The 133,616-nt window shown below is 34.7% G+C and overlaps 5 protein-coding genes across 6 annotated transcripts; 3 read left to right on the plus strand and 2 right to left on the minus strand.

Annotated features, from left to right (window-relative positions):
* Positions 1–18,853: 18,853 nt before the first annotated feature.
* Positions 18,854–51,155, minus strand: Smp_150080 (transducin-like enhancer protein 1; the record flags this gene model as incomplete). The annotated part of the gene is made up of 16 exons (XM_018796539.1): positions 18,854–19,563; positions 20,859–21,291; positions 22,640–22,791; positions 24,509–24,848; positions 27,331–27,392; positions 33,532–33,740; positions 35,563–36,049; positions 36,863–36,922; positions 37,731–38,225; positions 46,205–47,062; positions 50,538–50,618; positions 50,653–50,715; positions 50,762–50,824; positions 50,857–50,965; positions 50,997–51,094; positions 51,135–51,155. The coding sequence occupies 16 exons, from the start codon at positions 51,153–51,155 to the stop codon at positions 19,456–19,458; spliced, it is 3,639 nt and encodes a 1,212-aa protein (XP_018651671.1). The 3' UTR covers positions 18,854–19,455.
* A 10,399-nt stretch (positions 51,156–61,554) lies between these two features.
* Smp_150070.1 (putative f-box only protein) lies at positions 61,555–68,941 on the plus strand (the record flags this gene model as incomplete). 2 transcript variants are annotated; one of them, XM_018796540.1, is made up of 6 exons in its annotated part: positions 61,612–61,654; positions 61,689–61,857; positions 61,887–62,016; positions 62,046–62,164; positions 62,198–62,391; positions 68,670–68,941. In XM_018796540.1, the coding sequence occupies 6 exons, from the start codon at positions 61,612–61,614 to the stop codon at positions 68,939–68,941; spliced, it is 927 nt and encodes a 308-aa protein (XP_018651673.1). The 2 variants fall into 2 exon arrangements, with proteins under 2 accessions (XP_018651672.1, XP_018651673.1); XM_018796541.1 differs by lacking the exon at positions 68,670–68,941 and having other exon boundaries at positions 61,555–61,654; positions 62,198–62,490.
* Positions 68,942–79,068: 10,127 nt separating this feature from the next.
* Positions 79,069–94,742, minus strand: Smp_052060 (succinyl-CoA synthetase-related; the record flags this gene model as incomplete). The annotated part of the gene is made up of 5 exons (XM_018796543.1): positions 79,069–79,486; positions 82,699–82,887; positions 84,504–84,683; positions 87,167–87,325; positions 94,254–94,742. The coding sequence occupies 5 exons, from the start codon at positions 94,740–94,742 to the stop codon at positions 79,460–79,462; spliced, it is 1,044 nt and encodes a 347-aa protein (XP_018651674.1). The 3' UTR covers positions 79,069–79,459.
* Positions 94,743–98,412: 3,670 nt separating this feature from the next.
* Positions 98,413–111,297, plus strand: Smp_150060 (hypothetical protein; the record flags this gene model as incomplete). The annotated part of the gene is made up of 2 exons (XM_018796544.1): positions 98,413–99,732; positions 111,112–111,297. The coding sequence occupies 2 exons, from the start codon at positions 98,413–98,415 to the stop codon at positions 111,295–111,297; spliced, it is 1,506 nt and encodes a 501-aa protein (XP_018651675.1).
* Smp_198120 (putative dock-9) lies at positions 108,220–110,211 on the plus strand (the record flags this gene model as incomplete). The annotated part of the gene is made up of 2 exons (XM_018796545.1): positions 108,220–108,702; positions 110,119–110,211. The coding sequence occupies 2 exons, from the start codon at positions 108,220–108,222 to the stop codon at positions 110,209–110,211; spliced, it is 576 nt and encodes a 191-aa protein (XP_018651676.1).
* Positions 111,298–133,616: the final 22,319 nt, after the last annotated feature.

Consider the following 133,616-nt stretch of genomic DNA (forward strand, 5'->3'; position numbering starts at 1 on the left):
CAGAAGATACACTATGAAGGAGTGTAGCATTTGTACCGTTTAGTGATTTCGTTCCATTAGATCCCGCGACTAATTGGAATTCCAAATATAATATGTTAAGTTATGCTTACAGAGTTCTATCTGCATTAAATTAGTCAATCCTATGAAACCTTAGCACATCAATCGATTACTCCTTGTTGTCATAAGGAAGATCCTGCCAAAGCTCTTGTCAACTCGTTATTTTTGTAGTGTTATTGCTTATGATCACACGATACTCAAAGATGAACACAAGATAACTGAGAAAATTGACATTCATCGTTTAACACGGAGAGGTAGTCAAGAGAATGGGAACAACTCTTCGGTACGACATGGCTCGGCTTTTCTGGAGTCGTCATCCTGCGTAACTTATCTCTATTCACACTAAGTATATTGTTCCATCCCCAGCCAAATGTTTTCTTCGAAAGTGCTGAACATCATATTGCTGATTGTCACGATACGACGAGTCATAATAGATAGTGGTGTGACTTCCACGTGAGATCGTATAGATAGCCACATCATGACAAATCTACAACTTCAGGATCAGGTACATCATTATGGTAAAGAAGGCTAATATATTATTACCGAATTCGGCCATAATTTTGCAGTTTCACGATCGTCTATCTCTGCCCATGATAGGGCAAAACTGCAACAAATTGACATGTCTTCCCTTTTCTGCGACGTTGTACATGTAATCACATTTTATACCTGAGAATCAACGACACTATTTCCACTAAGATGGGATCAAACATCTATCCCCGTGGATTCAAGTAATCGTTTCCAGTAGGCAGTCAAATGTTGACAACCATCGATCGAACCACGTCGTTACATTGAGCTCAGTCGAACATGACCTTAATTCCAACAGCCCGGCCACATACAGTAGCAAAATTAAACAACTAAGGTAAATCTTAAGCCAAGGTCAAATGACAGAAGCCCAGATAAAGAAGATTGCAGGATTTAAGATGTGACTACAAAGGAACTCGCTTTCCAACTGGAGTAAAGTTTAGGCGTTACATTCAGGTGACCTGGTTCCTATAAGTCATTTTGAAACACAAGCCAGTATATGGACGCGTATACAATGCCAAGCAGATATCGATCAAAAAACACTCAAATCAACAGGTGGGTAACTAACATATTTAAGTAAATAGAATGATCAGTAAGATGGAAGCTATTCGTCTGTGCAAAATGCAGATAAACTCATGTAGGCAATCTATTCAAGAGGGCACTAAAGTTTGTGAACTGTCCTAAAAACTGTCTCGCAGGTGCTAGCCCGTTACTCTGCATTTAAGTGTCTAGAATCATACTTATTGAGCTCAAGATGAAATAGCGCATTCTGTCGTTTAAGTTGTTTCATAGACCTCCCATTGTTACATATGAGTTTTTCTCCAGAAAATTATTCCAAGCTATAGACAGAATATCTACTGATCTACAAATAACCTAGGTTTTGTTATATTTTTGACAGCCAACTAAGATCATATGACAAAATCACTAGTTAGAATCTAAAATGATATGACTTAGTATCTTCAAGATGATCGATTACGCGTCCAACTATCACTAGAAACCTTGAGTCAACCCCTAGGTTTTTATTAGTCTACCACTCCTTAGCTTCTTTCCATACCCTTCCCTTGAGTCCAGAAGTCAGTTAGCAGCTTCAAAGAATATTATATTTCAAGTAGATATAGTTTATATACAAGGATATCATATCACATCACACCATAGATTAAAAATTAACTATTATACACAATAAAATGAGAAGCGGGTTTGAACAGAAGAGACCGTGAATAACAAACTGGTAACAGATTGAAGCTTACAGGTGTAGTTAATGGATTGATCAAAAGTCTATGACAAAAGGAATATATATAATAATCTACTTACTTAATAATTGTACAACGAAACGATAATTGATAAGAATACGGAAAGTCGATTCGGACCTTTACAATATTCTTTCCGCTGTAGCATATGTGTTGCATAACACTACTGTTCGTCAAACTTCCCAAAAGCACGGACTGAACTGTAGCTTCGGATATCAGCTTCCTTTTTGTTGTCTCAATCTCAGTCTTAATCTATAGGTTGCCGTTCTGCGTTGTCATAATGTTCCTGTAGATCAAAGTGCTCCGAATCCACAGGGCACTATAGAATGGAAGAAAAAGAGCCAATCGCGAAGCCTTATAGGAGAGTATTACGAAGGGAAATGGTGTACTGATGCCTGGTATTCGTTTAACCACTTCAACATTCGATCGATTACATAGCCATAATTTTGTTAATGATAGCTGGCGATATATGTGTTACATAGTTCAAAATCATAAGCTAAAATTTCTATTCGCTTTCTCTATTGATGTTCAAGCATTTTACAAGTCAGTGCTGTCGTATATCTTGTTACCATTGAGCTTTCTGGAAATGTAGTTCGTGGTTGCACTTTTTCAATTGCGCTCAGTTCCAGGGAGGCTGAACAAGAATACTTACATTGAACCACAGCAACAGTATAATGAAAGGTTGGACCAGTGGGTTTCAAATGACCAAGGAAGTTAAAAAAAAGAGAGGAAAGCAAACATGACACTTGAGAATTTGAAGCAAATAAAATGTACTATACCACCAAGTTTCCAAACGAAAATACATGCTTTCATCCTTTAAAATCTTATTTAGACGCTCTAACGCATACGAACTGAGACTTCCAATTTGCCTCAGGAGTAAACCCACCAAGGTAATGGTAATCTGTAAGTGTCCATCCCAAGCCCAAGGGTTTAGGGTGTTCTGGAAGTTTGTAGGCTAATTACGTCCGCAAATCTGGGTAAGAGAAACTTAGAAGGAAAAGTGAAGTGAAAGTCTATTAGACAATAAAACAGCTGTGGTATTTAGTCAATTTAGTATTCGAAACCAGGAGTTAGCAAAGTAATGTTTTGTTTGAATAACAAGCTACTATAACCTTAAACGTAGTAATACATTTTGGTAACAATAGATCTTTCTCCAAGCTGTCTCACTAAAACTTAATGTGGAAGCTCTATTGTTATGCGATTAAAGAATTCACATGTGCCTGGTCGTTATGGAACGATGGAGAACTCATATGAAAGTTGAGAAACTTCTTGAGTAAAAGCCTGTATATTGTATTTCACTTTTGAGACGTGACATACATCATTTATTTGGATAAAAATATGCCAAACAGGTTTCACTGTCGTGCCAAGATGTATTTAGAAAGTGAGTATAACGTCTTCGTTAATTTCAACGTCACACTTTAGTTCTTTAACCGGTTCATATAAATTGCATTATTAGTTAATGCTCTGACGAATGAATTGGTTAAATTACAGTTCACTCTTGTCTTATACAATTGTGGGGACACTACTCTTTCTTTTTGTAACAATAATATGCATATGTTGCCTTCGAAGGTATATCTTTTTGAAATCCATCTCTGTAAACTTAACGATTTAGAAAGTGTAAAAAGAAGGCTGTAAAAATGTACAGCGTTATCGAATCTGGTGATAACTCTGAGGACGAAATGATGTGAGGCAACTCGTGACTAATATTTTGGGTTTAAACGTATTCTAACGCAAGTACTGACGACAAACTAGATGAACATTCGGTTTTACCAAATCAATAATGATATATAACTAGGGTGATGTATCCTCAATATTTTACTGTTGGTTCGTTCGCTAATAAACTTGATTAAAACATTTGTCACGTATTTTTTGTATTTGTATATGACATACCAACTTTTAAGAATTCTTTATGGGTTTTATTGTTGTTCTCAAAACCAGTTAGGAGTTTGGGCCATTTTGCAGTCTTCTAACAAAACTCAAGTGCCTCAAGTAACTTGGAGTGTAAGGTGTATAGCCTTAAGATCGTTTCAGTATGAGGCGGTTTATCCTTTGATAGGAGTAGTGAATGTGAACTTACTAGATTATTTCTGGGATTATAAGATTGAAATATCTTTACTCTGTAGCTAATTTGCAGTTACAATAAACTCTATGTATAAAGTGCATTCATAGCAAAGTAAAAAACTCAGGTCGACCGACCAAAACGTCACATCGGCCACGATTTCAATGCATCTTTCATCTCATTCTAAAACAACTCATACTAAATTTATGCGCTATGATGATGATATAACGTTTGTTTTTCGACTACGTTACTTATCAGTTTCAGTTTCAGTTTGGAAAGGACAGGAGGCTTGATGGCCTGTGTTAGTCCTGGCAATGATGGTCTCTCAGCTGATCCAACTTTCTTTTGAAGGAGTCTACGGATGGAGCTTCAACCACGTGCTGAGGTAATGAATTCCACTCGTTGATGATTCGATGGGAGAGTCGGTAGTCAGCTGACAAGTAATTCGTTCTGGGCTTGTGAACTTTTTTGGAGTGTCCTCGTAGATTTTCTGTTTTGGAAGACAAGAAAAATGAAGGCATATCAGGTGCAAATTTGTCATTAAGCAATTTGAAAACTGTAATCAAGTCGCCCCTGATTCTTCTATATGACAGCGGGAATAGGTTTAGCTTGGTCAGTCTAGTACCATACGGGAGCTTCGCTATTCCGGGAATCGGCCTAGTTGCTGTTCTCTGAACCCTTTCCAAGAGTTCACTGTCTTTTTTTAGGCAGGAGCTAGCTGCTTGTATGTAGTACTCAAGTTTAGGGCGTACGAACACTGTATACAAAGTCAGAAACGTTTTGGCGTCGAGATGCCTAAAAGCCCTGCGTATGGACCATAAAGTCCTAAAACCTTTGGCGGCTATTGCACGGCAGTGTGCAGTAGTCTTTAAGTCTTGACTAACGATGACGCCTAAGTCATTGTGTGCCTGGACAATAGGTAACTCAGTGTTATTCATCATGTATGTATCTGTACCCTGGTGGCCAATATGCATCACAATACACTTGGAAGTGTTTATCGGCAATTGCCAGGTTTGGGACCATCCAGATAATCTCTCCAGGTCATTTTGAAGTTCTAAGCTATCGCCCTTGCTTTGTATCGCTCTCCATATTTTGACATCATCAGCATAGAGTAAGACCGATGATGATAGTAGATGAGGGAGGTCATTTACGTACAGGAGGAATAACACTGGCCCCAAAACTGTACCCTGGGGGACTCCACTAAGCACAGTTTCCCAGCTAGACAACTTGGAGTTCACCCTTACTCTTTGTTGACGCCCAACTAGGAATTCTTTTATCCACATCAATAGATTGTCTCCAATCCCGACATTCCTTAGCTTATATAACAGCCGGTTATGCGGAACTTTGTCGAAAGCTTCGCTGAAATCGATGTAAACTACGTCTATAGGTAACTTTTGGTCCTTAAGAGAGCACCAGCTTTCACGAGCGACTAATAAGTTTGTGAGACAAGAGTAACCTGTTCTAAAACCATGTTGTTTTTCGGAGAGGATCCGGTTTTCATCGAGATACTTTAACAGCTCCTTCCGAATAATCTTTTCTAAGATTTTAACAACCACACTAGTTAGGCTAGTTGGTCGGTAATTCTCAGGCTTATGTTTTGTACCTGTTTTGAAGACTGGACTTACTGTGGAGTTCTTCCAGTCTTTTGGTAGACGACCCTGGGTTACGGATAGATCAAAACATACACTTAAAGGGTTCGCAACACAGTTAGCTAATTCCTTTAGTAACCTAGGATGCAGTTCATCGGGTCCAGTGGATTTACCTGTGTCAAGCTTAACTAGCAGACCAAAGACATCGAGTTCTTTAATGGTCACGCTGTCCAGTGCTTGTGTGGGGGGATTTTCATGAACTGGTGAGAAGGGTGTTTCTATGGTGTATACATCGCTAAAGTATTTAGAGAATACTTGAGCTTTGCCAAAGTCGTCCTCCACTAGTGATGAGGCAGTACTGTCTCCCCATAGTGAAGGAACATTTTTTCTTCTTTTTGTCCTTTGGTTTATATACGAATACAAGCGTTTAGGGCATTCTATGGATTCCCTAACGATTTTCTCTTCGTACAGCTTTCTGGCCTTACGGAGGGTTGAGGCACAGGTATTTCGAGCCTTTTGATACTGAGATTTTGCCTCGTCAGTCCCCAGTAACCTAAATCTGTCCCACATTTTCCTTCTTTTACGGAGAAGGATGCGAACCTCCCTACTGAACCACGGTGGTGAGTTTCTCGGCCCCTTAGGTGTAGTCCAAGGGATGGGGGGGGCGGTGACTTTTAAGTATAAATTCCGGAATACGTCCCAAGCCGTTTCGATCGATGACTCTGGGTCTATTTTCCAATCTACTGATGATGCTGATTTCATGATGTCTGGTATGTTTGCTTTCCAGACGTTAGGTCTGGATCGAGCTGAGGCGTGCTCGTGATCGACAGTTATATGGAAGTCAAAGGTTAAAACTTCATGATCACTTTTGCCTAGGGGTGGCATGTAATCCAGGTTTGCAACGTCATCCTCATAATGAGTCAATATAAGATCTAGTAAGGATGATGCAGAACCCGGGTCGTACCTACGTTACCTCCTACGTTACTTATGTAGCTGAAAATAAAACGGGACGTTTCAAACATACTGAAGTTCGAAAGTTAATAACGATGAAATGACTGATTAACTACTAACTTTTGTTGAAGAGGAGAAATATTAGTAACGTATAGTGATTACAAGTAGTGAGCTTCGATGAGCCAATCAGTAAATCCTAGGACTATCTAATTAGTACTCTGGCAGCCATAAATGGATTAGTGTTTAAGTTAATTCAAATCCAGTAGGCACACACAAAGATACTGTATTTGGCAACTCGAATCGGGCACAAAATAATGAACAAAGCAATTATCAACTAACACATGTACTACAAATTTTTAAAGTGATTTGTTACTATGATTTAAAACATATATTTTCGGCTTGAAATATAGAGTTACTAATGCTTTAGTTGAGAATGAACGTCTTTAATTTAATTTATGAACAGTCCATCCAACCTTTAGCAGATGTTTGCTGACCAGATGATCTAAAAGTCAGAAATCTCTTTCAATATAAGTGATTGAAGATATCTGTCCATTTTATTATAAAAACAAAGTTTATTATTTGTGTCCACAACCTACAGAACAAACGCAGTATTTCTTCATATCGGCTCTCTAAAAGCAAGCATGTTTTTAAGTAAATAATACCATATTTCACCTTCGTGACTTAGTTCTTGATTCACAAATAATGCTATTGCGAACAATAGTATAGGAGCTAATTTAAGTTTTTCCAGTCAACATGAGTTCAAGATGGGAAGCGTACATAGGGTCCCAGGTTATTACAAATTGAATGTTAACGTAAATTTATTTAGACCCTTATGTTATGAATGAAAATATTCTTCTAAGTATACCATTATGCCGTCTTTTGTTTCAAACTGTCCCTCTGTTACAACTGAAATAGATTTTAGATAACTATTTACTATGATGGGTTGATCTGTTCTTCATTTCGATATGTTTGTTTATGTCATCATTCTGTTTATTATTCTCATATTTATTTCTTTCTCTGTCACCTTACTACTAGTCTGTGTTATTTGCCTATTACCTTTATTTATGTAATGGTTTGACTAAAAAAATATTATTCGCTTATATATGTCGCTCTAATTTAAATGTTTGGAAATTTTTGTAGTAACTACTTACCTTTGGGAATTGTTTATTTATCATGAAAATAACGTCATGTACATTGGACGATTGCCAATTACCAAAACTGTTTTGACATCTTCTGTTATCTATATATTACTACTCAGTCAAGCAAAATATGAACACATGTTTTCCCACAAACATATTCCCATCCCATCTTCACACTATACTGTAACAAGTACTTTCGATTTCTTCATATGAAAATAAGATTCTGTATAGTAATGGTTTTCGTTATATATTTAAGGTTAACTGTATGCTGTTGTGCGCTTTTGGATCCGCCAGTTTAGTGACTTGACGAGTTCTAATGAGAAGCCCTGACCAATGGAATTTGACCAGGTCGGTTGTGGGATAGTAACTCAATGAAGACAATTGTGGACGGTGGCTCAATTATGTGAATTGGTTGAAGTTGTATATTAACACCGTTGGATGCCGGCTCAGTGGTCTAGAGGTTAAACGTTCGCACACGAGACCGATAGGTCCTGGTTTCGGATCCAGCGAGGCAGGATCGTGGAGGCATACTGTTGAGGAGTCCCGTATCAAGACGAAACGGCCGTCCAGTGCTTCTAGGTTTCCTATAGTGGTCTTGCTTCAATTGACCCATGAGTCCAACTATTAAATTAAATAACAGGATTTCTAATATTTGAAGTCTCCAATATGATCTCAATATCAACAAATAGGAAACTTCTCCCAGTAAATGGTGAAATTAAGACCATTCATGTTTTCAACTATTCAAATGACTGAACTAAAAAATGATAACCTTTAGAAACCGACTACTTTGCCTCTTCTAGTATAGTTAGACAATACTTCAACTAATTGAGTGTAAACCATGACAAAACTAATAGTGAAAATATTTCAAGTATCCTGCATCAGGTTATCTAATACACAACTAACCGTTGTATAATTGATCATGCTGTTATAAGGGTTTATGAAATTTTTCTGTCTAATGGTTGTTTTGTCAGAATTATAATATAAAGGTTTAATGAAATGGTTTCATGATTAGTAACTAAACTGTGCAATAATTCCAGTTTTATTTCAGCAGATTAATTTGGTGCTATGAAGATCATTAATTTACACACTAGCAGTCAGGTTCAAAAATAACTCATATTAAATTGAATTTTTCCTCAAAGTGTGTGTGGACATCATCTTATACTGTTTTATATGGGAAAACAGGAGATGTTAATGAAATCAGTAGTGACTAAATGTTAAGTCTTTCTGAATTCCACTTTTTTCAAGAAAACACATGAAACAATAACAGTTTAAGTGTATTCACTCTAAAACTTTCATGTATTTTTCAAATATACTGTTGATTATTTGGAATGTATTTGTTCTGAATAACATCTACTGTCATAAGAACCATTATCGATACTGTGTAGTCAGTAAGCTATTGTCTCATTTTAGAACCTCGAATAGCTTTAGTTAGACCGGTAAACAATGAACGTCATTAATTCACTTAAAGTTAATTATTTGGGATCTGACTAAAATACCTTTAAAATTCGCAGTCGATTGAACTGATACTCTTTAGTTTAAACCTGACAGATGGCAAACGTACTTTTATGTAAAGACATTATATTAAGATTGAGTAGTTTCATGTGACATCTAACTCTCCAATTACTATCTGAAGTGCAAGTATTAGTAAAAGCCATATTCAAATTATTCAGGTCCTCAAAACTACTTGGTTGTAAAATACTTAAGTCAGTTTCCATAAAGTCCTTCAATTTCTTTTTCGACACTCATCTAGAAGTACATTACGTAAAGTCATTGAAGATAAGTTACAGGTAATCCTAGACCTGGGTTTCTTGCTAATCGTTACACACCAACTAAGTTTATTTGAAACTTTGAGTAAACTGATACTATGCATGGGATTCAAACTCAAGTGCTGCAATCAGCGACTTTACCATTAAGTTATTCAGACTACGACTGACCTCATATATATTAACCTGAAGGGGTCATTGTTCACTGAAGTATCACAGTTGATTGCTTTTATGAAAAGCTGTACTACATCTTCTTCAGCTTTATTAAAAGTCTAGAAAGAAGACTTGCTCGCTGCATACATTTTTGAATCAGCTACTTTAGATGCCCTTTCCTATTGAAAAGACAGTCATAATTCATTTATCTAATATCTGAATGCTGGGTAATAAATATTGACTAAACTAATCTGATAGTATCAATAACACTTTTAAACTGTTACTGATTTGTTGATTTTATTTCCGGAAGAACCAAATCACTGTTTTTCTTCATCATACCTCATGATGGTGGTATTTTGAATTATATCAGAAACTATTTGTTGGATGTCAATAATTGTCGTTACTCATCGATTTAATTGTTCAATAATTGAGGATAAAAGTTTAATTATCCTAACAAAAATATGCACATGTTTAAATAAATAACCGGACAAACTAAAAATAATATAAATTTATCTAACCAGTCACTTGTTGGATAGTTGTGAACTGAGTCTGGCATACAAATCTTAAGGTGTGTTTTTGATTAAAATATATTGACTGTTAGCTTCAGATAGTGTTATTAGATCAAGCATCTCGAGTTCTGTAGTGAACATCAACTTGAAGATGCATGTACATCCAGCTGACGAGTCCCAAATATGACACGTCCTGGATTCCACTACTAGCCACTATCCATTTCTGCTTGAAAATGTTTGTGACCTAATGGAAAAATCAAAATAATCTGAATAGAATGCACATATCCCTGAAGCATTTGATCACTTCCAGTCCTAAGCATCAATGGGAAGATTCAAACAACAAATACATAGGAATAACGAATTTATGTCTACAAAAAACCAAAACAAAAACTTACAGTGTGTGAATTTAATATGATATGTGGCATAATATACATCTTAATACAATATCTGTTACATGTGCTTTTGAAAACACTAAGAACTTACTAGAAATGATGTTTTTGTAGGTAATACATTCTCTTAGTCGAATAGTTCAAGGATAGACGTTTCACTCTCTTTCTAAACAGTACCATTCCAACTAATTTCAATGAACATCATCTGTAGAGAATGATGTTCATTTATTGTTGTTACCCGTCAATGTATTGTAACTTGCTGTATACACCCTCATTGGTTATTTTTCAAACATGATTTCTGCTTTTTCAATTACTTGTTATGACTTTATTTCAAAAAGCTCGTCGTATACTGATTGACATGAGTGTCATGTTTATTTACACTCCCTGATAATTTTAATCAAAATTTCTAATCAGTCACAAAAGAACTTTTGTTCGCAATCCACCTCAACATACAAACCGAGTGAGGTAAAATTCCCTTTTACCTAAACAAACGAGTGAGTAATTTGACATTTGACAAAGTTGAAACGGAATATTTCAAGGCTGTAAAGATGGTTGGAGTTAATGAGCAGGAAGACAGAGATCTAGGTCTGTTATTATTTGACGAAGTTCATCCAGAATCTTGGAGGAATTGATAGTCTGTATAGTAATATGAACCCGCGTTTCCTAGCATTACATTCAGTGATTTTACTATCAGTCTTTTCGGTTTGCAACTGAACTATTGTAGGACTGAGATATTCATACCGATTGATTATTAATTTGAAAGGAATGTCAAGTATCAGTAATTTTTTAAGACTGACCGACTTTTATCTACTAAAATACAATGTGATCAACTAGTCTAAGTGACTTCGTACCATATGCACTATTTTTAGGTGATAGATGGTCGGAGCCAGTCTGTAGAAAACCCTGAACATAAATAAAGACATTTCCTTATTATCTGGTCTTGTTTTATAGCTGACTATTTGTCTTTTTTATAAGAGCATCATTAAAATTTAACAACCTTCAAATATAATTCATGATCAATGTAACTTCTACCATTAATATGCAGTCTATTTTAGAGAATTATTCTTCTTATCCATCTAATATAGCTGTGAAAAATTAACGATATATTTTCAGATTAAATAGTTACACTTTACTAACCTGATGTTTAACTACTGATTTATTGTTCTCCGCCTCAAACAAACAGATTCGATTAACCCGGATGGATGGTACAAAAGCAGATGTTTCTTACATCAATTGACATAACCTGCCACTTTTAGCTAACAATGATAAGAATAATTAACGAGGTTTGATCATTTGAATCATATATTATATTTTGTTAGCAAGGTCAAAGTTCAAAAATTAATTTTATATTTCCAGTCATCAGACATATTACTAGTAGTGATTAACATCATATGGAAATGTCTATCTATGTCTAAATCGGATGAAAGCTGTGATTAAATATTCTAGGCTGTTAATGATTCTAACTCAGATAAAGATAATCACTGCTGTATCTGACAAATTCCTTGGAATTTGTGATAGTCTGAGTTATCAGACCGGTCGATCTATAAAGTTAGTCCCTATCGTAAATGGAGTTCATCTAAGGGAGCCATTCATAATACGGAAATGCTAGACAGCTATTTTATTCTAATTAAACGCCCTTTAATAGTATTTAGCCATGATTCTACCAGTGATCGATCTCAGGGTCTTCCGATTTCATTACAATTAACGAGTTTGACAATAAACGTTGAATTCCAGTTGGACATTATCTCTCACCATATGCAAAATTTACTTTGACCTTGAAAGTTCAGTACAAATCAGTTATATCTGATTGATCGTAAACATCGTTCAAAAAGCGATTTGTAAGAATCTATAGAAAAACTGATCTATTCGTGATGTGGAATATAAATAATAAATCCCTTGTGTTCTCTAGGGTTCTTTGTTTGTTTAACTGAAGTCGGTCCAAAATAACTTTACCCATCTCTTCTGCTTCATTAAGGTGATAAATACAGCTGAAGTCCTATTTGGTATAATTTCCCTCTTAGTGTAGAATTTGAGTTTAGGTATAAAACTTCGGAGAGTAGTCATATTACTAAGTCGTCAAATACAATATCATTTAATATTATATCTAGAACTTAGACTCTTGCTATACCGCGTACATCTTGAGCAGCAGAACTCTTGAACGTCCAAGTCTCAAGTTAGGAGACAGAAGACTAGTGGGAGGAAATCTTATTCCAAATAATATCAAATATGGCACAAAACACTAAGGTATTTATAGTTTTTTAGTAAAATTGAAGTCATTATTGCAGTCATCTAATCCGCGTGCAGTGGTTTTTAGCATTTTTCCAATCGGGAAGTTACATGTCGAGATTTTGGAATGTTCTTCCAAAGGGTGATTGAGTGGAATTTCTTCAAATCTTTCCCAGCTTCTCAGAGCTTCCTTGAGTTCACCGGAGGCATGTCATGTCATAACATCTACTTTTAAACAATATTTATTTATTAGAAAACTTCTATTAATAATTATTGCACTGGTTCATGAAGTCACTTAGCATTAATATGAGGGGGTTCGCGCAATAGGGCTAGCTCACATCTTTACCAGGCTCAGTGTTAATGCCATAAATATATGACTACTTAGATAAACGTACTAAATGCACTTATTTTCCAAAAGAAATCCCAATGCTATGCATTCATAAATAAAGATGGAAGGAATCTGATGTAAAACAGTGAACTTTTTTATCCATTAATTGAGTGGTTTATAGAGATTAGTTCAATTTAAAGATCACAGTTGTCATAGTCTAAGATGGTTTAAAGAACTAGTGAAAAAATAGACTTAACGTGAAAAAAATAAGAAGTATTTAGATATTTTTACTTGAACAAATGGCAGTCTCTTCATCGATAGATTTGGATATTCTTTTTCCATTTTTTTTGCATATTACTATAATATTTCTATATACAACATAAGTAAATGATGAGTCAATTGAAGCTAGACCACTATAAGAAACCTAGAAGCACTGGACAGCCGTTTCACCCTGTACGGGACTCCTCAGCGGTGCACCTCCACGACCCTTCCCCGCTAGATTCGAACCCAGGACCTGTCGGTCTGGTGTGCGAACGCTTAACCTCTAGACCACTGAGCCGGCATCCAGCGGTGTCAATGTCTAACTTCAACCACAAAATCCCCTTCTGATAATAATCATCATATACTCAATAGTGACTGACTTCGAGAAGTATTTCCTGGAATTCTAGTGAGAAACCCTGACCAATGGAGTTTAACCGGGTCTTTCGTGAAATAGTAACTCACTGAAAACAATTGTGGACGGTGGCTCAATTATGTGAATTGGTTGAAGTTGAACATTAACACCGTTGGATGCCGGCTCAGTGGTCTAGGGGTTAAGCGTTCGCACACGATACCGAAAAATCCTGGTTTCGAATCCAGCGAGGCAGGATCGTGGAGGCATACTGCTGATGGGTCCCGTACCAGGACGAAACGGCTGTTCAGTGCTTCTAGGTTTCCTATAGTGGTCTGGTTTCAATTGACTCATGAATTCAACTAAAAGATTGTTTGGATCTCCACAAAACCCTTTCTGATATATAAATGAATATCCATACACTATCACAACTGGTTTATTTATTTTTGAGCCAAATATTATTCATGTTATTATCATTATTATTATTTGAACCAATATTGTGCTGTCTAGGTAATTTCTTTTATTTATAATCATATTTAATTTTGAGTAATCTTTTATCAAATCCTTATGAATAGTAGTCATGTATAAACATGTTTAAATATTATACTAATGTTTAAAAACTATACTAAAATATAAACCAATAAAATAATAAGAATTGAAATGAGAAATTTAATCAATAATTTATTTTGTCTCTAACTGACTGACTGACTAACTCTCTGCAACCCCTTTTGTTAATGGTTATAATATAACAGGAAAATATGAAAATGAAAAAATCTTATTTAGAATGAAAACCTTTTATTCCTTTTCACTACACATAAGAACTTGTATTATGAACGTAAAGTATTAGTTTATTGATAACTAATATATTTGTGATCAATTTTCTAAAGTGATACTGTTTTTGAAGTTTACTTAAACAATAAGTTGGATGATACATGAAATTCATACAACTACAGTTATTGATACTGTAAGTTTTATTTATTTATTTATTTAAACACATAAATATTGGTACAAGGAAGCACCAGATACATATGCACCGCACAAATCTCATTTGATTTGTGTGAGGGCTGTGATACTGCTCAGGTGCCCAAACTAAAGCAGGTGGTTTTCTTAGGGGGCTACATCCGGAGCCTTCGACCTAAAAGTCTGATCCATAAGGCAGTGGAGCATCGTAAGGAGATGCAGTCTCATGGTAGCCGGTGACCAAAGATTGATTCATACGCCATTTGTTCCCTCAGGATACTGGAGCCCATGTGCACCATTCGTTTGGGATCAGGGTTTTCCAACTCCCCTAGGTGAACTTTCCGTGTCCATTTGTGGAATGATGATTACACGAAATATTTATTAAGAAATATATTATTTTACTTCATAAAATGCTTACAATAATGTATCATTTTTATAAAATAATGATATTTCCCAAAGGAGTGAACGATAAAATCAGTGTATTGTAACCAATTTGGTTTGCATTGTTGTGATTGAATCCTTTAAAAAAATATATCTTAGAGTTACAGTCATCTAAGAAACAAAAGATTGTCATTTTAAAAACTGGTTATATCAATTGCAAATAAAAATGAACTACTACAATGTGATCATTTGAAACATGTTACTCATTAGTAGTGTAAATATTTATGAGAAACAATTGAAAAATAAACGTAAAGTGACACTAAATGACCACTTTGACAACGAATTAGTTCACAGAATATGTTTCAAATATCAGGTATATATATTTTACATTAGAATGTATTTTGCCAATACCTTTTAAATTATCTGCGGTTTTCTACTCTTCAGTGAGTTATTCAGACTATTTAAATGAAATCGCTGATTTGGAACATTATTAAAATACTAGGAGATGGTAGCGTAATTTCATGGACTGGTTGAAATTAGACAATAAAACCGTTGGATGATTTCTCAGTGGTCTAGAGGTCAAGCACTCGCGCACGCGAGACTGAAGATCCTGGGCTTGAATTCCAAGTGCAGATTCGTGAAAGTGTGTTGCTGAGTCATATACTAGGACGAAACAACCATCTAGTGCTTTCAGGTTTTCAATGGTACTCTAATGTTCATCGATTCATGATCTCAATCAAAAACTCAACAACCCCGTACTGGGGTTTATTAATGAAATCTTTAGAAATCCCGCCATTAAATGTTCCTGTTTCGGGATTTATTCCGCGATATATATTCCCTGTTATTTCAAATTTAGTTTATCTATTATAATAGCTCACTAGCGTTTTACGGCAGTTTGTCTGGTCAGAATTTTTAATAAATATCCCGAACATACTTTAATCCCTTCATTCGCCTAACAACTTTGTACTTTTCATTACTAAACATTAAATTTACTTCGGACGCTATTGTAAAGTATCATTCATAAAGGTTACTGATAATAGGGACTTCATTTGATCAGTCTCTATTAGTATGTGTACTTCCTGAGGAGACAATTTCAATACTGCCTCTAGTCACAAGTTTTATTATATTCAGGTTGTGAAAATCAATGGAATGCAGTGTCATTTTCATCCTGAGATTTCTCATGTGGGTCAGTTTATACAAAAAAATGCATTTTGCTTGAGTACATTTCCATCTGAACTTATTCCGCTATAATGAGCTGGAAATATCAAAATATGTTATGTCGTGAAGGGAATGTATATGCTAATCCATCCATTAATGTAATGTGCTAGTGATTGTCAAATGGTTGTAATCTGATCCATTTTTGTTTTATTGATCCATCATCCCTGAACTCATTTTGATTTCAGTTAAGACATCAGGGAAAAGTCATCGCGAGGACAACGAACGGCTCAGAAGAGCAGTTCCATTAGGTTTACGAAGTCAGACCTATAAAAATATCTTTCTGATAAGAGATTAATGGTAATTACTGTCATAATTTGTGTATCTACTAATATATTTCATCCACTCACTAGACTTCTTATCGGCTATGGTATCTTAATACGGATTTTATTTCCAAAATGTCAAGTTGAATTCACTTGAATTTTGCCAGCAAATTTCAATGTACTGAAGAAACATGTCTGACAGTTCGGACCAATGACCAGGCTTCAGATTATGTAAGCATTATTCTTCGATGATAGATAGTTACAAAGTACAGTAATAGAGTAAAACTCGTCACAGCTACCAGTCATATCACCCCGGAGATGTGCTACTTATTAGAACGGTGAAAACCGAGATAATTCCTTGGAACATAAACACCAAGAGAAAATCGGATGGATCTATCAGAACTACAAAATGATATCCAAATGACCAGAAGGTAACTTTGTATTTTCAGCCCTGAACTACTTACTATCTAATCAAAGTATGCGTAAACCAACAATACCTATCGATCAAATGATTAAAAATCACAGTTAAATCACGCGACATAAATACTTCTCTTACATCACTCCAAGACTATCAAATATGCTTTAAATAGCAGATTTTCAATTTCTCGGCAGCTGTATATGTCTTTCGATGAATTCCATAAGTCATTATTACAGTGGTTACCCTTATTCTAAGTATAGTACACAGGTTGGTATCTCTCCATTAGTTGTTTAAAAGGACTTCAATTTGATAAGAGTAAACAAGTGTTTGTTAGAAGTTGCGAACCAAGACATGACCCCAGTTCAAGAAGTCAGGGACTGTGGATGAGCCGTGTTACTAGACAGAGACTACATGGTTGGAGATGTTGGATTACATGGTTCAGAATCGTCCACAATATGCAACCATTTTTTGTCTCCCTTGTATCCTGATTTTAAAATCATTCTATGCATTTTTATTCTACGAGTCCATATTTACTTCATAAATCATATGAGATGCAGGTACATCCAGCTGACGAGTCCCAAATAGGACGAAACGCACGTCCTGGATTCCACTGCTAGCCACTATTCATCTTTGCTTGCCATGCTTGTGAATTTAGGCTATATCGAGGCAATACGCACAGTACGCACATATGCCAATTAGAGACTGACCAGTTGCAGTCCTAAAAACATCAATGGGAAGATCCAAACAAACAACACTAAGTAAATAAATCATATTGTTTAAACTAAATCTTTCTTACTACCACTGATACTGTTATTACTTCTACTACTCTGTCATCTTGCTGTAGTGATGTGGTGTGACAACTTTAATTGGTGTCAGGTGGAACATTCCTCATGAATGGTTGACTATATAAATATATAACTCGATACGTCATACTATTATGATGCTGAATTAAAATCAGTAAATAAAATGTAAATGAACGAAATGGTGCACATTATTGCAGGATTATTATTAAATAGAGCACATTGATGAATACAAAAAAAGTTTCATATATAATAATAGAAGAACCGAATTCTTTAACAGAAAAATACCTTAACATACATACTACTAACAGATTACACATCTAAATAATACAAGTTTTATTTACACAATTCAAGCAAACAAGCAAATACAAGTCCCTACATCGTATTCAAATGTAAGTTATCATAACTCGATTTAAATAGGTTGAATAGCTTTGTTTTTTTATAAAAAAAACACGAAAAATCATCCACAATGTGTAGACAACCGAACAACAACACAATAGTACAGTGCATATTTATGTGTATTAACAAATTAATAACTGAGAGAAAAATAATAAACCTGCATGAATAACTTATCTGATTATTGATAATCATTATTGTATAATAAACTATACACATTCATATATATATATATATATATATATATAAGGGAACGTTATTAAAACAAAACGGAATAGGAAGGAATAGGAAAACTGATAAAAATTTCTTTAGGATTTTAACTGGAAGATTGAAAGAGAAATAGCAAAGTGAAGTAAAGACGGCAATAAAAGTATAATACTATCAAAAAAACACTATCAGTGAGTATATATATATATATATATATATATATATATATATTCAGAAAGTACAACCAAACAGTAACGGTAAGGAAAGGGGATGGCGTCGATAACAACATTACAACACAGTTAAGAAAAGAGATGACACAAAATAACAAGTCAACAAACTTGAATCAAAAAGTTACACAAATTTTGAACTAATGTGTATCCCATCCGTAATCTCTCTCCAAGCCTATGCAATATAGGCTATAAAAATGAGTTGGACACATGAACCTGAGAAAAAATTATAACAATGACACAAGGAGGAAGAAAAGCAAAGGAAGAAAAAAAGGGAAGTAACAAAAGAACAACTTTGATTGTTTGTTGTCCGTTTCTGCCGTTCAATTTTGCTGGTAATATATGTATGTACGCTACGTAATAATAATAATAATAATAATAATAATAAATAATGTAGTTCTTTACAACGTAGAACAATTCATTAGTTAACAGAAGAAAAAGCTTTGAATGATCACATCAACAGAGTAATGTGCATATTGATGTGAAGATGTATGTCGACTTGCTTGCTTTCTTACCGAAATTCTAAACAGCACAGAAGAACAGAAGAGACAAGGAACGGAACAAAAAGAAACAGAGATGGAATACACAATCGAAATGAGAAGTGGAAGAGAAAAAGTGATGTAAAATGCACGAGAAAAAAATGATTTTAAAGGGTGGTAGATAGGTAAGCATATATATGTATTGAAGGAAGAACATATTGCAAGTAGAAACAATATTGAATTCATAAATTATGATTATTTTTTCTTGGTACCATTAAAAAACAACATCAATGTGATATGACATAAAACAGTATAATATTTGTATGTGAATATTAGCGTTTACGTTTGATTGACTAGAAAATACTGACTCGTCTGCTGTTATTGTTGTTGTATGGTTTTTTGAACTACTAATACTGTTGTTTAGTATGTGTGTGTGTCGGCCTTCTGTTACAATTAGCGTCATACACAGAATAGCACAAAGAAATACATATACGCGCACTAGCACCAGTAAGTAGAACATAAAAAGCAACATAGGAAAAACGAAAAGCAACTAGCGCACAGATAGAATTAGTAAATTATTTCATAGACAGTAGCTTTACGATCACCAGACCCGGTAACTAGGAGTTTGTCATCTAGTGATATGTCGCAACTCAAAACAGACGAGTTTTCTTTGACCTAAATGTAATAATAACAACAATACAAAAAAAGGGAACATAGTGAAACGATCCATAATAGATGGAAAAAATCCAAAATGATATAATCACTGTACAACTAGGAATGCCATTAAAGTAACAACACTACCACTACCACCACTACTACTCTTACTATTACTAAAAATTTTGATAACTGAACAGTGTAAAGAAAAAATAAAAGGATATTTAAACGATATAATGGTAGTTTAGTGGTATATAATTACTAGTTATCCGAATAGTTCCTATCATCATATATAGAGAATAAGAAACAAGCAGGCATAATCTTTAATCGCCCTCAACTTACTAAATTAGAGCTAGATTAAGTACTATTCCGGGATAAAACAAGAGAATACTCTCTTTTATTGAATATGAGGGATCGAAGAAAAGGAAAACAGAACATCGCTTATAGGTTAAGGTATGTTATATTTAGAAATATGCTTTATTTGTAGCATGAACCTGTGAGAAAAGCCATTTTCTATGACTATTTATTATGTTTAATTCTAATCAATTCTTCTTCAATAGTGTCACCTGTAAAAGTACTTATAGTGCTCAAGAATGAAAAATGTATTAATTGTCCCTTCCTGTTCAACAGAACCAAACTTCGTAGATTAGTATATTCCCCGTTCTAGAACTATTAAATCATACATGTATCTATCAGATATTCGAGAGTAATATTCAGAGAATTTTTAATCAGTGTTTTATTAAAGTCCGTACTCAAGAATACGATGTGATAGTTAGCTTTTAAAATTAAAGCTAATAAACAATAAGGCTGAGATGCACAAGTCGTAAATAATCGATCACCAGCAGAAGTTCAATTGTATCAAAACAGTAGATACATACATCTATGCTGAAAATACGATAGTTGAGTCTAAAAAAAGACTGTTAAATGTCTACAAGTGGACCAACTCTCTAGGTCAACAGAAATATTTGGTAGATCAAATCCTCCTACAAAAACATAAAGGACTCAAAATAATATAGAAGGATTAGAACCACGAATATTCATGGCAACCCAGTAAACTATGGGAACGTTAAAGTATTACCCAATTACAATTGAATTCAAAATGACATGCGAGACTAACGAGTAGGAAAACAGTTACTAATTGGGTTAAACAACAGTAACATACTGAAAATAAGTTAATATGGTTCGTCTTGCAATTAATATGACGAAGAAACATTAAAGTTATATCAGTTTTAAGACTCTAAAGCTCATTGATTTATATATTTTTTCAACGTAATTTTATAATTAGGTTGGAAATTTATACTTAATATGGAACTGACCTGAAAGAGGTTAGCACCATAAGGAGTTCTCCAAGCGTATAGACAATGGTCTTTACCAGTGGAAGCAAACCATAAACCACTGTGAGCAAATTTAAGAGATAAAACACAACTTTCATGCAGAGATAGTTGATAACGTTCTGGACGACCAGGACCGAACACTTCAACTTGATCTGTTTCTAATCCAACAGCTAACCAATCTCCAGTTGGACAATAACCAAGAGAAAATATTTGAGCTGATAAATCAACCTGACTTATTTGGCAGTGTTCCCGTAAGTCCCAACAACGTACAGTTTTATCTAAGCCTCCACTCCACAAGCGTGTTCCATCAGGACGGATATCGACACAAGATGCTCCTTCAGCATGTCCTTGATACTGGCGAACTAAAATACGGTTATGTATATCCCAAACACCAATATTTCCATTTGAACAACAACTAAAACGATGAAGAATGAGAGCATGGTGTAATCCGGAAATAGAAATTACCATAAGATAGTAAAATAATTTGACAGAACAACAAAATAATGGATTTGTAATCGTTTGTCATAAGTACCGTAATCAATGACAAATAGAAAAAAACCTTTTATTAGTAAAATTATATTCAAACCCAATAATTTATAAGAAAACTGCGTAAGAATCCCAAAACATACATAGACTTTTTCCTATGCATCGAAATTCTCTTCTCTGTACTACTCTACGGCTATGAAACACGGTCTTAAAAATAAGAGACAAGTGTAAGCTTAAAGTTGTTGACAACATGTATCTTCAAAGTATTGTTGCATATCGTGAAACGGTCGACTAAAGTTGATGTTAGGCAAAGGTTACTAGGCAAAGATAATAAGTCGGTTGATGATAATGCAAATTCTTATCGATTGATGTGGTGGATCGTGTATTACGTATATCTAACCGCTGTCTACCTCGATAGGTGATGTTAGCTGTTGGTATAGGCAAATAGAAAGAAAGTGACTAAAGTAAAACATGTCATAAGTCAATGAAACCACTGACTGTTATTTTGAACCATGTTGATGGATCCATACCACTTGGTCGGGATGAACGGGATAATCCCGATTAGTGATTGGAAATTTCGAATGAAATGGCGCAGAATCAACCATAATAGTGTAGATGCAGTCAGTCTTTATTTTTATCTTAAATGTATTATTAAAGAACTATTATAGTGTGTGACAAACCAGCAATAAAGTGTAAACAAGTTTTAAAATATAAGAAATGTGCAAATCATTAGCATCTAAACATTCCATTGCAAATACACAAAATGTATTTTTATATACATAATGTAATTTTCTAAAGACATTCGTCGATTTATCAATGTAGTGAATATTCTAATATTACTTTAGATTATTTAGAAAAACAAGAACCCTCAAAATAATCGAAATACTTCATAAGATTATGAACTAACTTAATAAAACCTCCAAATGACTAGTGAACTGATCATTGTGTACAGTTTCAATGACGAGACAAAAAAAGAGTACATATCAGACAATTTATCGTTGTTCACTAATAAAAAGCATACTTAAATATTTCAGAGAATATATAAGGTGTGTACGCTATTAACTTTTAAGCGTATCAGATTATGCTTATTAATTATAAACTTTAAAGGTATTCACAACCAAGATGAAGTGATCAATAAATAAATCAAATACAAAGAGCATTAAATTAATTACTAAATAATACTACGACAAATACATTTACTAACCATACACAAAAACCAATGAAATGAGAAATCTTGCAAATATATGATGATCATAATAACAGTACATAATAATTACCTGAAGCATAATTTACTATCAGGCGATACAGCCAAGGCATAACATGCTGGAGCTGTAAATGTAAGTTCACTTTTTGGATGAGGACTAGCTTGACCCAAATCCCATATACTTAATATACTAGATTCACCACCAACCACTAATGTCCTTCCATCCTACATTTAAAAAGAGGAAAAAAATTTCCAGTTAACGACTAAAACTTTTTCACCTATGAAAATCCTATTATTGAAATTTATAATAGTAAGTTAATTAGCAAACAAAATGTATGAGCAAGAAGCATATAACATCTTGAGAACAAGTGGAACTGAAATTCGTTAGTTAAATTTCAAACGGGAATCTAGTGATTCAGATTCATTCTAGGTTATTTAAGTTTGGGGAACCAGGGGATGACAATAGTGAGTTTATGTAATGTACCCCTTCCCTAATTCCTTCTCACAAATGACAGAAAATTGTTATAATGAAGCGGATGTTTCAAAAGTTAGTACTGGTTTTTAGAATTATTATTAATTACTGTCCTATTTTATAATTACTGGGTAATAAGATTACTATTTATATGTATTTCATCTACCATACGCTTTCGGTTAGTTCATTCACTATACAGTTATATGACTTAACACTCCTAATTTGTTCCCAGTCTATTACATACAGACTCCTCTATCAACAGACAATTAAGGTTTGTTTATTTATAATCAGTGTGATTCGGTCCGGTATTTCTTTATAAAAACGAATTCTATTTAAAATATAAACATAACAGAGGTTGGTTACCACTTTTGGACTCGAGGCCGGACACAAAGGAGCTTCAAAATAACGGACCAGTATGAACTCAGATGTCGACTCAGGTTCATTAGTGCTGGTCAAGTCTGTAATTGGTCAGTTTGGGGAAAATAGGCTATTGAGGAAACAGTACATGCGAAATAGACCAAATTAGAGTTAGAAACCTGATTGGTGACTCGACATGTGACATTGGTCAGGGATGTCAAGATAACAAAAATAAGTTGCGTATTTTAACGAGAAATTTCTACTTTAACCAAATTGGTATTTAACTCTACACAATTTCTACCGACCGACTTGATTATTTCTTTCTCATACATGAAGATTATCCATCTAACATAACTTATAGGCTGAACTTGTTTCAGTGGTAGTTTCTCATCATCGGCTAAAAACCCTGTGAAAATTCATCACATCCGTTCAAAAAAGCATTTCTAAACCATAAGTGGAAAAGAAATAAGGCTGTAAATCATTAGATACATGCACAACGGTATCATTGCAATGCAGTTGTCAGATGTTTATCGATAAGAATTTGTTAATCATTAAAAAAGCGTAAGTAAAATAGTCTGAATATGAACGCAAATTTTTCATAATTCAACTTAACCTACTTTCAAGTAGTATGAAAAATGTATCGCATTTTTAACTGCATTGTTAAAGGTGAGCGTTACAGAAAACTTTCAAGTTGAAATCCCAGTTGAGGAATAGTTTATGTCTTAGAAGTTAGTTAGTTGAATAATTGAAGTTTGTGAAAATATTCTATTGTGCAATAGTTTATTTAACTGAATTTAAAGATAATCTCAGAGTGTATTAGGTAATAAACGCTATATTGCTACTAGGTTAATTTATGAATTTTATGTAAATAATTCATTATCAACTTCGTTTTAGAATGTAAACTAGGGCACTTCTTAAAAGATATTTATTGTATATATTATCCTTCCAAAAACTTAACAGACTATAGTTCTAAGTACAGGTACACATTTCTATATAGATAAATAAAAAATCTAACTTCAAAATAAAATAGTTTTTGGTGTTCACATATAAAATAAAAGTTAATATCCAACAAATATTCGAACACTGTAAACATAAGACTATTCTACAATTTACTTGAGTTAATTTAATCGATCGTATGTATTTATCTCGTTGTAAACACTCGAGACTTGTTATACACGTTTTATTAGTGATGATTGATTGACTTGAACTTCCACTGCAATTCGGAGATTGATTAGATGTAGTTGAATTTAAATCCCATAGTTTAACAGTGCCTTTACCTCCAGTATAAATCTGATGTGTAGCATTATTAATTGTAACAGCACAAACAACTTCTCCATGATCCAAACAATGTATCGCTTTTGCTTGATGCGGAATACCTGGACCAAAGAAAGCATCTGGAGTAAATGGTACAGGAGTTGGTGATTGGTTATCCAAACGAAGAAATGAATATGGTCTGCAAGATTGGAATCAAGATATATACATATCATCAATGATAAATTGTAATGCAAGATCTTTGCTTACAAACCACTGTTTATAAAGAATAATTGGACAAAATTTGTATATATTTCAGATAGGAACAGTAATTTCCCCTAATCAATATGGTTATAAAGATGGTTTTAGAAATGTTTGAATAACTGAAGAATTACCTTAATAAGGTAAATTTAAGGAATATTTAGTTCACTTACTGATATTCATAAACATATCAAAATAAAAATCAAAACCACATCATTGAAAGATGGACAAAATATTCATCATTTCCTTTCTGTATTAAACTAACTATAAAGATCTATATAATGGCTTTGAACTTCCACATTGTTGATATTAAAAACTTTTGTTTATTCAGTAACTATTGTTAATATATTTCCTTTCTGAGAAGACTACTTTAATACTCCTTACAGTTACAACTTTTTAGTACATTTAAACTGTAGTGATTAGTGAAATCCAGGATGTTTTGACTTTCTTCTAATGATGATATATTGACAGTTAATATATAGCTGAGTATGAGCTATCAGTAATATAACTAAATAAATAAATACAAACAATAGCCAATTATATACGCGATTTCTATAGTATTTATTAATTTACTTTAATTTATTTGAGTTTCTCTCATGATTTAACCTATTACATAAATATACAAACACCAGATAAATTAAACCGAATTAAACAAACTTGATGATACAATGGTTCAAATGACAATTTACAACCCTTACTGCTGATAGTTTGTACATGAAATGAATACTCCTAAGATAATGTATTATTTTCCCAAAATAAATGGAACGGGTAAGTTTATAGACCTGTGTTTAGAGATAGATAACTAGAGCGTTCTAGCAAACTATATATATATATATATATATATATATATATATATATATGTAATAGAAAACAGAAATTATGGGTTAAACCACACACCTCCACTACACCATACAGATAAGTACACATTGAAGTAAATATACACAAATTCCAATTATGTGTACAGAAAAATGAACAAGTATATAGTGATGTGATTAGAACATAGACAAAGCAACTTGATATCTGAAAAGGTTGGGTGACGAAAGGAAATAAAAAATAAGGAAGGTGGTAGGGAGAGATAATGGACGGTCTAAAAACAGACTGTTAGGAGAATGTCATAATGCAAACTATAAAAAAATACTCTATTACTCTTGACCGAAAGTATATTGATATTGTTACTAGAACAAAAATTGGGTGGAGAGACGAAGATATTTCCTTTATCTACAGTCAGAACAGAGACAAACATACAGACAAACAGGAAGTATACTATAATTAAAATGGAATAGAGAAAACTGAATATCTACACAACAGAATGCGTTGAATAGTGGGGAGAGTTAAAGAGGTAATGACAACTTAGGTGATAGATCCGAAGGGTGGTTGGTGAAATTACAAACGTAAGAAGAAACATGTGCTTTGTTTGAGTATTAATTTAGGTTGGGGGGGACAGGATTAGACAATTAAAAAACACAGAAACAGTGTAAGGGAGGGAGGGCTGACATACAACGTAGTAAGAAAATCGGTGTTCTGTAATTAAGACTTTTAAGGGAGTTCTTTTTTTAAGATGATCGCATAGAAACAGTTGTGGTGGTGGATAGTAAAAGATGCATTATCTATTGGCTAAGTATAGATTGAATCACAAAGAGACGTTTAAGTAGGAGCATAGCAAAGATAGAGTGAGAGAAAGAAGAAATTGGAGATATTACATTATACAAGCTGATCGAATAGTATAAAACTGGCAGGTACAAAAAGGATGAGACAATACACACTTTCAAACAAATGCTGCTGACAATTCAACTATGTATGCATGTGTGGTGGGGGCAATAAGATGGATATAGTTTTAAAAAAAAACAAAAAAAGAAGGTTAAGAAGGGGGTTGGGGGTTACAAAATTGATGCAAATAAACGATACGTGAAATATAAGAGAAAAAAGAGGAAAAGTAAGGAGACATGAGGGAAATAAATAAAATTTTATCAAAAACAAAAATATTTTTTTCTCAGCAGAAAAAATTCTCTTCGCTATAAGTATCAGTGGGGTAGAAAACAAAAAACAAAACAGAATATTGGCAAATCTATAACATGAGAATATATTAGTAATAAGATGACAGACTTGTTGTTGTTATTTGTCGAAGCAAAGTTCTCTACAAGAGATTAGGACACACAACAATCATCTCTTCAGTGAACTGAAAAAAACTCAAAACATAGTTTGATTATATATATGAACAAAGAATATTTTCAGCCCAAAGAGACAGTAGATGAAGTATTAAATAAAAAGCATGACAGAGAGTATCTCCTTAATTTGAACAACCTAACAAACTTATGAAGTCGATTAGAAAAGTGATTTGATTAAAGGGTACTAGATTGAAAAGATTTCAGTACTAACATTAAACGCGTATAAAAAGAGTTCATCGAACGAAGTCAACAACTTACGGTCTGCTAATATTCGAAATTCCACCCATTCCAGAACTACCAAAATTTGTATCAAACATCATCTGATAAGTAAAGGGGGAAAAATAGAAAAAATATTTTAAATGAAATATAAATAACACTGGTGAAATGACACGATGTATATAGATCTTAAAGTGTCTGTAAATCGGATTTACATGGAAAAAAATACTTTTGTCAAAAATAGAACTTTTGAATGATTTCCATGGAATTTAATACAGATTTACGAAATATAATAAGTTAGGATAAATTTTATAAAAAGGACAGACAGTTCTATATCCTCTCAACAATTTCATATCATTAATAATCATATCGATTATGATTGACATCCCGGTTCATCAATTTAATATTAAACTAACTGATTCAGTGGAATAGAGCATACTAATTGTTTTTGTAGAAACAAAATAATGAAATTGTTTCGTTTAGAACAGTAACAAAATTATAAGTGCTTATACAAAATGAATTAAGACTAATTTTAACAAGTTCCTATATTAGCAATACAGCACAGAGATTATCGAACATTGTTTTATTTATTTCGTTTACTTAGACATATCGTTTCAAATAATTAGTCGAACGGAGAAGAATGGAAAATAAGTGTGAGAAAATACACATGAAGAGAAAACATCAATAAGAAGTTACACGGGTGTGGGGACATTCCAAATTTTCACCATATTGGGAATGGTGTGGGTTACAAAAAAAAGAGAACTACACACAAACACAATGCAGCTGATAATGAATACAAATGACACAAAAAATCGCTAGAATATTATCGTTTACTCTATATGATACTAATGTACATAAAGAAAACTGGTTTGACAATTTTTTCCTACGCGATCGATTGATTATTAATTAGTGACTAAAGTTATGTGTATCTAGTCCATTGGTGCTGATCAAATTGTTTGGTTCTATTTAAATTCACTAGAGGAACAAATTACACAAATTTTACCAACCAAGTTACAATCTGGCCACTAATCTAAATAACTGAATATCGCAGTTACTATGTTGAAATGCTAAGTGGTTGGAAGCAGTCGGTAGAAAACTCAGGAACAAGTTTTATGCTAACAGGCACTCATCAACTAAGAATATATCTGCAAACTTGAGAGTACCGATGCATCTTTTGGATTTCAATTACAGGTTAGCCTTGCGAACGAATACTAACTAGGACGAAGCTTCAGTGCAGAGTATCCTTTTGACTACCCCCTACTACCATCAAACATTTACTTTTTTCATGATTAAATAGGGACTAAACCATTTCCAGGTGTCATTGGACTGTACATTAAAAAAAAGTGGGATAAATGACTATCCCACTATAATTTTGGTATATATAAAAGTACGAATGATATAGACTGCCTAATTCACTGATAATATAGTAACAACGACAAAGATGTGGTCATGATTATTGAAAGACTAATTGACTCATTTGTGAAATGAACATGATGATGATTGCTCACAATCTTCGACTATATATATATAGTAACACAAATGCTTGATACCAAAAAAATAAAACAAAATATGTAATTCTGACTTAAATATTAAAGCCTAATCTCATGACGATCACTCATTTACTAGTTAACTAATTATTAACTAAAATGTTGATTATCACTGACCGTATATAAACTTATCGATATTCATTCTTATTTACTTACACTACTCATATTAAGTGTGATGTAAATTTCTTATATACATATATAATGTTTCAAGTTTAATTGCAGAACTTAAAATCGTACGACATGCATTACTGAGATGATATTTGTGAATGTTCGAATAACAAACATATACAAGAGTACTTAAATAATGAAAACATCTTAATAGTTGTATTATAGATTTATCTATTAACCGAAGCTACTTTCATTGAAATTATGAACCGATCAATCAAACTTAACAATCCCAAAACCCTATATACTGATAATTATGTGATCACAAGTAGTGACTAGCTTCGAGAGGTGATTCTTGGATTTTTAGTGAGAAACCGTGACCAGGGAAGATCAAAACGTGTAAAATGTGAGGCAGTTATCCACAAAAGACAATTAAAGATGGTCGCGCAACATCGTGGATTGATTGAAATTAGACATTAACACTGCTGGTTGGCAGCTCAATGGTCTAGAGGTCAGGCGATCGCGCACGCGAGACCGAAGGTCTTATGTTCGGCTCCTGTGTGCGTGTGCTTAATGTACACTGCTGGAGAGTGTCGTACTAGGACTAAACGGCCATCCAGTGCTTCCAGATGTTCAATGATAGTCTAACATTGGTCGGTTCATGACCAATCAAACTCACCAATTTTCACAACCCTATACTGATGAAGCTAATTCATTACTGCGGTGAAATCAATGTACAGGAAAATCATTGGTATTTCCCAGAGAAACCTCAATGTCCATATACATAAACTTGTTGTACTTCAGCTACAATCTACAAAAGATGACGATATGTCCGCCAAACTAGCTTTATGTTAACAGTGGACATTATGGACGCTAATTTACAATATTATTCAATAATGATAGTTAGACTAAATAAATCTTGAAGGGGGGATAGCGCTAGTTCAAGTTGTCAGTATACCAACTATAAAAAAACTTAAGATATGATAAAGGAGGAAAATAGATGAACTAAATGTATCTTGTGCTTACGAATAAAAACTAGAAGAAAATGAATGCGCTGAGTATATGATAGTCGATTTCAAATAATATATAAGCATGTTTTTAAACATCTCTGTACACGTTGAAGGATTCATCAGGTAAAAATCGATAATTCCTTAACTCATGCTTCATATACCAGCGGCGCATATGTATCTGCTGCCCCTTTGTACCAATATGTATGTGTTTAAATAAATAAATACATATACCAGCAATTCGAATAGTTGTCATCATTAATGAAAAGCATGTCGCAGATAAATATTAGTATGCTAATAAGATGAAATAAGCCTATCTAGTCTTTGCTGTACAGTTTCCCCCAGTGTATATACAAATAGTACATTAATGAAACAAAAATAAACCACTTTCAAAATTAGGAAACAAATAGATGTGAAAGAACCAAGATTTTTAAGATTTAAAACACTGGTTTAGTACGATCGAAGTATCTTATCGACTTAAAAACCGGAACCATCTTCCACCATTCTGAATAGTAAACAATAACAAATTGAACATGGATGATTGAAACGTTTATAAAGGGGAGAACAATGGGTTAAAAATTGAAAAGATATTGTGAAAAATGTATTTGTTCCATAGAATAGTCACCAACATATCAATATAATGCATCTACGTGACATATGGCTATGTAACCATATGACAACAGCTACCAACAATTCAATCAATTAAGAGTCTAGGCATTTAAAAAGCAACTAAGTTGGGGAAACAATATTTAGTGTTACACAAATTTACTCATGGTTCTTGGCTTTGCAGTTATCAAATCTTATTTATAGAGAAATCCGGAGTTACTGAAAATCAACCTTTCGACGACAAATATAACTATTTTGATAAATTATAAGCTTATAGAATGAAAGCTGTGCGACACCCAAGTTTTTCGTATCTCAGCATTAAAAAAAAGATAAATTGTTCGGTATACATAAACTACAAACTTAGATGGGGAAGATCAGATCGACAAAGTTACGTAACAAACTGATTTCATATAAATAATATCTATGTTAATTTTATCTAGCCCAGTAGAGCAGAAACAATGACGATGACAATCATGCACCTAGTTTGAAAGTGAAAAGCATACTGGTGAAAAAACATGAGGACAAAGTACCACTCAACCTGAATAGCTACATCCTGAAGTAACAGTATCTATTGGCGTATTCGGATGACAAAGCACCATTAAAACAATTACTATTATTATTACACACATGCAGGCATAATACTCGTGTACTTACCCAGGAAATAATATAGAATAACATATAATAATTTTTTCTCAGTGATACATTGATATACCAATAATTGATTGATATGCTAAATAGTAGTAGCTCATACCGTATATATATATATATATATATATATATATATTCTTTTCATTCATTAATAACTTCATGATGGTGGTAGATGTTAGAGTCCTTTTGCTTGTTTGTTTGTTTTAAATGATATGACATGAGAGTATGTATATGGGGTGACAGTATGTGAAAATACAAATATAAGCAGATAAGTTAATATAAGTGTTTGTATGTTGATGAATTTACAAGTGGGGAAATATATTCTCAAGGATTTTGTTTGTAACCTAATGCTATTCTTTATCAGAAGGATACGAAGGAAGAATCATTCACAGCTATCGAATCTATTAAGTACAACCAAAACGAATAATAATAAACAAAGTATAGAATCATAAGCCTCATTAGATGTGGTTCCACTAGTTGTAGAAATATTTATGCAAATTAAGGTTTTCCTTTTTATTAGATATGAAGGCATCTTTTATACGTTGCAGATTATTAAAATGAATAAAAAGCGAAAGGATAATGCGTACACAAAGGAATGTTCAATCACATATTGACTAATCAATAGACATAATATAGGCTTGCAGAAAGACAATTTCAACGATATATGGTTATCTACATAGTTCTTAATTATCTGAAGATAATAACTACATGAAATTGTTTATACAATAACTTTAGAAACAGTAAGACATTTATCTTGACAGAATTTAGTCAACAACTGTAGCTGTTACAGACTAATGATTCGTATTCCATAATCTAAAATAAACAAAAATATTGATCAAATTCAAAAGCCATGACGACTCTATAAAATAAATGTAATTTATGAAGCAACTCTATAACTAAGTCTACCACGTTTATGTACTTAGAATCACAATCCTATTGTAGGGGGTAGTGACACGATCCAAGCTTCCAAAATAAGTGTAAAATGGATGAATATGATGTCTAACAACAGAAGATAGAAGGGATTTAACGATGTGACAGAGATTTCTGAGTTAACAACTTGAACAAGCAGAACATACTACTCGGTTCGGCATCCTACTATATCTTCAATAACAAGATCATGAAACAGAGAATTGTAAAAATCAGTATAGGGAGATGGCAAAGATTGCTGACTCTTCTAATTTACATTACCAATTTTCACAAACTCTCTATAGTAATAATAACCGTGTGGTCAATACTGACTGTTTTCAGGAGGTAGTCCATGAAGTTCTAGTAAAGTCATGAGCAGTGAAATTCCATCATATTTGATGTGGGGCAGTTATCCACTGATATTATTGGAAGATGGTTGTGAAATATAGAGAAGCGGCTGAAGGTATGAACATAAAGCACTGGATGCCGACTCAACAGTCTAAAGGTTAAGCGCTAGCCGGGAAAATTGAAGGTTGTGGTTCAATCACAGGTGGGGTGTGGATGTGTACTGCTGGGGTATTCCATACTAGTGTAGTGTCGGTTGATATGTTAAGCCCGTATACCTTATTTCTAGCTTTTGGACAAGCCAATTCACCCATCCATCATGAGTCCCGTTTTGACCTTGTCAATTACTCACTTATTAACCCTGACTATTTTTTTATATGAGCGTATGTGTGTGTGCACTTTTTATCCTATTTATCACATGCCTGTCATTTATTTTTATCTCAGTATAAATATTGATTAACTCTTGACTAAAGCGAGTTGGCTTACAAGCCATCTCCAGTGCGTACCATTTTGCTTTGCTCGCCGATATTTACTCATGTACCTATAGCTTTCTGGCCGGCGTTATTTGACAATAAACTGTAGCTGCCGCTTCTCTTTGCCTTCTGATTTTATGCACCGTTAAGATTTGTATTATAACGGTTATCGAGGTGAACGATTAGCGAAGCACGGCATTACACTAGCAATAAATAGCTATCCAGCGCTTCCTAGTTTTCGATTGTTATCCAACTAAGATAAATCCCTGGTATGAACTACAAACTTGTGAAAATTAGCATAATTTCACAGATGTTGCATTGCAGGCTAACGTTCACAGGTTTTAACAACAAAAGTTGAAAATAGTGAACGGAACAGTGAGGTCTCGAAACAAAAATATAAATACTATACCAGATTTCAACATTCAGTATAAAGACTACTCAAAAATGGAAAAACATTAAGAATTCTATTATAAATAAATTAACCTCATATTGTAAAAACAATTACAGCAGTACTTTTTGGGAAATCTACATAATGAAAGTAAGAAAGAGGAATTTAACCATGGCTTTAACAGTAGGTACTGTATTCTCAATAAAAAAACTACTTACCGTCGATGATGACGATGTTGTTATTGTTGTTGATAGTGGTACCGAAGGAGGATTTTGTTGTGTAGACGAAACTGAATGGCCATCTGAGTTTGGTGTCAATGCGTCAGAAGTAAGATTAGGTGGGGAAAGAGAAACAGCACCAACACCAGGGAGATTGACACCACCACCAGCACCCATTGAAGACAAAGGACTAGGTACTGATAATTCACCTAAAGGAATGTAACAGAATAAACTACACTCTGATATACATATATAAACTTATATTCAGAGGTATGTATTGCAGTGGTTTACTGTTCAAATTTCGATGGAACAATTTAATAATATCGATCACGCCAATATACAAAACAATGTATGGAACCATGTATCGTTATTCATTGACAATATTCAAATGACAATTTAATATGGTGATTTTATTCAAGAAAATCATCAAATCTAAGCTCCTTGAATAGATGCACTTTGTCATATTCAAATGATTTTTATGGCCAAGATGATAATCTTTGTCTTCTTATTACACTATCAAAATTTATCAAAAAGGACTAATACCTTCAAAATAATTCATACTCGGTTCTAGAATAATGTTTAAAAACTAATAGAAGATTCTTATCCTAAAATAAGGATCATCATCTACACTTAAAAACAATTGATTGATTAAATGATTTAGTATAGCAAAAGATTAGCATAAAAACTAATTTCGTTTACGGAAATTTACATGGTTAGCTTTATATATTCTTAACAATGACGATCTATAAGGCTGTTGTAAAAAAAAACAAAAACTAAAACATAAATATATACTGCACATAACAGCGCATTAGACACACATAATACTAATACTATTATTATTGCTATCATTATTATTACTATTATTATTATTGAAAAAGAAGTCCATCCCACACCCACTTCAGTAGTGTATCAGGACAGCTGATCAAGCAATATTATAAATGAAACTAGCCGACTAAATGATAGCTTCTATTTTCCCCACTACCACCACCTACCCCTACCTCTACATCATATTATTTATTATTGCCATCCCAACTAGGTCATGAAAGCTAACATAACAACTACCACCCCAATACTATTTTGTTCCAGTTACTGACCCAGGCTACGACGACATAAGAGTGGAGAGAGAGAGGGTGAGGTGAAGGCGCAATTAGAATTGTGTTGTTTTTGTTGTTATCGCTGCTAGTACTGATGTGATATATAGAATAAAGGCATGCTGAGTCGGATGGGACTTATAACGTATACAAGATAGTGGTGACGGCAATGGTGGGGTACGACATAAAATTGTAGGGTGGTGAGACATATGTCTAATCGATAAAGGAAAATGGTGGTGGGGGTAAGACGAGGAAAATAAAAAAAACAAAGATGAATTGTATTTGCTAAGAAGAGAGAGAATGAGAGCAATAAGGCAAATTTACCCTATGTATACACCTCACAAACCAAATGGCATGTTAACACAGTAGGGTGGATGAATCGACAGGAAAAAGAAAATAGGCTACTTCTGTTATTATGTGTAAAGTGATAGACTCTAAAACGAAAGGTCTATATATAAGCTTTTACAAAGAATGTGTGTTCAGAGGAACTGGATACATAAGCGAACAAACATTCGTATAGGTGTGTACATGTGAGTTGACACACACACAAGCATACAAAAGATATACATTATCTTTTCATACATAAATTTATGCATGTACATACTATTGGGTGTGGGTAGAACCAAAGAGAGATATAGGAAAACAAAGAAAAGAGATGCGGATAGATTGACTACATAAAATGCTATTAGTCTCAATAATTTTTATGTTAGAGAGCTTGTTTTCAATTCTCGCGACAGTTGAAGCCTATATATATATATTGCTGTGTCCAACGGTTTTACATACTAAGGGAATAGTGTAAGTTAGACGTGATGTTTATGTGGTTAACCGAAATAACAAAATAATATTTGCAATCTCATCATATACACATAAAAAGTACGAAAGATTAAACAAACTAATCATAGAACCATCTGATGGTCGATCAGCATCATTATCATCTTACCTCCTGCCAGAGATGAAATTGAACCTATTCTGCATGAATTCGATACGTTTGTAGTGCCAGCAACTACAGGTGATAACGATGATTTAACATTGGATGTAGTAGTATGTTGTTTATTATGAAATGTTCCAGTCAAAGGAGGAGCAGGAGGCGGTGGGGGGTCACTACAAGTTGTATGTGATTGTTGATTTTGTGGTGATGTAGTACAACTTGGTGTACCACTACCAGAACCACCACTTAATAGTGGCGGTGGATTTTCATCAAATTCTTTGTGATCTAATTCAAGTGAATGATCTCGTTGTGCATTGTTATTCATGGTGGTGTTATGATTTTGATTATTACTATCAAGATGTGATAGAGTTAAGCCGTTACCAGTAGAATGATTTTTGTAAACAGAAGAATTCGGTCCACCATTACTGCTATTACTATTCCCATTATGCTTTGTTGATGGAGTACGCCGACCGGAAGAATTTGAGCTTTTAACACGAACCTGTGTATGTAATTCAATATTAGAAAAATAATAAATGACCATGAATATTCATAGTAGTAGAAGTAGTAAGAATTTACGATTTATAAAAAAAGTGCTGCTAATTCCGTCAATATACAACTACAACTAATCAGAGGAAAAGATATCATAATGATTGAACGTAAACACGTAAATATTGAACATTTGACTACTTATTTTACGTAAACCTGAGTTATTCTATCAGCCTCAAAAGACATAATATGCAATATGCTTTTGAATACAAACTTTTATAAATTCTAAACGGACCAGTAGTAAAATATAAACAATGATTTTATTGCGATAGTTAGAACTCTGAATGAAGTCACTGATTAGTAGTGATTTGTTCTTAAATGACATGACTTATAAAATTGGTTCGATATTCGGTAGAGTCGTGTGCATATGCACAGCTGAGAAATCTCATGCTAGGACGAAAAAAACTGCACAATGCTTCCTGGTCTCTAATAGTTATTTAACCAAAATAAGTCCGTGATATAAACTATGCAACCGTTGAAATATTTAGTTTGATAGTCGTTTAGGGAATCCAACAGGAAACAACTATTAAGACTAAGTATAAGTAAAGGTTTACTAGTCAGTAAGACCTATGCACGATTCCTATGAAGTTCTTCCTACACGTCTGGGATCTGAACGTAAGTTATTCAATGAAATCATATATATATATATATATATATATATGTATTCAAAGATCATTTAGCATACCACCCAAATTCATGTATTCATAACAGAGCTGTTAGCCAGTTATCTATATTGTATACGGATGATACAATAGTAATTACTCACCAATCCGTTTTCTTCCAAAGAACTATTACCAACCGCGTTACATTTTTCTCCGGAGGTGGGCTAACGACAGAATTGAAAATGAACATGGTACTTACTGTTTACATATATACGATTTACATCAAAACAGATACTTCAAAATTGTAGATTACCAAATAATATAAATAGGCAAAGAATTACCACATGTGTATTTCAACGTCAGTGCATATATGAGACATGCTCTAGTACAAACGTGAATTGGTTTTCTATGTAGATAATAGTGACATAAAAAACATGGAATATATTTCTTTACCGTAGTTGTAAAGTTTTCAGAAAGTGTCTTCAAATTCAAGAATATTTAGAAAACAAACAATATACTATGGTACTTCTATAGTTGTTAAAATGACATTTCGACAAAACTGAACATAGGTATCTATATGTTCCAAAAGGTAAGCGTTTTTCATTACTTTGTCAAGAATTTGTATCTTTTAAAGTAATTATTTTACAGCAGAAATACATGCGCTCAACAGTTATAGTAATATACATTATTTTTACTTGAGCTTTATCATTGGATATTAAGAAAACAAAATAATATTAACAGATTCAATAATGTATTATTATATGATCAGTAACATTTTGCACGCTAAGAACTCCCAGTAATTCATAAACATTATTAAGTTCCAAACTAGAAATTAATAACTACAACAAAAAGTCTAATTAATTAACGCTTAAAAAAGAAATGCCCAAATCACTGTCAATAAAATATGAATAAATCTATGGAAGATTTACAATAATAAATAAGATAGAATACAAAAACACGTAGTAAAGTATAATTATGTTAGAAAAGTGATTACTATGCAAAATGTTGACAGGTAAAAGGAAACAAACTTACTCTTTCAGTTTTACGACGTTTCTCATCTGGAGGTGCATTTGAATGTACATCAAGCAAAGCTGGAGATCGAGAATTTGCACGTTGACGACTTGGACAAGAATTAACACTGGGTACAGGTGTTGAACTTTTTGATGGTGGTAAAACAGAACCTGGGTTAGGAAATGTTGATGATATAGATGATGATGGAGGTAATAGATTATTTGGACCAAAACCAGATATATCTGGATTTAAACCACCGAAAAGTCCAGACGATAAAGGAAGGCTTGAATTAAGTCCATCATGTATATCTGGATTCATGCCTACTGCTGCAGCAGATTGAGCAGCAGCAAAACTAGCCATTGTAGCCATTAAATTATGCGCATCCATTGGTGAAGACCCTGACAGACTATTAGACCCGAAGTTTAACGGTAGACCAAAAGCTCCTGGTGGGCCACCTTGTGAGGCGGCGGCAGCAGCGGCCATCGCTGCAGCCATTGCCGCAGCAGCTGCTGTTCTCTGGAAATAACAACGAAACGTTTATACTTCAAGAGAGAAATTAATTATGATTAACAAGAAGTCGATGGCAGACAGGAAAAAGTAGCTATGGGTGAAGATAACAATTTTTTGCCTAAAAACTAATATAAAACGTACTAAAAACACGAATTCCGGTATAAATACAAAAACCATCAAATTATGGTGAAAAGGAAAAACATCTCCGTAACTATGATCGGTATAGTATGAAAAGTCACTAACCATTAGTTTTCCATTTTTCAAAATCTTTATTCAGTATAACCAAACAAATTATACCAAAACGATTATGGAATAATTTGGTTTAGCTACAAGAATATTTCCACTTTGATTCAACTTTAGGTCAATATTGGAAGTTGAAATAAAAGATAGCATAGAATACGCGTAACACACTAAGCAGTCCAAGTTTACAATCAAATCAACTAATGAATATTCCATTAGTTTAATTTTCCATTTAATCAATGGATATGATTTCAACGGAAATTGATGACTAGGAACAAATATGAATTGATAAGTGGTGATGGGATGATTACTCTTTTGATCTTATTGCTTCGGTTATTCATAAAGATATTGACTAACCGATACAAACTTAAATCGATAATATAAGTCCAACAGTACACAAAGAGAAGAGAAAGTAAGACGATTACATGAATAAAACAATGTCTGAGATAGTAAGACAAGAAATTAGAACTACCATGGAGTTAAAATCCCTATACAAGTATAATGAATCACCAGTATTATGGCTAGTCATTCAAGTTGGGTAGTGTTACGCAAACAGTAGATGACAGGACGTGTCATACATAAATCTAACCATCAATCATTTTAAAAAGCTTGCGAGAATAAGAAGCGAATAACCGTAGAATGGCTAGAACAAAACATGTACACCAATCCATGAAAATCCCGGCAGTTGTTTCAAATAACATAATGAAATTCCACATTTTTAGCTGGCGGGCATAGCAGAGGAAATCCATTACATATATTGGGTGAAACTGTAATGTACATTTTTATTACGATACAACAAATACAGTTAGAAAGAATGATCAACTGTTAACATTCGAACACAGGTACACATCAAGAGTTACCTTTCCAGCTTACGATCATCTTTAAAAAAATGAAAGCGTATTCATAAACATATACTCTGATTTCATTAGAATAGTATTATTTTAATAATAGATATCCCGATGCCCAGTGATAGTGAATAAGCTCCCATCAACTGGTTCGTCGATAACTTGAGAAAATGGTTTTTCTTTATAATCTCAAAGGCTATTTTGTTTTGAATGAAGGATTGTGTTTTACAGAAAAGCTGAACCACAAAGTAGAAAAATATTAATAAGAAAGGTGATGCACCACGACAATGAATTGAATCTGCTGGCTGTCAGAAACTAAGTAACATTTTATTATAAACAAAACCGATTAGTCAGTTGGTTAAATTCTATGTTAATAATGCTACATCAGAGAATTCTATACGAAAATTAAAACTTTACCGCCAATATCATCATAATTACGAAAGAAATGTAAAAGATCTCAGTGTCACAATACTCTAGAAATTTAGCGCCCCTGTAGAATGTAGGTTAAGCCGCTGAGTATAATCAACTTGTTAGTTATGAATGGTTGTTCTTCACGGGGAGAAATAACAAACAGACTCACGTAACATTCAATAAATTGTATTGATAATATGTTATAAAACTAACAATGAGGTCATTTTCTTCACAACCTATATACAGTTGAACAACAACTTTAATCGATGAGGTCATATCAACAGTACTGCTATCTAATGATTCTAACATCCGTTTGAAAAAAATACTGGATGCCCATTATGTCCAACACATGGCTTGCAATGGCTTGACGAATAAATCCATCTATACAAATCCCTGTAGTCTAAACCTGAATTCAAACACATGCATTGCATCCAAGGTAATAGTGCTAAATATAAACTACTGGGATAAGACGAACACATCTTGTCCAGTGAACATTAATTGTTTTAATGACTTGAATTTTTTTTACAGTTGAAAGTGTTTTGTGTATCATCAATGAAAAAAACAATAATCACAACCTATGCAAATGTAGCCTGCTGTCCCAGACATACAATATATATATATAATGTAACAAACAAAAAAACTAACATTCAACATCATAGTTGTTGTCTGTCTATCCCTCCTCATGACACAAAAGCATATACAAGCTCTCTATAAGCCTCCCATTTTAATAAGAGGCTCATAGAGAGACAGTGAATTAATTTGTGGTCGTTCAGACCTACCACCACCACATTTACTGTTACCTTAATATTCATTTTACCATCACCCCGCTATCCAATAGATAGTTGAATGGCCTCGACGGCACGCGGATAGGCATTCTATCACCCTAATAATTATGGTATGTCTCATTCTCACCACCCCATGATAGGAACATACCGTAGACCTCTCCCCATCTCATTAGAAAGCTGGTCAAATAGAAATAAAGAGGTTGGGAGAGTGAAGTCAGACATCAAAATGTATCGGAAATAAGATGCGTGTGAAACTTAGTGAGGGTGGGTTATGACCACACCCAAACACAGATGTGAAAGCTACATAATCGAAAAGACTGTTACCATTGGAATGGTGAAAAGTATGTATAAAATCGAAATAGCTAAGGTCTCAGATCGTTGGATAGTTGACAACCAGTGATGGTAAATGCACATTACGAAAGGTATGAAGAGGATGAAATTATGGTGAAAAAATAAACCGGGACGTATATGTTAAAGCTTGAAGAAAAACTGTTTCATTAGCATACCATCTAGAAAGTTTGGGCGCGTTAGATAGAACTATTGATAATAAATCCGAAAATGTCTTTTTTATCCTCATAAACATCCAACACACAACTATGTCTTACCATGGATTACGGAAAGCCAGCATATCAAAACAAATGAAAATAACACAGATCATGGAAAAAGAATCTTAGTAAAGAAACAAGAAACCAATTTCTCAAAATACAGTTTTGACAAATTATCGATTTAATGCAGTTGTCAACCGATTCATGGAGAATGTGAAATCCTACATATGTGTCCTGATGCTTACAAAACAACAAGAACAATTGTAATATTTTTGTAAAATTGTAAAAAATATATGCAGGTCTGTTAAATAATAAATTACTGACCACTAACACCAAATATATAGAATAACAACGTCTGCGGACAATTTTCACATGACTTATTAGTCGGAATGATATTAATGAAGTTAGGAAATCTATCAAGCTCAAATCGCAAGATAACTGATGATGAAAACTTAACGTCAACATTGAGTCATTACTGGTCGTCTAACGATCGTAAAACACCGTCATGTTATTCACTTGACTAATGAGTCCCGATAGCCACTAGCTTGTATAATGGGATGAAGTTTAAATTCATTTTGTATTGTTTGTTTGAATCTTCCCATTGATGTTTAGGACTGCAATTGACCAGTCCTGGATTCTACTGCTAGCCACCATCTATCTTACTTTATAATGCTTGTGACTTAAGGCAATATCGAGGCAATCCGTACATGATGCACATACGCCAATAAGAGACTGATCAATCGCAGTCCTGAACATCAATAGGAAGATTCAAATAAACAATACAAAATGAATTTAATAATAAGTTTGTTTGACAACGTCTAGGATAGCTAGCAGTCAAATGACAACAGGTGTTTTTGTTGCAAATTACAAACATCTACTTCATGCCTCGGAAAAGCACGTTCACAGCTACGATGGTGAAGGAGCGACAAAATGACAGACCAATTAACACATCAAACATATCTGTTCGTCCAACATCCAAAATAAATACAAAGAGAAGGGAAACGATAGCAATATAGACAGACGTACTAGGCTTGGAGGCTCAGACGGAGAAAATATTGGAGGCTCATATAGTAAATGAACTACAAACAGAGATGCATATAATGTAGAACGTGAAGTATATATATATATATATTATCACTGTAATAACCACCCCAACACTGTTAAGGTTATTATAACAAAGGTGGTGGTTACATATACTGGTCCATATGACAGATAAAACATGATGTTTATTGTATATAAAATCCTTACATAGGTTATATTATTATTATATTACACCCCCCCCAAACAAATAGGATTATGGATGTTTAAGAATATTTTTGTATATATGTGCCAATGGAGCGATAATTTTTTGTCTTTCTCAAGAGGAGAGAGTTTTCATATAGAAAACAAACAGAATTAAGTGTGTGTGAGTGGTAATACAAAAAGGAAAAAATTGGTTACTGAAAGAAGTCAATAGAAATATTAAGGAGAATAATGACGGTCATCAATTAGATGGTCACACACACCCCGAAAGCGTATGGTGTCTACCAGTATAGAAGAGGTTGTTACAAAAATACTCAATCGTAGACATACATATTTACAGTTCTTCCGTAAATAAAAATGTATGTCAATGTAAGTAGGTGTGTTAGCTCTTCAGCCCGCTACGATATGGTTTTAACCCTCTTTGTTTTGTTGCAATTCTGTCTACTTATTATTATATGGCTCACTAGAGCTCCACAATTTGTGACAGCTTGAACTGATGTATATCACCATTACGTTGACTATCAGGTAGTTAGTGTTTTACGATTGCGTTCATAAAAAACAATCTAACTTATATAAAAATATATACACATACATATATAATCTTTTTTAGACTGTGTAACCGAATTTCTGCTACCGATTTAGAACGTGTTCTCTTTCAACCTCCACTGATATTTAACATCAATACAAACAGTAAGATAATTAGAAAGAAAAAACAAATTTATTACTTAGACTTTAATAAATTCACTAACGTTCATGTGAAATCATAAAAAAGGCGATAGGATGTCAAACGAAGCATTTCCAAAATTGGTATTTGAAGTAAATTAAACAGCAAAATAAAAATTGAAAAGAAGCTCAAACAACGCTAACTACCTAACTCTACTTAATGATATCTATCAGCATAATTAACGTTGAATTGCAAACCGAACAATATTTCACTGACTAGGATAATAAGATTCAATAGCAGCATATTAATTATGAAAAAGCGACTTTTTAATATTTTATTAATTTTGAATAAGTCAATAAGTAATATATAGTTCAATGCAAATACAACAACATAAAGAGAGGAAAACGAGAAGATATGTTCATCAAATGGATAATTCTTTGAATATGATCATATTATTACATCCTAAATACATTGTGAATGTTCCTTCGTTCTCATATTAAGTGAAGAAAAAGTGTATCAAATGAATAGTATACACACAACACTTGAGAGAACAAACGCCCTATTATATATATATGAAGTATCATTAACAGTTGTTAGGTTTTTGTGTGTATATATTAATAACATACATAAGTGAACTTCTGATTAACATACAATTTTACATGTTGTTTTAGGTAGTCGCACACAACAATATCTGTACAATATTGTAGACGTACGGAACTACACAGATGAACGAACACGTACAAACAAACAAGCACACAAACATCGATGACAATCAACAAAGCATTAAACATAAACATGTTTAACAACTATATATCGTGATAATTGAAAATGGGTTATAATACAAATCATATATACAGTGTATGCCTAAAAATTAGTTGTATACATAGAGTATACTGTCCAAAGAGATAAAGAAAGTATAGCGGTTTGTGGAGATTGTCCATTCCGAAGTTTTTTGCCTCAGACTGATTTTAGCTAAAGAATAATTGAAAGCGAAAGGTGTACAGGCCTAACCTAGTTCGGGACATCTAAGTTGTAAAAACACATAGAATCATATGGAGCATTCAGAAACATAAGACGAGCGTGATACACTTTGAATAATGAGTCTGAAGCAAATAGTGCACATTGTTATATTTAATCAATTAGCAACGAACATCCAATATCATTAGTAAGCAGCTTCCTTACTCTCAATATAGTTAGAGACCATATTCCTAATATAACTGAATTGCAAAATTTCTCAAAATAGCTTTGTAATAAACATTGCAGGGGGTTACACTGTAAAATATCAACTACCACAACATTAAAAACGTAAACACATGAAGGCAACGACCTAATATCTACGACAGTAAAAAAACCCAAAATAATGTAATGAAAGGAATGGAAACATTTAGAGGGGGATAAAAGAGAAACCAATCAAGTAATATCAGTGGAAAGTTCTAAACATAGATTATCTCCCAGACTATAAGTGGGTACTTTGCATCTTTATTAACGAGTAAGAGCCTGAATAATACAGGTTTAGACCAATTCAGTTTAGAACTTTATCCAATAGTTAACTACATTTAGCTAGCGCTCTGAGTTTGAATTTATTAATACTCAGTAGATGACTTCAATATGTATGGAAAGTTATTCGAAGGTTCGTATGATCAAGCATTTGCGACCCACCCCCTGAAAGAGTTAACGGCACTGAAGGATATAATTTGATGTAGTCAATTTAAATGTTGGCTAGCTTTAAGTCCCGATCCAACTGCTTATTTGAGTTAAAAATTAAAAATAGAGCGATGTGCTTCTTTAGGATGACTAATCGTCTAAAACAACTTGCTGGATACACCAATGAAAAGGCGTGAAACTTACATGGTTTCCCCGGACTTCTTGCTAAATATTATATCATAGGAACTACCATCCTAGAAACTAAGTTAAACAAGCTGACTTCTCTTTGGTTTCTTCAAAAAAACTTCTAGTTAATTAAAATAACAACGACTGAGACCAGTTAAGTGAAATGACATTAAAATTTCTAACTCACTGATCTTTTATCTAACTAATTACTTTCAGTTATCATATTTGATGATGTCTGAAGCCAAACAATAAAGGCCTATTATTCTCTATCGCCTTCACTTAGTGACGATCTTCCTAACACAAGAAAAGGGTTTAGGATCCATGTTAACCTCCTATTCAAACTGTTCATAAAATGTTTATGACAATAAGGGTGGCTGCACTATGTGTCGCGATGTTTTATCTATCATTTTGAATACCCGATTCGAAAGTAGATCACCATTCTATCTTGTTCAGAGATAGATTACCTAGCTGCTGACTTTATAACCCCATGCTTCCTGACAAGCCTAAAAACGATATACCATAGTCTGTTGTCACTGGTTTATCTGTCAGCTTTGCACTCGTAACACACTGCAGTTTACTAATATTGTGTAAACGTCCTGTCTCAGTGTTTACGCTTTCCTCCGTTTTTATTGTTCTAAACACCCATTAACTTGACAGAAGCACCCGCGATTCATCTGTCTTTTCTATAAGCTTTGTAAAGATCTCTGTTGTTTTTAAAACAGACTCGAAGTCATCCCAGATGACCATAGAATCAAAACTTATTCAATACTTGACTGGATGCTTTTCTAATTTATTCTTAAGCAAACCACTGAAACTACATCTTTTAACTGGGCTCAAGGAAGTTACCCGCTCTAAAGATCAGTAATGAAGAGAATGTATACCTGTTCGCACTATTTACTTGGTGTCCGTAGTCACCAATTCATATATTTGCATTTATGTCTAAAGATGGTATTCACCAAATTCAAATGACCACCAAATAGTTACTTTAACGATTACGATAAACTCACTAAGATAAAAACATAGAAAATACCACTTAAGCATCTAGAGCTACTGGAAAAAATAATCTTGATGATGTTACGCTTGGTGTATCAAATCGAGAAACAAGCTATTTTACGAATGAGGGATTTACCAAGTATTTCAGGCTTGGATAGTAGGAGCAGGGCATAAACAACTGGGGTCCAGATTCGTATGATAATACTAAGAAAAAAGCAGGTTTTCCCGAACACAGGTTTGAAAAGAGGTTGAGTGAGTAAACGATGAATAAATGAGATAGGAACCAAAATAAACATAAGATGTGCATAGTGGTAACCAAATGAAAAATACACAGAATATACAAATGAACTTTGAATGTAAGACAAATAATTAGAATGTCAGTAATTTGTAATTGGAAACTAATTATTCAAAAGCCTTTAAATGGACTTACTTGTTTTTCATCTAAATTCTTGTCACTAATAATGGCAGATAGTGCAGCTGGAGATATCATAGGGGGAAATGGTGGTTGACCAGTCACTCCATCCATTGGGAACATTAATGGTCTTGGAGCATTAGGGTTAGAGAGAGAAGTAGAGGTGGGTGAGAACGGTGTATGTGCTCCAGAAGCAGAAGGACCATGATAAGATGAGGTCGCCAAAGATGCATTCGAGGATATAGATGATGGCAATGAAGCACCCGTTAGACTATTGCTGGTTCCAGGAGGAAATGAAGTTGATATATTGTTAATATGAGCAGGAATTTGAGAATAAGGATGACTATTGTTGTTAAGTAGGCCACTGGATAACTGATTCATAGTAGGATTTGTGTTACCAGAAGGGAAGCCTGCAGCAGCTACTGCAGCCATTGCTGCTGCAACTGCCGGATGAGATTGGGCAAGACCAGAAAAGAAAGCCGGATTATTAGGACCTGGGATACCAGAAAGGGATGACTGAACGCCAGAAATGCTAGGATTCCCCACAGGATTAGTATTTGTAGTTGGAGGTGTAACTGAACTGGTCATTTGTGGTAGAAATGGATTGGGAGGTAAAAGCAAATTATTAGCAGTATTGTTATTTAGAGCTGGGAGTCCACTACTCAAACTGTTAATTCCAGTGCACGGAGGTGCATTGAGCCCACTTAGGCTAGTTAAAGATGGAGTGGATTGAGCTCCTCCCCTGGAGCCGCTTATGGGTAGAACGGAATTATCGGATGGTAACTGCCCTAACGACGGTGGAATAAGACTGTGTGGGAACCCACTATTTAGTCCTCCAGATCCAGAATTCATCAGTAATTGTTGCTGTTGCATAGTCTATGGCATAAAGGGAATGGTAGTTTGAGAAACACTTTGGAGTCAATTCAGTATAAGTAATATAAATATATGTATAGAAGGAATCGACAAAACTTACCGCGTAGTATAATTTTTAAATTTAGAAAATAATGTACAGATGTATAGGAGCTACATTTCAATAATTAGCAGTGAATTAGGCAAAACTAGACATTGCTTTATGGAATCCTGAAGGCCAAAGGAGAAGAGGAAGACCAAAGAACAGATTACGCCGAGAAATGGAGACAGACATGAGAACAATGAACAAAACTTGGATAGAATTAGAAAGGAAGGCCCAGGACAGAGTGGGTTGGAGAATGCTGGTCGGCGGCCTATGCTCCATTGGGAGTAACAGACGAAAGTAAGTAAGACATCGCTTTATTTTTTTAGGACTAAAACCACTCAAGTTAGTATACAATACGGAAGCAAAAAATCAAATCACAAGGCAAAGATAAGGCACCTTAATGAAATTTGTTTGCTTTTTCGTTGTATAGAACTGTCGGTAAAATAATTGGTCCAGCCCACAACTCTCGAAGAGAGAAAATTTTCTGGCTCAGAAAGGACAACTTGCACTACACCACGAAACAAAGAAAATTCAATTTTCTGATCATAGGGATATTAAAAATATTTTGTTACTGGATAAACGACCGGAAAGTTTCTACAATTAAACGAAGAAAGAATGACTGAAATTTTGTACCTCAAAGCTTCTGCTTTTAATTCAAAAATATTCAAACTATGGAGAGAAGGCCGATTAAAATTGAGTTAATTGGAATGATTTTATCATGTGTGTTCTGACTGGTGTTTGAAAGTGGAGTTTATCAAAAACCTACACAGAAGTCATTTTTAGACCAAAGTTCATAAAGCTATCTTTGTTGAAAACACATAACTAATTACCGATCACAGACTGCTTAAATCAATACATATAAAAAGCGACTAAAGAGACTAATTAAATGTTTCGTAAGGGTTTCAGAGAAAAATGTTCGACTGCTCTTAAAGAAATGATAGCTGGATTAAATATAATCAACTGATTTAAAATTACAAATCCTTTGCAGCACCAGTTTGTGGGGACGTAGGTAGAATACTTTATTGTAATGATCTACCGTATTACTTCAAAACACTAAAAGTAAAAACATTAGTAAGGATTTGGAGTGCCTACAGAATATGTGGACCTTTTTAAACTCGTTGGAATGGACTTTAACCTGGACTGTCATATATGTTTGTATTGAAGTAAAAAGTCGGTCTTATAATCTTTGGATTTAAAGACTGTCTCATTGTCTAACGGCATTTAGAAAAAATACTTTATGTATATAAACCAATTTGGCCTTGCAAAAGTCCGAATTGAATTCACGACCAAAGTCTAAGTATTTAAGTTGGTTACAGGAAGTACCTTAAGAATGACCTTCCTAGTCTCCTATCATTATCGGTTTTGTTATATGCTGACAATGTCAAGATATGGAGAGAGATTAAAAGTAAAGGTAATAGTTTAGGCTTCGAAATGACCTGAAGAAATTGTCTGAATGGTCTAAAATTTGACAGTTGCCGATAAATGCTCCCAAGTGCATTACGATGCATACTGGTCACTAAGGTACAGATACATAGACGGTGAATGGCAGTGAGTTATCTGTCGTCCAGACTCACAAAGCCATTGTCATCCAAGACTTAAAAATCGTTGCACACTGCCCTGCGATAGCCACCAAGTTTTAGAACCCTTTGGTGAACACAGGGTTCCCAGCTATGTTGATGCTAAAAACTTTCTGACTTTGTACACAGTATTCGTTTGTCCTAAACCCGAGCACTGCATACAAGCCGCTAGCCCATGCCTAAAAATAGTTGTTAGAGGTCCAATGAAGAGCGAATAAGCTGATTCTTGGAATCGCAAAGCTCCCGTATTATGTTCGACTGACAAAACTAAACCTATTTTTATTGTAATATAGAAGAACCAGAGGCGACTTGATCACAGTTTTTAAATTAATTAGTGATAAATTCGCACCTAATAAGCCCTTACTTTTCTTGTCTTCCAAAACAGCGAATTCAAGTTCACAAGCCCAGAACAAAATACTTGTCAGCAGACTATCGACTTTCCCATCGAACCATCAACGAACGGAATTTATTACCTCAATACTTAATTAAAGTACCATCTGTCGACGCTCGCAAAAAAATCGGATTAACCGAGAGACCACCGTTGCTAGGACTAATACAGATCACCTAGCCTTCTGTCCTTCCCAAACGGAAACTGGTACATTCGGTTACTATATGCACAAAACTAAACAACAGGGAAACTATTTTAAATGTTTCACTAAGCTACTTATAGCTTCGCATTTTCCAGTGGTCTTCTTCATAGGGACGCGCCTGAATCTCCATGAAAAATATCAAACAAAACTTCAGGCATGTCATTTACCAAAATAGTTATATCTGAGAAACATATTACACGTAGCGTAAATACATTTATTGATCACTGAGTATACGAAGCAATTAATATTCAAAAACAACCATGAGTATTATTTACAGTTAAGCATATTTCTTGTTTTGACTTTATGAAGAATGAGAAGTATGACTAGCTAATATGCCTTGAAATTGGCATGTTACCAACTTGGAACACCAGGAAATTACTGAACAAAGGCCTGAAAAATTGAGTGGTGCAGATAACAGAGTTATGATTATCTATGAAAAATTGCATTTCAACAGATTTGCATAGCGGGGTCATTCTACAATTTAACTACTTGAATGACAACTTGGTCACTAAATCCAAACACGATGTAAAAACCATTACTAAAGATTCTATTGCAATAACAGATCGATATAAGTAAAACAAATTTGTCCCACCATCAAAATTACTAAAACGTAAGGTCTACTGGGAGTAGTGGATGATTTTAGATAGGTCCCATGAAAACTGTTAGGAACTTCTAAATAATAGTTTCATATTTCCCTGGTCAACTTAACACCAAACTCAGATAACAGCTCATTATACTGAACTACAGAAAAACGAACTTTTAAATGGCACCTGAAATCGCATTAAAGAACACACATAAGTTACAAGATGATGTAATCAGTTCTCAAAGCAATAATAAAAAAACCGAAGTTTCCAAACAATAGAATTAGATGAAATGGAAAGACGTTAGTGAGTACCTGGTTAGGTCCACCATAAATACTCGTAACAGTACAAATCAATGCAACTATTTAAATTCTCAGCATAACGGGAGTTATTGCTCGAAGCGCTACACTACAAGCAAATGAGAAGCAGCTAGTATCGACATACAACTAAATGAGGTTCAAGACATATGGCCAAATGTGAAGCACAAGTAAATACCTGATGGATATTATGATCTATTTGGCCACTGACAGTATAACATTAAAAAATAGCAACGAAACATATCCCTGTGTAGAAGAAAGTCAGCGGAATAAGAAATTAGTTATATGTACCGTAACAGTGATAATAGCAAATTTATAACAAACAACTTACCTTAAAAAAGTCCATTTGGTCAAACGTGGATCCAAGAGAACCGTTCAGGAATTTCGGGCCTTTAGACTCATCCATCTGTGGCTTAACATGATAAATAGATTTGCTATGGACCTACCCCTATGATACTACTAAGTTCCGATAGAGTAACTTGCTTTGCGCGGTCCACTGCTGCAGCAACCTGAGATTGGTGCTAAAATTGTAGCTGAATGAGGAATAAAACAAACCTCTTGAGATAAAAATGGGATAACTTGTACTAAGATAGCATTAAGTCGTTTTGCGATCTCCATCTGAGGAAATAACATGATAAAACTAAGCATACCTGTTTGTGCATTTCGACATTAAGTCCATAAGTTATCTCATAATACAGCAGGTAGTGGCGCTGTAACTCGGACTTTTCCTGAACTGCCTTTTCAAACTCACATTTTAAACTGAAGCTAATATGAAACAATTGGATCCAACCTGTGGTACTGAGTTTGTAGGCCCAGAAGCTCATCTTTTATTTTGTCACAAGCTTCCGGAACAGAAAATTTTGTATGTTGGTTGCTTTGAGAAGAAGACTACATGGTGAGTAACAATAAATGAGAAGACAAGACGTACAGAAATTCGCGAAGGATACATTAAAAGTGAGTAACGAACCAGCTACTATCCATGAAGAATGACCAGTAATATCCAACAGCGCGTACAATTAAAAACGGTGGTTAACAAGCCCTATGATCTCTCGCTCTAATATGAAGCATTTAAACAAAGGCTCGAGTTATTTGTTACACCAAAGCATTAAAAGGTTCTGCACAATAGAAGTTCAAGAATTGCTGTTTAAACAGGCATCATAACAAAGAAATTATGTTAGATATACCTCATTTTGCCTCTGTTTTCACACGAATCAATCAGACAGCCGCCAATTTAGAACCCCAATATACAAGGGCAATAATAAGTCTAAATTCTACTATTGTAAAGCAGACTTGGAATTTATTAATCTTTAAGTTTTTCAAAAAAACTTCACATGGATTTTTGTGAGAAAGCCTTGTATTTTGCTGGTGACGGAAAATAGGACTTCATGTTTTTATTTCCTCCTCCTTTTATGTGTCTAAGTGACTATATATAAATATTGATGATTCGATGTTACTAAGCTTGATATTTAGGTAAAAGTTTTCTCATATCCGTCCACAATCATTCGAAACCAAATCTTGGAGGTGGAGATGAACTCTAGAGATTCAAATTCAGTTTGAGATGTTTCGTGCAGAAAGCTAGAATCTTTATTATATCACATGCTGACGTTCTTTTTACACTTATAAAATGAGTTGTTTGTACTTCTTGAACGGCACTCATGACTAAATACTATTAAACATCGCGTTCTTTCTATTCTTGAAAACCACTTTTCACACTGTAGCTGTAAATAAATCCCCTAAATCAATAGCTACGTAAGTGTTGGACATTGGATACTGACCACATTAATTTTAGCGGACTCATTTAGCTAAAGGAGCTCGGTAATGCATCCGTACCAGATCACGTTTCGGAACGGCGTGCGCAACATCTCCTGCGTTCATTAGCCAGATTAGACCAGTTACTTCTCGATATATTGATAACCTATCTAATATATCTTCCAACCTCCTCACTATTGATTTCACTGGGTGGGTGCGATTCGATTATAGAAGGTGTTACTGGTAAATTGTTGTCGAACTACAATACCTGTGGTATCTTCAATACCAATGATTTGAAGTACTGGACTATTATAAATTACAAATGACATTCCTAAGTAACAGCAAGTTATTAAAGAAGTATAGAAGTTTACAAGTAAGCCTAGATAAATAGAAGCATCCCGACGAGAATTAGTGTGCGAAAGCAAGCTGTTTGTTTTGGACGTCGTGTCACAGAAATATTGTTGTAGAAAAAATAAACTCAGTTCCTAAACCTAAATAAAATTCAAATATAAGTAACACATATCCTGATGAAACTAGAGCGTAAAGTTTGACTACTATTCATATGATCGAAAACTAATGCACTTGATGATCAAGTTACGACATTAAAAAGTAGCTAATAATACTACAGGTCTGGTATAGAATGATTACTTCCGGTAAACGGTACTCAAAATAAATAATTTCAAGACGAAACCTCATACTTCTGTGTGTCTATATCACCTTGAATATACCACAAGTATTCGGTGTCCTGGTGTGTTAACAACTTCGCTTTGGCAATAGGTTAATTAACTGTGAAGAAAGCATTTTTGCGATATCATCCAACCAATAACATCTTTTATGATCGAAATGTACCAATGCAGTCAAACCAAAAGTCATAAGCGAAAAGGTTCTAAGATATAATTGATGGAATATTGATATGTCGAGGAGTAATCAGTCTAAGCTGGCTAGCGGTTTTAGGAGATGTGAGGTACAGCGTACCTACTTGTGGTCTAGTGCGAATGCATGGCCGAGCACCTTCAGGTAGGTGAGTCCGTAAAAACCAATGCTGTCAGCATCATGTGTCGAAGGCTCACAGAGCTACTGATTTTGGGGATTTGTTTACCACTAAAACCTTCATGTTGAAGATTCCCAAATGATTGCTGTCAAAGTTGACAGCCACACCTGCTCGTAACCTTCGAGATGTTTGTGAAATTTAATAGAAACTGAACCTATCCAGTCCAGAGTCACGATACAAAGGAGGGTTTTCTAAACCAGACCACTTGTTGTAAACTAAGCGACGAATTCTATGTTAAAAAAGTTCACATGTTTACAATAAGATACCGAGGTTACTAAGAGCCTTTAGTGCTCAGTAATATAATATATATAGTTACTCCTTGACATATATTCGCCCACTTCAGTGGAATGGCCAAGATCAACTACAACAAAACTATGATTATCCAGCATGTGGAACTGAGCCCTTCCCAACTTACAGTTACAATAACAGGTTGATATGTCATAAATTTATGGAGGCCACTTATTTTTGAAGACATATGCTGGATATGAGGTGTGAATGGTAAGTTTAAGGGTACTTTGTATTGGGCCTACAAAGGCTAGAACGGAATCGTTAACCATTTAAATGAACTGAGGGTATGATCAGTATGGATAGATAGTTGTAGCCCGTCACAAAGTAAACTATAATGTAGTATAAGAGTTTTACGAAGGGATTCTGGTGAGACTACAACTTATGATGCTAAAGTTCCCTTGAAAAAGTACCGCTCTAGAGTGATGATGTAAATAAATTCTGGATTATAATGGAACGAAGACTGATACTGTTAGAATATTCACAAGAATATCCCAAAAATTATCTCGAATGTAAAATGGCATGTTTTCAGACTCTTCACATAATTCGCATGTTATTTCCTATTGGCCATTATTTACAGTGTCCTAACTATGACTTTCATGTGTCGTTTCCCTATTGGTCAATTTTGAGTCGTTCTAATTATAACCTTTACGTGTCCTTCCTTTCCATTGGTTACTGTTAGTAGTCATCTTAACTGTATAAATATGCCTTGTCTGTAAACCATTTTTGTTCTGCTGCTGACCCCATAAACAATTCTCATTTAACGGCTGTGTTCTGATTTATTGGAGTTGGGGAACAGTATTGGGGTCGAACTAGGATATCTGAATTCGGTCAATCGGTAGAATTTCGTGTAGTCCTATCGCAATACTCTATATTTCGCGTTATAACAATTTGGCGACGGAGATTTTGCAAACAAGTTGCTGACTAGCTATGGATCCAGTTAAATTAGAAGAATTGTTCAAGCAACAGCTGAAGCTGATGGAGATGCTTACTCAGACGCATATCTCTTCTCGAGTCTCATGTACACCAACAATCCCTCAATTAGTCGACAGTATTACCAGTGGTATTTCAGAGTTTCTTTATGATCCTGATGCCAATATTACATTTGATAACTGGTTCAGACGTTATGAAGATCTTTTTAAAGTCGACCTTGCTGACAGAGATGATTCATGGAAGGTTCGTCTTCTCCTTCGAAAACTTGGTCCATCAGAGCTTGATAAGTATTGCAACTTCATCCTACCGCAGAACCCACGAGACCGTTCCTTCGATGCCACTGTTCAAACTCTCAGTCAACTTTTTGGTGACCATCATTCACTTTTCAATACGCGTTATCGCTGTTTAAAACTGGTCATGAACGAGTTCGATGACTTCTTAACCCATGTTGGCATTGTCAACCGTGAGTGTGAACGGTTCACGCTCAAATCCCTTACCGACGACCAATTCAAATCCCTCGTATTCATATGTAGTCTTCAGTCACCCAAATTCTCCGGCATCAGAACTCGATTGCTGAACCGCCTTGAACAAGACCCTACGCTGACACTTAATGCAATCGCCGATGAGTATCAACGCATTGTCAACCTGCAACGTGACACCACTTTGGTCCAATCTGGGGGCCAGGGTGGTTGCGAAGTTCACGCTATTCAACGTCAGAACAAATCTCCGAGATCAACAACCTGTGGTCCTACGAAAGCCAGTGCTCCTTCTTTCTCTAGTCACTCCAGACCGGTTCACAAGAAGCCCCCCTCTCCATGTTGGCACTGTGGAGCCTGGCATTATGTGAAATTTTGTCCATTCAAACAGCAGCTGTGCGATCGCTGTCATAAAGTTGGTCACAAAAGCGGTTTTTGTCAATCCCATCGACCCAATAGTTGTCGAAATGCACAGACGCAGCATCGTTATCCTAAAAAGCCGGTTCCCTCATCAGGAAGTTTAGCAGCAGTCTTCCACACCCATGCCGCCACGCGACGCAAATTTCTTACCCTCTCAATCAATGGTCAGCCAGTTCGATTGCAGTTGGACACTGCATCAGATATCACTATTCTGTCGAAAGATACTTGGCGAACCTTGGGTCAACCTCCCATCAAACCATCTTCGCAGACAGCCGTTAGTGCATGTGGTGGTCATCTCCGCCTTCATGGTGAACTTAATTGCTGTATTTCGTTCAGAGATACAACCTTCAACGGAACGTGCTACATCACCAAATCTCCTCTCAACCTTCTGGGTTTAGATTGGTTCGAAGAACTTGGTCTTGCCAATCTTCCTATCAGCACTATCTGTAATCTAGTACAAACTCCTTCTACTACACAACAGCATGCTGCAGACCTCCAAAATCGATTCATCGAACTCCTCCAGCCTGGTTGGAAGCTACGAACAAAAAAATAGTGCGATGGCACCCAGGCGAGTAACCCGTCAGAATCCTCGAATGCAGAACACTAGAATTCCCTACAAAGTTGGTGCGAAAGTGTATGTTCGGGACTATAGACATGGGTATGATAGATGGATAGAGGGTGAAGTCGCAAAGAGACAGGGGAAGGTCATGTATGAGGTCAGAGTAAACCAAGAAATCTGGACCAGGCATCATAATCAACTACGGCCAAGAGATGCCAAAGAAAAAGTTAGAATTATTAACCGAGTTCCCCTCGACTTACTGCTAGATACTTTTCAACTTCCGCCGATGCCTACAACGGAGGCAACTGAGTCGTCTAAGCAAGCAGAACATTCTTCAGGTTCTTGGTCGTTACCTCGAAGGAGGTCAAAGCGCAAACGAAGAAAACCAAAGAACTGTCAGGTAAACCCACAATTGCGTCGCTATTAATTTTTTCCAAGAGGAGGTGTTAGGATATTCACAAGAATATCCCAAAAATTATCTCGAATGTAAAATGGCATGTTTTCAGACTCTTCACATAATTCGCATGTTATTTCCTATTGGCCATTATTTACAGTGTCCTAACTATGACTTTCATGTGTCGTTTCCCTATTGGTCAATTTTGAGTCGTTCTAATTATAACCTTTACGTGTCCTTCCTTTCCATTGGTTACTGTTAGTAGTCATCTTAACTGTATAAATATGCCTTGTCTGTAAACCATTTTTGTTCTGCTGCTGACCCCATAAACAATTCTCATTTAACGGCTGTGTTCTGATTTATTGGAGTTGGGGAACAGTATTGGGGTCGAACTAGGATATCTGAATTCGGTCAATCGGTAGAATTTCGTGTAGTCCTATCGCAATACTCTATATTTCGCGTTATAACAGATACGACTATACGCAAGAAAGAAGATAAGGCTACAGATAAAGATTTTACTATCTGCTACAGAAATCCACTACGAACCGATAGATATTTATAGAAAATGCACTAGTTTATATCTCATTCGTTTGTGGTTTAACAGACAGATTTGAGTAAAGTGAATTAAGTATTGCTTCACATAACCAAGGATATTTTCTTTCATAATACCATATTGGAATATTTTGATCCTTCCAAGTATAAGTAATACGCCTTCACCTTCCTGGTATACAACAATGGCAACAAATCTGGCCATAATCACACCAAGTTTGAATCACTGTATAGTGGGGGCACTGGGCCCTAACCACACGATCTTCAAAGCTGACCATGAGACAACTAGGAAAATAGTTTTTTAACATTTAACGCGGAGAAAAGTCCATCGATGGAGAAGGAGGGAAGAGGGAATTCAATTATTTCAATCCGTCGGGTGACATGGCTCAACTTTGCAGGCGTGGTCACTCTGTATGAATTGTATTTACTCATATTAAATATATTGGTTTATCTCTAGCCTGAATGTATTTTTCATCATATAGTGGCGATAATTACGATTGGACCGGTAAATGTACCTTCTGCGTAAGATCTTATAGATTAGGCAGTTACATCATGACAAGTCTACAATCCTAAGACTAGGTCAATTATTAGAGTAGTACTAATAACGAAGTACATCATAATTCTACGGGCTTGCCTATTTCAATCAACTGCTCTTTTTCTAGTTGCTCCAACTGCAAAATACACCCACCCATTTTCTTGCAAAAACGGGCAAAGTTGGCTGCTGGGACGGTCAGAGGTAACGTTGCGATTTCGAGTGTCGATCACATTTTATTCTTGTATAGCATTTGGTCACTTATTTTCATCGTTTTTATTCTTCAAAAAATTGTCTCGCGCGCTTCCTCCATAGTTTATCTTTCATTTTTCCTTCTAATAGCGCTGTCTACATTAATTACACTATGAGCACTCAGACGGCTATCAGAGGTAGAGGTCTTAAATCCGTGGTTATTAGTAAGTCGAAAATCCCCATTCTCGGCAATAGGATTATGAGAAAAGTTGAGACGACATTGGGTGAAGAACGTCGCAATGATGAGTCTAACATGAATCGCTCAACCCAAAAACCGAAACTGAATCGCCAACTAAGTAATCAGGACCACACTCTTACCCAGAACCCACTTTTAGTAAGATTAGTAAGCAAAAACGAATTAGGGGAAAACGGTGTCCCAAACTGCCTGTGTTGTTAACTAATGGGGGGAAACAACACAAAGACGATTAATGTAACGCATTTTCGTCGCTCTTTAAAATCATTGACTTGACGTTAGAATGTAATTTCTGTATTGACTGAGTTCACTGTCACTGTGATACAGCAGCACTTAGGCAGTTTATGTCAAGTTACTCCTGTCTGTTGTCTTGGCATGCTTGGACACGATTTAAAGAGAATACACCAAACAGACTAACAAAAGAGAAGCACAGGGCCCCATCGAAAATAATCACAACCACTCCCACCAATATGCCAATTTAATCCTACACAGGCTCAGTCAAACACATAAATATGGGAGCCACGATCCGAACTCATACACCGGAACAATTATCAAAAGTTGCTAACACCTTAATATCTGTTGATATTAAGGAGAAGCAGTTAGGAGATTGGAAGGGAACTGGCATAAACATGGCCCCTAAAACGCTATAAATGCAGGACAAAGGTGTTACACAAAGCCCGTGATTTTATTTAATTTCCCAGTGTCAGTGAGGAGCTTGCTGGAATGTGGGGAAGCCAGTGATTAAGAACAGTGGGACAAATCCTATACAAGGCTGGGGAAAAGTATGACTTCAGACAAGCTATCCCGCCCGCATAAGAGTCAAAAGATAGCAAAACGTCAACCACCTTCACTGAAGGTAACTTTGGACTCAGCACACGTTAGATAAGAAATTTTACTGACAACCAAAAGACCATCGGTTAAACGATCTCTTTAAATCCGAGCTAGACACAATTAACGGCGTACCGCTAGAAGATCGGCAAGAACTCAAAAACTGAGCGCAATTGTGGTTCACGGAGCGTCTAAGCCAGTAACTGGTACTCAGGATTGAGCTCGCGAATACGATATGCGGAAACGGCATTAGTTAGCACACAGCATAAACATCCACACGACTGCGGTAACTAGCGTGTTCAGGCCACCTCGTCCGTCATAAATCGCTACCGCCAGGTCCCGGCGTCCGATAGCTGCGAACTTCATAAACCGAGAGGACGTAACTGAGGTCGTTTGGGTTTGGTACAGCCCGGAAACTGACCCCTGAAGCCACATCCTGTGTTGTGAGATAGACCTATCTCTGTGAGTCTGCAGCAGAAAAGCCCAGTCAAGAACATCTTGGTTCAGTTGACCTTGGTCAACAACCCACCGTACAGAACACAAAGACCGCAATCTTGCTAATGGAAAACACCGTAGAGTCGAGAAACTCACAGTAACCGGTGTAAGAAGTAATTTCCTGCAGATTCAATTTTACACTATCTCCAGATTATCGACCATAGAGTCTTAGCTTAGCCAAAGTAAGAATAAGTTAGCCATTTGGCTCGACAGAGTTTGTATGTTTCCAGAAAGTAAAATAATACGTGCTCATCCGCGGATTACCATTTCTTTGTTGGGCTAGCTGTGTCTAATGCATGTCTCATGAATCACAACGGTTATCATCACTGCATAATTAGCAACTACTCCCCAACCCTATTATTATTATTATTATCATCATCATCATCATCATCTCCGTTCCCCTCATATTCTTTCAACTTCTTCCTACATATTATCAGTTAAGTAATTCAAATGGTTCAAATGGTTATGGACGGAATAGAAGAAGCTTTCGCCTTATGGACTTCCGTCTCTAGTAGCAGTGGATCACCGATACCTCCTGGCAGGAACCTAGGTATATTAACGATAATAGAAAAAAGATTTTGGTAAATCATAGTAATATGTTATCCTTGGTCCTTAAGAATAGGTCAAGTTTCCTCTTAAAGGACTCCTGAGAAGTCGCTTGGACTAGCTCAGTCGGCAACGAATTCCAGCACTTGACAACTCTTACGGAGCAGAAGTTGTGTCTACAGTCTGTTCTACTATGTTGTGTCTCCAGTTTCTGGGTGTTACCTATTGGGTTAGTGTTGTGACTAAGCTTAAGAAGATGTTCAAGAGGATGACAAGAAGTTTTAAGGATACTGTAAGTCATAAGAAGGTCACCTCTAAGACGCCTGTACTATAACGGGTAAAGGTTAAGTGATTGGAGGAGCTTATCATAAGGTTTGAATTTGAGTCCCCGAACTGATTTCGTGGCTCGACGTTGGATACGTTCCAGAGTGTCCTTATCTTTTTGGAGGGAGGGAGGAAATACTATGTTTCCGCACTCTAAATGAGGGCGAATAAAACTGTTGAAGAGTATATTGAAAGTTCTACTGTCAAACTAGTCAAAAAGGCGCTTCAATGTTACCAGTGCAAGGTTTGCTTGAGAGGCGTGTTTGTCATAGTTAGCGTGCGACTTCAACTAGTAGGGCACCAACACTCCTAAATCTTTTTCGACTTGGGGTACTTCTAGAGAGGAGTTTCCTGAGTTGTAACTGTAGTCTGCAACATGACCCGGATGGACTACTTTACACTTTGAAGTGTTGGAGGTAAGTCCGTTGTCGTCTGCCCAACTTCAAAGCCGAGTCAGATCCTCCTGAAGTGCCAGTATATCCTCTTGGTTGCGTATCTCTCTCCAAAGTTTCACATCATCAGCAAAAAGCAATAAGTCAGACGATACTTGCTGTGGAAGATCGTTTATATAAATCAAGAAGATAAGAGGTCCCAGTATTGAGCCCTGGGGGACCCCACTAGGACATTCCATGGCCTGAGAAAAAGTTGAGCTAACCCTGACCTTGAGATGTCAATTTTTCAGAAATGATGTGGGCCAGTCAATTAGAGGTGGTTTGATACCCAATCGTCTAAGCTTATTGATAAGACATATATGGTTGACCCTATCAAAAGCTTTTGAGAACTCAAGGAAAATGATGTCAACCTCTCCCCTTGCGATCAAGGATGCTTGTTCATCTGTTCACCGCAGTCAGCAGGTTGGTTATACAAGAGTGACCCTTCCTGAAACCATGCTGTTGGGGTGAGAAGAATTATAAGGATAACAAGTAGTTGTGTGTACAATCGCATATCAGGGACGCCATAATTTTAGAAGGTATGGAGAGAAGGGCCACCGGGTCGGCAGCTTGAGGGTTCGCTGCGTCGACCTCCTTTGAAAATTCGTGTGATGGGAGCCACCTTCCAAGTTTCCGGTAGTTTGCATTGACTTGGCGAGTTTGGGAACATCACTCTAAGCGGTGCTGCCATGATTGAAGCTGCTTCCATTAGTATAGCAGAATGAACCATATCCGAACAATAGAAGTGTCTTTTCTTAGGTGCTGCAGTTTACGGAACACCAGGTCAGCGCTCAGGTTCACTTCGGAAGGTCCTGTGCAGTTGCCTTTCATCAGTGTAGTTGATGTGGGTCGGTTAAAATTTCCGAGAGTATTGTTCAGCCAAAAGGTAAGCGGCTTCCCCGTCGTTACTTGTCGGACCATTAAGACCTAGCAGTTGGGTATCTCCAGTTTTGCCTTGTCGAAGAGAAGCTGCGTAACGGAATAAGCTTCTCGGATTGGAGACAAATTTGTCGATCAGTTTGGTCTGTTACTCAAGCCTGTCTTCTCTTATTGCCTTTGTGCATATGTTCCTTATATTTTTGTATTGCCTGTACGCGCTGTTGTTATTAGTTCATTTGTATTCAGGTGGGGTCCCATTTTTCTCATCGAGTGATCAATGACTGGAACGCATTACTCAAACAAGTATATCAGCCCCACCAGTGAACATTTTCAAAGAGAGGCTGGACCTTCACTGGAAGGCAGTCTGTCAGGATTAACACAGGTTCATCAACCTACTATCCTTATTACTGAAGACTGAAAACTAATTCAATATTTCGGCAAGCGGGACTTTTAATATTGAGAATTGAGGCGCCTATTCTGGTCCTAATGAGCCGTACTGATTTGGGGTTATGGGCCCTGTTTTAACGCTACAGCATAGCTATTCAAACCAAAGTAGCAATTCAGATTTATATCTTAAGATTTTTAGAGGTTGGGGTTTGTCTCGAGACTCCTCAGCTCTCGTCGGAGTTTGTTGATTTACATCATTTACCAGCTGAGCTTGCTCTCAATATATTGTCGAGGCTCAATGCCACTGATCTGTACCTAGCATCTTGTGTTTGGTATGATCTTGCTTACGACGAGGTTTTGTGGAAAAGGTATTTTGTACTCATAAAGTGATTTTCAGTTTGTGCAAAGCTTCTTGGCCATTTTGTTCGGCGTACACGAATGGCGTACTTCAATCTGAGCCGTCATTTCGTCGACTATATCTTAGGCTAGACGAAGCGCGTTTGACATTTAACGCAGACGCCTTCGAAGTAAGTTTGACTTATGAAAGCATTTTCAGGGTATGGGCTACATCTTCAGACATCGTCTTGTTGACGATAATACCGATGATCTTGTTAACTTTTTCCACCATGCTTCCGGATTAGATCCATTCCAGAAGCGTCGATATCTGGAAACGAGGTATGATTATCTATCAGGATAACACAGGCTTAGACCCCAGGTTCTACGCGGACTAGTGAATTTAAAAGATTTCCGGCACTGTTCATTACCAAATGCGTTAAGAGGACTTTTCACTGAACTGCCAGTCCCATCAACAGAACCTAGCGCGTCAGCTTTCATCCATCTGTTGGTCAGTCTGTTTTCCGAAAGATTTACTCAATGCAACCCAGATCTTGGGATCACACGTGGTATGTGTTGGAGTTTGCCGTTTATATATTAAGATTAAAACATTACGTAGTTTGTTTATTATTCATGAAAAATCGTGAATCTCCTGTTTTTGCCACAATAAGTTTGTGAGTTAATTTCTAAAGATCATCAGTTTTTTATGGAAAGTTGACGCTTATGACGTGCAATTATCAATCAGCCTTGCTCAGTACCGTTATCATACGCTAATCAGATAAACTGTCAGGATTTTTCAGTAATTACATCATAAAACAACTTAATTTTATACGTATCGATTATAAAGCGACTTTCGAACTAATATCTAGTGCATATCAAACACTTAGACATAGAACGGAATATACGTTGCTTTTAATTGATGACTGGTAAAATAGATTGTTTAAGTCTTGTAAATAGGAAAATAGTCTAGAATTTTACTCATATAGTTCACATTCTGGTTCCCTTAGGTATCATAATGAGGTGATAACGTTGATAAGAGACAAAGTAGGGGATTTAGTCCAACACAAATGATCGTATATACAACAACCTCACCTCAGGCCTGAGAATAAAAAACCTTACTTGGTGATATATCTCAGTGAGTAACTAATGCTGTTAGATAAGTTGAACGGGCCTAGCCATTCTAGGACTTGAAACATGTGTTTACCAGTCATAGCAACCAAACTTAATTGCACCAAAATAGTGAAAAATCAACATGAAAATTAAAAGCTAAAATACTATCGACGAGTTACAACTACTGTGAACAACTAGGTTCCCCAAACAGGGATGCATCTGATGATTAACAATTATGGGAACCTACACTTTAAATCCGTTTACCTTTTTATGTTTACTATTATGTTAATAATCTTAAGAGATTATTTATCGTTCTTGTAATCTCAAAGCAGTCTCAGTAGAATTCAGCGTGGGTAACCAAGATGTGTGATGCCTCCTACCACCAGAAATAACACTATATATGTATGTCCTTCTTAATGGTTTTTATCCTATAGTTACATAAAAATTCTCAGAAAGTTGTTTACAGTTTGTCACTTGACATTTTTATTCAGTATCTTAATATGGTACAGGGAATTCATCTAGCAGATCCACTGCCGAACTGATGTTAGATAACCGGTAAGCATTATTCACGGTTCAATCTAGTGTATAAGACAATTGGAGACATTAATTCTGTCACTAAAGTGTTTGGCTTTCAACTTTTAGTTTTCTAAGTAAACAACCGTGTTAATCTTATTCGTGTTCGGGATGCGATTCTCTCCCTCGAAGTGCAAAATGTTACTTCAGGATTGGGTTGCATCAACACCTGAACTAATGATAGGGAGTGAAGTAGTTGAGCGTGTTGACAGCTTCACTTATCTTGAGAATCTCATCAGCCCTTGTGGTCTGGTGTGTGACGAAATCTCAGCACGGATACAGAAGGCTCGTCTAGCTTTCGCCAACTTGCGTCATTTATGGCGTAGGCGAGATATCCGTCTAGCAACAAAAGGACGGGTTTACTGTGCAGCAGTCCGTTCCGTCCTACTTTACGGCAGTGAAACATGGCCGATAAGAGTAGAGGATATTCGTAGGCTACTAGTATTCGATTATAGGTGTCTTCGACGCATTGCTCGTATATCCTGGGACCACCGGGTAAGTAATGCAGATGTTAGGAAACGGGCACTAGGTAAGGATGGCAAATCGATTGATGAAGTAGTGAAACTTCATCAGTTGAGATGGCTGGGACATGTGTTACGTATGCCCAACCACCGACTGCCCCTACGTGCGATGCTTTATGGTGTAGGAGCAGGTTGGAAGAAAGCTAGGGGCGGCCAGACCAAAACATGGCATAAATCCATGAAGTTGCTGACAAGTGGACTGGGCCATGTTTGTAGGTGTAGACTACCTGGTTGGGATTCGCGAGATGATAGCAATCGATGGTTAGAGACCTTGAATGACATGGTTCAAAATCGTTTGCAATGGCGAAGGTGCATCCACTATTTGTGTTCTACCGAATTCTAATCTTCTGAATTCTTCATGTCCGTATCCTTTTTCTCTTTCCAAATTTATTTCACCGTATTATACTCCTTCAATAACATCTTCAAACCCTTATCTTTCACATAATACTTATACTCTTACTACTTCTACCACTATGGGATTCGAATCGACAACTTCATCTCTATGCTAATGTGGTATGGCAACTCGAACTGATGTACGTACGTACGAAGTTCTACGTTGTAACTGACTGACTGACTGACTAATCTTATTCGTGTATTTAAATACGTAGATGTCGGTATAAATGGCCACCAAAACAAATATGCACCACGCGAATAAATGAAATTGGGAAGAGACAGATGGAGGGCAAATATAACGAGAAAAAAAGACTAGATGAATGAAAATAAGTAAACGAGAGTAGGATGTAGTGAAATAAACAGTGCACTAAAAAATACAACCAAAAGGAATCTTTTCAATCAAAGAAGTTCCTTTCATTTTTATAGAGAAAGTTTAAGGAGATTAGTGTGGCCCCCACCATCTTTTATCTTATGTCTACTCACATCTCGAGCCACCTAGTTGCACTGTCACCCTGACCCCTACCAGGGAGTATATGCCATACCTACAGACGGTAATTTTCAAATGATTAAGTACGGATTGCAAAGCTTGAGTATCATCGCAAAACAAAACAATATCATCCGCATATATTCAGAATGAAAGTCCTTCCGCAGGCAACAGATCTACACCTTCACTACCTAATCCCATCATATCTGTCTTCAGAATGTCATCAATGGTGAAATTGAAGAGAAATAGTGAGATCGAACAACCCTCCCTAAAACCACTGCTCGAATGGAACAACAGTGAACAGTTATTTTTTGCCTTCTTTCCCCCTGTGTTTGTGTATCGAGCCTTCAATATGTTACTAAGCTTCTAAGTTACATCTTTATTCAACAGACAATCTTAGACAACAGTCCTGTTCAACAAGTCGTAAGCAGCCGCAATATCAAGAAACAACGATTGTTGGCCTAGACGAAGTATAGCGGTGTCCTAACATTTGGAGGAGGGTAAATATATGGTCAGTACATTCTCAACCATAATAAAAACTAGCCTGCTCCTCATGAGCCGGTCTTTCGCGTATTTTAAGCAGCCTGTGAAGTGCGACGGAAGCCGACACTATTGGGGCTATCGAAATTAGACATCCTCGATAGTTGTCGCAAAGATCATATAAAACCGTTTGGGGAAACAAGGACGACTGTCTTGTGTTTCAGTATGTTGAAACACTGGTTCTCAGACCTTTCCAAACAACCTAGTCGGTTCCATGATCAAAAGCTCGGTACCACCTCAAAAAATGGCCGGGGGTAAATCATAACCCTGATGATTTGAAGAGTCTTAGAAGTTGGGGTTCTTTGCGGACTTCCAGTTCTTCGTGTGAACCAGTCGTCACCGGTTATGGGTGAACGAAAAGTTTAATCGATGTAGCTAAGGTGGCAGACCATCTGAGTCATCCTTCGAAGAATTCTGTTCATCATCAAAGATGCCCTTCGATGTTGTTGATTGGTCTCCCATCAGCTTCACAGTTTGTTTCACTCACAAGATTCCTAACTGCCAGCGGCTCGGATGAGTTGAAAGCGCTTCTGGCAATTATCGAATGTGGCTACTGGTTCCAACTAGGTAGAACATTCGGTTCTTACGTAAAGTATTCAATCTTTTTACGTAAGAATCTACGTTTATCGTCAAACTCTCGGTTATCCGGAATAGACTGGCGTGCCTCAATTATCTGTAGGCAGCCTTTATAAACCCAGTGCTTATAAGCAGGAGGTTCCACGAAATCGCAAGCGACTTAACTCGCCATTTTCTTGGCATCATGTAAATGCAGCCAATGTTCATCTATACTTTCTGGTGGGTTGATAGCTGGCCTTGAACCTAGTTTGGTCTGGTATTTAGTTGCAACAGAAACTGGGAGCAATCTGTTTAAATTAGTCTGTTTAAACCTACCTGCTGGATATAACGCTCTTGTCGACTGAATTTTCAAGAATTAATCTACCAGGAGGTCCAATTATCGACTTAAAATAAGCAGATGATATAGTCCTGTTTGGTGAAGACACTGGTAAAATGTAGCTGACTGACTGACCACCAAAACATAAGATAGAACTGGGGCATATGAGGGTATGATCAGAGTCCAAATAATCACTCCAAAGGAAACAATATTCTTGTACATAGTCACATCAATGGTAGCTGATTGCGATACGATTAATCTGAGTCCATACTTGAGTTGCAGATAAAGGTCTCCAGGTAGAATTTCAATGACGACTTTACCGAAATTTGGTGTTCACCAGAAACATGTTGTTACTGGCCATCATTAACGTCGAGCCTGGAACAAATCTACATCAATTTAAGTTACTATGCCAAATTAGCATGATGAGCAGAAGTTAACAAAATAAACAGCAAATGCGTCGAAATGACTTGAATAGTTCTGACAATGAGAAAGATTAAGATTGGAGAAGAAATGGAGTATTATTAAAACTCAGTATCTTTAGAAAAATGAGTAGTGAATTAATCTGTACCGTTGTCACCGATTCTGAGTTGCATTATCCAACTAGTAATAGAGTTACCTCGAGGACCCCAGCTAGGTAGTTCCTGCATTTGCCACCATGGTTCAACCAAACGGTCACTGGTTTTATTGTCTGACAACATGGTAATCTGATTGACATGGAATACAGAAAAATATGGAGATGATTGACATCTGTTACTTAATTCCTAATGGGAATTTTACATCACAACTGGTCTATATCTACTCAGTTTGACAATAAGGTTTAAGGATATTGGCTAGTTTACGTACGTCAGAGTTTCAGTGTCTTTATTTGCTTTGTGGTCAACGAAATGTTGGTAACATATCGCTTCCGTTAAAATGTTGCCGTAGAGAAAGTGGCCAGATACATCACAAAAATAAAGCATCGACGTACTCTTTGTTCCAATTCCCAACCTCACTGCTAAAAGTAAGCTGCTTAAATGTACTTCATTTTAGGATCAATTATTCTTTAGTCATCACTCAGATGTATTGTAACTATGGTAGTGTTAAAAAGTCAAGTTAATTCGATTCATATCGATTAATTGTGATACTTATGTGTCCAAGATTTAGAGTAGAAATTTAATTGTTTAGAGTAGGTGAGAATAAACTTTTGTGATACCTCTGTAATGTGACTTTTTGTCCGTGATTAATATAAGCTGGGAGACATCTGTTGGTTGTCTTCGCCCTCATGGTTTTACGTGTAGAAAGATAGTTCCATTTTACGCTATAATGCTTTCCAAATGTTTGTTTCGCAACTACATTAATAGTGCTTGTAAATCAGACTAAGTAGTGTGGCAATTTAGAACAATGCACATTCATTATTGGACTTCGGTCAATCCTTTATATAGTGGGGTTGCGTTCGTGAGTCAGTCGGTCAGCTGCAATGTAGGACCAAGCACATATATGCATCGGTTTTAGTTGCCACACCTCATTAGCACAACAAGATGAACACCGAATTCGTAGAAGTGGTTACTTCAATGGAAGTAATATATAAAAGAAAAATTGTGTATAAGGATATAATACAGGAAAAAAGAATTTGTTCGTAAAAATAGAGGTATAAAGCAATTTTACGGGTCTTAGTTAGGTGTCCGATAATTATTGAGGCAAGTATTTGAAGTGCTATATTAGTCAAACTAATCCCTCTATGGTTATCATCGGATGATTTTGCTGTCGTGACTCTAGACTTAAAGTTTATTCAGGATCCAATATTTCTATCAAAATACTATATTTTCAAAATTATATTAATTTTGACACTTACATTCTCCTAAGACCCTTCGCTCCTATATTGTTCCTTAGCAAATGTGGTTTCTGCTCAGAATCTTAGCAATGGCTCTTTAGTTAGTGATCTTAATTTTCAATCAATAGGTTGTATGCTCGAGTTTTCCTGTCACTACTTCAGTTAAGGGAACCAAATATTATCATCAACTCTCATAAACAATATTGCTCGGAGCGGATTACATAAGCCCATATTTAGCAAATGAGCTACACTAATTAAATAGGACCACATAGCACTACTTTTGGGTAGTTTTATTAAAATGTTGATAAGTTGCGTAACGTAAATAAATGTAATCATTCCTGTTTATTCCATTTTTGAGATTTACGGTACTTTTGTACTTCAAATTTATCGGTGTTACATCTAGTAATTCGAAGGTAGTTATAGCTAGATCTATGAGCCTTTTTGAAAAATTATGGAGCAAATAGTATTTTATGAAAATGCTTCTGAGGTTATTTAATAAATTATACATGGTTTGACTATTTTAGATGAGATCTATTTACTATGCTTTTCAATGATCATGTTATCCGTTGATCTCTGGAGCCCGTCTATAAAAAATAAAATGTCTAAACGAGAATTTATTCGCAATACAAGACAAGTGGCAACCACAACATCAGATGAGTTTTTGGGAAATTTATATGATAATGTGTATATTGTTGGGCATGTCGTACTGATCGATTGTTCTGGACCTCCCTTCCGTCATTCTGAAGTCAAAGCAATCCTTGTGAAAAATCAACCTTTGCCATTACCAGCTTTTTAAACAAAATTAACCAGTAGTTATTGCATCCACTGTGATTTATTTTCATTATTTCATGCTATTTTTTGTACTGTACATTATAACATCAAACATGCACACAATGATTCAGTTCAAATTATTTGGTGTTGTGTTCTATTTTTATTTGTCAGTTATTTGTTGGTTCACTAGTAAATAACTAGTTTCGTATCAAGGCTATTACAGCGAATAGTCGTCAATTTTTCTTTTCATAATGTTTGTAAACCAAATAAAATGAACATCAATAAACCTAGTCATACACGCTGTAATTTACCTGAAACACAACTTCGTATAAAAGTAGTAAAAAGGCATTGTTAATTAAGTGATATATTGAATACGTTTTCATGGACTTATTTAATCTTAGTAAAGAACTTTATTTCAAAGCAATACACATCATTTTCTCTATCATTTCATTGAAGATCGAACCTTTGATTCTTCACATTATTTCTGCAATATACTTATTCTATTTATGAGATAGTTAGTGTTTACACTTTTTAATAACTTGATTTATGTGCACCTTTCCAAGATATATTTAATCGATCGCCACTGGATTAGTAAACTTATTTAATATTCTAATGTACCACTAAATCATATAAATGATGGTGAGACCTATAACTTACCTAAATACTATATTACCATGTGGTGTTTTCAATGCCGAAGTTGGATCTTCATCAGCTCTTTTATGATCTGAATATTTAAAATTTATATTAACAGAAATCGCTGTGCAATCTGTATCTACGCACAATGTATTTTGGAGTAAACTGGCGTCCTTGTAATTATAATTGAAGCAACAGATCATCTATCTTTAAGTAGCTCTGTAAAATCGGGAGTCATTTTCATCGTATCAATACTGATGTTATTTGTCTTTTGTAGTGTAGATATCAATACCAAGGTTGGATTTGTTACTTTCAAATAAATAAGGCATTAGGTATATAGTATCTTTTGCAAAACACTTAACAATGGCTGTTAATACGATTTAATTACCAAGTACAGGTTATTGTACTAGGATTTGACTTATACTTATTATGAGAGTCACTGATATTGAGCGGCTTCCAAAACCCAAGTCAGTTGACCTTAGGCAGCACAGAGAGTGATATATATCTGCATCAGTTTAAGTCGCTACACTGCATCATCACAACGAGATGAAACTATCATGATAAATACCAAAGTATTAGGAGTTGTAGTACTACCAGTGATGGTAAAGAGGATTTGGTCTAGGAAATATTAGGGAAGAAAGAACTTATTCGAAGAATAAACCGTAAAACATAGTTCTAGATCATAGGGAAGATAAAGAGTGGGTTCATCTTGGTCAATTATGAAACATGTTACCCCATGGTTTATAATTCCAAATCTCTGTTATTGTCCCGACCCAACCAAGTTATCTATGCATATCATCAACTCAGACCAACAAACAATGACTTCGTAGGCTAATTCCACGTTTTAGTTTGTGGGTCTCTGTATTCCTTTCATTCTATTGCGGTAAACATTGCTCATGGGAATTTATGTACGTACAATTTGTATCAACACTAATTATGTCCCTAAATGCCCTAGTACGGCCGAGAGTGGGAAGAGTCCGCTCTCCCTCTCCAAATGCTCTCACATGGCCACGCGTATATAGCCTCTGACAGGGAAACCCTACTCACTGCCTTCTCGTGGAGGGGGTGTTGTTTACGAAATTGAGAGGACGAAAAGCGAATGTCCGACGCTTTAACCGGGTTGGTGGATGTGGAGTGTCCACCTAGGAGAGTTGGAAAACCCTGATTCCAAACCAATGGTGTACATGGGCTCCAGTATCCTGAAGGAACAAATGGCGTATGAATCAATTGTTGGTCACCGGCTACCATGGGAATGCATCTCCTTACGATGCTCCACTTTCTTGTGGATCAGACCTTGAGGTCGAACGCTTCAGGTGTGGCCTCCCAAGAAAACCACCTGTTTCAGTTTGGGCACCTGAGCAGTATCACAGCCCTCACACAACTCAAATGAGATTTGTGCGGTGCATATGTATCTGGTGCTTCCTTGTACCAATATTTACGTGTTTAAATAAATAAACACTAATTATCGTTCAGTCTGTCTATATATCAGGTTATCTTTTAAGTTCTAACTGCTGTTTTCGAATAAATGTATTAGGTTTACCCATTATCGGTTAAGGGCTTCGGCTCGAGACTGGTAGGTCCTGGGTTCGAATCTCGCTCGCGAGAGCGGGTTCGTGGATGCGCACTGCTGAGGAGTCCCATAATAGGACGAAACGGCCGTCCAGTGTTTCCAGGTTTTCCATGGTGGTCTAGCCTCAATTGACTCACGCTTTCAACTATGATAATTACCCATTATTTATTTAATATTCACTAAGCGGGCATTGTTCTCTGTAATATGATGTTTGGGTTACTACTTAGTACGTTCAATGTTCAAACACATGTGAAATGAAACTGAATGTAGTTGATATGATCTAGCAACCCTTAAGCGTTCAAAAAATGTTCAAGTATATATAAGATGAAGCTCTACAGGTTTATCCATATTTTCTGTTTGACTTCATCCTACTTCAATTTATTGATTGTCCAGTATTGTATAGCAAAACAATCAGTAGATCGGTGAAGACAAAGCCTAATTCACTATGGTAAATTATCCTAATCAATATGTGGACATGAATTCAGAAAGTAGCATTTGATCAATAAAAACCTCGAATCAATGATCCTAGCTATCTGATAAAATGTAGAACATGATGTTTTCAACATAGTATATGTAATAAATCTGTTAATACGTTTGAAAATAACAAAAAGTTTCTATTTATTCCTCAATATTACTAGAAATTCGAACATTGTTACGATTATTCAAATTCTTTCTTCCTGATAGTTCCCAGTCATCTTAAATGTATACCAGCTGATGCAAAGAGGTGTATGTATATGTCTAGAAATGGGTAGAATAAATCCTCAATTTTTTCGAGTACTTTTAAATATAAGGCGTTTTGTTTTGCTAGAATTATCGTCTTACAAATTTTATAAATGAAGATGTACTTTCAGATATGTAAAACTGGTGACCTCATTAGTTATTGGGTCTTATGATTAAATGAGTTAAGTAGTTTTTTTATTGAACATCGATAAACTCAATTTACTCATCATATGCAATGTTGGTGTGATAATAAGTCACTCGAATTAAAGTTTGACATTGATTCTCTACATTTACTACCTGGCTTTTAGCCGGCTACCGTCAAGATATATTTCAGTGGTGTAGATATCCGGTTTTCTGTCGTTGAATCGTTGGTTCAGAGATATGTTACGTACTGCAACCAAAAGTATTTTTGAGCTTAACATTATGAATATAATTCGATCCCACTGAGGATACGACTGGTATTCTAGTTTAACAACCAGCGACCAGTAGTACCTTCTATATTCGAAACTTTCCCAGCCAAAGGAAATCAGAAGTCAGACGAGAAGAGGTAGGAAAGATATATTTGATACCAATGTATCGAGAGGCGTTCGTTCTTAGCTAGCTATTGAAACGTAGGAGCCGTGTCCCACGCCGAGTCGAAACGTGATCTGGTACGGATGCATGACCGAAAGCCTTCAGTTAAACAAGTCCACTTAAACAACGTGGTCAGCATCCAATGTAGAACACTTAGAAAGCTATTGATTTTGGGGAATTATTTACAGCTACACCACGAACAAAGCTGAGTAGTATGGTCATTCTTTCCATGCATTTTTCTAAAAGACTGTCAAAGTGTATACTTTTGTTAAAAAGTGAAAAGAAAAACACCTGTTTTTATTATCGTAGTAGTATGATTTCTCATCTGTATTAAATATCTTTACAAGCAACGTGAGATCTCGTGATTTATTTCATGTGGTTGCAGTGTATTGTGGTAAGAAAATAACTTTAAGAAATGCTCCTTCGAGTCAAACAAAAAGTAGGAAACTAAGTATTTCTGTAAGTTTCATCAGCTGAATGTCAAGTCTATGTTAAAACCCAATATTAAACTCATAGGTTAGCATGCTTGCATAATGCGTTAGAATAAATATATTGTAAAGGCGAACAAGTCCGTGCATGAGAACTGCATTAGATTGATGTTGAAATAATTCGGCTTCTTTTGTCTTGTTTAGCTACCGCTTCTTAAAATAGTCTCATTTTTCATTGAGATAGGATACGCGTCCGCAAAATTTTTGGCTCATTCGCATCTCAATATGTGTGCAGTACCTAGCACTGTTGGTTGTTTTTCCGTTCATTTAATAGGTGAGTGCTTCATATAAAAGCATAATTATTACTAAGGATGTCATTCCAAACTCTCAATTTCACATTATTTTTTTCATTGGACAAGTGGGGTTTCGCTACAGTGATGTGTTCGTAGAATACATATATGGTTAGCTTCAAGTAATTAAAATGAAGTCAGCGAAAGTTATGTTCTTATATGCACCACTCGCTCATTAAATTATCAGGGAAATCCATTTTTATTGAATATTGAGGAATCAATAGATAACCCGACAAGTTTTCTTCTCTCGTTTAGATTGTTCATCTATGCATATTAATTTGAAACGATGTGCTATGAATTTGCAGGTGTATTCAGTTAGTTAATTTTAAATAAAATCTGTTTATTTATTAATTTTTGATGTCCTTCTATTCTACTTTGCTACTACTTACAAATTGTTCTTAGGAAAGAGCTTTACCACAGTTTTGCTTTCAGTTAGACGTGGATGATTAATGTTTATCCGGGAACCCTATGCCATTTGGTTTCGCTAGTTTCGGTGTTGCACTAAGCGCTAAAGCTGAGGCAGCACTAATCGACTGGATCCCCATTAATAGTCAGTTATGTGTTGTTAGACTAGAAAGCCCCATCATAGTGAGAAGATATCGGTGTGAGATACGATATCTTTACGTCATCTCTCCCTACGCCCCAATAGATTTCAGCACAGATGTGATCAAGGATGGGTTTTACTATCAGTTAAATGTTCCTCTACAGAAAGTGCACTAGACAGATATTGTAGTACTAGCCGGAGACTTGAAAGCAATGTTTGGGGTCTAGGTACAGAATGGAGTCATTTGGGTGACTTGTTGATCACAGGTCAGATAACGGTGACCGTCTATTGCAACCTTGCGCAGGCTATAGCCTGTTTTTCACTAGCACTAACTATCGGCACAGTCACCGTCAATGTACTACCTGGAGACCTTCATCTGCAACTCAAGTATGAACTCAGATTAATCGTATCGCAGTCAGCTACCATTGATGTGACTATGTACAAGACTATTGTTTCTTTTGGAGTAATTATTTGGACTCTGATCATACTCTCATATGCCCCAGTTCTATCTTATGTTTTAGTGGTCAACAAATTGGTGGTCCAAACAGACTGATTTAAACAAAATGATTTCAGTTTCTGTTGCAACTAAATACCAGACCAAACTAGTTTCAAGGCTAGCTGTCAACCCACCAAAAATTATGGATGATCATACATCTAACTGTAACTTTTGCACACCAATTCGATCAGTTAGCGATTTTTGTTTAGTGCATAATAAACGCTCCTTCTAAAGTCTTTTCGAGTAATATCGATCTTCGTTCTGTAGTACAGTAACAACTAGACGATGGTGTACGTAGTCATAAACATTACTCTAGTTCTCTATTTTGGTTGTGAATCGGTTATTTGACATAATGTAATCTAGTCTGTGTATAGCGGATTGCTCGATTATCCAAAGATACTATAAATTTCGTCAACCGGTCATCAGTGTTATTATCTTAGTATAGTAATATCCCTCAAGACAGTCCTACTGTGTGGAGCTGAAACGTGGAGAACGACTAAATCCATCGTCAAGAAGGTACAAGTATTTATAAACAGTTGTCTACGCAAAATACCCAACATTCACTGGTCGGACACTATCAGCAACAGCGTTTTGTCGTAGAGGACAAACCAGCTTCCAGCTGAAGAGGAAATTAGGAAAAGACGTTGGAAGTGGATAGGACATATATTAAGGAAATCACCAATGTGCATCAGGAGACAATCGCTAAGTTGGAATCCGGAAGGGAAGCGGAAAAGAGGAAGGCCAAAGAACACATTACGCCGGGAAATAGAAGCAGATATAAAAAGGATGAATAAAAACTGGAAAGGATTGCCCAGGACAGAGTTGGATGGAGAATGCTGGTAGGCGGCCTATGCTCCTCCACGAGGGGTAACAGGCGTAAGTAAGTATAGTAATATCCCACTCAAGAGAGAGAAATAATACTTCGATTCGTCCGTTCTATCACATTCAGTTGAGAAGGTAACAAGTCCAAACCATTCTTTAATAAATAATGAAACAAACAGAAATAGAATTTAGATATTCTTGTGTTCTTTTTGATAAACGATGCTGACTAGTACATGAAAGTTATATTTGAAGATGCTTTTTTGGAAGGTATCTAGTGAGTTTGGAGTTAAGGTGGGATAACCTTTACATAAAATCTAATGCAATGCAGTCGGTATGGGCTGTAATTAATTTTCCATCCAATTGGATTTTTTAAAACTGTATGAAATTGTTATGTAATGGTGTGTGCTACTTATACGGACATAAGTAGTATGTAGCAAGAATTGAAATGCTTACCAGTAGAGTGAGAGAAGGGGAGGGGAAACAGAGAGTAATCACAATAACAACAGGATTGGAAGAATGATGGGAGATATGCAAATAATGTATTTAATGTGATTTTCATATTTTGCAAACCTGTCGGTTTACCGTACCTGAGTTCTCGCTCACTATATTATGAAGTATCCCTATGAATTTATTATTGAAATTGACAGATACTTATAATAGGTTATGATGAAACCATAATTGGATGTCAGTTTATGGTAAATCTCGAAACATTGATTACCACTTTATTCCATTTAAGGCAAATAAGTAAACGGAGGGGTTGATTGAGGAATTTAATTTAAAGTAAGGCGTTTAAATTGACAACACGCTGTTTAGGTATGCACTACAGTACCCTTTGACACATTGGTTCTTTCCATGTTTTCCAGCGTTCTCTTTTAAATGCACAACATAAGAAACATTTCTATCTTAAGAATAACTTGGCGAAGGAGAACACCCGCATATACATATCTAGGTGAACTTATGAAGGTGTTCTGGAACGTATTGATCACTCTAGTAGTGTTCCGAGATTAATGATTTAAATTCTCAACCTGATTTTATTTGATGCTAATTAAGATTCTCCAGTTTCTTCGCCATTGATGCATGATTGACAAACAGAATATATTCTGTTGTGACTTTAAAAAAGGCCGTCGCCAATTTGTTATGACTATAAAATGAGAAGGCCGTATCCGATTCATTATGATTTTATATCCGGCTTTTCACACGTGAGTTATCCGCCAATCGGAATACGACTTTTCCAATCTTAACACTGTGACAAATCAATGACGCTCAATTGGTATGAGCAGTCTAGCGTGCTAATTGGTCCCTTGTCCGCCTAGCCCTTTCAACTGGGTCCAGAGCACGAATTACAGCTTCTGCTATGCGAATCATTTATTTTAAGCATACTCGGTTTATATACCAGACAGTCCGCATCACACCATAAGGTAGAAAATAATATTTGTACAAGATCAAGCGAAATGTGGCTGTGAACATGGGATACAATAACTAATAAACTAGATAAATTTAAGGACAGTAAATAGTATAATAATAATTTATAGGTCAAAATAAAGCTTATAGTAAGATGAATATATATAGATTAAATCTAATCTATCAATAGTTAAACAATAAGAATAATCATCCATTAATAGGTCCCGGAAGTTACCCGTACTTATTTCTTCACTAGGATATAACATATTCCATAAGATTTATACTTCAGAAATCCTTTCATAAAGAATCTGTATATCTTATCAAAGAGCTCAACTTTTTTCAGATAGATATCAAATTCTACTAGTATTATTGTATTGTAGTTTATTTGTGTATACTTTGATGTTGTATTCTTTAAGTCAGATATGGTTTAATGGAGGAGCTTACATTGTTATTTTGGCCTACTTTATTTCTGTAAACTTCAATGAAATGCCTGTTTTTCTTAAAGAAGGAGTTAATATTTATCCGTGATAAACTGAATTCCATATTTTGTATTTTTGGTGCGATATGCAATTGATTTATTCCAAATGAATACAACCAAATCAATAAAAATATATATATCAATAAAAAATAGACAGAACACAAAAACAAATAAATCTCTCAGTATTATAGTTTTTTGTAAAATGATCTGATTTCATTTAGAAATTAAACGGTTCTTTGGTCATTAGTAATCAAAAGGAATCACCAAAACTTGTAAGAATTTAAGGGAGCTATTCATTTCAATACTATATTATATTTTACGATGGCACAATCCAGATACAGACATGCAAGCTTCTTAGGTGCATTTCCAACATGATGCGCGATTGAGCAAGCTAAGAATGACTAGAAAGCTATAACACAAATCGAGAATATAAATATATCTTTACATATATGCCCTCTGAACCAGACAGTCATATAGGCTAAGAACTTGACCAGGTGCATAATTAGCTTTATCTAACAGTGTGCCTTGTTCATCATCTCCCAACTACAACTTGGTCTTTTGATAGGATGTGAGCATAGACACACGCTATGTCAAGGTTCACCTAGTTTATTACTTACAGTTTTCAATAGTTAATATATCCTACAATATGGAGCCTGCAGTAAAGAAAAAATTAAACGAACCAACGTATAGGTGAGATATGATAGCACAAAAGTATGAAAACAAGTCTTTGGCTAGACAAAACAATAGGTTTCAAGTTGTATAGAAACTTACAAACACCAGCTAGGAGTAATATTTATTTCTATTCTGAAAACACGTAAATAACTACAAGTTATAAATCCAACAATATACAAACTCAAAGAACACAAGAGAATCCAAATAAAACGGATCAGCACTTGAAACCGGGCAGGATGGTTTATTGCTAAAAAGTGAACAATAAGCATGAACATCTCAATTATCCAGAGGGTCGATTTCATATTAACAGTTGAGTCATAACATTTTTGGTTATGCCACCAATTGATGAATCTGAATCTTAAAAAAACACATCTAGTTGAGTAAATGCACATTGGCACAAAATCGGAGTTCAGGGATTTCCATCGATTGTCTCACAATCACCTAACGTTAAATCCAGATGAAGTGACCAAGAACATATATGAAACTGGATTTAACATACAGATGGCTTAAAAGAAAGCAGTCACGTACCCAGTAAGTGAAGGATCAGTTGTCAAGTATCTCGTTAATAATAAAAATCACATATTTGGATCAACAAAGCTTGTTTTGGCATAGTTCAGTAAAATCAAGTTCAAACGATAACAATAAAATCTCTCTCCATGAACAGTTAAAGCCGCAATAAAATAATTTAAGAAATTCATTAAGTTTAACTTAATAATTTGGATATTTAGTTTTCACTACCAAATTTTAAGCTCAATAAGGGCTATCTATTCATTATCAGATACACAAATTATTAGACATGGTAAGGACATGTACTACGTCTGCCCAACCACCGCCTAAATCAACGCACAATCATGGCTGGGAGAAAATCAGAGGGAATTATATCAAAACGTGGCTAATAGGTGCAAACCACATGATCTGGATCCAAGCGATTATCGTAACTGGTAGCTGTTGTTGAACGATATGGTTCAGAAGAGTTTGTAGTGGCGTAGATGCATGTATTCTTTGTCTGACTTCAAGTTAAGAGTTCCGAAATCTTCTTATACATTTTTTCTTCTTTCGTTAACTGAACAATTCTGCGCATACTGTTATTGTATCTATTAATCTGGCTTGATAATTTTATCTGGCATGTGGCAACTAGAGCCAGTGCATGTATTTTAGGTTGTACGTTGCATATGACTAAGTGACTGTAAAAATTATAGGTAGATTGTCTTGAATGCTTAGTTCACATAACTAATACCGTTAATTGTGTTACAAGCTTCTGCGAACATGTACATTTGAGAGACTGTCTTGATGTAGCTGTTCACTAGAACCAGAAAAGACATGTGATTTTAGAAACTATATTAAACAAAATAACTTCTGAGTAGCAATTAAAAGAATATTTCCGTTGTGATGTTATAACTGAGGAAATAATCTTAACTAGTAATATAGATCGATGGGCTGTACCATGAAAAAACCAACAGTTTTTGATAATATCAATTTTTATATTAGCTAGCGGCACAAAAGACTACTGCTATTTTAATATCCACTAAAAAGAGATGAAAGTTACAAAAATAAAAACGTGAAAAGATAAAATTCCATGAAATAAAACAACGCATTCATTTGTCGAAACTATCTTAATAAGAATTAATGGTATACTGAATCTAGTCGAATATTTAATCACATAAACATGTGGACAAGAATTTAAGAAATGAAAACAATTTAGTACAGAAAAAGAACTAGCAGCGTAAATAAGATACTCAACGTATAGAACACTGTTAACGTTTTTTAGCGAAACATTGATGACTGAAATAAAATGAGAAGTCAAATAATAAAGAGCACAATAATCTTTGATATATTCCAGAAACATATACGTCTATTTACGAGTTCGGAAGATCTGCAATGGCCTACAATGAAAATTTAAAAGAAGTAATTATTAAAAAGGGTTACAAACACATACACACTCATATCAAAGAGTGCTATAGAAATATTCAGATACAAAATTACAACTTATAGAATTAATCTAGTGTTTATGGATAATAGCTTACTAGAGAAGTTAAGGATTGAAAAGTGAATTTCAAAAATAGTTATTAATGCATTGTAATAGGATAGTTACATCATAGAGTGAAAATAGTGTTTTTTAACCCTTTCTTCCCAATTATTGATCAACAGACGTCAGGGTTCAGTGAACACCAGAGTGAAAAATTTAATAATATTAAGCAAAGCGATAATGTTTAAATGTAATGTTTAAACACAAATCAATGAAATAAGAGATAAGTAGTTTTTTTCAAATAAATGAAAATGGTAGTAAATGCGTTGATTAATTCGATCTGCCGCAATTTTTTAACATATATGAGTTAACGAGCTGTTGTTGGAGAAGATTTGTAGCTCAGGTGGAATTAGCTGTGTTAAGCTGAATTTAGCAATTGAGTAAACTATTATTTATGAAGAAACATGGTCAGTACAATAGGACAAAAAGAAATTACCACACTTAAATGTAAGGTCAGTGATAATACTCAGTTAAAAGTAGGTGATTCTTTTGAAAAAACACAATCATCGAGTGACCACAGGAACGTCAGAAGTACTGTCATGGTAACCGATAGTGATAGTAGTATCATAAGCTGTATGTTATTTTATGATCGTGGGATCTGTGACAACTTGGACTGAAACACATTTAGTCTATACCTTTTGTTTCTAGTGACTGACTGGGTTCACATAGATCATTCGTCTAAAATCCAGGCTTTCCAACTCCTCTAGGTAGATTTTTCTGCATCTGCCAACTTAAATTAGGCGCCTGATGCCACTTTAGCTTCTTTACTCTAGTAAAAACATCTCGATGAATAGGGGTTCTCTGATAGGGGCTATAAACAAGCAATCGTATGAGTATTTTCAGAAAGAATGCAAATCTAAATCATCTGCATGAAAGTATATAGGAAACAAGTTGTTACTATTATTGCTTTCACCATATATTTATTTGGATAAAGTCAAAATGTCAGTAAACAGTGATAATTTCGATTAGTTCAAACGAATAATTTGCTACGATTGATTTCTTTTATGAATTTGAACAAAGTCAAAACAACAATTGAGGCAGAACACTGTACATTCAAAAGTACATATATGAGAAGAACGGAAAGAAGAGTAAATGTCTTCGCATTTACGAGCACTTTCCAAAAAGTTTGAGACTAAAAGCTGCAACAGCTCTAAACAGTGCAATAGCTTGGTACTTAGTTGACAGTAGACATACTATTATTAACGTTTGCCAGACCTTTGAAATTATCAACCACCATAATAACTCAGCTTCTTTTCATTCTGTTGAAGCAGTAACAATTGAAAACTCAAATAAGATTGACGTGTTCAGATAGAGACAGTTATCAATTTATCATTACATTGATACATTCAGTTCTTATTAATGTCACCTGTAACTATTACTATTATTATTATATAGGGTTTATTTTTAAGCGCGGTTTTTTCTAAATCATTTCACTAACAGTGAAATTATGTTTTCATCCCACCGTGTTCCTCCCTGGCCTAACCCTCACAATTTATGTGAACTCTTCAGACCTTTTATAATTATTACATAATTCATCTTACCACTTTTCGGACACCTAGGTCACTACCCCCCTATGCTTTTGAATGCCATCTTCAAATGACCTCACACATATGCTCATATATATAATAGTTGCTACTGATAATTGTTGTTATATCAGTTCTTTCCGTTAGCAACATCCGTTAATTCATATTATATCAAAACTAAGTGTTACACTTTGATACATAAATGTTTGTAAACAGCTGATGAGAAACCACGAAATATAATGAATTTATAGTGTTTCTGATTCAATTGTTGTTTTGACTTTATTCGAAGAATTTACTATTGAACATAAAGGTTGAATCACGGAACAAATTTGTAAGTTCTAAACTTTAATTAACAACAAACTAATGAAATATAGCTCAAGTAGAGTTTAGAAAAAAAACTAAACAAAAACAACGTCTTTTGTCAATATCTGATTACTTTACGTAACAAACTATATAAATCATAAACAAAGAAAAACTTAATGACTTATACTGATATACTATTCAGCTGAGCAGTTGTATGGACTTATTTTTTCAAAAGCCATATTTACTATACAATAAATAAAGAAGTTTGACAATTGCTATGACTCAAACAACCATAATTGATTAGAAGATCATGACAACTGGGGAAAAGGTTCGTGTAAGTCAATTTTCTAACAATTCCAACAAGTATATTTGATTTTTTTTAAAACCTTGCTAGTTGTATTACTGTGAATGGTAAATTGGATTTATGTGTTTAAATAAATAAATAAATAAATAAATAATAAAATTGGATTTCGCCTTATCAGTTTTAGTATAGCCTTTTTTTAGTTTGTTTAAGATTCTATTGTTAAATGGACAAACTTATCGGTAGTGAAATTGTGAATTGAACGGAACTATTTGATTTAGTAGTGTACACGTGTGCTGTCAGGTATTGAAGTTCAAAATTAAGAGACTCAAGTACAAACAACACAAGTTCAACCACAGAAGAAACACTTATACATATTCTTCGGGCTGTTTTAAAACCACAAAAAAAGTAATAATTAGTAATAGCGTAAATCTATTAATTTGGTAAATACCTCGGTTGAAGTTCAGTGTAGTTACGTTCCAAACATGAGGATGTAGTGATGAGGGATTTTATTGATAATGATGGTTCTAAAAGAACGTTTGGTTTTATCATAAATTAAATACGAAGATGAAGTAAGTAGGATTATATAAACAACTGATGAACCAGTAGAAAAGATGCACATAGATACGCAACGGGAAAGGGTATGTTCAGTAAGAAAAGCTGTAGTAAATTTCTAGAAATGCTTAAATACTCTTAGCTATAGTCTTTACTCCTGAGTAGCTCTTACAAAAGTTCATCTAAGGAAAGTCAGGAATGAAGCATGATTACATGAGAAAGGCTCTAGTAAGTCTATTCCCTTATAATTTCTAAGAAAACAAAACTTTCTTTTTTTCTAAAAAAGCCAATTAGTTAATATTTAACATTTATCCCATAGCTTAGATTTGATAAGTTACGAAAAGGACACTTCAAAAATAAAGTAATGGAATGGGTACGAACACTTACTTGCAAGAGAGTTTTACCTATTTGAGCTGGGGAAGGTGTGACAACAACACCTGCACTTTCTAAAGCTGCCATTTTCTCTTTAGCACCACCTTTACCCAGCGAAATGATAGCTCCAGCATGACCCATACGACGTCCGGGTGGCGCTGTAACACCAGCAATAAAAGATACAACTGGTTTGCGATTTGGACCCTAAAGACAAAAGAAAACAAAAGGGAGGTCAAGAGTGGTTTATAGAAATCTGAACAATCAATTTGTGAAAAAACATCTTAAGGTGTAATTAATGTGTGATGAGTTGAATACCCCTGATGAACACAATGATTAGGAACATAACGCACATCATTTTAGTACTCTTCTCTATAAGCATATTACTATACGACTACTGAATAGAAATAATGTTATTCAACATAAAAACTCAGTGAGAATGTAGCTTAGACCAACGGTCAATAACTGCGTGAAATAATGCCACGCTTTAATTTGGCTGCCCATAGATTTCTTTTAACATACTCCTACAACAGTATGTTTAGATAGGTGATGGTTGGTCATACGCAGTACAAGCCACAGCTAGCTTATTCCATAAGGTTTCACTACCTCATCAACAAACTTGGTAGCATTGCTTTGTACCATGCATCTAAACTTATTATTGCCAACTAGATGGTCCCAACATGTTTGGGCAGTGCTTCGATGGCAACCATGTTCAAATACTAATAACCTAAGAATATTCTCTACCTTTAAAGGGTACGAAGTAATTTAATTTACCATAAAAATGAAGTTAGCATGTGAAAAAACAGTGTTTGAAAACGAAACAACAAACATAGTCCTATTTACCTTAAGACGAAGAAGCAAATTTAAAACAGCTGGTCCCTTTGATAAATTTAGATGATGGAATGAGACGAGGTTTCAAAATTATGTGATATATTAGCCCAATACAATAATAATAATAATAATCTGATCACACATTTACTTCCGAGGGCATAAGGGTCGATCAGACATATTGCAGGATAAGAGAAAAACAAAGATAATAAAAAAAATGCAAACCGCACCGCTCTGGATAGTAAAAGTCGACTAGAGTGAATACGTAGGTTTGTTGAGGCTCTAGCCACATGAGAATCTAAAAACACCCCGGTTCGTGTGCTCAAAAAACAGTCAGCACTTACACTAAACCTATCCTGATAATGTTGAATTATTATCCAGAATGGTGTGATTCATATAGTTTTCTTCATTATCTTTGTTTTTCTCCTATCCTTCAATTAATCTAGTGGACCTCAATGTGATCAGATCATTGGTCTTATTGTATTGTGCCAATATATATCATAGTTTTGATGGATTTAGTCTTTTCGTTGCATTATTTGAAAAACAAGTCATCAATTTAATTCAGTTCTTTCTAATTTTTCGCTAGAATAACCTGATATTTTTTAACATTCTTCTTTCTCATAAGTTAATTAATATACAAACAAAAGCTCATTTCCTCTTGATTGCGTACTGTCTCACTTTGAGTACACAGCAATCTTTATTTCCCTAGGCTACTACTACTTAACAAGTATATTTATACAACAATTTTGTAACAATGTTTTTTCCTCTTGACATATATTATCAGTATCCACGCAGTTTTATTTTTTTCTACATTCAAATGTCAAGGATTGACCATGCGCAGTTTTACGTTCGATAAGAAATACAAGTTTTTTGAGCCAAACTTACAGTGTACGCTGAGCTATGAAGTTTCTGATCTAATATATTCCGTACTCATTGTAGATCGGAACTTAAAAGATGCACAGAAACACTGAAGGAAGTTGAATATAAAAACTTACAGTATTATGCTCTTTTAAGAATTCTGCAGCTTGTTCTTCTGAGTCACCACCGATTTCGCCAAGCAGGATTATTGATTTTGTGTTAGGATCTTCTAAAAACACCTCAAGACAATCGGTGAAATTTGTTCCATTAAACGGATCACCACCGATTCCAACACATAGAGATTGACCAAGACCAACCTAGCATTTAGTGATTCACAATTATAAGTTACTTGAAATAGTATCTTGAACTACATATAAACAGATGCATTTTGAATGTCACAATTGATTACCACTAATCTGGATTAACTGATACATGTAACAAATGGAATAATACTTCTTGAATTCCTAGCCTGTGACGGCTATAAAAATATATAAACATGAAGTAACTGAAAAAACGAGAACCTCAGTGGAAAAACGAATTAGTTTTCCATAAAAGTACATTTGTATTATATTAGTATTGTGTCTCAGTTCATGCTAAGAAGCTAAGGAATGATAATGAGACAAAACAGTGGTTACTATTATGTTATAGGTAGAATCGAGATGTACGACGCTGGGTTAACAGATTTCTAGTCAGTAATATTGGGAAAACAGTATTGTGCTATCATATGATCTTAAACAATTTATAAGAAGGAACAGTTTACGGACTCGTGAAAATCAACAACTAATGAATAAATGGGAAGTAACATCATTATCTTACGCATTAGGTTTACGAGTCAAAACTAAACGTTAACGACTAAACCGGTTTCTGTTCGGTAACTTCTGTAACAAAAAGAACTTTATTAACACTTTCAGTGTTCACACAAACCTGAATGTTCTAATTCGAAATTCACAAGGTCAATCCAGACACAATCGATGTAGGACCTGATGAAAATGTGTTCGTCCAAGTTTAAACCATTGTTTTATTTTGCCATTGAATATGCACTATGCTCTATTAGTATAGTTTTGTATGTACATGCTACATTTTACGCAGATTATCTTCAGTAGCTGAGTGGATAACGCGAGTCCCAAATAGGACGAAACGCGCATCCTGGATTTCACTGCTAACCCCTATCCATCTTTGCTTATAACGCTTGTGAATTAAGGCTATATATCGAGGCAATACGCACTGTATACACATATGCCAATATGAGACTGATCAATTGCAGTCCTAAACATCATTGGGAAGATTCAAACAAACAATACCAAATGAATTTATCTTCTATTTCATTGTCATCTATTTCTACTTTTGATTAATATGTCTCCCTACATTGGTGAATCATCCATCTAATCTCCAAAACTATTCTGCGCTTCTAATTGCTTTGTGATTGGTTATTTCAATGTCCTACGTATGACCTAGACGATCATAAGATTCAATCATATATCCTTAGGTCATTTTATCATAGCTATTAAGAGCTCTCGCTCTATTCATTTTATTTGTCTTGTATTGCTATTTGCTTTGGCTACTTATTAATTCCTATTGAATCATTTAAATTGTTAAAGATTTCTCTGTTCGGGGAATTTCTAAGACGGAAGTGTTATGTTTGGAGTTTGTTCACTTATTAGTCTAACAATATTTGCATTAAGAGCACCGTATGTCGTGTAACTTTTGAAGGGTACTTTTTATTTCTTGTAGTTCGTCGGGACAACTATCAGTTCATTGTATTTGTGTACTGTTTTTTTACACGTTACATTATTAGGTCTACATAGAGTAAAACATATTTAATATATATATATATATATATATATATATACCACAATTTATTTCATCCTGCTTGACAGATCACCACTGTTTGAGCTGTTGAATCACAAAATAATTGCAGACTTCGAGTTGTTAACTAGCGCGTTACCTGGGATATCTTGGAACCACGAGTTACTTAAATTTTAGACATCCTATTAGAATTCCTATTCCTTACATTAAAGCCCTTTGAGAAAACAAAAAAAAACGTTATAATTTCTGGTAGGCTGATATGTAGTATACATTGCATGACAAACTTTGAAGTGAAGAAAGATAAAATCACTTAATAAATCTAGATGTACGTGAATCAAATGTAAACAATGTGGAAATGGTTTTGATAAAACATTGGCTAATATATAACCACAATTTTATAGCATTAATATAAGAGCTAGGAGTTCCCCATTTAGAACGGTGGGACAACTTACATCAGTTTGAGCAGTTGGACAGTATCACTATCACCTTCGTGACTGTGGCTCACAGGAGTGCATAAACCTGTATTTGGTAAGTATTTTGAGTTAAAATATAAAAACTCTCTTCCAAAAACACATGTTCGTTCGTCATAGGAGTTAATGCTAATTTTAAGATTTTCTTAGCACATTCTAGGATATTAAGATTATCTGTCACGAAGAAAATAAGCCCCGGATAGTGAATTAAATGTTTTTAGAAGAGAAGTTATGTCCCCTGGCTTATTCTAGCTTCAATAAGCTAAGATACGAAAGGCCAAAAACTTAATCAAAATGCTTGCATGGATACAGATACAGTCAGTAGATCTTGGGCGTTTCCATATCGAAAAGGAAGATAGAATGACAGCTGGTCGTGAGAATACTCTTTTCATTCGTTTTTCAGTTACATAGGACAATATGTATAAGTTGACTGACATAGGAATAGTAATGAATAATTTAGTAAATAACTTATGCAATTGTCAAACGTTGAAATAAATGGATATACTAGATAATTTATCAAATACCTGTGTAGTTTGAAAGACAGCTTCATAAGTCAATGTCCCTGATCTGGATACTATTCCTACTGTTCCTGGTTTATGAATATGTGCAGGCATAATACCAATTTTGCATACGTCCGGTTTTATTATTCCTGGACAATTTGGTCCAATTAATCTTGAGGCAGACTAGAGATGAATAAAAAACACATGATATACAGAAAGTAATTGGGGCATGATTGGAGAATGCTGAGTGAACTAAACATATTGAAACGAATTTAAAAACTAGCGTAGCTTAAGTATCAAGTCGAATGAATTCGAATCATTAACAATAACAACACATCGGTTATATGGACGACCCCTATTACAGAAACGATGTCTAATATTATTTGTTGTAAATATATAAACAATCCTTGACAATTTGTAATATTCTTTTAGCGATACAGATGCTTTTTGTTATATCCTAGTGAAGATTAAACTACGGGTAACTCCTGAGAACTATTAGTGGATTTGTTATATTCTAGCGAAGACATAAGTATGGGTAATTTCCGGGACCTATTAATGGACGATTATTCTATGTATATTCTTATTGTTTAACTATTGAGTAACTAGATTGTGTATATCTATATTCATCTTATTATAAGCTTCGTTTTGGCTTATGAATTATTACTGTACGATTTACTGTTCCCAAATTATGTTCAGTTTGTTGATTACTGTATCCCATGTTCACAGCCACATTTGGCTTGTACAAATATTATTTTCTACTTTATGGTGTGATGTGGTCTGTCTGCCTGGTATATAAACCGAGTATGCTTGAAATAAATGATTCGCACAGCAGAAGCTACAATTGGTGTTCTGGACTCAATTGGAAGGGCTAGGCGGACAAAGGACGAATAAAGACGCTAGACTACTCATACTGGTTGAACGTCATTGATTTGTCACAGTGTTAAGATCGGAAAAGTCGTATTTCGATTGGTGGATAATTCACGTGATAAAAGCCGGACAAAAAAATCAATAACGAATTGTCATACGACCTATTATTTTTTATAAAGTCATAACAAATTGGCGACGGCCTTTCATAAAGTCATAACAGGATTAATATTATATATATATATATATATATATATATATATATATTCTTATTGCATAACTATTCAGTAACTAGATTATGTATATCTATATTCTCCTTACTATAAACTTTATTTTGGCCTATAGATTATTATTATACGATTTACTGTTCGTAAGTTATGTCCAGTTTATTGATTACAGTATACCACGTTCATAGCTACTTTTTAGCTTGATCTTGTACAAATGTTATTTTGTGGTGTGATGCGGTCTATTTGGCTGGCATATAATACCAAATATGTTTGAAATAAATGATTCGCATAGTGGAAGCTGTTATTGGTGTTCTGGACTCAGCTGGACGGGTTAGGAGAACAGAGGACCCATAAGGACACTAGGCTGCTGAAACCAGTCGAAAGTCATTGGTTTAGCACAGTACTAAGATTGGATAAGTCGTATTTTGATTGGCGAATAAATCACGTGATAAAAAGCCGGCCTTGAAGTCATAACATTTTTAGACTGCTTGCCTCCGATTCTTAAAAAGTAAACATGATGCACTTTTAATTGGTAACTATATATTACATTTACGAGGAAACCAGCCGTTTTGCATTATTATAAGGTATAAAAGTTGGTACGTTTAGTTCAAACAGGGAAATGTATGAAAAAAAACTGTTTACAATATCATACCAAGAGATAAACGGTCAATCCGTATAGCATTTATTAGCAAATAATAACCAGCTAACGTCTGGAACTCATCAGCTGGATATTAGTAGAGGTTTGCTCGACCATAGCTGCTACCTTGACGTGGTGGTAGGGCTCGCCTTTCGTGATGAACCGATCGAGCTATACTGGCTGGAACAATCGTTCCTCTAGGTCCTACCGTGCCAGACAGGTCGTTTGAAGAGCGGTAAGACTAAAAGAGGCAAACCCAAGGTCCGAGGACGAAGTCGAACTGTTAACTGTACAGAGGTATGACGGCAGTAAGGTGTTTCCTTCAGACAACCAGCATAACACCGATGGTGCCTTCCCACAATGAGGGGTGGGGATAGAAAAGGTCGACCCTAAAAATGCACACCTCTCCTTATCCCACGGATATCCGTCTCCGGTGGTAAGGTCCCAACAAAAACGGAGTTAACACAAAAATTACCCACAAAAGGGTCGTGTGCGACCGACCTCAAGCAGTTGACCCTTGGGCACTGCGGTCATGCTCTCAGGTCATTAGGACAACTTCTAACTCAATTTCCTTTACAGGTACCTCTAGAAGAACCCTTCCACGGTGTGGGCGACTGGGAAGTGATAACTGCCCTCATAACTCTAACAGCACTCAAGATCAGTGTATTCATAATCAATCTCCTTCTTCAATTCCTATTATTCTTCCCATCTCGACTTTCAACACTAAACTTCCTTTTTCGGCTCCCTCCTCAAGTGTCACCATGGCCGACGATTCTAGTGCGCGAAATACTGTCCCAGGTCTACTAAAACCTCGCTCCAAACTACACATTGGAGCCTTCAACGTATATACCCTATGTCAAATCGGCCAACAGGCCTTCTTGGTTAAGACCCTAGAATCTCGTACCATTGATGTATGCCGTGCTCCAAAACACGCATACAAGATCCTAGTGTGATCATTCACTTGACCTCACCTTGCCAAAATGGACAGCTGACGAAATACACCCTCTGTGTGTCGGGCGACCCGATGGCTAGTTCTCGTGGACTTGCAGGTGTAGGCACTTATTGACTTACAATACGCAAATGACAGTCCTGTTTGGTGAAGATGCTGATAAAATGAAGAATCTTCTGTTAGCACTGAGTAACTGCCAGGATATTTGGAATGCGTTTCTCCCCCTGTAAATGTAAATTGCTACTCCAGGACTGGCCTGCGTCAACGCCTCAACTAAGGATAGGGAGCGAAGTGGTCAAACGCGTCAACAACTTTACTTATCTTGGAAGTCTGATCAGCCCTAATGGGTTGGTGTCTGACGAAACCTCAGCACAGATTCAGAAAGCTCGTTTGGCTGTTGCCAACTTACGTCACCTACGGTGGAGACGAAATATCCGTCTATCAATTAAGGGACGAGTATACTGCGCAGCAGTTCGTTCTGTTCTACTTTACGACTGCGAGATTTGGCCATTAAGAGTAGAAGATACTCGTAAGCTACTAATATTTGACCACAGATGTCTTAGAAATATTGCTCGCATCTACTGGGATCACCGGGTAAGTAATAGTGAGGTTAGACGCAGGGTATTAGGGAATGATGGTAAATCGGTTGTAAACCAAGACGTGGCATCAGTCCTTAAAGTTACTAACTTCTAGTCTGAGCCATGTTGGTAGATGTAGACTACTTGGTTGGGGTTCGCGTGACTATCGTAACCAATGGTTAAAGACTCTGCGTGACATGGCTCAGAATCGATCACCATGGCGTAGGTGTATACACTCCCTGTCTTCCCTTAAACTATGAGATTAAGATTGCTTCATATAGGTCTTTCTCCCTGTACTATATCCTTATATACAATCTTTCTTTTATACATTACTTCCATTGAAGTAACCACTTCTATGAATTCGGTGTTCATCTTGTTGTGCTAACGAGGTATGGCAACTTGGACCGATGCATATGTGTGACTGATTGACTGACGTCTCCGAAACGCACATACAAGACCCGGGTAGCGTCATTTATTTGACCTCACCATGTCATAATAAAGAACCAACTGGAAGCCCTAATGCTGCTTCCCGTGGCCTCGCTGGCGTAGGTATAGCATTGAGTCCCAGGGCTGAACTAGCTCTTTTAGACTGGATCACAGTAGATAGTCGTCTGTGCGCTGTCCGACTAAACGGAACAGTAAGGACTCGGAAAGATAGAGATACTCGTCGTTGCCTCTTCGTCGTCTCTGCCTCCTCTCCCACCGACTGCAGCTCAGATGATGTAGAAGATGAGTTTTACAAAAAGCTTTCCAACCTTCTGCGAAAGGCTAGGCGCTCTGATGTAGTAATAGTGACTGGTGACTTTAATGCTTAAGTAGGTAAACTAAGCGAAAGGAAAAGACACCTAGGTGGATATTATAGCGTTGTGGCTGAAAGAACAGATAATGGTGGAGTTCTACTTAATGATAACCAAGCTAAAAATATATTTCAGGAACAACTAGAAAAACTATTAGGCAACCATCTAAGTTGTGCCCACCCCGAGGCAGCGTGGAATGACATCCGGAAAGCTGTGGAAACAGCAATGATATCTGATAGTACGGTAAACCATAAGGTTAAGGAGAGACAATGGACCTCGGCAGCATCCACTGCACTGATAAATGCTCGAAAACACACCCCATCTGGCTCTGAACATAATGAAGAGCGGAGTCAACTTAAGCGCAGGCTAACAAGAAGCCTACTCAAAGATAGCGAACAGTGGTGGGTAGCGAAAGCAACAGAGATGGAAAAGGCAGCGGTAATAGGTAACAGCAGACAACTATTCAGACTTGTTAAAGAAACCGGTATTGGGAACCCAAATATCAGCGAAACTATCTCAGATAAAGATGGACATATCATTCATTCTTAATCCAGGAGATTGGATCGATGGCAGAACACTTTAGGAATCAGTTCAACTGGCCCTCAGCTACACTTTGGTTTCCCACGATCCCCAGTCGACCTGAATGGCAAGTTAATGTTAGCCCATCAACTCTTTACGAGGTTGAAAAAGCTATAAGAAATCTGAAGCAAGAGAGAGCAGCAGGCCCTGACAGGTTTACCCCTGAGATTTTTAAGGATGGTGATCCAGTACCAGCAGCGAGATTGACTGAGGTCTTAGGTAGAATCTAGGAACTGGACGTGATTCCATCTGACTGGTCCCAATCACTGATTGTGCCAGTCTATAAGAAAGGACAAAAGTCCTCTTGTGACAATCACAGAGGGATCAGTTTGACTAATATAGTGTCTAAAATATTAGCTTCAATAATACTTAGACGCCTAACCAAAGCTCATGAAGAGCAGACTAGAGAAAACCAGGCTGGTTTTCGACCTGGACGTGGTTGTATAGACCAGATATTCACTCTACGTCAGGTCCTAGAACATAGACACACATTCAGACGCCCCACAATAGTAGTATTTCTCCACCTTAAGGTGGCACTTGACTTCGTTGATCGTGCGGTTCTATGGCAGTGTTTGTCAGTGAAAACAATTGGTCGAGTTAGAGCTTATGGCGAACTGTCATCAGAATTGATTACCTCAATCGGTGTTCGCCAGGGTTGTTCACTCTCTCCATCCTTGTTTAACTTTATCGTAGACGTGCTTTTCAAAATAACACCTTCCTCATCCAAATTTAGAGGAGTTGAACTTCTACCAGGAGACTCACTTGTTGACTTAGAATACACCGATGACATAGTTCCATTTGGTGAACACGCTGACAAAATTCAGAGTCTTCTGACTACTATAGGCAAATATGCAGGCATGTTCGGGATGTCATTCCCTCCCACGAAATGCAAAATGTTACTTCAGGATTGGGTTGCATCAACACCTGAACTAATGATAGGGAGTGAAGTAGTTGAACGTGTCGACTGCTTCACTTATCTTGAGAATCTCATCAGCCCTTTGTGGTCTGGTGTGTGACAAAATCTTAGCACGGATGCAGAAGGCTCGTCTAGCTTTCGCCAACTTGCGTCATTTATGGCGTAGGCGAGATATCCGTCTAGCAACCAAAGGATGGGTTTACTGTGCAGCAGTTCGTTCCGTCCTACTTTATGGCAGTGAAACATGGCCCATAAGAGTAGAGGATATTCGTAGGCTACTAGTATTTGATCATAGGTGTCTTCGAAGCATTGCTCGTATATCTTGGGACCACCAAGTAAGTAATGCAGTTGTTAGGTAACGGGTACTGGGTAAGGATGACAAATTGACTGATGAGGTAGTGAAACTTCATCAGTTGAGATGACTGGGACACGTGTTACGTATGCCCAACCACCGACTGCCCCGACGTGAGATGCTTTATGGTGTAGGAGTGGGTTGGAAGAAAGCTAGGGGCGGCCAGATCAAAACACGGCACAAATCCATGTAGTCACTGATAAGTGGACTGAGCCATGTTGGTAAGTGTAGACTACCTGGTTGGGATCCGCAAGATGATAACAACCGATGGTTAGAGACCTTGAATGACATGGTTCAAAATCGTTTGCAATGGCGAAGGTGCATCCACTATTTGTGTTCTGCCAAACTGTAATCTTCTGAATTCCTCATGTCTCTATTTTTTTTCTCTTTTCAAATTTGTTTTACTGGATTATACTCCTTCAATAATATCTTCAAACCCTAAGCTTTCCGATTACTGCTTATACTCTTACTACCTGTACCACTACGGGATTTGAATCGACAACTGCATCTCTGTGTTAATGTGGTATGGCAACTCGAACTGATGTACGTACGTACGAAGTTCTACGTTGCGACTGACTGACTAGTAGAGTTTTGAAGATTTTTCTTATATGCCTGAGGGAGGCGGCAAGTTGATTGTCTAACGTCATCAGTTAGTCGGATATGTATATACACTAGGTACTTAAATACTTTACGGGATATAATTCTAATTATGAGTAGTACATGTATTGTGCATTGTAAGTGGTGAACATACATTTAAACAAGATGGCACTGTAGTCTGGTAGTGGTAAGGGAAACAACGTTTTGGAAGAAATGTTTTAAATGGAACTAATAGGTGTACTTCTAAAGAAATATAAGCCATTAATGAAAACGGGAAAAATTGGTTAACTTTCTAACACAATATCAGTGATAACTATCTAATTGTTAATGGATATGAGTGACGAACTTGAGGACAAGCCCAAAACACTAAAGAAAACCAATTTATTTTTGAGTTTCTAGTTAGATACTGTACCATGTCACAGAATTATAAGTGGTGACACTTTTATTTGCTATTTATCTGGAGATTTTCACGTACTATTCCCTCTTAAATCATTGTTCCTTCGTCTCAAATTGCATACTGACATAGACGCCTTATCATTGTTTTATAAACAAACATGCATTCTATAGTGGTCCTTGGAAATATAACATTTGACTGAAATTATGAAACCACATTACCTGTTCAGAAAGACGTTTTCGTACGCGTATCATATCATGCTGCGGGATACCTTCGGTTATACAGACAATGAGAGGAATCTGTGCATCAATAGCTTCATGGATAGCAGCGGCAGCATGGGGTGGAGGCACGTAAATAACAGTAGCTGTTGCACCTGTAGCTTCCTTAGCCTCGTTCACGGAGTTGAAAACAGGTAATCCAAGATGAGAACTGCCACCTTTACCAGGTGAAACTCCACCCACAAGTTTCGTGCCATAAGCAAGAGTTTGTTGAGAATGAAAAGTTCCCTGTTTTCCCGTAAACCCTTGACATATCAATTTGGTCTTGTCATCTAACAGTATATTTTTGCGAGTACTATTGTAGCATGACCGACGAACCGATCCTAAAACTACAGAAACAAGACAATTACAGAAAGCAAATACAAATATTTTCAAAGCATTCTTTTGTAAACTATTCCCATATCGGTTATGATACTGAAAACTATTTAGCATATCGGAATTTTACCAAACATCATTACTGAAGAATGAAAACTTGGGACATCGGGTGCAATCATAGATAACTTATGTGGTTACGCAAACAAAACATGAAAACAGGAGTGGTAATGAGAAGAACCAGATAAAGGATCCGTTTAGAGAAGCTTAAACAATTCATTAATAAAGAAGTCCGTTTCAAACGAAGTAGAACCTGGCGCAAATGTACCAGTCCATGGTGATACAATTCACGTTAACACAATCAGAGGAAACCAAAAATATGAAAACTAGGAGTCTAAATAATAGCCGGTGAAACCGGTTTTGAGTCAAGGTTACTTAAGGTTTCCCTGACCAGGAAGTCTGCATCTTCCAATTAGTTTTCCTTTGACATCCAATGACTGATGTAATTTTCATTCCAGTTAACCTTGACGTTGTGGGATCTATAACCACGTTAATCTCTTTTGGACTTCAGGGTCGAGAGTGACTGGGCATTCGTAATACATATTTTGATTACCCTGGTTAATAAAGGTTTGGTCGAATCAACATTGTCTTTCGTCAAGCGTTTAAAAAACAAGGAAACAATTTTGCATGTGAAGATCGATGAGGTGGATTACAGATAGTAACAAAAAACCATCGCAAATAATATTGAAGTATAAATTAGTTAACCAAGTAAAGGTTTACAGTCTGGTGGCATGAAATAAAGTAGGCATTATTAACATGGTATTATCACAAAAGTTGAGTAAATTAACTGTATGAACCGAAAAGCCGTATGTCAGAGTGCGTTAACTATCAAACCACTGTTCTCTAGATGTACAACTGGGACAACTGATAAAATACTCTTGGCTACTATTTAGCTTGCACTTAAGTTGACTCCGCTCTTCATTATGTTCAGAGCCAGATGGGGTGTGTTTTCGAGCATTTATCAGTGCAGTGGATGCTGCCGAGGTCCATTGTCTCTCCTTAACCTTATGGTTTACCGTACTATCAGATATCATTGCTGTTTCCACAGCTTTCCGGATGTCATTCCACGCTGCCTCGGGGTGGGCACAACTTAGATGGTTGCCTAATAGTTTTTCTAGTTGTTCCTGAAATATATTTTTAGCTTGGTTATCATTAAGTAGAACTCCACCATTATCTGTTCTTTCAGCCACAACGCTATAATATCCACCTAGGTGTCTTTTCCTTTCGCTTAGTTTACCTACTTAAGCATTAAAGTCACCAGTCACTATTACTACATCAGAGCGCCTAGCCTTTCGCAGAAGGTTGGAAAGCTTTTTGTAAAACTCATCTTCTACATCATCTGAGCTGCAGTCGGTGGGAGAGGAGGCAGAGACGACGAAGAGGCAACGACGAGTATCTCTATCTTTCCGAGTCCTTACTGTTCCGTTTAGTCGGACAGCGCACAGACGACTATCTACTGTGATCCAGTCTAAAAGAGCTAGTTCAGCCCTGGGACTCAATGCTATACCTACGCCAGCGAGGCCACGGGAAGCAGCATTAGGGCTTCCAGTTGGTTCTTTATTATGACATGGTGAGGTCAAATAAATGACGCTACCCGGGTCTTGTATGTGCGTTTCGGAGACGTCAGTCAATCAGTCACACATATGCATCGGTCCAAGTTGCCATACCTCGTTAGCACAACAAGATGAACACCGAATTCATAGAAGTGGTTACTTCAATGGAAGTAATGTATAAAAGAAAGATTGTATATAAGGATATAGTACAGGGAGAAAGACCTATATGAAGCAATCTTAATCTCATAGTTTAAGGGAAGACAGGGAGTGTATACACCTACGCCATGGTGATCGATTCTGAGCCATGTCACGCAGAGTCTTTAACCATTGGTTACGATAGTCACGCGAACCCCAACCAAGTAGTCTACATCTACCAACATGGCTCAGACTAGAAGTTAGTAACTTTAAGGACTGATGCCACGTCTTGGTTTACAACCGATTTACCATCATTCCCTAATACCCTGCGTCTAACCTCACTATTACTTACCCGGTGATCCCAGTAGATGCGAGCAATATTTCTAAGACATCTGTGGTCAAATATTAGTAGCTTACGAGTATCTTCTACTCTTAATGGCCAAATCTCGCAGTCGTAAAGTAGAACAGAACGAACTGCTGCGCAGTATACTCGTCCCTTAATTGATAGACGGATATTTCGTCTCCACCGTAGGTGACGTAAGTTGGCAACAGCCAAACGAGCTTTCTGAATCTGTGCTGAGGTTTCGTCAGACACCAACCCATTAGGGCTGATCAGACTTCCAAGATAAGTAAAGTTGTTGACGCGTTTGACCACTTCGCTCCCTATCCTTAGTTGAGGCGTTGACGCAGGCCAGTCCTGGAGTAGCAATTTACATTTACAGGGGGAGAAACGCATTCCAAATATCCTGGCAGTTACTCAGTGCTAACAGAAGATTCTTCATTTTATCAGCATCTTCACCAAACAGGACTGTCATTTGCGTATTGTAAGTCAATAAGTGCCTACACCTGCAAGTCCACGAGAACTAGCCATCGGGTCGCCCGATACACAGAGGGTGTATTTCGTCAGCTGTCCATTTTGGCAAGGTGAGGTCAAGTGAATGATCACACTAGGATCTTGTATGCGTGTTTTGGAGCACGGCATACATCAATGGTACGAGATTCTAGGGTCTTAACCAAGAAGGCCTGTTGGCCGATTTGACATAGGGTATATACGTTGAAGGCTCCAATGTGTAGTTTGGAGCGAGGTTTTAGTAGACCTGGGACAGTATTTCGCGCACTAGAATCGTCGGCCATGGTGACACTTGAGGAGGGAGCCGAAAAAGGAAGTTTAGTGTTGAAAGTCGAGATGGGAAGAATAATAGGAATTGAAGAAGGAGATTGATTATGAATACACTGATCGTGAGTGCTCTAACCTAATTCCATATTTTGGTACCTCTAGATGAACCCTTCCACGGTGTTGGCAGACGGGAGTTTATGACCGCTCTCATATCCTCAAGAGAACTCAAGATCTCCACTTTGACGACAGAGAAATTAGCATGAGCAAGTTCTAAGGTTTATGATATACTACCAGCCGGGACACGATTGGTAATTGAAAGCAAAAGACCAAAGGCAATCACATAAGATAGTGGTGACTAGTTACTGAATTCCAACCAATTTTTAGTTCGTAACTGGGTATTATGATTCAGTCAGCAATTTGGTAGGGCATTAAAAAACGGAGTTGATTATGAAAAGCTTTACAAAGTATACCACGCTCTACGTAGCTTCCTATAAGATATTACTACTTTGAAAATTCAGTGCGTGAAAACTCAATTGTATGGTCAGGATGAGGATTTACGATTGCACTGTTAGTGAAAGTGTTGAGAAGATTACAAACATACTTGGAGCGAAACTACAAACGTTCCGGCAGTTCATCGACGTTTATAAAACGAGCGAATATACATGAACACTAAAACAAAAAGTCATACCAAGTAGAAGTCTTTTGTGTAAAGCAATAACATATTCATATTCATATAAATTTTTATTGTTAGACGTAAATTTTATGTTCATAGTACAACACCGATGATGAGAGATTCGTCATAGTAGCTCTCTTCAATCCTATTGGTTGAAAGATTACCAACAAGTTAGGCACAAATATGTCACGCAATTCACGTATGGGAAACATTGCAGACTCATAATTGTCTTCTTAGGAATGATACTAGAGAATGGATAATCCACGACACGATGATATGGTATTGACATCATCCACAAACAATAAAGACTTTGGAGCTCTTGTTTCTATCAATGGTACAGTAGAGAAAACACAGTCAGATTATTGTAATGAAGTAAACGATAAACTTCGTTTAGCTGAAGATGTAATAAAATGTCTATCTGAAAGATGCGAAGAACTGGAAAGTCTGAGCGAATATCTTCCGTGTGTTAGGAAAGAAATTCGTGGCCAAATCGATCAAAGCATGCAAATGATACAAAGATCTGTAAGTGAAAGACACGACTATCTCTTAAATGAACTTGATACTTGTTTGAGCGTGAGAAATGAAGCTATAAATAAGTTACATACAGAATTCGAAACTCGACTTCAAAGACTATCTTCACACGTTGATCTTTTGAAAAGACTTTTACAAGCACAACCCACTAATGAAATCTCTTATCAAACTCAAAAGGTTATTCAAAACACAGTTTCAAGAGATCTTGCTACTCAAAAACACAAGGCTGAAATCGAAAAGCTTATTTCTGCCCCAGTACCTTTGCACCCATCTGAAACTGATACTATGTCATTCTTTCCCACTGATTTAGATCAGGTTTTGGGTATGGTGAAGTGTGTTGGCTCTCTCGGCTTAACTGCAGTTGATGCTCAAAATACGAGCTTATCTGATAACTACTTGGATCATTTTGTCTCAGTCAGACGCTGTCAAGCAAATGAAGAAGTCAAGGTCGACATTATCACTAATGACAGGTTGGGCCGTGCAGTAGCAAATGCATCCAGTAAGGAATTTTCAGTCCTCTTAACTCAGAAAAGCATTAGTGAAATGGAGGTTGGAATTCAAGAGAAACAAATATCAGACAGCGGTTCTAGTCTTTCACTTTATAGCAATCACAATGGAAATAACATTCAAGGAAATAATTTACAAGTTGTTTATAAAATTTCTCATCCTGGTTTGTACGATCTAAGAATTAAATTATTTGGTGAACACATAAAGGGATCTCCTTACTGTATAAGTGTTGATAGTCCTCCTAAAGCAAGTCTACAAGCAATATCTGATACGATGAGAGAAATTAGTGAATTACCACGTCGTACACAACACAGAATTCAGTCAAGAAGACGTTGTCAGTCTGTACCTGTTTATTCAAATCTATCTGATCAGCCAACAGCACTAGCTGATCTATATAAAATGGAAAGAGGTGACTTTTTATATTCCGTTGGTACAAAAGGAAGAGGTAATGGTGAGTTTGCAAATCCATCTGGAATATGTGTTACAAGAGAAAATAAAATACTTGTCGCTGATAGTAACAATGCATTTATTCAAGTAAGCTAACTTAATTTATTTTTATAAGCTTTTTAATACATTAACATTATCATTGTAATTAATATTATTACTACTATTTACATAATTTTCAATCAAAGTACTTTTATCCGGTCGTTATATATATACTCTATATTGTCGAATTTTATATAAAATCTGAAATAATTCTAAAAAAGTTGAGTGACTTTTAAAGGTACCGTGTTTCAATGGAAGTTTCTATTTCAATTCACTTATCTACTCAGTCAGTCAGTCAATTAGTCAGTCGATCATGTAATCATTTTTCTTCCCAAAATCTCAGCATTGTAAACGAGAAGAATGCTGTTCCAGCTAAATGAACAATTTAAATACCAGATTGAACTTTATTCATTTGAGTTAACTTTTAGCCCCACCTAGCTACTCATCGTACAAGTACATTCTGAAAGTTTGTTTATTCATAAAGTATTTTACAAAATTTAGCTTTTTGTATTAGATTATGTTTTCACAAATGTTTGTGTTATAAGAGTATTCTTGAGAAAATATCGAATTCTCTAATTTATACATGTGGTTTATCAATAATTTTCCTAATGTAAACATTGGTGCTGACTAACGATTATGATAGATATTAGAACTGTTACATAATGACGATACACTGACTTTACATTCTAACTAGGGAAAACACACAAATGCGATAACCTATAGCCGTAGATTCACAATTTAATGGCTTATATTGTAGAACTTCAGTTATCTCTCAGTATAACGCGACCATCATCTAATTTCACTAATGGGATTTCACTTTATTCTAAACTTGATTTGATCCTCAAATTATGAATTCGAATTAAAAATAAGTTACTAATAAAAGTATTGAAAATAACGTTCTAATAAAAGAAAATACTGATATAAACTAGTTGGTATATTTCCCTATTTCAGGAACGGTTTACTTCTTGTTAGCAAAATAAAACCTAGAAACTCAAGAAGGTCCTAGTGTGAGATTTCATGATTTAAATTTTATCATTTTCATAGGGTTTAGTAATGCTGAAAAAGTTATCTTATTTATGTGCTTAAGGAGTTAGGGTTAACTTTAAAAGGAACGGTTACCGTTTTACTTTAAAATTGAAAACAAACACTTATCAAACATATGACTTTGTGACCATTGACAACTGAGTTTTAAATAAAAGTTAGTACTAATATTGTTGGAAGTCATTATTATTTTGTTTGAGTTACAAGAAATGGATCTTATTCATCTTTGAAAGATAATACAATAAGTATAGTTCAGCATTGATTTAAGTGTATTGACATAATGGTGGAGATCTATGTGCTAAATTTCATTCTGACGACAGAATTATGTCAATAACTACTCTTTTTTTGAATAGTTAATACTGTTAAAATTGTTTTATGGTCAGTAAAAATTTAGAAACTTAACATCATTTTTATAACAAGAGTACCATTTGAATTTTGTTGATAAGTGTCAACAAACTTATTCTTATGTTTTATTCCTACGTTCCGATGCTACGTTCCATAGTATGGGTTAGCTAATTATTCATAAGTTCAAATTTACTGAAGATTACCTTATAGCATCCGAATTTTGTAAACCGCTGTTTCTTACTAAACATTATAGTTAACCTTTAGGTAATTTTTCAAAAATTTAGTTCCCACTAATTTATAATTTAAGACTATCGTTGAAACCATTATATCCCCATTCTAAAGTAGGTACTTAAAATACATGGAATAACTAGTAATAATGATGTCTGAATAATAATATTCACAATATTACGTATGTCAACTTTACATGAAAATAAAACACTTACATCGGTCAGGATTTATTTTGTTTCTGTTGAACCTACAAAAAGTGTTGACTAAAAATCTTTGACAATCAAATTAATTTATCTTGAAGCTAAAATTAATCTATAACTAGTAAACCTTTAGACAATCAAATGAACGTAACTGGAGATATGCTGCTAAATGAATATAATATGTTTGATATCTATCCATACATTTGGACTATTTGAACCGAATGGCTGAGTGTATAATACGTCGGTGTTTAGAGCTACATGTATTGAGTTTGAGTTCTATTGTGAACAGAATTCAGGTACATCAAGCTGATGAGTCCTAGATAAGAGGAAATGTTGTACTTAGATTCTACTGCTAGCCATCACAAAACTTTATGAAAAAAATATGACTAGATAGTAAAATTGAGGGGATCGTCTCAAGATGTATTTGTACCAAAAGAAACTGACCAATTGAAGTTTGTAGAGCCAATAAATAGAAAATGTAAACCCTCATAGACGTGTTTAACTTATTAATCAGTATATAGGTCGTAGGTTGTATATCTTCAGATAGTTAACAGTTAATTTTGAAAAAAACATTGAATCCATGCTTTTTTCTGTCTCTAGAGTTTATTTAGTTTTTTTTTCAGAAAGTAATTCTTCATAAAAATACCTTGATGCCTTTTATGTAAGAAGCCTTTTATTTGTATTGGCTGTGATTTTTTTTGTATTCTGTATTTAAGTGAATTTTAGGATTAATTGCAGTCGACTATTGTGTAAATATTTATCCTTCATTTTGATTCGTTTTACAATTATCTTAATAAGGGGGTTTTCTGTGGAGATTTTAAGTAATTTTTATATATACTTGAAATCATGAGTCAGTTGAAGCTAGACCACCGTAGAAAATCCGGAAGCGCTGGACGGCCGTTTCGTCCTATTGTGGGACTCCTCAGCAGTGCGCATCCACAATCCCGCCTCGCGCTTGATATACAATCATGTCAGTTTTTCAACGATATTAACAAAAAAATAATTACATTTTTTAAGAAAGATTTCTTACAGCTAACCTTGTCTTTAAACCATCGGAATGAATAATAATAGTGATAATAATAATAATGTGACTTATTTGAAGATGATTCTTGTGTAGTAAAAATCTTTAACGTATCAAAACAAAATACCACATATTATGCACACGAACTGTCAAGACTATATGATCAGTGTGGGTCGGGTCCCGATATACTTGCACCGCGAGTCTTCCTTTGTTGGTCCTGGTGATTGATATATCTGTGAATGATATTTTGTTGTTTGATTCGGTTTTCAATGTGAACTAATATGGTTAAAAATGTTGTTCATCATATTGCAAGTCTTCTCCATTTAATCTCTTTTGATGATAATGAAGGTATCGTATAAATAGCGTGTTCAAATCTTCGGTTTGGTCATTGAGAAGACTAAAGTTTACAGTCTCTGGATACTATTTATTTCACAAATTCAGATAGTAATGATCTCACTGGGGTTATTTTCGTGTGCGTGTATATTTAGCCGTTAAACTGGAAATCTTGTGTTAGAAACAATTAGATGAGATCAATTAAACTATGATTTCATGTGATTTTAAACTATCACGAGTTTAAGTAGGATAACAAAATTAACTTACTACTCATATGGAGTTCAGTAAAAATTCGAAAGAGTAACTTCACAAAATTTAGGTTATTAATAGAAGACATTAGACACGAAATCACATTTGTAAAAAAACTTCAACTATCGCAATTAAATGATTCCAGTATTTCTCCTGGTAATCTGGATAACTATTTTCATAAAGAAGCTTTGGTCAAATCGCTGAGCAAAGATTTTGGAATCTAAAGGTCCTGGGTTCAATGTCTGGTTGTGTTATGAGTAAGTACTTCTGATCATTTTCAGCATCAACTAATTTCGTTGTCTAGTATTGCTTGGGTTTAGATGATCCATCAATGCATTCTAGAATATAATTTTAAGCCTCATGATTATCTTCCTTAACTTTATTTCAGTTATATAAGATGGCACTTGTTAACAATCTTTAGTTGTGTGCCACATTACCGAATCTTGTGAGTGGTGTAAAATGTGTATGTACCATTAGCTATATATGTTTAGTCTATGCTACAAAGTAGAAGAATTGTCAGTCATCTAAACGACAAATTAGTTGAGCATTTCTATGCAATACTCACATTTTTTGAGTTTTCAACAAAGGAGATGCTGTAAATTAATTGATACCGATATTCTTAAAATATGGAGAAGTAATTGTATTGGAGCTCGGAAACAGAAAAACTTCAGGAAACCAATTCTAGCAAGTTATTGAGGTTGTAAAATAATGTTCAGTCACTATCACATGTGCAGGAGGATTGCTATAGTACAACAATTATCCATTAGCACGTATATAGGATTTTTAAGACTTTTTTTTATAAAATATAAATCATAAATTGTCCACGAGTATGGAATAAATATACTCATTCAAAAAAAGAAAGTCAAATATGTTCATCGAAAAGTAATGAAACATGCAATAAAAGTGAGTAAGAAGCGATAAAAGTGATAATTATGGTTCACTTCACCATCTAAAAATAAATTTGAATCGACTGTTACATATAATTATATTACTATCATGACTAAAACTATTTAGGTATTTCATTGAGAAGTATATAACTATCAGAATTCCATTCTGTTATATCGATTGCCTGAGTGCCCAGTTAATATTTGACGTGACGATGCCGCTAATTAAAGAGAGGAGTAAATTATCGTCAGAGCAATGATACATAAAAGCCGTATGAGCAGTCTTGAGTACTTATCAGTCCTGCTTTCTGCCTAGCTCAGCCAGTTAAGTCCAGAACACCAATAACAGCCTCTGCAGCATGAATCATTATTCTCAAACATATTGGGTTTATATACCAAACAAACTGACCACATCATACCATAAAATAGAAAATAACATTTGTACAAGATTTGGTCAAATGTGGCTGTGAATAGGGGGAACAGTAATTAATGGACTGGGGATAACTCGAGAATGGTAAATCGTATAATAATAGTCTATAGATCAAAATAAAGCTTATAACAAGTGGGACACCAATATGGATACTTTAGTTACTTGACAATTAAAGAAAAGGAAATATACATATATTGGTTCATAAATAGTTCTCAAAGTTACCATTCATAAATCTCCACGGGATATAACACATACATTATTCTGTTTTCTCTCAAAATCAATCTTAATGCTAGTGAATACTGAAGTTTTTAAGTAAAATTATGCAATGAACATACTTGTGTAAATAAAACTGATACACTTCTCATGTTATCTATACTTACTTAATAAAATAAATAAGAGAACTTTCACGTAGAATAAATAGAATATAGCTAACAGTGAAATCCAGAATTCCCATATCATCTTCATCGAATAGAATATACTTTCATCCTATATATGATATTCACTTCAGGCTCCTGAACTCAATTCTATATAAACCCTAACACTATAACTTTTGATTCAGACAACCTGTATAAGATGTAAGTAATGTCAACTAAAACGAATCAAAATTTAGTCAAAATATCAATAACAAAATAATCCAAACAAGAAAAAAATTAAATTAAAATATGAGAACAGATTTTTTGTTGTTGTTGTTGTTGTTGAAAATATTCGTTATAATAATTTGAATGGAATATTTTCACCAATAAACTGATGACATAATATATCTGGAAAAATAATCGTATCTATGTATATACTTTTTTTCTTTTTCTAAAAAAAACGTAAAACATCATCTATAATGATCATGAAAATCATAAAATCATTTGTAGATTATTTTGTTTATTTATTTTATTATTATCATTTGAGAAAGGGTTTTGTGGAGATTTTAGTAATTTTATAGAGTTGAGATCATGAGTCAATTGAAGCTAGACCACTATGGAAAACCTGGAAGCACTGGACGACCGTTTCGTCCTATTGTGGGACTCTTCAGCAGTGCAACTCCACAACCCCCTTGTTACAATGATCTTATGCTCACTAGTCACTGGCTCCATGAGGTAATTCCTGGAGTTCTAGTGAGAAGCAGTAATCCATGGAGTTCAACCAGGTCTGTTGCGAGATATCAACTCACTGATGACATTGGTGAATGGTTGCTCAATTTCGTGGATTGGTTGGAGTTAGACATTAACACCGTTGGATGCCGGCCATCTCAATGGTCTATCGATTAAGTGCTCTGGCGCGAGACTGGTAGGTCCTGGGTTCGAATCTCGCGAGGCGGGATCGTGGATGCGCATTGCTGAGGAGTCCCACAATAGGACGAAACGGCCGTCCAGTGCTTCCAGGTTTTCCATGGTGGTCTAGCTTCAATTGGCTCATGATCTCAACTCTATATTATCGTTTGAATTAATTTACGTACTAAGTCATATGAATGAATAAAATAAAATAGATTTGAAAAAGTTAACTATGAATATCACTTCTTTTATTATTATTTGGCACCGGAAATAACCTTAAAGAACACCGTTCATAAATCATCAGGCTATCCTTTTAAGAAAAAATTGAAAGTTCACTGATGATGCATTGGATTGCCGTGATACATGTCATAAATAAACTACTTAACAATCACTGAACTAGCAAACTTAAAACAATCTTATATCACATGTTTGTTCTCTACATTTAATGTTGCTATTTATATCAAATTGATCATGCCTGTAAACTGGTATGAATTCTGTAATTATTATTTTCAGAATATATATAGTTGAAATCATGAGTCCATTGAAGTGAGGCGGGATCGTGGATGCGCACTGCTGAGGAGTCCCATAATAGAACGAAACGGTCGTCCAGTGCTTCCAGGTTTACCACGATGGTCTAGCTTCAATTGACTCATGATTTCAACTATATATTAAAAAATTACTAAAATCTCCACAAATCCCCCTTCTGATATTATTATTTTGTTTCAATAATAAATGAGGATTTTTTAATTTATTCCTAAATTGAATATTTTTATTGAGTTTTTTCATTCATTCAATTGATATGGTACTTGATGCATTCTACTATTATTATTATTATCATTGTTATTATTATTTTTACGATCATAATTACTACTGATAGTCTACTAATTCAAAATGACATATATTCTATATATATGTTATATTCAAGTTAATAAACCATTTGATAATCATTTCTTATCTAAAATTTATTTTTATGATGCCTATAAATCTTACATTTAACTAATTATAAGTGAGATTTTTATGATAATTTATGTCAATCTCATGATAGATAGTTAAGTGTGAAAAAAGGTGATTATTATATATATATGCATGGATGAATGCTTTTAATTAGATTAGAAAAAAATAAGTTAGGGATAGTCTAATCGTAAAAGTAGCAGACAAACGGCTAGAAGAAATAATAATGATGATATTAATGTATCGTATCAGATATATTTACAGCCAAACAGTCAGTTTACTACTGAACAATCTCTAATGATAGACTGTTCGTAACTGGGTTTTGGTATGAATCATGTACATGTAATATATCAATCATATTTCAAATAAATTTAGAAGTACACTATACATAATTGTTTGATTCAAGAAATTCATTGCTAACTAATTTAAAAGTTGTAATGTTAAGGTGCATGTAATAACTACCTTCAAAAGAAATCTTAATAATTGTTATTTATGCCTAGTTATAAACAGTTTTGCATGATAACCTGTTCAGTGTCAAAATATACAAAAACATTTATCTGTCAAATATAAGTTCAAAGAACAACATAGTTTATATATTCACTAAACCTGCATAAGTTATTTGCAAAGTTATGCTTTTTTAAAAAGCATTTAAATTTTATATTGATATTAAGTGATTAGAGGCAATCGACAGAAAGCCATTGATGTCAATTTCATACTAGTTCGGAATTGTTAGCAAAGCATATCCACAATATTTCACAAACTTATCCCTCCTCTCCTCATCGAATTCAAACTCTCAGAATTCATTGTTACGGCATATATCATAGACAGTTTTTTTTAAAAACATGAACAATTGATCACAATATCATCTATAAGATATTATAGTTTATAATTAAACTAAGAGGTGTATGACAATGAAATATGTTTTAAATATCCTGATGAGAAGTTCGTTTCTTATAGTTTAGTGAAGTTCGCCTTTCCTAAAAATAAACAAATATCCGAATTCAGTCAATACAAAGTGAGTGTATGTGATTAAAAATGTGGAATTGTGAACTACCTGACTCCAATGTTTAGTTCATGTGAGTTGAATGTCCTACTTTTGATCACTTGCAGGGTCATGAGTGCTCAACACATAAAATTCTCGAACCAGAACAATACACCTCTTTGGTGTTTCCTAGTTTTCAATGGATGAATGATAGGAATTATATTCAAGTTATTGTGTATATTTGAAAGATGTTAGAAGAAATGGGAAATAAAAAAACCGGGTAGTTGTGTTTTAGTAAAACATTGATTCTAACAGGTAGTTTTCATCAATCGATAACTGAATCATCTGAATTATGGAGAGGACGCTCCTACTTGTGTTTTGATTTAACTGTTTGATTGACTATTATACAAGATTCTAGCAATATTGCTAACCCACTTATATTTAAAATATTCACCATTGCTCACTGATGACCATTTTTTTGCTAAAATATTCATTTAATACGTCATATAATTTTTAATATTATTGTGTGTTTGCTTTACATAGGTATTTACACTTCAAGGTCAATTTATCTTTCGTTTTGGAGAGTATGGATATCACCCTGGTCAGTTAATGCGACCAGTCGACGTAGCAGAAACAATCAATGGAAATTATCTAGTTTCAGATTATGATTTACACTGTGTGACAGTATACAATACAAGTGGACACTATATGTCTAGGTTTGGCCAACGTTACCTCTCTGGTCCTAAGGGTATGGTTGTAGATAGTCGTGGACGTATTCTGGTAGTTGATCAAAAATCTTGTATGATTTGTATTTTTAAGCCGACTGGAAAGTTTATCAATCGCTTCGGTGCACGTGGTCTAGCTGATAATCATTTTGGCAATCCAATATTTATAGCTGTCAATTCACGAGATGAAATATTTGTCTCAGATCATGTACATCATTCTATTAAAGTATTTGATGTAAATGGATTATTTTTATATAAATTTGGAGTGAACGGAATTGATCCGGGCATGTTACATGCTCCAACAGGTATTGGATTTGATCGATTTGACCGTATTTTTATCAGTGACTGGGGGAACAATCGAGTACAGGTTAGTATGATAATAAATGAAATTCATTCATATCTTCTGACTTTATCTGGACATTATAATAATTGTATGTAAAAAGAAAACGCCAGTTGATAGCTTTTACAATAATTATTGATAAAGTTAACTTTATGTAAGGCCTTGATATTAAAGTTTTGAGTTAGATTCTAAAATATAAACGTTTGTTTACCTATAAATTTCCAACTATAAATAAAATATATAGGTGTTATAAAACTGTGAATTTGATTAGTTTACAGTTGTTATTAATTCAGTTAAAAGACTATAAACTTTTAGGCAACAAGAGATAGTCTTCTGTCTAACTTACAGGGTATAAATTTGTTACAATCTGAAGACAAAAGTGTCGTCGTATATTGTTTTTTACTGGCCTAATATCGTACTGAAATACGTTTAGTTATTTATTTCTTAACTTTACATAGTTAAGATCATGAGTCAATTAAATCTAGACCACCGTAGAAAACATGCAAGCACCGGACGGCCGTTTTGTCCTATTGTGGGAATCTCTTCAGCAGTGCGCATTAACGATCCCACCTCACGAGATTCGAACCCAGGACCTACCAGTCTCGAGCCAGAGCACTTAACCGATAGACCACTGAGATGGCCGGCATCCAACGGTGTTAATGTCTAACTTCAACCAATCCACGAAATTGTCCAACCAACTTCCATTGTACTGAGGTAGATACTGTCTCTACCTGACATGGATTAGCTCCACTGGTCACGAATTCTCACTAGAACTCCAGGAATTACCTCATGGGGCCAGCCACTAGTGAGCATATGATCATCATCACAAGGGGGTTTTGTGGAGATTTTAGTAATTTTATATAGTTAAGATCATTAGCCAATTGAAGCTAGATCACCGTGAAAAACCTGGAAGCACTGGACGGTCGTTTCGTCCTATTGTGGGACTCATCATCTATAATAATCATGAAAATCATAAAATCATTTGTAGATTATTTTTTTCATTTATTCTATTATTATCATTTGAATTAATTTAAGTACTATATCAAATGAATGAATAAAATAAAATAGATTTGTAAAAGTCAACTCTCAATTTCACTTCTTTTATTATTATTTTTTATATAGTTGAAATCATGAGTCCATTGAAGCGAGGCAGAATCGTGGATGCGCACTGCTGAGGTGTCCCACAATAGGACGAAACGGCCGTCCAGTGCTTCCAGGTTTACCACGATGGTCTAGCTTCAATTGACTCATGATCTTAACCATATTAAATTACTAAAATCTCCACAAAACCTTCCCTTGTGATATTTCTTAACTGTTTACTCAATGTTTCAGATAATGAAGTTGAATAAAGAGACTAAAGTGTTTTCGTATCTACTGGGTATAATTATTTGAAAGTCAAATGTTATTTGTGTAAAGAAATTCTAATACATTTTGAATCTTAAGCAATGTACAACCTCACATTTATGCAATGTTTCAAAATTATGCTGGAAAGATAATAAACGTAAACTACATCTGTATGCAATGAACTGCTATTAGGTTTTCTCTTAGAAAAGAAGGTTGAAAAACGGTGTCTTTGATACCTAATTGTTAGTCATTTGACATCTGGATAGTATCAGTTACTGTATATAAAATATGAATGAAGGAAGCAAATAATAATAAGTCTTCTTGTATAAAAATACTTTTATATATTCACCATTGATTTTCATACCTTGGCGACAAAAATCGGTGATTATATGCTGATTTAGAAAGTGTCATAATAAATTCTACTTCAGACAAGTGAAAAATGTAATCATAATATCACATTTAATTTTTTCTTAAAGGCGCTTTTTTTTAAAAATATGGATACATTTTTAACAAAATAATCGATTAAAACAGTCTAATGTAAAGATAGTAATTGCTTCCAGATTAAATGAATATTTAATTGTAGACAAGTGAAACTAGATGTTCAGATTTTAAATATTTAGCCATTTAATACAGTAAAATAATGAACCTAGATACAATTCTATAAAATGTTCCGATTGTGAAACATTTCCTGTTTATGATAAAATCTTAACTTGAGATTAGACTTGTATAAGGATGATACTTAATACAGATAAAGAGGTAGATGATGATTTACTTTACTAAGTTTGGCTAATTTATATGCATTTATTAAAGGTTATGTATCTTAACTCGAAATTATTAATAATGTTTCGCCACAGTTGATAAGCATATTTATGCGGTAGCGATAGTTCTTAGGTGAGATTAAAAGCAACCAGCATGTCATGCGTTATTATCCATAAGGCAAAAGAAGTTGATAAAAATACTATAAAGTTCCTATCATACGAAATTGTACGATACTCCAAAATAGTAAATAAATTCTATACATTTAGTAACAAACATACTACTTACAAAAATTTATTGGTTTGTATTAATGGTTAAAGTAATATGTGTTTTCAGGTATTTGATCAAACTGGAAACTATCTGCGTATGATTGACAGCAAACTGGAGACATTAAGTGGTCCTCAAGGTTTGGCGCTGCATCAAGTATCCAATAAACTTCTTGTTGTAGATCCAGGCAATTACTGTTTCAAGGTGTTCAATGCCAATTCAACAAAAGAACAAGGTCGACTATCATCATATTAGTCAGTCGGAATTAGTGGTTTGATGGTCACAAATTTTTTAAGAAACCATTGAGAATTCAATAATGCCTTTCTTATGACTACAAAACTAAGCTTCCTTAATTCTACCCTTCTCTCTTATGTACAAAAGATGACCTAATGGAGCAAGTTTTCTTTGTATAGGATACTTTTTATGGATTTCCTCTTGGAGATTACAAGATTTTCAACATAATATTCTCTATCACAGAATTTAATGAAGTTTACTTCAATATTTGTGTATGCATTTATATTTCCAACATGATGACATATACCTCACATTTTTTCAGATATATGGATACATTCATTGAGAAATCGTTCAGCATAATTACTGCTCAGCTTAACAGCTTTTTAATAGTTACCTGGATTTACTAAATTTTCAATATTATTCAAAAATACTTGATATACCGCAAAATTTACCCTTAAATATTAATTTGAAATATGTAGAGTAATATATGATTGGTAGGTCGAACTGTTTTTAGCTTCATTTAACTTTTCCTAAAGATGATTTAAAGCATAAACTTCTAGTCATATGTTATTATGTAAATAAAATCACAAGTGATTTACATTTATCAAATGTAATTATTGGGAACTAACTGCAGTACTCTGTCATAATGTGCAAAATATTATTTGATAATCTTGAATTCATTTGATTTTCATTAATCTTCAGATATTTCATCGCATGTCAACTGGCCATAATGTATTTAATTTTCAGGCATGTTCATTCTGTCTTATACTTTTGTACATATGGTAAGAGAAGAACAAAATTATGATCACGTAGTCAGTTGTTTGGTTTTCTTATTTGTTATTTAACTGGGGATACTTAATAAATTTACTGTACTAGCCGATCCAGTCTTGTAAGCCGTTATCAATCACTTATCATCAATGTAGAGCCTAAAACAAATATGCGTTGGACCAAGTTGTCATACCGTGTTAGCATGACGTGATAAAATTAACAAGTTGAATTGCAAAAGAGTTCTATACAATGTAGTAGAAATGACAATAAGAAAGATTGAACGTTGAGAATATAGTTCAGAAGGACGATGGATAAGTATATATGAAAGGATATTGGAATCGAAGGTTGAAAGGAAGATGAAGGGGAAATGAACCTGGTTCATTGTAAACGATTCTGAGCCATGTCTCCTAACATCTCCAGTCACTGATCGAGGTTATCGCGCTTGTCTTAATGAGGTAATCCACACATACCAACATGGCCAGACCGACGGTGAGTGACTTCATGATCTGATGCCAAGTATTTATTTGGTTGCCTCTAGCTTCATTCCAAATTAATTCTGGGCCAACCTGGGTGGGTAGCGGTTGAGCATATATAATACTTATTCCGACCACTTTAATTAGTGAGGATTCACAGTCTCATCAACCAATACGCCATCTTTCCTTAGTACACTGTGTCTAACCTCAACAGTGCTTACTTGACAGTTTCACGATACTCCAGAAATACTTTGGCGATATTTATGAATTAAAACTAGTAGCCCACATTTGTTTACTTTGAACAGGGGACCTCTATGATTTGTAGCAAGCGAATAATAAGATGAAACTGGTTCAGATGAGTATTTTTATTGACTGTTTAAAATAATTTCAGATAACTGATGCTGGCTACTGGAAATCGTGAATCGCACAACACAAGTAATAACCTAAAGACTGTAGATGAAGATTTGTTTTACACCCAAATTTGATCAAAATCATCTCCAAAATACACTTATTTTTAGTACGTTTTGTTTGCACTAGTGGACAGGAAAACGTACATGAATTAAACTGAGTAATAATTGACATAAATTAATCAATAATTTACTGGAATAATATGGATTTACAATGTCATAAAACTAATCCTTTCTAATCAAAGGATACGATTAATCTAATTACTCCTAAAAATCTGACTAAATGTCATAGACAACTGGGAAAAGAATTATTTTCGTAAACCGCTGACAAATACTCTAACAAATAAAAATTTTCGCTCAACATATCAACATGCTAACAGTCTCCATCCAAATTTTCATCATAAAGTGGTATTCTGTCAAACACTTTTACTGATCATTTTGTCAATGAATGGAGCCGTTTAGAGAAGGACAAGTAGACGAACAATAGGAGGATGGATAGTCTCGGTTACTTTCTGTCAATACAAAGGTTTCCATTGTTTTATCAACTGAGATGTAATATATCAGTGACAAACCAGAAATAGGCATACAACTGAAAATCTTACAACGTAAAGTAAATACATGGAAGTATGTTTATCCTAAACCCATAGATACTTTTCTTTAACTTCAAAAATTGAAGTTTGAATAAATTATATACTATGTATATTAGATGTTTATGTACTCAATTTCGAATCATACCGTTTATATAAGAGATGACGGTGCTATTTTGATGTCCAAATAGAAGTTAATGAAAGGGACTTCTATCTTGGAACCGTAGTGTTGAGCGACTATCGTTGAAACCATTGTATCCCCATTCTAAAATAGGTACTTAAAATACATGTAATAACTAGTAATAATGATATGGAAAGCATTTATTTTACTATTTACGTGATAGTTTAACTTTTTGGCTGTGTTTTATTACGTATTAATTTACTTTTTTCCTTAGTCGTAATACTGACTATTTTTAATAAATGTCGTTACAGAGGAAAACATTATCTAGCATCTATATATTTAGAAGCTACGGAATCGTCTTCTGTTTCATCATTTCAAAACTATAAAAAATCTCAGTTAATACTACCAATGACGAACATTTATTCATGTGAAATTTTGAAACTGTGGTAATAAAAACTGTGTACAAGCATAATTTGGTCTATAATAATAGTTTGAAAAACCAACTTTAAAAACTCGAAATTTCTCTTACAACTACCAGATTGGAAAAAGTAGCGCCATCCAAGTATCATAAAACCATGAGTTTTGAAAACTTGTGATAACAGTGAACTAAATACAAAAGTTTATTGCTTAAAGGAATAAATACAAGTTACAATGATAATAAAACTAACTAATAAAATTAGGTTCCACAGTGAAAATTATGTCACAAATCTATGTGACTGACTTCAAGAGATAATTCCTGGAGTTCTAGTAAGAAGAAGTAATCAGTGGAGTTCAACCACGTCTGTTGTGAGATAGGAACTCACTGAAGATAATTGGCGAACGGTTGCTCAACTTCGTGGATTAGTTGAAGTTAGACATTAACACCGTTGGATGCCGGCCATCTCAGTGGTCTGTCGGTTAAGTGCTCTGGCTCGAGACTGGCAGGTCCTGGGTTCGAATCTCGCGAGGCGATATCGTGGATGCGCACTGCTGAGAAGTCCCACAATAGGACGAAACGGCCGTCTGGTGCTTCCAGGTTTTCCATGGTGGTCTAGCTTCAATTGGCTCATGATCTCAACTATGGTATAGTAAATATTAATTAACTCTAACAAATATTCCAAAATTAGACTCACTATTAATCATATTCAAAGTGATAGTTATTTCTGTCTGTATTTGTTATTGTTTCTTTCTCTATTCGTGGTCGTTCTTTCCATTCAAGTTTATTAGATTAGCTGAAATTTTGTTAGATAGCCAACCTACATCAGACAATTACGTTGACAATTAAACATACATAATTTAATAACATTAATGTTTTAAATTATGAAGTGATTTTGTTCTGTGAAGTTTCGTTCTAGGTTCGATTTCTTCAAACAAAATATTTCATATAGAAAGAGTTTAGAAGGTAATAAGCATGACATTATGGAGTAAACTCAATTCAGTAACTATTAACCAAGAAGAGTGATTTTCAGGAATTCTCTTTAGTTTAAATTATTAACAAGAGAATTTACTGTATAGTTTAAAGTAACATTATTTGTATCAATAACATTGAAACCAAGATAGTGACCGCAAAAATATCCAACCCGAAGTTAGACTGTTTATTGACTTCATATGATCATTAGGATTTTGTCATATGAAATATTGTGCTCAAAACACCGCAGGACAGTGAATTTCTAGACAGGCTTCTGAAATTAGATGTTTATGAGCTAAGAGCGTTCGTTAACTATTCAACTTTGGTCACTATAGCTTTAGTAAGCGCTCAGTGAAAATATTTAAACAATTCTGAAGTCTAGAAGAGTGTGCCTGAACATTGGTGTAAACTGGTGTATGAAAAATGAATTCGGCCTCTCCTCACCTCTCAGACGTACCAGGGCATTTGGGTGTGAAAGAAGCAAACGACAACTAAAATAGTAAACACTATTTTAGTCTACTGGTTACATGAATAAATTAGTCAATTCAGTTATTAGGCAAAGTATAATAAATGTCATATCGGATGTACAACAATAAAGTACACTTTATTCAGATAAACAAACAAACAAATGATAGAGGACAAATTTTAGAAGATAACAAATACAAGAATATGTGACTACGAACAAAATGTGATATTAAACTGAAATTGCGGTTTATCAAGGATTTAGTTGACAAGTTGTTATCTCAACAAATTACCAATCTCAAACTGACCTCTAATAATCCTCACTGTTTATATGCGCACATTTTGACAAACATTGAAATGTTCTCAACTCATTTCACTCACACATTTCAACTTTTTCAACAAACAATTAGAGTATTTACCATTGATCAACAAATCACATTCGGGAACACAATCATTGAATTATGTATGAATTCATTTGATTCTCATCCGCTTGTTAGGTGGGGATTAGTTGACGAGCAACCAGGATGACTGACTATGACATAATTTGATGAATGAAGATGATAATGACCGTTTGACACAAATAGTTGAATGGTTGAAATATTTGATTGTGTTATGTTATTGTTTGATATATTTAAGTGATTATGATTGAGGCTTTGTTTATGTTGTGTGAACAACTGACTTATTTGTACTTATTTCAGCAAACTAATATCTGACGGTGATCTTATTAAAAAGTGAGGCTGACGAGGTATTACAAATCATCTGAAATTTCAAGGAAAACCCAAGAAAATTTATGAAGCTTCGAATTATGTTTATGGAAACATTACTTTTAATAAAATATTTCCTGAAGTTGATAGAAGTGTTTGTGATAATAGCCTGGGATGATCCACAATCTTTCGAGTCCATGAGGACCTATGTAATTTCCCATAATTTAAAGTGCCAACTGGCTATTTTAATAATTGCAGACGAATTTGCTTTTGAAAATTATGCTTATTCACGTTTCTAGTTAGCCTTAAATGACTACCTTCGGAGGACTCCCAATGACTTTTTATGCAATAATGAACCTATTTTGTGTATTTATTGAACTCTCTACTTATTATATCACAATTTCACATTATTACAGTGGAGTAATGGTTTTGTCTCAAAAGCAAATCAAATGGATGATTAGAATATGTTAATGTTATTTAAAATCACTAACATTAGAATTCAGTAGTTAGCTATAAGACGATATCGAGATGATGGAGAAGATTTGTAGCTCATGTGGATGGTTTTCTACCTGAAATTTGTGCTGATGATATCGTTCTGAAGAACGATGAAAGCTGCATGACTTAACCATCCAGATCAGAGAACAAAACTCCACCAAAATAAAACAATATAGTTCAATCATCTATTGGATGGGATTTATTAGTTAATTTTTAAAGCTTTTATCAAGCCACTTAATTCTTTTAAATGATGAATAAAGTACTATAATAACAACTAGAGTCTACACAAGAAACCATTTTCTACCTAATTTATCATTCCATATTAAATTATGACTCAGAGAAAACTGTTATATCGAGTCAGTGAGTGCGTGTATTTGCCCAGTTGATATATATACGATTGAGTGAGTATGTGTGTACGTGCCCTGTTTGATATATATGAACGTGCTGAGAGAGGAGTGAATTATCAATCAGAGCAATGATACATAAAAGCCGTATGAGCAGTCTTGAGTACTTATCAGTCCTGCTTTCTACCTAGCTCAGCCAGTTAAGTACAGAACACCAATAACAACCTCTGTAATATGAATCATTATTCTCAAACATACTGGGTTTATATACCAAACAGACCACATCCTACTACAAAATAGAAAATACCATGTGTACAAGATTCGGCCTCATGTGGCTGTGAATAGGGGGAACAGTAGTCAATAGACTGGGGATAATTCAAGAATGGTAAATCGTTTAATAATAGTTTATAGATCAAAATAAAGCTGATAATAAGAGGGATACGAATATGAATAGTTTAGTTACTTAACAATTATACAATAGGAAATATACATATCATATTGGTCCATAAATATTTCTCAAAGTTACCATTCATAAATCTCCACGGGATATAACAAAAACAATAATGACAATATCTTAACGAATTTCAAGTTTCATGAAAATTGACAAAATGATGAATAGAATTTAGAATTATAGATTGAAATGGAGGTTGTAATTTTCTTTTCTCACTATTTACACTCATTTAGTTAATTGGTAACATAAACGTTGAATAAGATATTTTCAATTCCTTAATCAATTATTCTTAAATATATTTGTAGATTATTTATTGTAAATGTTTGTTTGTAGTTCTGTATATTGAATTCTATTTTTATTGATCTATCACTGAAAGTTCATAAACTTCATCCTTCTGTTAAGAGAATTCAATAAAGAGATATTTAAACTTTCGACATAGAAATAATCTATAGAGACTTTAGTAACGTTGGTTAGTGTCTAATAGTAGAATGTAAAATATAAACCCTGTCCTATTTGAGACTCATCAGTTAGATGTGGTTACATCTTAATTAATCATGTTGTTTTAACAAGATGAATTCATAAATAGATGTTAAATACAAACCTCTCGTAGTAATTAATAATCATTTGCACACTACTGATTAGTTTTGAGAGGTGATCTTCTGCATTTTAATGTGAAGCCGTGACCGGTGAAGTTTAACCATATAGGATGTGAGCCAGTTACTCAATAATGCAGTTGAGAGATAGTTGTGTTATATGACGGATTGTTTGGAGTTAAAAATTGAAGTCACTATGTGCCGGCTTTGAGGTTTAATGGTTAACCACTAGCAATTAGACCTAATGGTTTTGCTTTCAACTCCCGGTGACGAAGTTGTGGATGCTCATAGAAGGACAAAACATTCTACTATTGCTTTCTGGTTTTCATCGATTATCTAACTAAAAACATTCCATGACTTAAAATATAATATCTTACAATCTTTGCTGTCACCCCTCACAGTAACTAGATGTTAAAATCCTAAACACAAAGAATAGAATAATAATTTCGAATTCCTCTGTTGGTAAAGAATGCTGAATGGACTTATCACTTTCAGTAACTTATTTAGTAAGAGTTATAATAAATAAAACAAATAACAATAATGACAAATCACTGGTATCAAAATCACTGATACACAAGTGAACCCAATGCCTATTTGGATTGTTAGTGACGTCATTATTTCCGAAGTTTATCAGCGGTTCATCGTTTTGCTAAGAAAAAAATATTTAACTAAGTATTCCAAATTAGTTTTTTTGCTTAATTATCTAATTTAATGTGACTTAGTAACGGGTTTCGGTCATAGCTTTTGTATTCAAGGGCTAACTTTACTACTCGGTTGATCAAACTGATGTAGGCAGAGTGGGATTTGAACATCCAACGCGTAATCATATTATAAAGCCATTGACATACTAATCAATCATCTGGTTAGTATGTTCCACTTTGCAACGAAAACCTTATTCACATATCACAGAGGTATATTTCTAATTAAACAAGTGTTTTTCTTTATTTAAACGTAAAATAAAACTTTATTTAAGCGTAGTAACAGTTATCGACGTTTTACTAAGTATTACAAATCTAATTACACCATCTGTTTAGTAAAAGTTTTAGTGTTCATATACAAGAGACTTAACTTTAAAATCTAATTTAATAATTACCATTATAATCATTCATATTGCTGAGAATTACGATGCATTTACTAAAATCCTAATGATTCTGACAATCGTACAACTATGCATTTGAATATAAAGAAGTACAATTTATCAGTGAATAATTTTCACCGTAATGGCAGAGCATAAAATAATAATGTCCGCCAATATAAAGCAGAATGAATTGAAGTAATAATACCTTTGATGAAACGAAAACTAAGTACTTATACAATAAAAATGAAGAAAAGTTCATTCAAAGATAGAGAAATCCTGATGTTTCTGTCTATCATTTAAAATTCTATTCATTTAAGTGATATTTTTATGTATATATTGTGGTGTGTGCCACTGATGTCGATAAATATAAGTAATATGCATCATCAGTCGAAAGTGAAATGCCTGGCGGCAGAAGGTTAAGAAGTTCGAAGAAAAGAGAATGATTGGTTTGAAAACGAAGGAACAATCAAATGTGAGACGATTGATTGACATTTTGCAAATGAAGTATTTATTATACGGTACTCAGATTTTACGAGGTGATTATGTAATTTTGTATTTAAATACATTCAGTTGTAACCACTGGTGTTCTTGCTCATTACAACATGTTTATAGAAGTTAAAATATAGAATAATTTGCGATTCTATGCTTTCTTCTATTGGTTCAGTTTTCAAACACCTTCCATATTTTTTCAAATGAAGCTTTTACGGTTACACAATTTTAGAATATTAAAGATTCCCATTGTGAAAATTAGAGCAGCACATGTAAGCGAACAGTCCCTTCCATGGCCGGACATAACTTAACAAATGACATCATTATTATTATTTTAAATTTTGTTATCATTTGTTTGTAATTTTCCGCCTCTTTCCGTTTGTATTCTTCACTATCTAATTACTTACATACTTCTTAATATTACGTAATAATTTTAATGTTTTGTGATTACTATTCTAAGTCTGGTTACCCACGTTTGACCTCCTATTTCCTATATTTAACTATTGATAAGACTTTTGTTATCGTAATTTAATATTCTTACGACTATCAGTACACCTGTCTTCCCACTATCAACCTGTACTTTTACCTATTATGCTCGGTTACACAATTGTAACTTTAAAGAATTAGTCTTAAGACATACATTGTTTTACATTATATTTTTATTACAGTAACAGGTATTAATGATCTGTTTTCATTACTTTCATTACTAAAATTACATCAGGTCAAAATCAGTTAAAAGCAGTGACTTATATACAAAGTACTTTTATTGAAACTTTGATTAGTACCACAGAAGATAATAAGCAATGATGATTTATTGCTTGACATAAATACGTTAATCAAAACATTTTTTATCAGAAGGGGTTTTGTGGAGAAAACATTTTTTGCCCATTTTCTATCCTAATTAATAAACCATTTTATGTGTTATTCTCCGAAGGCTGTTACTATTTGTTGCTTTATAGAAGTTTAGTTTAGTACTTCATTAGTTCATAGTTATTTAAGAAATGTGTTAGTGTGGACTGAATGACCAGTCATCATATATTTTAGCAAGAGCAATTATTAATTTACGTAAATTGAACCTTATTGTTATTGAAGGAGTTGAAGAGATTTGAATTATAGACGAATACAACAGAGTTTTTATTAATCTAATAAAAATGAAAAACTATACTTTAGGAAGAATCTAAAAGAATAATAATTGGATAACAAACAAATATCTCATCAGTATATGTTACTTTTCTTAAAAAAAAGTCCGCAAAATACTTTAATTTGACATCGTTTTATAAAGACACTACTATTTCCTTGAAAAAGCTTGAACAAGATTACCAGGCGAAACGTTGGATTTACTTCAAATTCATTCGCTGAGATTTTACAAATATATTATTCCTATTTAATGTCTTACATCAACTCGGCGCTCAAATACTATGAAACTATTCGCTCTAATTTAGACGAAAGTTCATATATACTACACTACCATAGTGTTTAAATTTTTGAGGTTTAGTGACCAACCATTTTGAGGACAAAGAAATTACTCCGATTGACAGTTGAATGTTAAATTTAGTAAGTGAACATATTTCTTTTAAAAAAAATACTGATTGATCCCTGACAATCATAAAATATCAAGAAATAAGCCATCCAGAATATAATCACTATAGAGAAATTGGTGTTGTAGGATGGGATGACTACAGTTCACATCCGTCTTTGTTACCCTTTTGGTTGATTCACCCGAAACATTGTTGGATATTATATGTTTATGGATAAAAATGAGGAGAATGATTCATAAAGTTATATGAACCGACTAAGTTAGCATAAACCAGGGATGAATGCAAATATATAGTTTAATAATTCTAAATTATACTTTTCCACCCGAATATGAAATTTTAAATCAGAAACAAGCACCTAATATGACGTGCGGTGTCCGAAATCTTATAACGATACACTGTGTGTTACACGCTAATCCCAACCCCCAACTGAGTACTTGAGCGAAAACGCAAGCGTGAATGAGAAAGTGTATTGGACTAATGAATGAAATGCACTTAACCTTTAGGTCGCTTCTAGTTGCCATTGATTGACCTTTTGTTACTTCTGATTGACCCTCCATATCACAGAATTTGATTTAGGTATGCATGATATAATATATATATTTATTTATTTCTAAATTGAAATATTTTCTTAAAATAGTTGACAAGGTGGGAGACTTTCCCTAGATCTTTAGTTTGATGAAACATTATTCATATTACTGGAAAGTCATAGCTAGGCATTTTGTTCTTAAATGTCTATTTATATATCCAGCTATATCTTCCAGTACTGTGATCAATGAGCTAACAATATTCTTTTGTGTGTCAAGAACTACCACGACTTTTTGCTGACCATCTAAATAAAGAAAACAATCTTAATTGCGGTGTTGGCTTTGTCTGTCCACTGAACTTACTTTATGTTTTACTTAAAAAAATATTGATCTGCATTCAATATTGGTGAATAACATTCTCATAATAAATTCACGTACCTCAGTACTATTAAATTATTCAACATTATAATTAGTTATTAAGAAATAACGTCAAAATATTATACAAAACATTATTCTCATTTATTCATACAATTAAAAAAAATTCAATAAATACTTTCAGTAACAAAATCACATATAGACTTTTTCTTCGATTGAGATCATGAATCGATTGATGTTAGACCAATATTAAAAATGTGGAAACAATAGACAGCCGTCTCGTCCTAGTATGGGACTCCTCAGCAGTGCGCATCTACGATCTCTCATGCGCGATTCGAACCCAGAATCTTCTATCTCGTGTGTGAACGCTTATTGTCCAGACCACTGAGCCAGCATCCAACAATGTTTATGTCTAACTTCCACGAATCCACGAAATTGAGCGCCCTTTTTAACTGAACAAGTAGTTATCTTTACAATACAGATAACAAATTAAGCAAGTTAAATTAAGAATGTGTATTATAGAGAATATGGTATTGACATTCTCTAGAAATACTTGTTTTGATTTTAAGAATTCCAAGTGATTCAAAAATCATTCACTACATTATTGCCATTTTTCATTTGGAAAAATAACTAGTTATATTGATCTACAGATATCGATCAATAGGTAGGATCAAATTGATTGAAGTAAATTTCCAAAGTTTTGTAATAAATCACCTGTAATTTTCGGTTCATCTATTTAAGATAATAATAATAATAATAACAATAATCAGGTGACATATATTTACGTCAAGATTCTCAACTGGGCATAAAGAAAAATTTTGACGTTATGTTCAATTTCTTATAACAGAAACAGAAAGGTAATACCAGTAGGAAGTGATTTAAGCATTTATGGACAAACTTAATTGAGAAAGAAACAAAATTTCGCTAATCATAGTTCCTTTGATCATATTATAATCGAATTTCTAGCGGATGCGTTAAAATTAAGAATAAAATATTATATATTGCCTGTCTAACAGAATAAGAATAAAGCTACTGACTTGTGTGATGAGCTGAAGTTAAAATCAATTGTAATGGTTGTTTGAATCTTTCCATTGATGATTAGGACTCCAAGTGATCAGTCTCTTTTGGAGTGGATTACCTCGATTTTGCCATATGTCACGAGCATTTTCAAGCAAAGATGAATGGTTTATATCATGTCAAAAATAAACTTATCAATTACAGTCTTGAACATCAACGACCAGTTGCAGTCCTAAACATCAATGGGAAGATTCAAATAAAAAATACTAAGTGAATTTAAACTTCACCCCATTGCACAAGCAAGTGGCTATCAAGACTCAGTAGCTGAGTGAATAACGCGATGGAATTTGAAGCGAACGGTACTGGGTTTGAGTCCCAGAGTGAACATCAACTCTGAGATACAGGTTCATCCAGCTGACGAGTCCCGAATAGGACGAAACACGCGTCCTGGATTCCACAACTAGCCACCATTCATCTTTTCTATCAATGAAAATATTCAAACAACCAATACAAATGAATGATATATAAGTATATTTTTGAATAAACTTGTATGAAGTTATTTGATGGCAGATATATAGAAGAAATAATGGCAATGAAGTGGTAGTTCTCTAGAATTTAAAAAGTCATGGGATGGATTGTTCAATAATCAGGGGATCCTCTAGAGTCGACATTTAGAGATTTGGTAAGAAAAATTATATTCAAGTGTAAAAATAATTTTAAAGCAGGCTAAATAACACTTGGCCGGTTGAAGATTGCATAAAAAAGTAAAAACGTTAAAAAAAAATTTAGAGATGATTTAATCAAAATTATGAATTTTTGACAACAGTGATAAATTGACGACTGTTATAGCAACCATCCTACAATCAATTTCGATTGTGGTCAATTTTGGTTAAGCTCTTTTTATTAACTTACTTAACAGACATCGTCATTTGAATAATAACAATTCGCATATTCTTTGTACTATTATGACCACTAGAGCACATGACACTATCCAAAATGTTGACTGCTTAAATATCATTCGATGACTCATACCTCTCCCCATATTTGTATGCACGCAAATATTATTATTAGCCTTTGTTTTGTTTTGCTGTGCCCTTATTAAATCTCACTATAAATTGCCTATGTAATTATTTGCTATTCGCTCGTTCGCTTCCTTCGCTTCCTTCGCTTGTTCGCCATTTCACTCGCTCGCTCGTTAATATTCGCTCAGGTGTTGTTAGCTTTCTGACCTGAGTTATTCGACAATAAACTGTAGTTGCTGCTATCCTTTGTCTTCTGATTTTACGCACCGTTAAGATTGGTATTACAACGGTTATCAAGGTGAACGATTAACGAATCTCGGTACTACACTGTCTCTGAATGCAAAAATTCGATTTAATTTTTTTACAGCTAATACTTCAGCGAAACGTAAACATTTTTTGGTCTCTTAGTGATTTTAAAAGACTGAAGAGCTTTAACGATCTGATGGCTATAGACTGAATGTCGACCCGTTTGTACTGTTTAGAGCTGTGGGATCTATTAGTTGTTATTTCTCTGGAACATGATCTAGAGTACAAGCATATACTACTCCATATGTTCTTCGAATGTATGTAATTTGGTATGTGTATGTAAACTGAAAAACTCAGTTGGAAGTAAGAAAGGAAAACCAACTTTCTATTCTAAGCAAAGATGGATAGTGGCTAGCAGTGGAATTCAGGACGCGTGTTTCGTCCTATTTGGGACTCGTCAGTTGGATGTACCTGCATCTCAGAGTTATAATTCAATTATAAAGGCTTGAATCTTCCAGTTACTGATATTAAAGTCTACATGTGATCATTACATAGATAAAAATGAAAGACATGAATATAGTAACTGATATACTGTATACAAGTCTGCTTTAATTTAAAAAGTTGATTCTGTTGTTTCTATCCTTCATATTTGTAGAATCATACCTAGAAATTGAGAAATCGATTTGCATGCGTAAATATTTGCAACCCAGGACCTATCAGTCTCCCGCGCGAGCGCTTAACCTCTAGACCACTGAGCCGGCATCCAAAGGCCCACAATAGGACGAAACGGCCGTCCAGTGCTTCCAGGTTTTCCATGGCGGTCTAGCTTCAATTGATTCATGATCTAAACTATTTAACAAAAATTAACCAAATCATTTGAGCAACTTACATTTTTTTAAAGAATGAATTGTCGCCTTACTGTTAGATTTTTTTTAAAAATTTGATGAATACATTTCATAGAGAACAGAACTAGATTTAGACATATATAGGTTGAATAAACATAGTCACAATATCTGCTTCATTAAATAGTTTCCAAAAAACAATCTGTAGTATATGTGGGCCAGTAAAAAAGATCACTGTTAAAGTATTCTGAATATCGAAATACATTTTGATAACATATGAATATTTTGTTTTGAACTACTCAACAACTAAAAGAAGATTCATCAGTCTTCTAGAGAATTCTTGATGACAACTGTTAGTTGACAACAAATAGATCAATTAAACTTATGTCACTAGTTACTTTATAATAAAAACTGACTAACAGACAGCTAAATACATAATAATTGATAAAGTATGGTGAAAGTAAGGTTATCACAAAAATTTGAGTGAGGAAATAGGACATAAATCTCTGATATTATTCGAGATGATGAATACAAACAGAATTCAATGGGATTGTTTCATATCATTTAGGATTCATCAGCGGAATGTGATCACATTTCAGTGTCTTTTTTAGAATAACATTCTAACCTGGCGCCAAGTATTTCAAAAGCAAAACTGTGACCTACTGAACTACTGACCGCTCATACCCGACATCCTTTTTTACTGATTAGAAGGCTTGTACCAGGTAGTTTTTGATATTCAGAACTAAAAGAGATAGGTTTCTATATACTTGCAGATGCTGAACAATTCCAGTACTGAATATCAATAAACGAAAGATAAACATCCTTAAAACTATGAATATATTTCTAATAAATTAAGTATTGAAAATCGCGGATGAATTGTAGGAATATAAAAATAGTTTGTTAATGTATTTCGCTTAATTAAGATTCTATTCATAGTACGATAGTAGATCAGCGTTTACTACAGTAATTCCTTTGTGTTTATCACTTTGGTGATATTAGTCTGTGAAATTATTATTCTATAACATTTGAAATAAAATAAAAAGTGAGCTATTAAGGTGCTAAATTCTTTTGAAGAAACATACAAAAGACAATGTATCAGCACAAAATGCTACAGTGCTTCTAAGAGTCTGGCATTCAATATACATTCCTTGTTCAAACACTAATCTAAAATTTCATTCTAATAGTCAGTAGTGTTATAAAACCTTGAAATCTGCAGTTAGAATAATCTGATTAGATTTTTACAAAAATTTAGATACGTCCGAAACACACTGTTTCTTTCGGTAACTTGTAATAAAACTTTTTTAATATGCCCCTTACCTAGTTAAATCATTTTTTAACCGTTGTTTTCTTAACCAACTAACTTTAGTTCATGTTGTTTTCAGGGGGTTCGATCCACTTAAATTATCTACTTCCTACGGGACCCCACATTCACTACGCATCATTAAAGACTTAAATGAGTATGAAGATTTAGTTGCAAGACTGAAACATTATGTACATAAGTCACAGGTGCATATACATACGTTCTCAAGATCTAGATAAGAACATATACAGTGATTCCTTGACTGAGCACATAGTTAGTCATCTCTAACCTAACTTTCAACCTTGACATATCTTGTGAGTGCAAATATGTGATGTGTTTGGATTCACTTACCCTATCATCTCAATATATATTTCATTTTTTATTATCATGAATATGTTTTCATAAACTTCATTGGATACTTATTTAATTCATATACCATGATCGTTAGTTTATTGTTTAATTCGACAGTCTAGAATATTCACTTGGATATAATACTTATTTAATCTTTTAACTTTATTTAAATTTCAATTATCTTTGTTACCCTAAACTAACATCATTACTTACACTAACCTTAAATTATCTTTAATATCTTCATGAAAGTATGTCAAGTTTGAATTCACTTGATGCTGATTGCTTTTATCTTCCCATTGTTGTTCAGAACTGCAACTGACCAGTCTCTTGTTGGCATATATGCATCCTGTACTGATTGGCTTGATACTGCTTTAAGTCACATCCAACTGACGAGTCCTAAATAGGACGAAACGTATGTCCTGGATTCCACTTCTGACCACCATCCATCTTTGCCTATATATCAAATTTGATTTATTATTTAAATATTCTAAATTTCAAACGACTGATGATAATAATAACAATAGACAACTAAACAGTTATGTTATTCTGTTCAGATTTTTGTTGACACCAATTCTTTTTTCACGTTTAAATTTCATTCATAAATAATGAAGAAAAAAAGGAAAGAAACGTGACATGAAAACCACTTCATAAATCAACCAATCATAAGCATTCTTAAAAATGAAAAAAACAACTTGAGTACATAAATAATAAATAAAAAGTGACCATTTTCCTATTCATGAAAATATCTAGTTTTTTTTTCTTTTTTTAACCAAGAAAAAAAAATCGGTCCTATTTTGCCAAAGTATAAACTCATCAAACGATCTTTAATGGTAAACTATAATGAATAGTTATGGGAATGAGTTTTCCACACATTCTCAATTTGATCCAGATGTTTATGATTATTTTTTTTTCACCTGTCAACAATAAAAAAAACCAAAAAAATCTTTTCATTAACTTATCTCTATGTAATAAACTATCCTTTTTAATGTAGGTAAAACAAAATGAAATAAAATATACCGGATAAGAAATAAAATTTAGAATTTATTGATTTAGTTACATTTCTCAGTTAAGGTAGCTCATTTCTCAATATTATAAATTAAATAGATATTGAATTATTGGTTAATTACACACCAATTACTGTTGATTCGAAGTAATCAAATTTGATAGGATATTTATAATGACAAATATGTTGTTGTCATCTTGATAAGTTGTTAATGAATGGAGGAATCAGTGAATTTTAGTGCTTAAATAAACTTTTATCTACATTCTTGCTTTCTTTTTCACAATGAGACATATCAGTCTTGTTCTATTTTGTTAAAAGTGCAAACACGTTTTCTCTCATTGTAAGCAAAGATGGATAGTGGCTAGCAGTGGAATCCAGGACGCGCGTCAAGTCCTATTTGGGACTCGTCAGCTGGATGAACCTGTATCTCAGAGTTGATGTTCACTCTGGGACTCAAACCCAGTACCGTTCGCTTCAAATTCCATCGCGTTATTCACTCAGCTACTGAGTCTTGATAGCCACTTGCTTGTGCAATGGGGTGAAGTTTAAATTCACTTAGTATTTTTTATTTGAATCTTCCCATTGATGTTTAGGACTGCAACTGGTCAGTCTCTAATTGGCATATGTGCATACTATGCGTATTGCCTCGATATAGCCTTATTTCACAAGCATTGCAGTGAATTTAAGTTTTCTCTCAGTTACAACAAAGCAGCTAAACCAGGAATCTTTACAGTAAATAAATCATGATGATAATTATTTATAAAGAAAAAGAAATAAAAACTGCAAAAAGACGTTGAAACCTGAATATGCTCGTTTTCTACGTCTGTATAAAGTATTGATTTGCATACATTATAACTATTTCTGAAAATAAGATGATTATCAGCACAAGATTTTGTGGATCTTAGTTGTTTCAGTTCGTGATATAAAAAATGTGATTATTCTAAAATAATCATATAACCCTAAACTGATAATAATATCGTACTCAATAAAGACTAGATTTTAAATGTAATTCCTGGAGTTTTAGTCAGAAACTGTGACCAATGGAGTTCAAACATGTCGAGTATGAGACAACCATCTACCGAAGACAATGGAAAATGGTCATGAAGTATCCTAGATCGATTAAAGTTAGACTTCCCATCGTCAAATTTCGGCTCACTTGTCCACAGGTTAAGTCCTCATTATGCGGCTTAAAAATCATGGGTTTAATTCTTTGTGAGGGGTCATGGAAACTCATTGTTGGGGTCTCCAATACCAGAACGAGATATCCTCCAAAGCTTTCAGGTTTTTGATAGTGGTCTATCTAAGATCAGTTCGTGATACAAAGCCTATCAAAATTAGACTATGATTAATGAGAGACCGGAGAATATTATGTTCGGAGAGAAAATAGGAAGTAAAAGCCTTTTTCTTCACCTTAAAAATTCTTATTTCACAAACAAAAATAAATGAATTAACAGCTGTAATAATATTGAGATTTATTTGGAATAACTAAAAAGTTTCCCTTAATCTAACTGATTACATAATAATACTAATTGTTTCAATTTGGTGATCTACTGAATATTGAAAATGTATTAAATATAGTGATTATCCATAAATGCTGTTTGTTATTACATCATTTAAGAACAAAGCACAAAGTCGCATAACTAAATGTTGTTGGACCAGATTGCCAGATGAAACGTTGAATTTACTTCAAATTCATTCGCCGAGATTTTACAAATACATTCATCCTATTTAATGTCTTACATCAACTCGGCGCCCAAATACTGTAAAAAACTATTCGCTCTAATTTAGACGAAAGTTCTTATAAATGTTGTCGGTTTAACAACTTGATTATAAAAACATATGTATAAGGTTTATTTAAGGTGAAATTATTATTTGTATGAGATCAGATCAATATCTAATCAAATAGAAATACATTTATTTATATTTCCTTGCTTTTAGGTCACATGAATCAAGGATTTAAAAAAGGACTTTTACAAAATATGAAAACCATACATGTAATACATTATTTACATATCTACCATCAACTGTCCTATACATGCTTCATGATTCTTCCAATTCTGTTGTTATTTCAACTGCACACTGTTTTCCTTCCTGTTCTCTTTAATTCAATTTTCTCAATCTTATAGTGACAGGTATTCTACTTCTGACTAGTGTTACATACTTCTTATATCTGTCAGCATAAGTACAATACAGCGCACTATACCTGGAGTAAGACAACCAGTCACTACCGATAGCATGAAATGATAATCAGGTAATATCTCGAATAAACTTAAGCTGGAAATGTGAACCATGAAATGTTGATTTACATTAATTGCTAAAGATGAATATTTTGGATTTGATGGTGGGGTCATGAAACTATAACTTCTGATGACTACTAAATTATAATAAGACAACTACTCAGGAATTTTTCTTTATAAATGGTTTACTAGTTAGTGTATACCTTCAACTTTTTCTTCAAATTATTATAACTTCAGATTTGAGATTCACACCTTTGTAAAAGATGTTCAGATAACGTTTTGTAAACATATTCAATGACAACAGGTGATTTATTCAATGAATGATCAAAATTCATAGAAACTAACAGTAAGTGTCCAGTTTATTTGTTTGAAGCTTTACCATGTTCGTCATTAAGTTCAAATGTTTGATATTCGATTTTAATTTGATCTGAGCAATGTTCACTACTCCGGAAGACCATTAGAATACAATGGAATAAAGGGTTACATTACAGTTTCTACGTTTCGTTTTACTAACTGTCCAACTGGTATCATAGGACTGTAAAGACCTATTCATTTTAAAACTCCTAGAATATTCTTATGGATACCTTTAAATTGTATTTTAGCATGATGGAATTTTCTTATTATTACAGGGTTTACCTAATATTCTCATTTTTAAGAAAATTCAACCTATACTGACTTATTTTTAACGGTTACTTTATGTCAATTCATGTATACAATTCTTCACTTATAGTAGGGTAAAAATTTGTTAAAATTTGACATTTCAATCATATGATGTTATTCATTTCAAATATTATTTCATTCATAATATGTGTACTAGTACTACAAGTTTCTTTCCAAAATTCAGTTTATTCTTACAGACATTCAATTATGTAATAATATAAGACCATAAATTTATTGTTTTGTCATGTTATTGTAGATCTACCTATCAAGTCATTATTATGACATTTGACATTTTATTGTTTTAATGTAATTGTCAATATTTTCAGTACTATCTATATTAAGTACATACGACATTAACTAATCTAATTAAGTCAGATAGTGATAAGAAAATAGCCTTATTAAAAATAATAGAGACTGAAATAAATATGTTTATCAGTGGATTAATTTTTTGAGAATTAGTTTTACTATCTGAGAAAAACGTTTTTTTGTTTGTATTTTTATCATTTCAATATGACGTAAATAAAATAAGTATCCACATAAGAAAACTAAGGAAATATGAACACAACAAAATATTTTTTTTCGATAGACATTCGAGCATAATCATTGATCAACAACGGGAATGAATATAAATAATCTATTTTGCAGTACAAATATAACGCTATTAGTTACATTGTTGTTTACTAATATTATCTGTTAGGATAGAATTGTGCGTAGGCGGTTTATTTTGGTATAATTATTTACTGGGTAAGTTTATTTACCCCCCCTTCAATTATTCGATATTTTTCAGAGTATTTCAATTGCATAACTATTTAGTATTGACGTATATAGTCGTGTATTCATTGTACTATTGGAAACAAAAAAAAACAAAAAAAGGAATTATAATGGGATATGAAAAATGACGATATGATATGAATACAGATAAAAGTTTTATGTATGGTCATTTTAAAATCTTAAAAAGAAATCGAATGTTTATTTGTCTAATTAGAAAAGAACTCGATTTACTTTTACTAAGTGTTTAGTAACTACTGGCTGTGAACTTATTTATAATCAATAGAAGCTATGAAAATACTAAATCTCCACAAAACCCCCCTTCTGATAATAATAATCATATGCTCACTAGTGACTGACAGCAAGTGGTAATTCTTGAAGCTCTAGTGAGAAGCAGTGACCAGTGGAGTTCAATCACGTCTGTTGTGAGATAGGAACTCATTGAAGACAATTGGTAAACGGTTGCTCAACTTTGTGGATTGGTTGGAGTTAGACATTAACACCATGGATGCCGGCTCAGTGGTCTATCGGTTAAGTGCTCTGTCGCGAGACTGGTAGGTCCTGGGTTCGAATCTCACGAGGGGAGGTCGTGGATGCGTACTGCTGAGGAGTCCCACAATAGAACGAAACGGCAATCCAATGCTTCCAGGTTTTCTCTGGTAGTCTAGCTTCAATTGACTTGTGCTTTCAACTATGAAAATAATAAATCTCCCTAAAACCCCCCTTCTGATAATAAGAAGCTAAAGTATTAATATTTATATGATTTCATGTGATAAGTTGAACATTGACTTCATAATTTCCTTCTATCTTACTCATATCGAAAGAAAGGTCAGATCATAATAATATTCATCACATAGGAATGTCTAAATAAGTGGATGACATTCTAATCAGAAAAGAATAGTAATGATCAAGTCCTTAGAGATTTATGTCACTAATTAAATGAACATTTGTGATCATATTGTAGTGAACAAGAACACGGGTGGGGACAATCGAATGTATTTTAGCACAACATTACTGAATATCTCATTAAAATATGAGAACCATATAGTGAATAGTTAATTTGCAAAATAACAATCAATTGTCTCAATTTGACTGTTTCTTCTGCAAATATCCGTCCATAGTTTCCGATTATAATTGTTCATTCATTTTCGTACCGATTGTGTGCCGTTCCCGTTCTCTCCTTATTGATTTTCTACTGAAATACATTCAATGCCCGACCATCACCATATATTAATTATGTTGATATCAGCAACCCACACCGCAATATCAGTCAACTTGAACACAAGTGGAATAATCAATCATCAATAATGTTGGATGTACACTGAAAAATCTAAAAAAAACTGATCAAAATTAGAAGTAAGTACTACTAGTTCAGAAATCAGTGGTATAAAGAAAACTTGTAGATCCTAGAATTCTCTTAGTATGTACTAATGAAAGATTCTGAACTCTTTACAAACCTTTAATATGAGTACTGATAATTAACTCTTAACTTTATTACACTTAACAATAAGTTATTCTGCAAATGTTATCTGAAACTCAACTAAGTATTTAACTTGATTTTAGTCAATTAATATGGAAACTAGACAAATTGAATAACTAGTTTTATAGAAGATATTTATTTTCATAGTTGAAAGCATGAGTCAATGGAAGCTAGACTACCAGAGAAAACCTGGAAGCATTGGATTGCCGTTTCGTTCTATTGTGGGACTCCTCAGCAGTACGCATCCACGACCTCCCCTCGTGAGATTCGAACCCAGGACCTACCAGTCTCGCGACAGAGCACTTAACCGATAGACCACTGAGCCGGCATCCATGGTGTTAATGTCTAACTCCAACCAATCCACAAAGTTGAGCAACCGTTTACCAATTGTCTTCAATGAGTTCCTATCTCACAACAGACGTGATTGAACTCCACTGGTCACTGCTTCTCACTAGAGCTTCAAGAATTACCACTTGCTGTCAGTCACTAGTGAGCATATGATTATTATTATCAGAAGGGGGGTTTTGTGGAGATTTTAGTAGTTTTATAATAAAAAGCATGAGTCAATTAAAGCTAGACCACCAAGGAAAACCTGGAAGCACTGGACGGCCGTTTCGT

Source organism: Schistosoma mansoni, chromosome 4 (genome assembly GCF_000237925.1).
Source record: "Schistosoma mansoni strain Puerto Rico chromosome 4, complete genome".
NCBI classification, from domain to species: domain Eukaryota; kingdom Metazoa; phylum Platyhelminthes; class Trematoda; order Strigeidida; family Schistosomatidae; genus Schistosoma; species Schistosoma mansoni.